The 120119-nt window shown below is 50.5% G+C and overlaps 1 protein-coding gene across 2 annotated transcripts; it reads left to right on the top strand.

Annotated features, from left to right (window-relative positions):
* The first annotated feature begins 11755 nt into the window (after nucleotides 1–11755).
* LOC119974167 (cation channel sperm-associated protein 2-like) lies at nucleotides 11756–110560 on the top strand. Of its 2 annotated transcripts, XM_038812875.1 has the most exons (14): nucleotides 11756–11843; nucleotides 23905–24032; nucleotides 25024–25205; nucleotides 50139–50312; nucleotides 51736–51804; nucleotides 53100–53272; nucleotides 75311–75472; nucleotides 77593–77717; nucleotides 79431–79609; nucleotides 92800–92899; nucleotides 96501–96545; nucleotides 101507–101613; nucleotides 107453–107611; nucleotides 109375–110560. In XM_038812875.1, the coding sequence occupies exons 3-14, from the start codon at nucleotides 25034–25036 to the stop codon at nucleotides 109404–109406; spliced, it is 1497 nt and encodes a 498-aa protein (XP_038668803.1). In that variant the 5' UTR covers nucleotides 11756–11843; nucleotides 23905–24032; nucleotides 25024–25033; the 3' UTR covers nucleotides 109407–110560. The 2 variants fall into 2 exon arrangements, with proteins under 2 accessions (XP_038668803.1, XP_038668802.1); XM_038812874.1 differs by lacking the exon at nucleotides 25024–25205.
* Nucleotides 110561–120119: the final 9559 nt, after the last annotated feature.

Here is a 120119-nt window from a genome sequence, read left to right on the forward strand (position 1 = left end):
CCCCGGTGTGGGTGGAGCCATACCGGGGTTACAGTGCAGTACCTGGAAGAAGTTCATATCACCACTTCCAGATCACAGGTTAAAGGTTATGGTATCATGCATACATTTTGGTGAATACATTCACCACACCGATGTTTTGGCCTTTGCCGCCCTGGTGACCCGGAGACAGATTTTGCTGGGATGGAGGGACTCGGAGCCTACAAAGTCATGGGTGTGGGTCAGTGACATGGCAAGGTTTCTTAAGCTAGGGAAAATTCAGTTTGCCTTAAGGCGTTTGCTCGGAGGTGGCAGCCGTTCATCGACTTCTTCAAGGAAAATTGACCGTCGGGAGGCGGGGGGGCGGTTGGAAGGGGAGGCATGGAGGGGACGGATAAGGGCAGGAATCTAATGTCTGGGTAGTTAAGGTTGAGGGATTGGCGGAGTTGGGTGTGTTATTGCGGGGTTCTTGCGCGTGTTGGATCTCTCTGTTTAAAATGTCAAATATGTAAAATTATAAATGCCTCAATAAAATATTTTCTATCCAGCACGACTTGAGCATAGATCCAGCCGAGAAAGAGAAACACTCAGCCAGAGGAAACAGGCCACTTCCAGCCAATCTAACTGTTCACATTCCACATGTACACTGACAATACACAGCCACTACACATGACCACCTCTCTCAACACACCAGGACATCTGCAAGTCTGACATCCTGACCTCGAGTAGAGATTTCCTGGAAATACCTATTGGGAAGACCTGAAACATTTCCTCTTGTTTCTCTGCACTGAGGCTCCCTGACTCGCTGAGTGTTTGTAACATTTTCTGTTTTTATTTAAAATTCCCATCATTCGCTATTGACAGGGATGAAGAAATCTAAATATCCGGCGGGGGTCATTTCTGACCATGCACCACATTGGATGGACCTACAGTTGGAGGCAGGCAGGGGTATCGAAAGAGGTGGCGGATGGATGTGGGTCTGTTAGTGGACATTATGGCCGGGATTCTCCCCTACCCTGCGGGGCGGGGGGACCCGGCGGGACGGAGTAGCGTGAACCACTCCAGCGTCGGGCCTCCCCAAAGGTGCGGAATTCTCCGCACCTTTAGGGGCCAAGCCCTCACATTGAGGGGCTAGGCCCGCGCCGGACTGGCTCCCGCTCCACCGGCCAGCACGAACGGCCTTTGGTGCCCCGCCAGCCAGGGCCGAAAGGTCTTGGCCGGCTGAAGTCCGCGCATGCGCCGGTGTGTCAGTGGCTGCTGACATCATACCGACTCATGCATAGGGGAGGGGGTCTCTGCCGCCCCCGCCATGGTGAAGGCCATGGCGGGGCGGAAGAAAAAGAGTGCCCCCACAGCACAGGCCCGCCCGCCGATTGGTGGACCCCGATCGCGGGCTAGGCCACCGTGGGGGCACCCCCCGTGGTCAGATCGCCCAGCAACTCCCCCTCCCCCCACCCCCGGAGCCCACACGCGCCGCCAATCCTGCCGGTACCAGAGGTGGTTTGAACCACGGCGGCGGGAAAGGCCTGTCAGCGACGGGAATTTGGCCCATCGCGGGCCGGAGAATCGCCGCGGGGGGCCCGTCGATCAGCGCGGCGCAATTCCCGCCCCCGCCGAATCTCGGGGGGCAGAGAATTCGGGATACGGCGGGGGCGGGATTGACGGGGGTTCCGCCCTAGGGTCTCAGGCACGATCCAGGATAAAATTTTGAACAATGACAATGGGGAGGTTTCTCCCTCGTCACTTTAATCTGATCACTACAGATAGGGCGGTACGACAGCAGAGGCGAGCTATCGGGACTCTTTCCAAATATAGGGAGAAACCAAGTCGGCTCGTGGCATTTCAACTGTGGAAACAGGAGGCTGAGAGGGAGATTGCCCAGATTAGGGCACGGGATGGGGGGTTGGTCTCGGATCAGGTAAAGGTAAATTAGGTATTTAAGACCTTTTACCAAAATCTGTACAGGTACAAGACTCCACGGGATGGGAAAAATACGTTGGAATTCCTGGGTGAGTTTCCCAAGGTAGAGGAGGAGTTACAAGAGGACCTTTAAACTCCGCTGGAGTTGGATGAGATCAAGCAGGCACTGAAATTGATGCAGTCGGGGAAGGCACCGGGACCCAATGGTTTCCCAGTGGAATTTTATAAAACATTTATAGACCTAGTAGCCCCTCTATAGTTAAGGATGTTCAGGGACTCCTTCGTGAGAGGCGCTTTCCCACAGACACTGAGGCAGGCTTCAATTTCCCGGCTGAAAAAAGACAAAGACCCCTTAGGCTGTGAGTCATATCAAGCGATCTCCCTTTTAAATGTGTTTGCAAAGCTGTTAGCTAAGGTGTTGGCAGTTCTGTTCTGGGGGCAGCGAGCCCAACTTTTAATCCAGCCCGCCCCTCCCCCACACCCACAGAACAAAATAGCAACTGTGGGCTGCCATTTTTAAAGGTCAGTTCACAAAACCATTAATTCTCTCGTCGCTGCGCTCCCAACCAGGAGTGAAAGCCTGTGCCATTGTACTTGGTGCTCGTTACTTGGCAAATATAGTGAGTGATGTGGCCTGCAGATTACATGTAAATCTTACATGGCATTGTGAAAGAATAACAGCCATTTAAAAGGGCTGAGTGCACTGCATTCTCTGGCAACACCTTTAAATATTTAAATTGGTTGCCCTTGCATTGTATAGAGAATTAGCTATTAATCCCACAAACATGGCAGTAATAATTCCAAGAGGTACAGGCTAAAAGACAAAGCACGTTCATTCTCCAATACAGCATACAAAACAAATGTCCCAGCCTGGGATGAGTGGGAATTGCCGGGCCAGATCTGGGCGACAATATTTAAGGCCCTGTTGTTGAGCCCCTTCCTGCTGAACGTGGGAACTCATATTCTATGAATCCCATGTTGAGATCTATCAGATATCTCCCTGTGGTCCTCGTGAGGATTATACCAATGGCCATAGGTCATTCAGTGACTGGTGTGCTACCAGTGAAAAATTAATGGGTCTGAGGAGTAAGAAGTGAAGTCGGGTAGAATGTTGAAGGACTTCTACAATAAGTTACAAGGAAAGACAATTAATCAGTGCTGGTCAAAATATAGATAAATCTGTTTCCACAGAAATAATAGGCTGAGAGATGTAAAGAGAAGAAGCTGAGTAGGGTTGGTTTCTGACAAAATCAGTGTTCGAGAATGATGCACTATCAATTACGATGAGACGAGAGTAGAGAGTAATCGAGGCTTTATTACGCAGAGATGTGTAGCCTCCCGCAGCTGCTGCCAAAATTGCTGCAGCTCGGAGAGCCCACACATTTATACTCCACCTGCTGGGCGGAGCCAGCAGGCAGGGATCTAGCCCTGTACCTGCAATACAGGAGCCTTATCGTAATGCACCTCATATGCGATATATATACAACAGTGGTGACTACAACATTCACCCCTTGTTAAAAAGAATCCAGTGGGGATGGTGGAAGACTAGTTACATGTATAGGTTAGCATTTTAGGAAAAGTTTACAAATTCAGACGATCGGGCTCCTTGATCCTCCGTTGTGAGCGCCGCAGTCTCGGCAGCGATGCAGGCGTCGGCTCGGTCGCCGGTGACTCCAGGAGCGTGTTGACTTTATCTTCATCCTCGGGTGGGACCAAGGGGAGGACGATCGTCCTGGAGTGGGGGCTGTGGTGAGGTGTGCTGGGGGGAGGAAGGGTGGCACCAGGGCAGAAGGGGGTGGTGTGGGAACCCAGTTGGCGCCAGGTCCCTGAGGGAGACTGTGTCTTGGCAACCGTCGGGGTACGCCACGTAGGCATAATGCTGGTTCGCATGGAGTAGCTGTACCCTCTCAACCAACGGGTCCGCCTTGTGGAGCCGCATGTGCTTGCAGAGGAGAACGGGTCCTGGAGCTGCCAGCCACGTTGAGAGTGAAACCCCGGAGGTGGACTTCCTGGGGAAGGCAAAGAGACGTTCATGAGGGGTTTCATTAGTCGCAATGCAAAGGAGCGACTGAATGGAGTGAAGGACGTCGGGGAGGACCTCTTGCCAACAGGAGGCCGGGAGATTCTTGGGCCGTAGGGCCAGCTGGACGGCCTTCCAGACCGTCCCATTCTCCGGCTCCACCTGCCCGTTTCCCCGGGGTTGTAACTGGTCGTCCTGCTCGAGGCAATGCCCTTGCTGACCAGATACTGGCGCAGCTCATCGCTCATAAATGAGGATCCCCAGTCGCTGTGGACAGAGGCGGGGAAACCGAACAGAGCGAAGATGGTGTTGTGGGCTTTAATTACAGTGGCAGATGTCATATCAGGGCATGGGACGGCGAAGGGGACTCTGGAGTATTCGTCGACCACGTTAAGAAAGTACATATTTCGGTCGGTGGAGGGGAGGGGTCCTTTGAAATCCACACTGAGGCGTTCAAAGGGGGGGTGGAGGCCTTCACCAGGCACACACGGTCTGGCCGGTAGAAGTGCGGTTTACACTCCGCGCAGACCTGGCAGTCTCTACTGATAGCCTTGACCTCCTCGATGGAGTAGGGCAGATTGCGGGCCTTTACGAAGTGAAAAAACCAGATGACCCCTGGGTGACAGAGATCGTCGTGCAGGGTCCGGAGTCGGTCCACTTGTGCGCTCGCAAATGTACCTCAGGATAAGGCATCGGGGGGCTCGTTGAGCTTACCGGGGCAATACAAAATCTCGTAATTGTAGGTGGAGAGCTCGATCCTCCACCTCAATATGTTATCATTTTTGATCTTGCCCCGCTGTGTGTTGTTGAACATGAAGGCAACCGGCCGTTGGTCAGTGAGGAGAGTTAATCTCCTACCGGCCAGGTAATGCCTCCAATGTCGCACAGCTTCTACGATGGCTTGGGCCTCCTGCTCGAAGGAGGAGTGCTGAATTTCGGAGGCAAGGAGGGTGCGCGAAAAGAATGCCACGGGCCTGCCTGCCTGGTTGAGGGTGGCGGCCAGCGCGACGTCTGATGCATTGCTCTCGACTTGGAAGGGGAGCGTCTCGTCGACCGCATGCATCGCGGCCTTGGCGATGTCGGCCTTGATATGGTTGAAGGCCTGGTGAGCCTCATCCGTCAGTGGGAAAACGGTGGAGTGAATGAGTGGGCGGGACTTGTCCGCATAGTTAGGGAACCACTGGGCTAGTACGAGAAGAACCCCTGGCATTGTTTGAGGGCCTTGGGGCAGTGGGGAAGGGGGAGTTCCATGAGGGGGCGCATGCGATCGGGGTTGGGCCCTAGAACTACATTTTGAACCACATAGCCGAGGATGGCTAATCGGTTAGTGCTGAACACGCACTTCTCCTTGTTGCACGTTAGGTTGAGGAGTTTGGCGGTGTGGAGGAATTTTGAAAGGTTAGCGTCGTGGTCCTGCTGGTCGTGGCCGCAGATGGTGACGTTATCCAGGTACGGGAACGTGGCCCGCAGTCCGTACCAGTCAACCAATCAGTCCATCTCCCGTTCAAAGACTGAGACCCTGTTAGTGACGCCGAAGGGAACCCTAAGGAAGTGGTAAAGGCGGCCGTCCGCTTCAAACGCGGTGTACGAGCGGTCCGCCTTGCGAATGGGGAGCTGGTGGTAGGCAGATTTTAGGTCCACTGTCGAGAAGACCTGGTACTGTGCAATCTGATTGACCATATCAGATATGCATGGGAGGGGGTATGCATCGAGCTGCATGTACTGATTGATGGTCTGACTGTAGTCAACGACCATCCTGTTTTTCTCCCCAGTTTTCACAACTACCACTTGGGCTCTCCAGGGGCTGTTGCTGGCCTCAATACTGCCTTCCCGTAGCAGCCGCTGGAACTCAGACCTGATGAAAGTCCTGTCCTGGGCACTGTACCATCTGCTCCTGGTGGCGACGGGTTTGCAATCCGGGGTGAGGTTTGCAAACAGAGAAGACGGGTCGACCTTAAGGGTCGTGAGACCGCAGACAGTAAGGGGTGGTAGGGGCCTGCCAAATTTCAGGGTTAGACCCTGGAGGTTGCACTGGAAGTCCAGGCCGAGTAGCAAGGCAGCACAGAGGTTGGGGAGGACGTAGAGCCGGAAGCCGCTGAACTCTACGCCCTGGATGGTGAGGGTGGCGGTGCAGTAACCCCAGATCGCTACGGAATGGGATTCGGAGGCCAGGGAGATTCTCTGGTTGGTGGGGTGGACTGTGAGGAAGCAGCGCTGTACCGTATCGGGGTGGATGAAGCTCTCAGTGCTGCCAGAGTCCAGAAAGCATGATGTCTTGTGCCCATCGACCTTCACTGTCGTCGACGCGGTGGTGAGGTTGTGCGGTCGGCGCTGGTCGATCGTGATGGAGGCGAGACGCGGCTGGTGTTAGAAGGCCCCTGGCTGATTGGTGGCGGTTGCAGGCAATGAGTGACCCGATGAGGTGTCCGACGAGCAGGGGTCCTGAGGTGGGGAAGATCGCGGCGCCCATGGGGCGCAGGTGGCGGGAAGCGTTAAAAATAGCGGTGCCCATGGGCTGCACGAGGCCGGATGAGGGGAAGATGTCCTAAGGCAATCAAGATGGCGGCGCCCACGGGCCGCACGTGTTCTGAGGCGAGGAAGGTGGTGGCGCCCACGGGACGCATGTGGTCTGAGGCAAGGAAGATGGCAGCGCCCACGGGTCGAACGTGGGGTGGGGGGGGGGGGGGGGGGGTGCAGGGACAATGGGACTGGTTACAGCAGCGAAATGTCCTTTCTTCCCACAGGCCTTGCAGAGCGCGCTCCGCGTCGGGCAGCGCTGCCGGGGGTGCTTTGTTTGTCCGCAGAAGTAGCACTTGGATCACCCGGGGTTGGTTAGCTGCCACACGGCGCAGGCTTCGGGTTGGCTGGGGGCGGTCGCTGGTGGGGTCCACGATGGGGTGTTCGCTGGCGGGGTCCATGATGTCCAGGAGGGGCCACCCTGCGGTCGGGGGCATACGCCTGTACATTGCGGGAGGCGACTGTTAGTGAGATTGCGAGTTTCTGGGTCGCCGCGAGGTCGAGGGCAGCCCCTTCTAAGAGGCGCTGGCAGATGTATGCCGACCCTATGCCCGTAACAAAAGCTTCCCTAATTAGGAGTTCAGAATGTTCAGCGGCCGAAACAGCCTGGCAATTGCAGTCCCTCGCCAGGGCGTGCAGGGCACACCAGAAATCTTCCACAGACTCACCGGGGAATTGATACCGTGTGGACAGGAGATGCCTGGCGTAGATTTTGTTGGTCTGCTGAGTGTAGTTCTCCTTCAGTAGCGCCATGGCCTCAGCGTAGGTCGGCACGTCCCGGTTGAGGGGAAAGATATCGGAGCTCAGCCGCGTATACAGGATCTGGAGTTGCTGTGCCTCTGAGGGTGGTTCTGTCGCAGATCCGATCTATGCTTCAAAGCAAGCTAGCCAATGGGCGGAGGCCGACTTGACGTTGTCTGCTTGAGGGTGCACCTGCAGGCGATCTGGCTTGATGCGGAGATCCATTGTTGTAAAATCTCTGCGTAATAAATTGATGCACTATCAATTACGATGAGGTGAGAGTAGAGTGGAATCGAGGCTTTATTACGCAGAAATATGTAGCCTCCCGCTGGTGCTGCTGAAATGGCTGCAGCTTGGAGAGCCCACACATTTATACTCCCCCTACTGGGTGGAGCCAGCAGGCAGGGATCTACCCCCGTACCTGTTGTACAGGAGCCTTACCGTAATACATCTCACATGCGATATATATACAACAGTGGTGACTACCACAAAGAAATGAGTGTGTTAGCCAGGGTTGAGTTGGAAGTGGCTCCAGGATTTGAACATAAAAACTGCCAGGGCATGGCACAGTAGTGCAGTGGTTAGCACTGCTGCTTCAGGGCATCGACCCGGGATCGATCCTGGCCCCGGATCACTGTTCATTTGGAGTTTGCACATTCCCCCTGTTTCTGCGTGGGTCTCACCCCCACAACACAAAGATGTGCACGGTAGGTGGATTGGCGACACTACATTGCCCCTTAATTGGAAAACAAAGAATTGGGTACAATCAGTCCATCTCCCGTTCAAAGACTGAGACCCTGTTAGTGACGCCGAAGGGAACCCTAAGGAAGTGGTAAAGGCGGCCGTCCGCTTCAAACGCGGTGTACGAGCGGTCCGCCTTGCGAATGGGGAGCTGGTGGTAGGCAGATTTTAGGTCCACTGTCGAGAAGACCTGGTACTGTGCAATCTGATTGACCATATCAGATATGCATGGGAGGGGGTATGCATCGAGCTGCATGTACTGATTGATGGTCTGACTGTAGTCAACGACCATCCTGTTTTTCTCCCCAGTTTTCACAACTACCACTTGGGCTCTCCAGGGGCTGTTGCTGGCCTCAATACTGCCTTCCCGTAGCAGCCGCTGGAACTCAGACCTGATGAAAGTCCTGTCCTGGGCACTGTACCATCTGCTCCTGGTGGCGACGGGTTTGCAATCCGGGGTGAGGTTTGCAAACAGAGAAGATGGGTCGACCTTAAGGGTCGTGAGACCGCAGACAGTAAGGGGTGGTAGGGGCCTGCCAAATTTCAGGGTTAGACCCTGGAGGTTGCACTGGAAGTCCAGGCCGAGTAGCAAGGCAGCACAGAGGTTGGGGAGGACGTAGAGCCGGAAGCCGCTGAACTCTACGCCCTGGATGGTGAGGGTGGCGGTGCAGTAACCCCAGATCGCTACGGAATGGGATTCGGAGGCCAGGGAGATTCTCTGGTTGGTGGGGTGGACTGTGAGGAAGCAGCGCTGTACCGTATCGGGGTGGATGAAGCTCTCAGTGCTGCCAGAGTCCAGAAAGCATGATGTCTTGTGCCCATCGACCTTCACTGTCGTCGACGCGGTGGTGAGGTTGTGCGGTCGGCGCTGGTCGATCGTGATGGAGGCGAGACGCGGCTGGTGTTAGAAGGCCCCTGGCTGATTGGTGGCGGTTGCAGGCAATGAGTGACCCGATGAGGTGTCCGACGAGCAGGGGTCCTGAGGTGGGGAAGATCGCGGCGCCCATGGGGCGCAGGTGGCGGGAAGCGTTAAAAATAGCGGTGCCCATGGGCTGCACGAGGCCGGATGAGGGGAAGATGTCCTAAGGCAATCAAGATGGCGGCGCCCACGGGCCGCACGTGTTCTGAGGCGAGGAAGGTGGTGGCGCCCACGGGACGCATGTGGTCTGAGGCAAGGAAGATGGCAGCGCCCACGGGTCGAACGTGGGGTGGGGGGGGGGGGGGGGGGTGCAGGGACAATGGGACTGGTTACAGCAGCGAAATGTCCTTTCTTCCCACAGGCCTTGCAGAGCGCGCTCCGCGTCGGGCAGCGCTGCCGGGGGTGCTTTGTTTGTCCGCAGAAGTAGCACTTGGATCACCCGGGGTTGGTTAGCTGCCACACGGCGCAGGCTTCGGGTTGGCTGGGGGCGGTCGCTGGTGGGGTCCACGATGGGGTGTTCGCTGGCGGGGTCCATGATGTCCAGGAGGGGCCACCCTGCGGTCGGGGGCATACGCCTGTACATTGCGGGAGGCGACTGTTAGTGAGATTGCGAGTTTCTGGGTCGCCGCGAGGTCGAGGGCAGCCCCTTCTAAGAGGCGCTGGCAGATGTATGCCGACCCTATGCCCGTAACAAAAGCTTCCCTAATTAGGAGTTCAGAATGTTCAGCGGCCGAAACAGCCTGGCAATTGCAGTCCCTCGCCAGGGCGTGCAGGGCACACCAGAAATCTTCCACAGACTCACCGGGGAATTGATACCGTGTGGACAGGAGATGCCTGGCGTAGATTTTGTTGGTCTGCTGAGTGTAGTTCTCCTTCAGTAGCGCCATGGCCTCAGCGTAGGTCGGCACGTCCCGGTTGAGGGGAAAGATATCGGAGCTCAGCCGCGTATACAGGATCTGGAGTTGCTGTGCCTCTGAGGGTGGTTCTGTCGCAGATCCGATCTATGCTTCAAAGCAAGCTAGCCAATGGGCGGAGGCCGACTTGACGTTGTCTGCTTGAGGGTGCACCTGCAGGCGATCTGGCTTGATGCGGAGATCCATTGTTGTAAAATCTCTGCGTAATAAATTGATGCACTATCAATTACGATGAGGTGAGAGTAGAGTGGAATCGAGGCTTTATTACGCAGAAATATGTAGCCTCCCGCTGGTGCTGCTGAAATGGCTGCAGCTTGGAGAGCCCACACATTTATACTCCCCCTACTGGGTGGAGCCAGCAGGCAGGGATCTACCCCCGTACCTGTTGTACAGGAGCCTTACCGTAATACATCTCACATGCGATATATATACAACAGTGGTGACTACCACAAAGAAATGAGTGTGTTAGCCAGGGTTGAGTTGGAAGTGGCTCCAGGATTTGAACATAAAAACTGCCAGGGCATGGCACAGTAGTGCAGTGGTTAGCACTGCTGCTTCAGGGCATCGACCCGGGATCGATCCTGGCCCCGGATCACTGTTCATTTGGAGTTTGCACATTCCCCCTGTTTCTGCGTGGGTCTCACCCCCACAACACAAAGATGTGCACGGTAGGTGGATTGGCGACACTACATTGCCCCCTAATTGGAAAACAAAGAATTGGGTACTCTAAATTTATTTTTAAAATGTTTGGAAGAGAGATTTTTCAATGGGACATTAAGCCACGGTCCCTTATGTCCTGTCAGGGGGATGTAAAAGCCCCCGTGACATTATTTCAAAGTAGTTATTCCTGGTAGGGTCTGGCCACATTTGTCTCTCAATCAATGGCTTCATTTTATGTGTCCCTGCTGGGTATGTTTTCAGTAGGGAGGGCACATAAAATAGGGCAGGAGCCCACCCTACCACTTTCCCACCCTACCACTTTCCCACCACCTCACCCTTTTATTCCGGGGCTGGGAAGTGAGGTGGACAGGGTGCCAAAATTGGCACCCTACCCGTCACATTTAAATAGATAATCAAGGGTCCATTGGGCTTATAAGCAAGCCAGGTCATCCTGATAATACACTTCCCATTCCATAAAATGTTTGGCTTGGGAGGTTGGGCTGGAGATGGCAGTCAAATGTTTAAAAGAAATTATTCAAAGGGCGGGTAGAAAGCAAGGGTTCTATCTTTGAGTGCTGGCTCTTGCCAATTGGGGAGTTGCCCCCTCACCTCTCCCTTTTCATCCTACCCACTCAAACCCTTGAACCCACTTCCCTGCTAACCACCCCCTTCCCTGACATGTCCAAACCAATCTCTTCCTCCCCCCTCCACATCCAAAACCCCCGATATCCCTGGATCTGGGAACCATGGCCATCTTCGTCCTCCTCTTGCAGTCCCAGCAGCACCTATTAACAGATTCTTGGCACTGCTAGAACTGCTGAAGCTGCTGTTCAATTGGATTGGCAGGCATGTACCAAGGGCGGGACTGCCCCGGAAGTCTCACGTGGCCCTTGTTTAGCCCACTCACAGCGTGTTCGGGCAGGCTGGCATGAAATGGGTTGGCTCCACACAGACTTTGCTTCCCAGACCGTAGGATGCAATCCATCCCCCCCATAATATTGAACCGAATGTCAGTACAAAAAACAGATGATCTGGTCATTATCACTGATATTTATGGGAGCTTCTTATGTGAAAAATGGTGACTGATTTTACTGCAACAATGAATGCATTTCAAAATTACTTCCAATATACCCTGCAGCATGAAAGGCCCTATATAAATACAAGTGTTTCTTTTACCTATGGGTCAAATGGACTTCATGTCAATTGGTTTGGAATTCTACATACTATTCACATTTATGTTGCTTTATGATGTCGTCTACAAGTTACTGTGACATCAGAAAAGTAATCATGATATCATGAATAAAGTGTGGATGGTGAAGTATAATTCACTCCAAAACAACCTCTCTTCCTACATATGGAAAGGACCCTGGCAGTGGTGGTAATTCAGAGAGAGAATTCTGCTTCTATTTGAAGGAAATTTGTTGTCAGGATATTGGTAAGCAGATAAAACAAACATTTAATAAACTTTTTTTTAAGAGTTTCCAATTCTTTTTCCAATTAAGGGGCAATTTAATGTGGCCAATTCACCTACCCTGCACATCTTTTGGGGTTGTGGGGGTGAAGCGCACGCACATACGGGGAGAATGTGCAAACTCCACATGGACAGTGACCCGGGGCCGGGATCGAACCAGGGTTCTTAGCGCCGTGAGGCAGCAGTGTTAACCACTGCACCACCGTGTTGCCCAGATAAAACAAAAATTACCTGAACCATTACCTATAGGCCAAAGGAATCTAGGGTCAGGAGGATTATAATACTTTTTAAAAATTCATTTTTAACGGGATGTGGGCGTTGCTGGCTGGACCAGCATTTGTTGCCCATCCCTAATGGCCCTTGACAAGGTGGTGGTGAGCTGCCTCCTTGAACCAATAAGTAAACTAAATTCTTCCAATCATCCAGCTTAACATTAACTATATTGTTCTCACATACTTTTCTCCCCTCAACACAAAGATATAATGAGTTGGGCTTTTGTGGTCAGAGGCGGAGCAGCTGACCTTGAAGAAAGCAGCCCCCAGAGATTTAGTGATCTCTGTGGTATAGATTTTCCTTCCTCGTCTGCAGTTGAAAGCTGGTGCCAAGTCAAGGGGATTTTCATGTGTCTGCAGGCAGGGCAAGAAGCCATTGGATTATTTTTTACAGAGAACAAACCAGCAAGTTAAACGCACTAAATCCCTTCACTTTAAAATGTAATATTTCATATAATGGAATGAATGATGGGGATTGGATTAAGATAGAAACTAAAATACCACAAGCAGATATCTTGAAAACATGTGAAATTTTTGTATCAGAATGGATTATACTGCAAGTACAAAATAAGCCTTTTAGGGTCAGGGAAGATGTTTAATGGTAATTATGAGTTTATATTGGCATGCGTCCGTCTGTCTTGGGAGATGATGGACTGCGGCCAGGGTGTATATCACATCTGTATTGAACATTGCGTGTTGTGCAGCTGGCACAAATGAATAGCATTGGCCTGAGGTCAATTGATGTGTTTTCCTTCTGGTGGAATCTCGTTTCTGCCATCTGGTCATTTATTTTGCCCTCTGCTTTTCCAGATCCTTCCGGATTGCCTGTCTCCAGGCACTCTGGTCAGCAGCAAGAATTTCCCATGCATTGACCCCGCTGCCGGCCTCCTTGAAGTCTCGCTTGCAGACATGCTTGCATCACAAATGTCTCATGCCATTATCAAGCTTGTCAGAGAGCATATCTTTAGGGGATGGGGCCATGATCCATTTTGCTTACATGACCCAGCCAATGGAGTCACCACTGAGGGCATGCATGCTGGGGGATCCCTGCACTTTGGTATGCTTCCATATTCAGCACTCTGTCTTGCCAGGGGATTTGTCTGAGGCAGTGGAGGTGGAAGCTGTTCAGCCGCTTTCCTCGTCTTGCATAAGTTGTCCAACTGTAACACAGTAAAGGAGGCTGCTGAGAACGTAAACCTGGTACACATGGAGCTCTGCATTTTTGGTGGTCTGCTGTTGGCCCACGCTCGACTTTCAACTTCCACATGACAGCTATGGCCTGGGAACCCTTTCTGCATCAAGGGGCAGGCTGCTGGTAATTGTTGATCTAAGGTACATGAAGCTGTCAACGGCCCCCAGAGAAAGGTTGTCAGTGTTGGTGAAAGGGAAAGTCTCGAAGTCCTAACCCAGAACTTTGGTCTTCCTGATGATGATTGTCAGTGCTAACTCTTTGCAAGCCGATCTACAAGTTGTTGCTCGTGAACTTCATGATGGGATGCCAGTGTGGCAGCATCAACAACCAGCAACTCTCAAACTGGGATATGACACATTGATGCGACCATCAATTCAACTTAAAAAAGTGCCTGCCTGCAACTTATCCAATACTGAGAACCGCCTACAGATCAACTGCTCTTTATACCTCCCTTCAAGGGGAGGAGCCATGGGTGGAGCCCATAAATGCCCCAACATGGTCCCCTGTGGATAATGCCATACAATGGCCCATAGGAGAAGCCCACAAGGGCAACAGCATAGCACAGATACAAATACAAGGGCAACAGCACAGATACAAATACAATGGTGGATTATTGGCATAATACATTCACCACATTCACCCCCTGTTAAAAAAATGAAGTCCGGCAGGGCTGACGGGTTCATAAGTTCAGCCGGTCCAGCGCACGGATTGTACGCTGTGATCGCCGAAGCTCTGGCGTTGTTGCTGGCCTAGGTGTCGAACTCGACCATGCTGGCATCAGTAGTGAGGGCGCTGGTGCGGGTACAGACGTGAACTCCGGGAGCGTCTCTTCTGGAGCTTCATTCCTGTGGATCGGTGAAGGGGGGATGGCGGGCGGGAGGGAGTGCAGGAGCCATATAGGGGCAGGGGTGCTGGTCATGGTAGGTTGGGCGGGATATGGAGCAAGGGCGGCGGTGGTGGTGGTGGAACCGGCGGGCGCCAGGTCCCGGAGGGAGACCGTGTCCTGTCGGCCATCGGGGTGTTCGATATAAGCGTACTGGGGGTTGGAGTGTAGGAGCTGGACCCTCTCGACCAGAGGATCGGACTTATGGCTCCTGACGTGCTTTCTGAGTAGGACTGGCCCCGGTGTCTTCAGCCAGGACGGAAGCGAGGCCCCTGAGGTGGATCTTCTAGGGAAAATGAATAGGCGGTCATGAGGGGTTTCGTTTGTGGCCGCGCAAAGTAGGGACCTAATAGAGTGGAGCGCATCGGGGAGGACCTCCTGCCAGTAGGAAACTGGGAGATTCCTGGACCGCAGGGTCAGTAGGACGGTCTTCCAGACCTTCACATTCTCCCTCTCCACCTGCCCGTTTCGCCTGGGGTTATAACTCGTAGGCCTGCTCGAGGTGATGCCCTTTCTGAGCAGGTACTGACGCAGTTCGTCGCTCATGAACGACGAGCCCCGGTCACTGTGGACATAATTGGGGAATCCAAACAGGGGTGAAGACACTATGTAGGGCTTTAATGACGGTGGACGTGGTCATGTCGGGGTCAGGGATTGCAAAGGGGAAGCGGGAGAACTCATCAATAATATTGAGGAAATATGTATTATGGTTATTGGAGGGGAGGGTCCCTTTGAAATCGATACTGAGGCGCTCAAAGGGCCGGGATGCCTTTACCAAGTGGGCCTTATCTGGTCGATAGAAATGCGGTTTACACTCCGCACAGATCTGGCAGTCCCTGATCATGGCTCTGACTTCCTCGGTGGAGTAGGGCAGGTTGCGGGCCTTGATATAGTGGATAAGCCGGGTGACCTCCGGGTGGCAGAGGTCATCGTGTGTAGCCCATAGTCGGTCATCGTGCGTGCTGGTGCATGTGCCGCGGGACAGGGCATCTGGGGGCTCGTTGAGCTTCCCAGGACGATATACTATATCGTAATTATAGGTGGAGAGTTCGATCCTCCACCTCAAGATCTCATCGTTCTTGATTTTGCCCCGCTGCGTATTGTCGAACATGAAGGCTACCGATCGTTGGTCGGTGACGAGGGTAAACCTCCTACCAGCGAGGTAGTGCCTCCAGTGCTGTATGGCTTCCACGATGGCTTGGGCCTCCTGCTCGACTGAGGTGTGCCGAATTTCGGAGGTGGTGAGGGTGCGCGAAAAAACGCTACCGGTCTGCCTGCTTGATTGAGGGTAGCGGCGAGTGCGACCTCTGATGTGTCGCTCTCCACCTGGAAGGGGACGGACTCGTTCACCGCGCGCATCGTGGCTTTGGCGATGTCTGCCTTGATGCAGCTGAAGGCCTGGCGGGCCTCAGTTGCCAGTGGGAAGATGGTGGCCTTGATTAGTGGGCGGGCTTTGTCCGCATAGTTGGGAACCCGTTGGGCATAATATGAAAATAGCCCGAGGCACCTCTTCAGGGCCTTGGGGCAGTGGGGGGAGGGGAAGTTACAGGAGGGGGCGCATACGGTCAGGGTCGGGTCCTGGAACCCCATTTTCCATGACGTAGCCGAGGATGGCTAATCTGGTTGTGCGGAAAACACATTTCTCCTTGTTGTACGCGAAGTTTAGGGTTTGGGCGGTTTGGAGAAATCTGTGGAGTTTGGCGTTGTGGTCCTGCTGATCATGGCCACAGATGGTGACATTGTCCAAGTACGGAAATGTGGCCCGCAGCCCGTACTGGTCCACCATTCGATCCATCATTCTTTGGAACACCGAAACCCTGTTCGTGATGTCAAAGGGGACCTGGAGGAAGTGGAAAATGCGGCCGTCTGCCTCAAAAGCCGTGTAGTGGTGGTCCTCCGGGCGGATTGGGAGCTGGTGGTATGCAGACTTCAGATCTACCGTGGAGAACACCCGGTAGTGTGCGATCTGGTTTACCATGTCTGCAATCCGGGGAAGGGGCTACGCATTGAGTTGCGTGGACCGGTTTATGGTTTGGCTGTAATCTACAACCATCCGGTTCTTTTCCCCGGTCTTGACGACCACCACCTGAGCTCTCCAGGGCTATTGCTGGCCTCGATGATCCCCTCCCACAAGAGTCGCTGGACCTCGGACCTGATAAGAAGTCCTGTCCTGCATGCTCTACCGCCTGCTTCTGGTGGCGACTGGTTTGCAGTCGGCGGTGAGGTTTGCGAAGGGTGGGGGAGGGTTGACTTTTAGGGTCGCGAGGCGGCTATGGTGAGTGGGGGTAGGGGCCTCCTGATCTTCAGGGTTAGGCTCCTGAGGTTGCATTGGAAATCTAGTCCCAATAGGAGAGGCGCAGAGGTCTGGGAGCACATATAATTTAAAATTGGCTCACTCGGAGCCCTGTATTGCTAAGGTTGCGGTCGTGCACCCTCGGATTTGCACCGAGTGCGACCCAGAGGTGAGGGAGACAGGTTGGGGTGCTTGGAAAATTGTGAGCGAGCAGCATCTTACCATGTCCGGGTGAATGAAGCTCTCTGTGCTCCCAAAGTCGAAAAGGCAAGGTATCTCGTGCCCGTTTACCCGGACGGTCAGCATAGAGCTCCGGAGGTGCTTGGGTCGCGACTGGGCCAGGGTGACCGCGCTGACTTGCGGGGTAGCCGGTGTGGTCGGAGGTGCTGGAGCGGCTCTGCGATGTTTGCCCTTGTTGATCGTACGCGTCGAGCGGCGTAGCAGGTGGCGGCCGAGATGGCGGCCCCCGTGAGTCGCATGTGCTGTGAGGGCTGGAAGATGGCTGCCCTCACGGGTAGCACGAGGCTGATGACGGGTCTGCAGGGGGCGGAGTCGGCAGACAGGCTGCCACACTGCGGGGTCTGCGGGCCTGTGAGCCTGAGGATCGGGCCTGTGAGTTAGAGTTCTTGGACCTGGCCAGGCAAACTTTGGAGAAATGTCCTTTTCTCCCGCAGCTGCTGCAGTTCGCGTTACGGGCCGGGCAGTGCTGCCGGGAGTGTTGGGACTGGCCGCAGAAATAGCAGGGTAGCCCCCCCATGGTGGCCGGGCGGCCGCGCGGCACAGGCCTGGGGTAGTCTTTGGTCGGGGGCCCACGAGGGGGTCGCGTGGTCAGCCGGGAACGCATTAAGGCTCTGGAACGCTACTTCCAGAGAGGAGGCTAAGCTTACCCTCTGATCCAGGTCCAGGGCCCCCTTTTCGAGTGTAGTTGGACCGGACTCCCGCCACGTAGACGTCTCGGACGGCGAGTTCCATATGTTGCGTGGCCGTATCGGCCTGGTAGTTGCAGCTGCGTGCGAAGACTTTGAGGTCGCGTAGGTAGTCTTCTAGCGATTCCCCGGGACGCTGACGGCAAGTGGTGAGGATGTGTCGCACGTAGACCTCGTTCACGGGCTGTACATAGAGGCGTTCGAGCATCGCAAGGGCGTCTGCGTAGGAGGAGGCCTCATCAAGTTGAACAGAGATTCAATGGCTCACCCGTGCGCGGAGGAGGCTCAGCTTCTGTTGGTCGGTGACGGAAGGCGTGGAGAAGGCTGCGAGATAGGCCTTGAAGCAGCGGAGCCAGTGCAAAAAAATTTATTTCGCCTCTGCGGCCTGTGGATCGAGTTCCAGTCGGTCAGGTTTGAGGGCCGATTCCATAGTTGAGTTTAAGTTGATTAAATTGATGCGACCATCAATTCACTCGAGACAAGAGTAGAAGTAAACCGTGGCTTTAATCAACTTAGAACAGTGCCTGCCTGTGACTGATCCAATACTGAGAACCACCTACAGGTCGACTGCTCTTTATACCTCTCTTCAAGGGGAGGAGCCATGGGTGGAGCCCATAAATGCCCAACATGTTCCCCTGTGGATAATGCCATACAATGGCCCATAGGAGAAGCCCACAAGGGCAACAGCATAGCACAGATACAAATACAAGGGCAACAGCACAGATACAAATACAGTGGTGGATTATTGGCATAATACATTCACCACACACATTTTAGTATTGACACGTAGTCTTTCCAAGTTGAAAGGTTTGCTGTCAGCTCTGGCATGCAGGTCAACACTGTAGTATAAGGCAAATGCAAATTACTGCAGTGATGCACAATCAATGGACACGAAACGTAGGTGAAGTCCAAAACGAAAGGCTTTAATCAACAAGAAGTGAGCCCAGCAGCAGACGTACAGAAATGGCCTGGCTGCTGGGGAACACGGGTTCTTATACCCCGCCTCGTAGGCGGAGTTACCTCCCTCTTAGCCAATAGGAATACAGAGAAACATGATACCTGGGCCAATGGGCAGCAAGCCCTCTGCACCAATGGCAGCTCACACTCCCAGGTACCGTAATACCCCTAGTCATACTACCATATGCAGATACTGGAATCTGAAATAAAATTGGAAAATGCTGGAAAGCCGAACAGCATCTGTGGAGAGAGAACAGAGTTAACATTTTGAGTCTAGATGACTCTTTATCAAAGCCAGATAGAACTGGAAATAGGATCAGATTTATACTGTTGTGGTGGGAGGAGGGGGAATGGAGCGAAAGGGCTGGATAGAGGGGCAGGATGGGGGGGCGATTGAAAATGTCGTGGACAAAGTGAATGTAAAAGGTGGTGATGTTGGCTAAGAAGGGTGCTGATGGTGGCATATTAAGTGATCAGGATTTGTTAATGGCAGAATAATGGCGAGCGGTGTGTCAATGGTCATCTGGAACAGGGAACAGATGGCCTTAGTGCGGTGGGGTGGGGAGGGGAGATGATGGTAAGGGAACACCAAGGTGGAAAGCAGGGTGAAAGGGGGATGAAAGAAATAAAATAAATTGAGAGAAATAAAAATGGTGTGAAGATGGAGGAGGGAGTTCCCAGTCTGAAGTTGTTGAACTCAATGGTAAGTCCAGAAGGCTGTAATGTGCCTAATTGGAAGATGAGGGACTGTTCCGCCAGTTTGCACAGGGCTTCACTGGAATATTATAGCTGGCCAAGAATGGACATGTAGCCCTGACAGCAGGACAGTGTGTTCAAATATCAAGCGACAGGAAGGTCTCAGTCCTGCTAGTGGGCGGACCAAAGGTGTTCTGCAGAGCAGTCACCCAATCTGCGTTTACTCTCCACTGTAGAGTAGACCGCATTGGGAGCAACGAATGCAATGGACTAGATTGAAGGAGGTGCACATGAAGCACTGCTTCACCTGAAAAGAGCGTTATATGTAGTATAAGGGTCTGGCAGATACGGGGTTAATGTGTAACTATGTGTATGGTAACCATCCACACAGTGACCCAAGAAGACACATGACCCAGACTGTTGAACAGACACATATTAAAAGCTAGACAGGGAGATAGCTACTTGCCTGCACCATTTATTGTATATATGCATATGTAATTAGTAAGGACTTGCTGTTAATGTTCAGAAGACTATAAAGACTTCTGTAACGGCATGCTTTGTTACCAACGCCATCCAACATGGTGGCAGCTTGGGATCAAAAAGCCTCAACCTCACAGAAATGCTGAAACAGAAAACCTTCAACAAAAATTCTGACCTGAAAGAAGCTCCCAAATGAAGCAGAAGGCACTATAAAAATTTGCCAGAATAATCTCCAGAGAAATGAACCTTGAAACTGAAGGCAAAATTTTGCAGCAGCAAAAGACTCCACGGAACCTCCATTTGAAGTCTAGTTTCAGCACGCAGAATCCAGAGTCTGCAAGGGTGAACTAAATCTTTTTAAGTTCTGGCCTGCAGCATGTCCCGAGAACCCCTTTTACTAATCCTGAGTCAGATGTGCCATTTGAGAAAACCATGTTGCCAAACCCAACTCCAAGCCTCAACAGCTGGCCTCCGAATTGAAAAAGAAATAAATCATTAACTAACCAATTCAACATCTTCGGAACATCGTGGCTGTCTGACTCATAATACAGAAAGCCTGCAATGAATTTGAATGCCTCACTCCTCACAACAGTACATCACTGAATGGAATAAGTCAGCAGACAGCCAAGACACGCAGCCATTGTTCAGAGAGTGCCCACCAAAGCCGGCGAACATGGACAATTCTTTTTACTGCAGTGAACAACGACGCCATCTTGAAAACCTTAAAGCTCTTAATGCTGTACCCACACTTTAAACATCTTTAACATAAGAACATAAGAACTAGGAGCAGGAGTAGGCCATCTGGCCCCTCGAGCCTGCTCCGCCATTCAATGAGATCATGGCTGATCTTTTGTGGACTCAGCTCCACTTTCCGGCCCGAATACCATAACCCTTAATCCCTTTTTTCTTCAAAAAACTATCTATCTTTACCTTAAAAACATTTAATGAAGGAGCCTCAACTTCTTCACTGGGCAAGGAATTCCATAGATTCACAACCCTTTGGGTGAAGAAGTTCCTCCTAAACTCAGTCCTAAATCTACTTGGCTTGGATAGGATGGACGTAGGGAAGTTGTTTCCATTAGCAGGGGAGACTAGGACGCGGGGGCACAGCCTTAGAATAAAAGGGAGTCACTTTAGAACAGAGATGAGGAGAAATTTCTTCAGCCAGAGAGTGGTAGGTCTGTGGAATTCATTGCCACAGAGGGCGGTGGAGGCCGGGACATTGAGTGTCTTTAAGACAGAAATTGATAAATTCTTGATTTCTCGAGGAATTAAGGGCTATGGGGAGAGAGCGGGTAAATGGAGTTGAAATCAACCATGATTGAATGGTGGAGTGGACTCGATGGGCCGAATGGCCTTACTTCCACTCCTATGTCTTATGGTCTTATGGTCTTATACTTCCCCTTATTTTGAGGCTATGCCCTCTAGTTCTGCTTTCACCCGCCAGTGGAAACAACCTGCCCGCATCTATCCTATCAATTCCCTTCATAATTTTAAATGTTTTGATAAGATCCCCCCTCATTCTTCTAAATTCCAACTAGTACAGTCCCAGTCTACTCAACCTCTCCTCGTAATCCAACCCCTTCATGGACAACTATTCCACAATTCCAACTCCACGTGGACTCTTGCAAGACCCAGTGCAGTCACAAAATTGGGATCTCTGGAGGAAAAGATTTTTAAGCTGTGGCATCGCTTCAGTTTTAAATAAAAAGCCAGAAAAGAGTACGTAAACACAATTCTTTACTCAAAGGGCCAACTGCAGATGATATCATTGCGTAACAGGAGATTAATGAGTCATCCGCCAAATTTGATGAGGATGAACTTTTGACATTTATTTCAACTTGTCATCCACAAAATATTGGAGAGAGACAAATTCAATAAGAGAGCCCAACTGCCTGGAGAACCTGTCAATTCCTTCATAAATGGGCAAGTACGGTAGCACAGTGGCTAGCACGGTTGCTCCACTGCGCCAAGTTCGATTCCCGCTTGAGTCACTGTCTGTGTGGAGTCTGCACGTTCTCCCCGTGTCTGCGTGGGTTTCCTCCAGGTGCTCCGGTTTCCTCCCACAATCTTGAAAGACATGCTGTTAGGTGAATTGGATACTCTGAATTCTCCCTTTGTGTACCTGAACAGGCGCCGGAGCGTTGGGACGCGGGACTTTTCACAGTAACTTCATTGCAGTGTTAATGTAAATCTACTTGTGACAGTAAAGATCATAAAGATTATAAACAAAAAAATAAAATAAATGATCGCTACAGGGTGACAGAGAGGTGTGAATCTGGAGATTTAAAGTCATTAGGGACAGAATAGTGGTGGGTGTGGCTTTCAATTCACTCTCTTACCTCCTACAAAGGAAAGATGATCTAACCCTGGACAAGGCAGTCCAGATATTTAAACTGCCTGGGCCACGTGAGCAACATGAGACAGTCCCAAGTGGAGAGAATACAACATGGGGCACAAGCTAATCCCCAGTCCATTTTATCAGGTCGCAAAGGCACAGGGACAATACAAGTCAGCGAAAACAATTACTGAACCACCCAGGAGAGCGACCTTCCCTGCACTGAGGGTAGTGAGCCTGTGAGATTTGCTACCCCAGAAACTGGTTGAAGCCAGAGCATTGTATGTTTTCAAGAAGGAATTAGATATAGCTAATGGAACAAAAGGAATAAAGAATATGGGAGGAAGGGAAGAGCAGGCTATTGAGTTGGATGATCAGCAATGATCATAATGAATGGCGGAGCAGGCTTGAAGGATGAATGGCCTTCTCCTTCTATGTTACTAGTATTCCTGTTAATGGGTTGAATTTATTGTTAGCAAGATGAATCTTGCCTATTGGCTGGAGGAAGCCCAGTGTAGTCTCTGTTGGGAAAGCCTGCCAAAATGACATGCCCATTAGGCACTTAACTGGCCAGTGACAGGCCTCCAAATCGGATGCCGGCAATTCTCCATTGCCCATCAGTGCTACCAACGACTGTATGACCTCATGGTAGTGTTCCCTCGTGATCCAGGCCACAAGTGAGTGGCCGTGTAATGAAAAAAAAATGAAAAATGGGAGTGAAAGTGAGGAGGTGGCTTTCTATAGGTGGGAGTGTGGTGGTTGGAATGAAGGGAAGGAGGTGGCTTTTAGCAGGAACCAGATGCCTGGAAGCCTACATCAGGCTTCGCTCATGTCAATTCCCCTGCCCAACTCTGGTTGAACACCAGGCGGGGTGGCGTTTAATTTTCCACTCAAGGGTCTCAATTATCATTTGCACAGATGCGCAATCGGGGGGAGGCAGGGACCCCACCTTGCACTCTCCTACCCCATTAAATGGCTCCCGCCTCCAAACTTGCCACTGGGCTGAGGGGGGTGGGGCATTAGATTATGCCCAATATTTCTTTCTTCATCAGAGCACCAAAAAGCAGATTTTTTTTAATTGGTTCATGGCATGTGAGCTAATTGCTCTTGAGGGGCACTTAAGAGTCAACCACATTGCTGTTGGAGTCTGGAGTCACATTTAGGCCAGATTGATTGATTGATTGATATTTATTGTCACATGTACCAAAGTACAGTGAAAAGTATTTTTCTGTGGCCCAGGGAACGTACCCAATGCATGCATAATAGACAAAAGAATAATCAACAGAGATCATTGACAAATGGTACATCAACAAATAGTGATTGGTTACAGTGCAGAACAAGAGCCAAACAAAGCAATACATGAGCAAGAGCAGCATAAGCAGCATGATGAATAGTGTTCTTACAGGGATCAGGTCAGCCGAGGGAGAGTCGTTGAGGAGTCTAGTAGCTGTGGGGAAGAAGCTGTTCCTGTGTCTTCAAACTTCTGTATCTTCTGCCTGATGGAAGGGGGTCTGGAAGAGTGCAAAGCCTGCATGTGAGGGGTCTCTGACAATACTGTCTGCCTTCATGAGGCAGCAGGAGACCAGATAAGGATGGCAGATTTCCTTCCCTAAAGGACATTAATGAACCAGATGGGTTTTTACAACAATCGACAATGGTTTCATGGTCATCACAAGACTTCTAATTCCAAATTTTTATTGAATTCAAATTTCACCATCTGCAGTGACTGGATTTGAACCTGAGACTCCAGAGTACTCTGGGTCTCTGGATTACTAATCCAGCGACAATACCACTATGCCATCACCTCCACTAACTACTCTATTATTATCTTTGCTGCTTGTGGGATTTGGCAAAAATCGGCTGCAACCAACATGGAAGTGAATGCACTTGAAAAAGTAATTAATTAAGCTTCAATAATGATAAGGACCAACATAAATGAAAGTTCTCTCTTTGTACTGATTTCTTTTTGTTTTTGTGTTTCTTTTCAGCCTTCAAGCTACATGGAAATATTGTGGGTTTTTGATTGACAGAAGAGTTGTTCTTCTACACTGGGTTATTTATCATCTGGTGATAATTTTACATTAACTTATTGCAAACAGCAGATTGCTGTTATTTGGTTAGTATTTACGATTTCCTGACATAGGGTTTGACAGGATGGAAAATCTTCTACATCTCTGGACTAAAAATTTAGTTAATCTTTAAGTAGAGGGACAGGTTTGGTTAACACTAGCCATAATTCATTTCTGAATAGTTATGGGTACATTAAGTAACATGAAATTATCGTGCATCAATAGTACTAGACTTCTCAAAATCTGAAAAATAATATCCTGCCCCAGATACTCATAAGATTTATACATTGAAAAGACACATTTGCTCTGCCATTATAAGATAGATGATCTTGCCTGCTTTTCTTGTTTTATTAGCTACAGATGTTTACTTGAGAACACAATGATATGCATGTTTTTAACAACAATAAATTGTATTTATATAGGCACCTTTAAAATCACAAGGCCCTTCACATGAGCAACATTAAACATATTAACGCCAAGCAATGTAAAGGAATATTAAGATAGGGGGAAAGAAGTAGGTTTTCAGGAACATAGAATCATAGAATCCCTACAGTGCAGAAGGAGGCCATTTGGCCCATTGGGTCGACACCGATGCTCAAAAAAGAGCATCCTCCCAAGGCCCAAACCCTGCCCTAGCCCCGTAACCCCATTAAGATACAAAGGGGAAATTTAGCGTGGCCAACCCACCTAACCTGTACATCTTTGGACAGTAGGAGGAAATTAGAGCACCCAGAGGAAACCCATGCAGACATGGGGAGAATGTGCAAACTCCACACGGACAGTCGCCCTCGGTCGGAATTGAACCTGGGCGCCTGACATTGGGAGACAGCAGTGCTAACCACTGTGATGCATGTTAAGGGTGGAGAGTTTTAAGGATGGAATTCCAGAGGTTATGGCCTAGGCAGCAGAAGGTACAGCCATCAATGATAGAGCAATTAAAATCAGGGATGGCAGATACTTTGGAGGGTGGTAGGGCTGGAGAAAGTTAAAGATTGAAAGCTGGCAGAATCAATTACACACTTTCTTTTTATCGATTAGCTTCTGACCAATGGATGAATTGAAAATAATTCAAGATAGAAAAGGAGTTTCCCAGATCCACTCAAAGGAAAATCCCCGGGCAGAAATTATCCGAACAAAACTCATTCAGGACTTTAATCTGTTGGATCATTTACAAGGATTGGTCATCAGTGATCCCAAATATAACATGAATGATATTAAAGGTACTGTCGATTGACAACGTTTACTTTGCTTTTTTAAAACACAAAGCATTAGAAAAATGCTCAAAAGTATGAGGTGTGAACAAAACACTTGGGCAAATGAGAAAATTAATTTAAGGGGTGTTGTCTTTTCAGCCAGACCACAGTCGACATGTACAAAGTGCAGGATGCAGATGTTTACCCATGCAATGCAAGTATAATATTACACAACATGGGTAAATACACTTATGAAAACATCACCTTTCAATTCAGTTATCTTTCTGGCTCTATTATTTTGAAATTGGAAATTGAATGCACCTTCATTTTTGCAAGAATATAATTTTTAAAAATATATATATGTACTTAAATGGGGAGTTGTAACTTAAATCTAGTTAGATGAACTTTCCTCCATTGGGATAGCTAGATTCACAGTCAATATAATGATGATATCATGATCTGTGTCCAATGAGTTTAGTTATTTGGAATTACGACTTCCTGAATTTGAAATGAGGGACAGTGTGCTGGTTTGTATCAATATGTAGCTACATTCTACGCAAAGATGAAATGGTAAATCTAAATAGACAACAGAATTAACACAATTGTAAGCAACCTTCAAACAAGAAATAATAAAAGGGATATATACGGGCTATCAAAATTACCTGGAAGTAATTGGATTGGAATGTTCAAATGATTTAAAAAAAATAAATTTAGAGTACCCAATTCACTTTTTCCAATTAAGAGGCAATTTAGTGTGGCCAATCCACCTACCATGCAGATGTTTGGGTTGTGGGGGCAAAACCCACGCAAACATGGGGTGAATGTGCAAACCCCACACGGACAGTGACCCAGAGCCGGGATCAAACCTGGGACCTCGACACCGTGAGGCAGCAGTACTAACCACTGCGCCACCTTGCTGCCTCCAAATGATGAGGACTAAGCTTGAATATTTTATAACTATTCTGAACTTCAAGAATGAAATCCTCCTCCTTCAGGCACCATGCCCTAAGAGAGTAATTGGCAGCCGTGGGCTTCCATTGGGTTGATCAGGAAACCCTCTCGCTCTTACTAACTACCTTCAGGCATATTGGAAGGATTTACAGACTGATTATCAACCCGTATGACCACATTATGAAAGGCCTTCTCAGCCTTTTGGCTCAGATCAAGCGTAGGGTCAAGCCCAAGATCAAGTGTCATGACTGCGCTTGTAATCTTGGATTTACTATGTCTCCCTTCTGGCATCCATGAATTAGATTCAGTTTGAGTTTGAATTGGTTTATGCAGCAAGCAAGGAGGTGGATTAAGGGCTTGCCCCATCCATTCTGCGCATTGGCTTTGTACCTCTGAGAAAGGAAGAAAATCTTTTTCAAATGCACCTTCCATGGCAATTAAATCCTGAACTAGGACTTGAACCCAGAGGTCGGGATGTATCACTGTACCACAAGACCTCCCAAGAATAGACTACCATATAAAAATTATTGACATTGTTTTATGATGTATTGGATGTTCTCAAAAGATATTTGTATTGCTGTTAGTCTACTCAGCACCCTTTGCAGATTTATGCCTATTCAATGTGTCCAGACTTTGGTTCACTCAGTTTTGTCGGAGTCAAAGTTGTGCATAATCCTAAAGTTGTGTCATCTCCCAGTCTTTTTCCTACTTCATGAAAGGGCAGTTTGGGGGTGAAAGCAGAGCCAGACAGAATGAGATGAGTGCAATCACACTTGATTTTTGTCAGTTGACTAATTTAAGTGGTATTACTAAACTACAGGATCATAAAAATATGTTAATGTAAACAAAAACTAGGGGGACTCCTTTGGTTGCAATGTGTTACATGGAATTGGAAGATTTCCTCTCATTAGTACAATAGAAAATGTGTTCTCTCAGAAGACGTCATCCACCCATTTTATATCGTGAAGACATCACAGCCAGAGGAAACCGTGCTACCGTGCTACCGTGTGGGCGGCATGGTAGCACAGTGGTTAGTACTGTTGCTTCACAGCTCCAGGGTCCCAGGTCCGATTCCCGGCTTGGGTCACTATCTGTGGGGAGTCTGCATGTTCTCCCAGTGTCTGCGTGGGTTTCCTTCGGGGGCTCCGGTTTCCTCCCACTGTCCAAAGCTGGGCAGGTTAGGTGGATTGGCCATGATAAATTACCCTTAGTGTCCAAAAAAAAAAGGTTAGGTGGGGTTACTGGTTACGGGGATAGGATGGAGGCGTGGGCTTAAGTAGGGTGCTATTTCCAAGAGCCGGTGCAGACCTCGATTGGCTGAATGGCCTCCTTCTGCTCTGTAAGTTCTGAAAAAAAGAAACCCAATCTCAAGACTTTTACTAATATTGATACATGTGGAGTTGGAAGCACTGTTTTGTTTTCTCCTTATTTTTAAATTGGAGGCAAGTATCATGAGGCAATGGCTGGATACATCATGCAATTGGTAACTTGATCCAAAAAAAATCAATGACAACGCTACATGATTATTGTTTGCTTTGAAGTTTGTAAAATGTGAGATAGACCCCAGTAAACATCCGGTGAGATAGTTTTCTCTAACCTGTGCCTTATAACTTAGAGGGATTGATTTATTTTTAATATATTTTTATTCTCCTCGTTTTTCACATTTTCTCCCAAATTTACACCCACCAACAATAAACAATAATGTCAATCCCCATATCAATAACAACGATCCCACCCCCCCCCCCCCCCCCCAACCCCCAAACATTAGTCCGCACGTTAACATAAACAAATGACAAAAAAGAATCAGGAATCATCCATAGTCACCATTAATATATACAGTCTCCCTCCCCGCAACCCTCCCAGCACCCCCCCTAATGTTCTATGTAATCCAATTCTTGAAAGTGCATAATGAATGACGTCCAAGAATTGTAGAACCCCTCCATCCTTCCCCTCAGTTAAAATTTGACCTTCTCAAGAGTCAAGAATTCCAGCAGGTCCCCCCGCCACACCAGGGCACTGGGTGGAGAGGTTGATCTCCACCCTAGCAGGATCTGCCTTCTGGGGATCAACGAGACAAAGGCTACAACATCGGCCTCTGCACCCGTTTCCAACCCCGGCTGGTCCGACACCCCGAATATGGCCTCCTGAGGGCCTGGGTCCAGTTTCACGTGCACCACTTTAGAGATTGCCCGAAAAATCTCCTTCCAGTAATCCTCCAGCTTTGGACAGGACCAAAACATATGAATGTGATTAGCGCCCCCCGCCCCGCCCCCCCCACCCCGCAACGTTTACACACATCTTCTACCCCCTCAAAGAGCCGACTCATCCTCGCCCTTGAAAGGTGTGCTCTATACACCACCTTCAGCTGTGGAGGCGTTCACCCTCCGGAGCACCTCACACCAGAACCCCTCCTCCATACCCTCTCCCAACTCTTCCTCCCACCTTGCCTTGATCCCTTCCAGCGGTGCCTTCTCCTCTTTCAAAATAGCTCTGTAAACCGCTGATACTACCACCTTCTCCAGTCCCCCTGTCGTCAGCACCTCGTTCAGCAATGTGGAAGCCGGCTCTCCTGAGAAACTTTGTATCTCCTTCCTGGCAAAATCTCGAACCTGCATGTATCTAAACATTTTCCCCTGCTCCAGCCCATACTTCATTCCCAGCTTCAATCCTGCAAACCGACCCCCAAGAAACAAATATTTTAGTGTCTTAATCCCCTTCACCTCCCATTTCCGAAACTTTCCATCCTACTTCCCTGGCTCAAATCTATGATTGCCCCAAACCGACATTTCCCTCGACTCTGCCCCCAACCCGAAGTGCTGGCGAAACTGCCTCCAAATTCTCAATAAAGCTATTACTACCGGACTCCCTGAGTATCTCCCCGGGACAGTCGGCAGTGGCGCTGTTGCTGGCGCCTTCAATCCCGACTCCCTACACAAACTCTCCTCCATTCTGACCCATTGGGAGTCAACCCCTCTGACCCAGCTCCGTACCTTCTCCACATTCGCCACCCAGTAACAATACATCAGGTTCGGAAGACCTAAACCCTCTGCCTGCCTTCATCTCTGTCGTAGCACCTTTCTAATTCTGGCCACCTTCCCTCCCCATATGAACAAGGTAATCATCCCTTCAATCTCTTGAAAAAATGCCTTTGGCAGGAAAAACGGCAGGCATTAGAAAATAAACAGGAATTGCGGCAGCACATTCATTTTAACCGCCTGTACCCGACCATTCAGTGACAGAGGGAGACCATCCCACCTTGCCAGATCAGCTTTCACTCTCCCCACCAAACTAGAAATGTTGTACCTCCAGTACACCCCCCCCCCCCCCAATCCCGAACAACCTGCACCCCCAGGTATTTAAAGTGAGTCCCTCTCTATGAAATGGCAGCCCCCCCACCCCTGCCCCCACCCCCGGCCGAGACACACAAAATATTCACTCTTGTCTATGTGGTGGTATGATTTGCATAGCTGTCTGCCATTGGTGCAGAACACCGGCTTACCATTGGCCCTGGTCGGTCATGTGCCTCTCGACCGATTGGTTAAGACCAGTCATGTGACGGCCTTATATATAGTCATGTGACGGTATAAATAGTCAGAACGCCTGGCGGTCGTCCATTTACTGTAGTCGACCGCAGGGCTAAGTTCTAGCTTACTAAACCTAACTTTTGTATAGCAACTCGTCTCTCGTGCAATTGATGGCTCATCAATTTAATAAACTAGATTTTTGAAGATGGAGTTCCAGATCAAGCCCGAATGCCTCCGCATCAGCCCGCAAACTCCGAACACTGCAGAACTTTTTCAACATTGGCTGGCATGTCTCGAAGGATACCTGGAGTCTGCAACCAGCCCCCCCACCATGGCACAGAAGCTTCACATCCTCCACTCCAGCGTGGGTATAGCAGCCTATGCGATAATCAAGGAGGAGAAAGATTATGATGCCGCCATGCTAAAGCTGAATGGACAATTCATTAAACCAGTCAACAGAGTATTCGCCCGACATCTGCTGGCCACCAGACAACAGCTCCCCGGTGAGTCATTAGACCAATTTTACCAGGCCCTCGCCATCCTGGGGAGGAACTGCTCCTGCCTCGCAGTTTCAGCTATGGAGCACATGGAACTGCTGATCAGAGACGCTTGCGTGGCTGGGATGCAGTCCCCCGCTATCCGCCAACGGATGCTGGAGAAAGACGACCTCAGCTTAACTGAGGCACGGACTCTCTCCATCTCCCTGGAGGTCGCCGATCTAAACGCCCGCGCCTATGTCCCCAGCCGCGCTGCACCACCCTGGGCCTCCTGGCACGCTTCCCCACCGCCATCCGCCGCTCCCGACTTCCCTCAGGCCTACGCCGCGGGACGCCCCAACAAGTCCACGGGGCCCCGCTGCTACTTTTGCGGGTTCGCGTAACACCCTCGCCCGCGCTGCCCAGCCAGCTCCGCCCTCTGTAAGAGCTGCGGGAAGAAGGGCCACTTCTCCACTGTCTTCCAGGCCAAAACGGTCGCTGCGGTTCCGCGCAGCGACCAGGGATCCCCACGTCCGGGCCCTTGCTGGCCCCTCCTGGACGCCAGGCAACACTCTCCCCCCCGCCCCCAGGCCCCTCTCTCTCTCCTCCGGGCCCTCCCGGTCCCCTCCTAGACGGCGCGCAACTCTCTCCCCCCCCGCCGCCGGGCCCCTGCGCCTGGCCTGCGCGCCTCTCTCTCTCTCCTCTGGGGCCCCTCCAGCGCATCGCGCTACTCTCCGCTCGCCGGGCCCCCGCGCCTGGCCTGCGCGCCTCTCTGCCCCCGCTCCCAGCCGCTCCGATCGGCCCGCCGGCACCGCTAACCCCTCCCCAGCAACCACGAGGGCCCCACGGGCGCCGACGTCTTGGGGCTCCGACCCCATGTGCGGGTCCTGGGCGCCGCCATCTTGGGGCCCCGACACCACGTGCGGGTCCTGGGCGCCGCCATCTTGGGGCCCCGACTCCACGTGCGGGTCCTGGGCGCCGCCATCTTGGGATCCCGACTCCACGTGCGGATCCTGGGCACCACCTTCCGGGACTGGCACGCAAGGTTCTTCCAGCATCTACTCGGACGACGACGACGAATACGGATTTTCTCCACGGCTCGCGGCCATTCAGCTCGACCAGTCACGTCCACGCACGCTCGCCAAAACGACAACACTCATCTACCTCAACGGCCACGAGACGGGCTGCCTGCTGGACCCCGGGAGCACGGAAAGCTTTGTTCACTCTGCCACGGTAAGACGCTGCGCGTTCCCTGTCCATCCTGTAAAACACAAAATCGGTTTAGCCTCAGGTTCGCACTCTGTCCGCATCACCGGGTGCTGCATCGCGGACCTCACGGTCCAAGGGAAGGTTTTTAAAAATGATAAACTCCTTGTCCTCCCTGACCTTTGCGCACCGGCACTCCTAGGACTGGACTTCCAGTGCAACCTGCAGAGCTTGACCTTCCAATTTGGCGGCCCTATATACCCCCTCACTGTCTGCAGCCTCGCGTCCCTCAAAGTAGACCCTTGTTTGCTAATCTCACCCCCGACTGCAAACCCGTCGCGACACGGAGCAGACGGTACAGCGCCCAGGACCGGTCCTTCATCAGGTCTGAGGTCCAGAGGTTGCTGACGGAAGGGGTCATCGAGGGCAGCAACAGTCCCTGGCGAGCCCAAGTGCTGGTGGTCCGGACTGGGGAGAAGAACCGGATGGTCATCGACTATAGCCAGACCATCAACCGGTTTACGCAACTGGACGCATATCCTCTCCCCCGTATTTCCGCCATGGTAAGCGATATCGCAAAATACAAGGTCTTCTCCACTGTGGACCTTAAGTTCGCTTACCACCAGCTCCCCCTCCGCGCGAGTGACCGCAAATAAACCGCGTTTGAGGCAGATGGGCGCCTCTACCACTTCCTAGGGTTCCATTTGGTGTCACAAATGGGGTCTCGGTCTTCCAACAGGAGATGGACCGAATGGTCGACAAGTACGGATTACGGGCTACCTTCCCGTAGCTTGATAATGTCACCATCTGCGGCCACGACCAGCAGGACCATGACGCTAACCTCCAGAAATTCCTCCAAACTGCAAAACTCCTTAACCTCACATACAATAAGGATAAGTGTGTGTTTAGCACCGACCGTCTAGCCATCCTCGGCTACGTAGTGCGTAAAGGAGTGATAGGCCCCGACCCCGAACGCATGCGCCCCCTGATGGAACTCCCTCTCCCCAATACCCTCAAATCCCTCAAACGCTGCCTGGGTTTCTTCGCTTACTACGCCCAATGGGTTCCCAACTACGCTGACAAGGCCCGTCCCCTCATTCAAACCACGACCTTCCCGCCGTCGACAGAGGCCTGCCAGGCCTTTAGCCGCATCAAAGCGGACATCGCAACGGCCACGATGCGCGCCATCGACGAGTCCCTCCCCTTCCAGGTCGAGAGCGACGCATCAGAAGTAGCTCTGGCGGCCACCCTGAACCAAACGGGCAGACCCGTGGTCTTCTACTCCAGAACCCTCCAGGCTTCTGAACTCCGCCACCCCTCTGTGGAAAAGGAAGCCCAGGCCATAGTCGAAGCTGTGCGACATTGGAGGCACTATTTGGCCGGCAGGAAGTTTACCCTCCTCACAGACCAACGGTCAGTGGCCTTCATGTTCGATAATGCACAAAGGGGCAAGATTGAGAATGACAAGATCTTACGGTGGCGGATCGAGTTGTCCACGTACAACTATGAGATCTTGTATCGTCCTGGGAAGCTCAATGAGCCTCCTGATGCCCTGTCCCGCGGCACCTGCGCCAGCGCGCAGATCGACCGCCTCCGCTCCCTCCACGCGGACCTCTGCCATCCAGGGGTGACCCGTCTCTACCACTTCATTAAGGCCCGCAACCTGCCTTTCTCCATCATGGAAGTCAGGACAGTAACCCGTGACTGCCACATCTGCACCGAGTGAAAACCGCACTTCTACCACCCCGAGCGCGCACACCTGATCAAAGCATCCCTACCCTTCGATGGTCTCAGCATTGACTTTAAGGGGCCCCTTCCCTCTAACAACCACAACATTTACTTCCTGGCGGTAATTGACAAATTCTCCCGCTTCCCCTTCGCCATTCACTGCCCCGACATGACCACATCGACCGTCATTAAGGCCCTCCTCTCCATCCTCTCCCTGTTCGGCTACCCCGCGTACATACACAGCGATCGGGGGTCCTCCTTTATGAGCGACGAGCTGCGTCAATTCCTGCTCAGCAGGGGCATTGCCTCTAGCAGGACGACCAGTTATAACCCCCGGGGCAATGGACAGGTCGAGCGGGAGAATGGTACCATCTGGAAGACCATACTACTGGCCCTCCGGTCCAGAGACCTCCCTACTTCCCGATGGCAAGAGGTTATCCCCGATGCCCTACATTCTATCCGCTCCCTCCTCTGTACCGCAACAAATCAGACACCTCATGAACGTCTTCTTGTCTTCCCCAGGAAGTCGTCCTCCGGATCCCCTCTCCCGACGTGGCTGGCCGCCCCCAGACCCATCTTGCTCCGGAAGTATGTGCGGGTGCACAAGTCCGACCCGTTGGTGGAACAAGTCCAGTTGCTCCACGCTAACCCGCAGTATGCGTATGTGGAGTACCCCGACGGTCGGCAGGACATGGTCTCCCTCCGGGACCTGGCACCCGCCGGCGTGCGGCCTTCCCCCCCTTCACCACAGACCCCCGCCCCTGTTTTTTTCCCCCCAGCGCCCCACCCAGGTCACCCCTTCCCCATCCATGGCGTCTCCACAGCCAGCTCGGGTGACGGAGACTATTCAAGGACCATCGCTCCCAGACTCCAGGACGTCAGCGGAACCACCACCATCGGCTGAACCGACGTCACCTACTCCACTGCGGCGGTCTGCCAGAACGTCACGGGCCACGAAAAGACTGATCAAATCGATTTAAATTTCACCAACTCCATGGACTTTGTTGGGACTTTGTGTAATATTGCTAATTGTCTGGGCCAGTGGGAAGCCAAAAATGTAATAAAAGAAAAGGAGAGTAAATTTTTGTTCTCCCGGCTGCCTCATACCACCAGTTCTCTCCCCCCCCCCTCCCCCCCCCCCCCATTGGCTCTCGTTGATACCCCCCCCCCGGCTTCTTTCTCCGCAAGGGGTGAATGTGGTGGTATGATTTGCATAGTTGTCTGCCATTGGTGCAGAACACCGGCTTACCATTGGCCCTGGTCGGTCATGTGCCTCTCGACCGATTGGTTAAGACCAGTCATGTGACGGCTCTCCGATTGGTCGAGAGGCTGAGTTAACCACGCCTCCATACCGAAGTATAAATAGTCAGAACGCCCGGCGGTCGTCCATTTACTGTAGTCGACCGCAGGGCAAAGTTCTAGCTTATTAAAGCCTAACTTTTGTATAGCAACTCGTCTCTCGTGCAATTGATGGCTCATCAGTCTAGATTTAATTTTTACCCCAAGAAGGACCCAAACACCCGAAGCAGCTCCAGTGTTCCCCCTATTGACACACTTGGTTTCCGACACGTATAATACAGTCCACAAATCGTCGGTCCCCCAACAGTCCCACATCTAACTTCCACCCTAGTCTATGCACCACCCCCTTCTCCAGTACCATATCCACTCAATGCGGAGCATGATCTGATCATGCAATTGCCGACCCCTTAACCACAGCAAGCAGCGCCTTCCCCACCATGAAAAAGCCGATCCGCGAGGATACCTTATGGACTGCTGAGAAAAATGAGTCCTCCCACTCCCTTGGGTGCAGAAACCTCCAAGGGTCCACCCCTCCCATTTCCACCATTAGCCCAGTCAGCGCTTTCGCCTCCCCCTGATGGGACCAGCGAGCGCGGCCGTGACCTGTCCATTCTTGTCTCCTGCAACAAGTTCCAGTCCCCCCCCACTATTAATTCCTGTGTGTCCAAGTCGAGGATGGCCCCACACACCTTCTTCGCAAATCCCACATCATCCCAATTGGGACCATATACACTTACCAGCACCACTAGCCTCCCCTCCAGCGCCCCTATCACAATCACATATCTACCCCACTGATCTGCAACCACTTTCTCCATCTGGAACCGTACCCTTTTCCTGACCATTACTGCTACCCCTTGAGCCCTTCTGTCAAATCTAGAGTGAAACACCTGGGCCGGGATTCTCCCCTACCCGGCGGGGCGGGGGGTCCCGGAGTAGCGGAGTGGTGCCAACCACTCCGGCATCTGGCCTCCCCAAAGGTGCAGAATTTTCCGCACCTTTGGGGGCTAGGCCTGCGCCGGAGTGGTTGGCGCCACGCCGACTGGCGCCATAACCGCGCTAGCGGCCTTTGACGCCCGCCGGCCGTCGTCGGGGCTGGCGAAAGGCCTTCGCCGGTTCACGCATGTGCCGGTGCGTCAGCTGCCACTGACGTCAGCTGCCACTGACGTCAGCACCGGCGCATGCGCGCTGGGGGATTCTCTTCTGCCTCCGCCATGGTGGAGGCTGTGGCGGCAGCGGAAGAAAAAGAGTGCCCCACGGAACTGGCCCGCCCGCCGATCGGTGGGCCCCGATCGCGGGCCTGGCCACCGTGGGGGCACCCCCCCCCCCGGGGTCCGATCGCCCCGCGCCCCCCCCAGGACCCCGGGGGCCCACTCGCGCCACCAATCCCGCTGCCACCAGAGGTGGTTGAAACCATGGCGGCGGGAGAGGCCTCTCAGCAGCAGGACTTCGGCCCATTGCGGGCCGGAGAATCGCTGTGGGGGGCTCGCCGATTGGCGCGGAGGGCATGCCGATCGGCGGGGCGTGATTCTCGCCCCGCCAATTCCCGGGTGGCGGAGAATTTCTGCCACGGCAGGGGCGGGATTTACGCCGGTCCCGGGCTATTCTCCGACCCTGCGGGGGGTTGGATAATTTCGCCCCTGATTTTTAAATGAGGGATTGATTATTAAGACTTTCAGTAAATTTTTATCAACAAAACATGGGTGGACTACAATCTCATCTCTATCCTGCTCTTACTCTTTGTCTAAAGATGACAACTCTGTGATGTTTGCTTGCTGCCTGAGTGCTTCCCTGCTGCATGGGGTTGTTACAATGGAAAATTCCATTGACAAGTGGCGGAAACATACGGCTGGGGTACCGGAGAAACCCAGGGAACATGGCTGACGTTCATTCAGTCACCCTCTCCCTCCCGAATGACTCCCACCCACTCCCTCACTCTCACTCACTCCCCTTCTCACACCCACCAGCTCACTCTTTTTCACACACTCACTCCCTCAGTCTCGCTCCCTCTCTTACTCCCACCCACCCACTCCTCTAAATCCCACCCACTCATGCACTCTCTCACTTTCACCCTCTCACTTTCACCCTCTCACTCCCTCTCACACACAAACCCACTCACTTCCTCTCTCACTCCCACAGATGCAGTCTCTCAGTCCCACTCCCATTACTCACTCTTACTCTCACATACTCACTCAGTTTCTCACTCCCTCACACTCACTCAGTCTCTCACACACTCAGGGCAGAATTCTCCCACTTTGAGATTAAGTGCAGTGGTGGGTAGCTCCGGTAGAGCCTTTCCTACTGGCCAGAATGGCAGGATCCTGTGCTAGATTCTGTGCTTGGAACCCCATTAATTATGCACAGATGAATCCTCTCCAACTCCTCTGGCGGGCTGGTTGCTGATTCATCTGTTTGCTATCAGCTGGCGGGTTCGAATGTCATGGCGCCGTATTGAAACACCAGTCCATAGTCATATCACTCTCTCTGGCCCACCTGTCTTCACCAGACCTTGCAGGATGTCAGCAACCCAGAGGGAAAAGGCTAGTAGCCTCAAGAAAAAGTCTGTTCTTCGATTCAACCACCATCTCCCCGAGCCCATCACCTATACCCACAACATTTGGAATATTCAACCATCCCCTTCCAGTAAACAAATGGTATCCCTTTGACTCCCTTATTTATGCGATTTTCATGCAGCCAATTCAGGAAGCAGCTTCCCTCCCCTCGGTCTTCCCTCTGACTTCCATTGTCCATCTTCATCATTCACCTCCTTGCCTTACTGCCTGCCAGTGCAAGGTTAGGGTTAGGGTTAGGGTGAGGGTTAGGTTTCATCAGGCCACCACCCCATCAACCCCTCTCTTCACACTCCACCCCCAGTCGAACTTGGGATCTTTGTTCTGGTGGCTGCATGAGTCCCATGGATAAGTGCTGTCCAGATAAACACTAGTGTGTGGCACCAGGGAGGAAGGAGATTCCTGTTGTCCCTTACCCCAGGTGCTGTACTGAACTGAGATGGTGACACAGGAGGTCCATGGTCCAGCAGCACTGTGCTCTCCACGATGACCAGCTTGGCTTGGAGATGGAGAGCGGGAACCAGTCTGCCCCGTCAGAGTGGTGATCAGCGCATCGGGCGCAGTGCAGCACTATGGCAGGAAGCTTTGTTGCACTCATCTCAGACTAAAGAGACGATCCTTCAAACTGAGATGAGGAGGAATTTCTTCAGCCAGAGGGTGGTACATCTGTGGAACTCTTTGCCGCAGAAGGCTGTGGAGGCCAAATCATTAAGTGTCTATAAGACAGAGACAGATAGGTTCTTGATTAATAAGGGGATCAAGGGAGAAGGCAGGAGAATGGGGATGAGAAAAATATCAACCATGATTGAATGGAGGAGCAGACTCGATGGGCCAGCAGAGTTGTCCTGCCAACAAGAGACTGGCTTTCTTCCCTTATTCGTATGCTACCCCCTTCACCCGCCTCAACTGACGTACTGCTTTCCCTGTAGACAAAAGGTCAAACTGTACCTGCACCCCCTTTCTACTGACCAAAAACTCCGGGGTGGGATCTTCCGCATACTTCCCATCAACTTCCAAGATTTAATCTACCAGCTGTTGCCACTCCTCTCTTGCCTCCCTATTTACCTGTGCCTTATTCGAGATGACCTCACCCTTACCACCACCTTCTGCGCCTCACAAACCACCGACCTCTCCATTCTTATTAAACCCCACATGAGCATCAATTACCTTTCCCATCCTCGCATAAAAATTTGGATCTGCTAAGCAGCCCCCCCCCCATCCTACCTCCACGCTGGCCTCTGTGCAGGCCCCTTCTCAATGACCACAGCCACCAAATGCGGAGCATGATCTGAAATGACAATTGCCAAGTATTCCACTTTCCTCACCTCCGACGGGAACGACCTCCCCAAAATAAAAATCCCAGTCCTTTAGTACACAATGTGCGCTGGCGCAAGAAAGGAATACTCTCTCCCCCACTAGATATAAGAATCACCATGGGTCCGCTCCCCCCATCTCCTTCATAAAAGCTGCCAACACCTTCACCGCCTCCCCCGCCGAAGGGATCAACGAGCGCGACCGATCCATCTTCGGATGCATCACTGTCTTTAAATCCGTACCTAAATTTAATAGATTCGTGTCCAGACTTGGTATGGTAGCCAACATCCTCTTCTTAAACACAACATCATCCCAATTCAGGGCATGCACGCTAACCAACTCCACCAACCTCCGCTCCAAAGCACCTGTTACAATAACGTACCTGCCCTTCTGAGCCGCCACCACCTTCTTCATCTGAAACCTAACTGTCTTACCTACGCGTACCGCTCGCCTTCCGAAGCCTAACCTGGTTCTTCACCCACAGGTAGTTCTCCTGCAACAGCACCACATCGGCTCTCAAACTCTTTAAATGTGAGAAAACTCTCGACCGCTTTACCGGTCCGCCCAAATCCATTCATTCCACATTACCATTCAGACTGGGGTCTCTCACCCCCCTCCCCCTTCTGTCAGTCTTGACCACAGCCACCTGCCCCGCCCTACGGGTGAAACCAGGCCCTACCCCTAGTCACCATCAGTCAGCTAACCCTCCCCCTCCTCTTCCCAGAAACTCCCAACCACTTCCTCTCGAAACCACTTGTCTCTGCATTCTCCCCCACACCGACCCCCCTCCCATTCACATCTCCCAGGCCCAATTCAAGTTTACCAGCGAGGTGGCCCCTGCCAGAACCCCCTCTCCCCACATACCTAGTATAAAAACCATTGGAAATCCCCCCTCCCACACCCAACCCTTCTAAACAACTAAACATGATAAACCCCAAACAAATGGGGAAAAACCCCAACACATTATCCCACCATCCCCAAACCATCCCCTCCCAACCCCAACATACAAAAACAAAGTCCAAACTCGGTTCAGTCCCAATCCTTCAGCCTCCGCCTCTTCCACTGTCTCAAAGTAATAGTCCTTGGAGTTATGCTTAACTCTCAATTTCGCTGGGAAGACCACCCTGAACCGCACATTCACCCTGTTAAAGGCCACCCACCATGTTGTGAGCTCCACCATGACGTCCTGGTATTTTCGAGTACCACTGCCTTTCCACCTCACCTCTCGATTCTACTTGGTCATCTCAGCACTTTCCCCTTCAGCTGTGGAAACAGACTATCACAGCTCTCATTCATCTCAGAGCAACCTGATGAGCTCCATTCATCTCAAAGAGGGTGTTGTTCTCCTCCTCTCCTAACAACTTGCCGAACATTTCTGAAAAGTACTCCGTCGGCCTCCGGCTCTCCAGCCCCTTTCGGAGACCCGCGATCAGTACATTCTGCCGCCGTGACCTGTTCTCCAGGTCCTCCACTTTGGCTCGCAGTCCTTTATTACTCTCCTCCACCTTCTGCAGCTCCTCTTCAATCAAGGCGAGCTGGTCGCTGTGCCACGACAATGCCTCCTCCTCCTCTTCAACACCTCTCCTTGCTCCCGCACCGCCATCGAAGTATTTCCAAGAGCATCCTTTATCGGGGTCAACGTATAGTCCATCATCTGCTTCAGTATTTCCGTCATCTTCTTCCCATGCTGCTCGAAAAGCTTGGCAAACTCTGCAGTTGAAACTCCACCGCCATCACCTCGGCCAGCGTGTTCACCTTAATGGACGCAGCCCCACCAGCGAGCTTGCTCCCACCATCTTTCCCCCCACATAACTTTGCACTAAATCCAAATCCCGGCCGAGTGTTGACGCTGGCGTCAAAACCGGCGTGAGCAATGCTGGCGTCAACGGGCCTCCAGGCCCAGTCATTCTCCCCTTCCTCAGGGGTTAGAACGGCGCCGGAGTACAGTGCGCTGCTCCGGTGCTGAAAGCAGGCCCTACACAGTCAGCACGGGTCTGTGCATGCGCGCCATGGCCGTCTCCGCGCTGGCCCACGGGCAACATGGCGGAGCCCTACAGGGGCTTCAATTACAACACAGGAGAGAAGATTGGTAATTCAAAGGCTTTAATCATCAGAGAACTGAACAGCTGCTGAGAAGTGTGCTCACCACATGCTGCCGAGTGAGCCTCATCTTATATACCGTTTCCTGGGGGCGGAGCCAGAGGCGGAGTCCCCCAGGGTTTCAAGCCCGGTCTTAAAGGGCCAATGTATTAAAGGCAAGGTTCAGTTACAGCAGTTACCGATACCATTCATCACATTCACCCCCTGTTTAAAAAAAACACATAGTCCGTCGGGGGTGAAGTGGAGTTATAAATTAAGTCTTTTGGGTGGTCTGACCGTCCGTGCTGACCTTCTCCGCTCCGGTGGTGGTGCCGTGGATATGGTTGGTTTCGATGATGGTATATCCGGGAGCACGGTTGACTGAGCCTTTACCCGCCTTGGAGCGTGGGGGGTATCCGGGGTGACTAGGGTGATCGGTGCCGGCGCCGGCTGGGGGGCAGGAGGCGCTATGGGGGGGTGCTGTCGGGGTCGGCAGTCGGTGCAGGGAGGGGAGCTTTGGTAGAAGGGGGGGGGTCGGTGGGAGAGCCAGCGGGTGTCAGGTCGCGCAGGGAGACGGTATCCTGCCTGCCGTCGGGGGGCTCGACGTAGGTGTATTGAGGGTTTGCGTGTAGCAGTTGGACCCTTTTGACTATTGGATCTGTTTTATGGCTCCTCACGTGTCTCCGGAGTAGGACTGGTCCCGGAGTCGTCAGCCAGCGTGGAAGCAAGACCCCAGAGGTGGACTTCCTGGGGTAGACAAACAAACGATTGTGAGGGGTCTTGTCGTGGCCGTACAGAGGAGCGACCTAATGGAATGAAGGGCATCGGGTAGGACCTCCTGCCAGCGGGCGATTGGGAGACTCCTTGACCGTAGGGCTAGAAGGACAGCCTTCCAAACTGTCGCGTTCTCCCTCTCCACCTGCCCATTTCCCCACGGGTTATAGCTCGTCGTTCTGCTTGAGGCGATGCCCTTGCTGAGCAGGTACCGACGCAGCTCATCGCTCATGAACGATGTACCCCAGTCGCTGTGGATATAAGTGGGGAAACCAAACAGTGTGAAGATGCTGTGCAGTGCTTTGATCACGGAGGCCGAGGTCATATCGGGGCAGGGGACAGCAAAAGGGAAGCGGGAGAACTCATCGATAACGGTGAGGAAATAGATGTTGCGGTTGGTGGGCGGGAGGGGCCCTTTGAAGTCCACACAGTCGCTCAAAGGGCCCAGAGGCCTTTATCAAGCGAGTCCTATCTGATCGATAGAATTGCGGTTTGCACTCCGCACAGATCTGGCAAGCCTTAGTCATGGCCTTGACCTCCTCTGTGGAGTAGGATAGGTTGCGGGACTTGATGAAGTGGGCAAGCCGGGTGACCCCCGGGTGGCAGAGTTCATCGTGGATGGCTCTCAGGCAGTCTTTTTGCACATAGGCGCACATGCCGCGGGACGGGGCATCCGGGGGCTCGTTGAGCTTCCCCGGGCGATATTTAATATCGTACGTATAGGTGGAGAGCTCTATCCTCCACCTCAGAATTTTGTCATTCTTTATTTTGCCCCGTTGTGCATTATAGAACATAAAGGCAACCAACCGTTGGTCGGTGACGAGGGTGAACCTCCTACCGGCTAGGTAGTGCCTCCAGTGCCGTTTCCACTATGGCTTGTGCCTCCTTCTCGACTGCAGAGTGCCGGATTTCCGAGACGGTGAGGGTTCGGGAGAAGAACGCTACTGGTCTGCCCGCCTGGTTGAGGGTAGCAGCCAGGGTGATGTCTGATGCGTCGCTTTCTACCTGGAAGGGAATGGCTTTGTCCATCGCGTGCATGGCGGCCTTGATGATGTCGGCCTTGATACGGCTGAAAGCCGACTGGGTCTCAGCCATCAAGGGAAAAACCGTGGTCTTAATGAGTGATCGGGCTTTGTCCGCATGTCTGGGAACCCACTGGGCGTAATAGGAGAAAAGCCCCAAGCACCGTTTGAGTGCCTTGAAGCTACGGGGGAGGGGGAGTTCCTTAAGCGGATGCATGCGGTCGGGGTCTGGGCCTAGGGCCACGACGTAGCCGAGGATGACTAGCCGGGTTGTGTGGAACACACATTTCTCTTTGTTGTAGGTGAGGTTGAAGGCCCGGGCAGTCTGGAGGAACTTCCTCATGTTTGCGTCGTGGTCCTGCTGGTCATGGCCGCAGATGGTGACGTTGTCCAAGTACGGGAAGGTAGCCTGTAAGCCATACTGGTCCACCATTTGATCCATCGCCCTCTGGAAAACGGAGACTCAGTTTGTGACCCTGAGGAAGAAAAACAGCCGACGGGCTTCGAAAGCCGTATAGGGGCGGTGCTCTGGGCGGATAGGGAGTCCATGATAGGCCGGTTTTAGGTCGACCGTGGAGAATACCCGATACTGGACGATTTGAGTCACCATTTCCGCTATGCGGGGAAGTGGGTACGCATCGAGTTGCGTAAAACGGTTTATGGTCTGGCTATAATCCACTATAATTCGTTGCTTTTCCCCGGAGCGGACTACCAATACTTGAGCCCTCCAGGGCTGTTGCTGGCCTCCATGACCCCATCTTTTAGTAGCCGCTGAACCTCTGATTTGATAAAAGTCATGTCTTGGGTACTGTACCGGCGACTCCTGGTGGCGACGGGCTTACAGTCGGGAGTGAGGTTCGCGAGGAGTACAACTTTGAGTGTCGCCAGGCTGCATACCGTGAGTGGGGGCAGGGGTCCGCCGAACTTCAGTGTCAGGCTCCGGTGGCTGCACTAAAAGTCCAGACCGAGCAGCAGGAGGCGCAGAGGTGAGGGAGGATGTAGAGTTTAAAGCGGGTGTATTCAGCGCCTTGAATTGCGAGGTTGTGGTGAATGAGAATTCACACGGTATTATAATCTGTATATATATGCATCAATATTGTAAGTGCAGTTGCACTACCTGACCACCAGGGGGAGTAGCTCCGCCCAGGACTCCTCCCCCTGGAGCTGCTGTATAAAGATCCGTGCCACAGGGTCAGCCAGCCAGTTCACCGAAAGTTCAACGGCTAACAGGCTGGCTCTGTTGTAAGTATATTAAAACCGCTATTCTAATCCTACAAGCACATGTCCGTAGAATTGTTGGTTCCCACAATTTAATATACTTACGAAACAGTCAAAGTAAATTATGGAAGCAGCCCTCAAGCCTGGACGCCTAGAACTCGACCCGCAGGATGCAGAGGCTAAGGAAATTTTTTCCCACTGGCTGAGATGTTTTAAAGCCTACCTGGCAGAAGCCAGCACCGTCGGAACAAGGGAGGAACAAACACTCAGCCTACTTCACGTGAGGGTAAGCCACAGAATCTCCATACAGCTAAATCCGGCCGGTTCTTACACCGCAGCGCTGGTGATATTGGACAAAATGTACGTTAGGCCCATTAACGAGGTTTATGCACGCCACGTGTTTACGACTCGCCGTCAGCGGCCTACAGAAACGCTAGCCGAATTTGTAAGGGAACTGAACAATCTCTCCAATGACTGTAATTATCAAGCCGTTACCGCGGCTGAACATAGGGAGCTTGCTGTGCGGGACGTTTTCGTAGCGGGCCTTAGATCTAACTATGTGCGCCAAAGACTGCTAGAAAAGGGGGCCCAGGACTTAGATACTACTGTGGAGGCTGCTACCACTATGGAAGTTTCCTTCCGCAGCCCCACGTCGTTTCCCGCAGACGGCGCAACCTCATCGTGGACCCCTGACCAACAATTCCCCCAGGCCTGTGCCGCACGGCCCCCCAGCTACCGCGCTGCCAAAGCCAGTTACTCTGCTGCCCCAGCCAGCTACTCAGCTGCTCCAGCCAGCTACTCAGCTGCCCCAGCCTGCCATTTCTGTGGCCAAAGCCAGCACCCGCGGCAGCACTGCCCAGCCCGATCCGCGACCTGCAGCAGCTGCGGGAAGAAAGGCCACTATGCCAGAGTGTGCCTCGCGAAAAGGGCCCCAGTTTTCAACTCCCCAGTAGAGAGAACAAATCACTCCCAGCACCAGCAGGCCCGCGGGGCCCGAAATGCTGCGGCCTACGCCCCGTCTACGCCCCCTCCTGCCACGTGCGATCCATGGGGGCCGCCATCTTAGCAAACCGCCACCATGCGGCCGGCCACGTGCGACTCATGGGGGCCGCCATCTTCCTCGCCGCTCACCACGTGCGATCCACGGGCCTCATCTGCATCTCCATGCTCAGAAAGCTCATCTGAAGACTACGACTTCCCCAGGCACCCATCACGCGGCCCGCAACTCAGCGCAGCGATCCTGCATCAAGCTCGCCAGAACGTACCGGCATCTACTCGACCGGACGCCCAGTCGGAAGACTACGACCTTCCCGGGCACTCATCACGCGGCCCGCAACTCAACGCGGTCACCCTAGATCAATCCCGCCCCAAGCACCTACGAAGTTCGATGGCGGAGGGCCAGATCAACAGGTACAGCACGCCATGCCTCTATGACTCCGGGAGCACCGAGAGCTTTATACACCCAGAGCTGGTAAGACGCTTTTCGCTTCCTATTTATCCTGTGAGCCAAACTATCGCCCTCGCTTCGGGCTCCCACTCAGTCCAAATCCAAGGACACACCGTCGCTACGCTCACAATTCTAGGTGCTAGTTATTCAAAATTTTAACTTTATGTCCTGCCTGACCTCTGCGCGCCACTCTTATTAGGCCTGGATTTCCAGTGCAACCTCAAGAGCCTCACTCTCAGCTTCGGCAGGCCCCTGCCCCCACTCACTATCTGCAGCCTAGCCATGCTGCGCATCGCCCCCCCCTCCTCTCTTCGCCAATCTCACTCCAGATTGCAAGCCAGTAGCTACTCGCAGCAGGCGATACAGCCTACAGGATAGGGTCTTTATCCGATCTGAGGTCCGATGGCTGCTCAGTGACGGGATCATAGAGGCCAGTAATAGTCCCTGGAGAGCTCAGGTGGTGGTCGTCAAGACCGGGGAAAAATTTTGCATGGTCGTCGACTATAGCCAGACCATAAATCGCTTTACGCTCCTAGATGCGTATCCCCTCCCCAGAATTGCAGACATGGTTAATCAGATCACCCAATATCGGCTATTTTCCACGGTGGATCTGAAGTCTGCATACCACCAGCTCCCAATCCGCCCGGAGGACCGCCACTACACGGCGTTCGAGACCGATGGCCGCCTCTTCTATTTCCTCCGGGTTCCCTTCGGCGTCACTAACGGGGTTTCGGTGTTCCAAAGAGCAATGGACCGAATGGTGGACCAGTCCAGCTCTGCGGGCCACGTTTCCGTATCTGGACAATGTTACCATCTGCGGGTATGACCAGCAGGACCACGACGCCAACCTCCACCGTTTTCTCCGGACGGCACAGAAATTAAATCTCACTTATAACAAGGAGAAATGCGTTTTCCGCACAAACAGACTAGCCATCCTCGGCTACGTCGTGGAGAATGGAGTCCTGGGCCCAGACCCGGAACGCATGCTCCCCGTCCCTCATTTCCCCAAGGCCCTCAAACGGTGCTTGGGGTTCTTTTCATACTACGCCCAGTGGGTCCCTCAATATGCGGACAAAGCCCGCCCACTCTTTAAGGCCACACGATTTCCCCAGTCAGCTGAGGCCCGTCAGGCCTTCAGCTGCATCAGGGACGACATCGCCAAGGCGGCCATGCAGGTGGTGGATGAATCCACTCCCTTTCAGGTTGAGAGCGACGCCTCAGAGGTAGCTCTAGCAGCCACTTTAAATCAGGCAGGGAGGTCCGTTGCATTTTTTTCCCGTACCCTATCCTCTTCAGAACTCCGACACTCCTCTGTCGAGAAGGAAGCAAAAGCCATCGTGGAGGCTGTTCGTCACTGGAGGCACTACCTCGCAGGTAGGAGGTTCACCCTCATCACCGACCAACGATCAGTTGCCTTTATGTTTGACAACTCGAAAAGGGGCAAAATAAAAAATGATAAAATCCTTCGGTGGAGGATCGAACTCTCCACCTATAGTTATGATATTAAATATCGACCGGGGAAGCTCAACGAGCCCTCGGATGCCCTATCCCGCGGGACATGCGCCAGCGCTCAGATCAGCCGTCTGAAAGCCATCCACGTGGACCTCTGCCATCCAGGGGTCACCCGGCTCGCCCACTACATCAGAGCCCGAAACCTGCCTTTCTCCACCGAGGAGGTAAAAGCGGTCACCAGGGACTTCCCGATCTGTGCAGAGTGCAAACCGCACTTCTATAGACAAGACAGGGCCCACCTGGTCAAGACTTCTAGGCCCTTTGAACGTCTTGCGATTGATTTCAAAGGGCCACTCTCCTCCACTAACGAGAACATTTATTTCCTCAACATGATCGATGAGTTCTCCCGATTCCCTTTTGCCATTCCATGCCTCGATATGACCTCCCACACAGTCATTAGGGCCCTGCATAGTGTCTTCACCCTGTTTGGTTTCCCCAGCTACGTGCACAGCGACCGGGGTTCGTCCTTTATGAGCAACGAGCTGCGTCAGTAGCTGCTCGACAAGGGCATTGCCTCGAGCAGGACTACCAGCTACAACCCCAGGGGGAACGGGCAGGTGGAGAGGGAGAACGCGACGGTCTGGAAGACCGTCCTACTGACCCTCCGGTCTAGAAAACTCCAAGTCTCCCAATGGCAAGAAGTCCTCCCAGACGCGCTCCACGCAATCAGATCCCTCCTCTGTATAGCGACAAATCAAACCCCTCATGAGTGGCTCTTCATTTTTTCTAGGGGCACTACCTTCTTACTTTAACGGCCACGATCTTACGCCGGTCTTACTTCCGGCGTGGCTGAGGACACCAGGCCCGGTCCTCCTGAGGAAACACGTCAGGGGGCACAAAACTGACCCCCTTGTTGAAAAGGTGCGCCTCCTCCATTCCAACCCGCAGTACGCATTCCTGGAGTTCCCGGATGGTCGCCAGGACACAGTTCAAAGGCTAACAGGCTGGCTCTGTTGTAAGTATATTAAAACCGCTATTCTAATCCTACAAGCACGTGTCCGTAGAATTGTTGGTTCCAACAGAGGTCAGCGACACAATACCCCGTGATTTGTACCGAATGGGACCCTGAGGTGAGGGCGATAGTTTGGGAGGCGGGGTGGGTGCGCAGAGAGCAGCGTCTTACCATGTCTGGATGGATAAAGCTCTCTGTGCTCCCGGAGTCGAATAGGCAGGGAGTGTCGTGGCCGTTAATTTGTACCCGCATCATTGAGTTCCGCAGGTGCTTTGGCCGTGATTGATCGAGCGTGATCGCTCCTAGTTGCGGGTAGTCAGAGTCCTCGGTTAAGTCGGACTCACAAAATGGCCGCCCGGAGTCACAAAATGGCTGCCGCTGTCGGTCGCACGTGTCGGGGTTCGAAGATGGCTGCCGCCAAGATGGCCACTCCCATGACTCGCTGGAAGTAGGCGTGTCTGGCCGCCGCGCGGCCGCGTTGCGGGGCCTGTGAGGCCGTTAGCTTGATTTCTGGGCCTGGTCAGGCTTTTATTTGTGGCCTTTGGGCCCAGCCAGGCGGACTTTAGCGAAGTGCCCCTTCTTCCCGCATTAGTTGCAGATCGCGGAGCGGGCCGGGCAACGTTGATGTGGGTGCTGGCCTCGCCCACAGAAATACCATGGGGAACCCCCGGAGTGAGCGGATCACTGCATGGCGCAGGCCTGTAGCGTGGCCGAGTCTGGAGGGGATCGAGAGGGGTTTGCAAGGTCCGCGGAGTATGTACGGAGGTTACGGTGGGCCGTTTCTCGAGAAGAGGCGAGCGTTACCGTGCCCTGGAGATCCTTTGCCCCGTCTTCTAGGAGCCACTGCCAGCTGTACGAGGACCTGATACCGGACACAAAGGCATTGCGAATATGCAAGTTCATGTGGGCTTCTGCCGTCACTGCTTTATGATTGCAGTTCCTCGCCAGCGCAGTGAGTCTCTCCACGTATTCGTCCAGAGTTTCCCCAGAGCGCTGGCTGCAGGTTGAGTGCAAATGTCTGGCATGTACCTCGTTAATCAGCTTTACGAAGCGTTTCTTCAGTATATCGACCGCAGTTTCGTAGGTCGTAGCGTTATCGATCACGGAGGAGAGTCGGTGGCCCACCCAAGCATGTAGTAATCTTAGCTTGCGAGCGCCATCGACATCAGTCGCTGAGGAGTCAAGATAGTCCTCAAAGCACCGGAGCCAATATTTAAAAATTTCCGGGGCCTCCGGTGACCGAGTGTCCAGGTTGAGTTTCTCCGGCTTTAGAGCGTTGTCCATCTTGATGTGTCTGATGATTAAATTGAGATACCCTCAATTACGACACAGGAGAGAAGATCGGTAATTCAAAGGCTTTAATCATCAGAGAACTGAACAGCTGCCGAGAAGTGTGCTCACCACATGCTGCCGAGTGAGCCTCATCTTATATACCGTTTCCTGGGGACGGAGCCAGAGGCGGAGTCCCCCAGGGTTCCAAGCCCAGTCTTAAAGGGCCAATGTATTAAAGGCAAGGTACAGTTCCAGCAGTTACTGATACCATTCATCACAGGCGGGTCACAGTCGCCCCACTTGACACCCCTAAAATACCAATGCTAATTACTGGCCATTTGAGCACCGCTTCCCACCTGACCCCAATTTTGACGCCAGTGGGAGGAGATAAGGGCCAAGAGGAAAGATCAGCATGTTACCCTGCTCAGGCCCTGGCCAGGAAGGCCCGGGGCCACTTCCATCACAAGCCTCCTTTCCACATCGGCAAACAAGGTCTGCTCTCCAAAACACACACTCACACCCTTCCCCCCATACCCAAATCCCCCATGTCCTTTCCTTCATACCCCAGGTGCACCTTCCTCATCTGGCAAGTCTCCCACCCCTCTTCACCATCCCCCACTCCATTTTACTCTTGCTATCTGGGGTTTCCAACCCTCCTGGATTGGTCTGGAGTCTCCAGCAACTGAAAGTCAATCTCCAGGTCATTGCTGTGGGACATCATGGAGGAAAATCATTGGGACTTTAATAAAGATTTTTTTTTTGTCATTTTCTTTTTAAACAGGTGTATAAATATCGAAAATTAGGCGAGGGGGGGGGGGGGGCAGTTTGCCTGACAGAAAAGCATCTTTCAATTGGACTTTTTGCTTTCCTTTTGCCATAGGGCAATGGCCGATGTCTGGTTTAGCACATGGCTAAATAGCTGGCTTTGAAAGCAGACTAAGGCAGGCCAGCAGCACGGTTCAATTCCCGTACCAGCCTCCCCGAACAGGTGCCGGAATGTGGCGACTAGGGGCTTTTCACAGTAACTTCATTTGAAGCCCACTTGTGACAATAAGCAATTTTCATTTCATTTAGGAAGCCTTATGTCACAAGGGTGGATGTGTTAGCCAACTAATGGCTGGAATGCGACAGCAAGTCATGTGTTGTAACTTTCAGGAAAGTATTTAATCGTTATTGACATCCCGTCGCCTGCCAAGAGACACTTACCTCCAGCCTGATTCCAGGATCTGGACTCTTGGGACTGCTTGTTGTCCCAGCATTTGCCAGCACTTCTGGTGGCACTGCTGAGAATGCACAGCTACAGGCAGCCCAGTCAGGTTGGCAGCCAGCTCTCTGGAGCTGAGCTTTCTCCCATGTGCAGTTTGGAAATCCCACTTCCAGACAATGGACGCTCAATGGGAAACCTCACCACCCATACAAGTCTGCCCTTGTACACTGTCACCACTAAAGCGTTATGGTACATATTTTTCAGGGTACACTTAGCACTTAAAATTATAATTAGAAAGTGAAAAAATTAAAATATTGGAAACACATTTATTGGAAATATATAGAAAAACTCTGAAGAAATAATGGAGTCAATACAAAAAGATTTATAATGATCCTCATTCATTGTTCCTTAGATCCAAAGAAGTTGAACAAGTTGATGATTGAAGATCCCCTGCAGTTGGTGCGTTTTGATTTTAATCCAATTCGAAATGTAAATATCTCCTCAAACCACAGACAGAGAAACTGTCTTCAGAATCGTTATGTCAGGTATCCACCACTCAACATGTGGGCACAATGGATCCTGGAAAGTATCCTTATCAAATCGATAGCCTATAAAGTCTAATTTAATTAACATTGTTTTTCGTTTTTCCAAAGGAAAGTTAATATTGCCTCGCATGATCTATGTGGTATTTCCAGCCAGTAAAATCTCAGCTAGCCACACATGATCTCAAGTTTTCCTACCTTGACATTGCTATCTGACCTAATCACAGGGTATCTATGTGTGAGGGAGAACAAGGCACTGCATTAAATATTCATCCAAAAGACAGTACCTTCATCAGCATAACACTCTGTTATCTGATGTGTCAGCTCAGATTAAGTGTTTAAGTCTCTGGAGTAAGATTTGAACCCTCAGCTTTCTGAGTATTGCAGGATGATATGAGATATGGGACATGTTGGGGTTACAGAGCACTGCTGCAACTACCTCGGACATAGCTAAAGAATGAGAAGTGGAGCACAGGTTAGAATGTTATCATCTTGACACACCCTGGAACATTAGCATACAATTGAATGACTCCGACTCCAATGGTTTGGCATTTCAGCATACGCTTTAGCATTGGAGAGTGAACAGTTATCAGAGCCTCTGTCTGTCTCCCCTGCAATACTTATACTTGATGCGCTGTTGGCGTACATCGTATGCATGGTTGCTAAAAGGCTCAAGGATGAGCATTCTTTCAGCAATCAGGAAATTGCTTTCACTTTATTTTCTGACTGTGACTTTCTCTTTCTACGACCTCTCTGTCCAGGAAGTTCCTGATGGAAAGATGCCCCCTTCCAACCCCCAGATTGAGTGAGGCCATCCTTATGTCAAGGACATTCTGTAGTAGGAGCTTAAAAGCTGCTTCATCAAAGCTGCAGATCACTTCTTTGAGTTGTTTAGCATCCAATCTGCTTGCCCAATAATAGCTTTAAGAGTGGCCAGACGCCCCTTAAGAGCTGTTGACATTCGTTAGCCTGTCCATTGATCCCAATGCATCTAGTACATCATCCAATGTGTCCCCAGGATACTGCGATATTATGTTAATTAACTATTACACAATAGCAAATGGTCAAAGTGAAACAGTGCTGCCAACACTGCAACACAATCGCAAAGCCACACCCGTACTGGGAATGCTTCCAAAATAAATTTTTGTTTCACTTTCTCAATGCGTTAGACATTTTATTTAGAAAAATGCAGTACTTTGAACATGTTTCTTGAATAAGGTTTTCGTGAATGATAATATAGCAAAATGTAACCCCTGCAAGAAGTCAGCAGTGAAAAGCGAGGTTGATATTTACCACTGAATACTAAGGTTAGAGTACATTTGTCTTTTTACTTCTTCAACCCCATTATTTAAAGGTTTCCTTAAATATTTGTTTCCTACGTCTGATTTTGATGTTTTGAATGGAATTCAATTGATTAATGGGCTTGACAAAAATATGCTGTATATTTTCCTGAACAGAATAAAACAGGTTCATTTTTCCGAAACCTTATTCTTTATCTCATTATCCTCAATACTATTGTATTTGGTGTCTTAGTAGGTAAGAGAAAGCAATTTCCCCTCCTTCAATGTAAACTAGATTTAGAACAGGTGCCTGTGCTTGGAGCAAGGATGCTGTCATGAGGTCTTGTACTTGTTTATCTGCGGAATAAGGTGTTGGTTATGACAAGGCCATGTTCTAGGCATTCTTGTTCTTGGTGTTGGAATACCCTACCCCCTCTCTGCTGATTACATCTCCCCGGAAGTCTGCGTCCTTCCAACTTTGGTGTTGAAATCACCAAAGAGGATCAGCTTGTTGCTCTTTGAGTCTCAGGCCAAGGATTGTTCAAGGATGGGGTAAAATTCTTCTTTGGACTCATCTGTAGCTTCCAGTGTCAGAATCCCTACAGTGCAGAAGGAGGCCATTCAGCCCATTGTGTCTGCACCGACCCTCTGAAAGAGAACCCTAGCGAGGCCCAATCCCCAGCCCTATCCCCATAACCCACCTAACCTTTGGACTTAGGGGCAATTTATCATGGCCAATCCACCTAAACTGTGGACTGTGAGAGGAAGGCAGAGCACCTAGAGAAAACCCACACAGACACGGGGTGAACATGCAAACTCCATACAGACAGCCTCACAAGGCCGGAATTGGACCTGGGTCCCTGGTGCTGTGAGGCAGCAGTGCTAACCACTGTGCCACCATGCTGCCCTATTGGGGCATACCCGCTGACGACTGATGTCACAGTTACATTTTTTTTAAAAATAATTTTTAAAAATAAATTTAGAGTACCCATTTAATTTTTTCCAATTAAGGGGCAATATAGCGTGGCCAATCCACCTAGCCTGCGTATCTTTGGGTTGTGGGGGCGAAACACACGCAAGCATTGGGAGAACATGCAAACTCCATGCGGACACTGACCCAGAGCCGGGATTGAACCTGGGACCTCGGGCCGTGAGGCAGCAGTGCTAACCACTGCACCACCGTGCTGCCCGACAGTTACCTTATTAACTTCATCATGATCATTTAATTTATTCATTAACCCATTATTCTACTGCTTATCTTTGGACCATACTAATTTGGTGGTTTTTCAATGTATCTATTGTTATATTTTAACAGCAGGCCGCATCCTTCCAATGGTACTTATCATTTTGGGAGATTTGAAAATCTCAGCTTTGCGTTAAACGCTTAGAACAAGTAACGACAATAGAAATTTCTGGAAACTTTGAAAGTCTGGTTTACTAAATAAATAAGACATTAGAATTTTGTGACATTTTAGTCAGAGCGTAGGCAGGCAGCCATTTTGTTCACTTTGGTAACTTTTTGTAATGCTATTATATTTGACGCTTTCCCAGATGTCTCCGACAAACCAGGACCAAAGTTTCATGCCATAACGACTATGTTAGTGATCATCGAATGGTGCATTCTTTCAGTTTTGGCATGTGAAATCATACTCAGGTGGCTGTATGATTTTGTAAATTTTTGGAAAAGTGGCTGGAACGTGTTTGATTTGATTGTACTGATTACGGTAAGATTTCATCATCTAGTGAATTCCATTAGAATTCTTTAAATCCCCTTCCTCTCACACTCAAATAGAAGCTTCTTTTATTTCCATTCTTGCGACGCCCTGTGTTGCTCTCAGAAATAATATTGCCAATATGGCCCTCTCAGCCTGAACCAGTCCCCTGTCAGTGCTCGTGTCAGGACCTCCTCTCTTGATGTCTGTGGTGACTGCTCTGTGCCAAGATTGCTTACACAGTGCTTACAAGTATTAGCAACATTATCTTCTCATGCCCATTGACTTGATATGGAGATAGATAGATGGATAGATAAAGAGGTAAATAGATCAACCCGCCCAACCATCCCATTCTATACTTCCAGTCGAGAACCGTATTTCTAGGTTGCAAGGCCCAAGCTTCTTCAGCCTTCCTTGATTTTTCACACAACCTTGTGGTCATTCCTTGCACGGCTTCCAGTACTTGAATATCTTCCTTGTGCCTCAGTGATCAGATGGGAATGTAATTTTCAAAGTGCACTCAAACCATTGTAGAATTTTGTCAGTTTCAGCTGCTTTGGCTAAGCCTTTCACAATAGAACATAGAACAGTACAGCACAGAACAGGCCCTTCGGCCCTCGATGTTGTGCCGAGCAATGATCACCCTACTCAAACCTACATATCCACCCTATACCCGTAACCCAACAACCCCCCCCCCCCCTTTAACCTTACCTTTTAGGACACTACGGGAAATTTAGCATGGCCAATCCACCTAACCCGCACATCTTTGGACTGTGGGAGGAAACCGGAACACCCGGAGGAAACCCACGCAGACACGGGGAGGACGTGCAGACTCCGCACAGACAGTGACCTAGCCGGGAATCGAACCTGGGACCCTGGAGCTGTGAAGCATTTCACGGTAGCATGGTGGGGGCCTCACGGTAGCATGGTGGTTAGCATCAATGCTTCACAGCTCCAGGGTCCCAGGTTCGATTCCCTCCAGGGTATGACCATCCAGAGATCAGATGTTGATGATGATGTAGTTGAGGGGACAAATACAAACTCTAAAATTAAGGACCATGAGAGAAATTATTCGGCTATGGCCACCAAACAATGGGAAGAAGATTGGAAGAAGGAAGAAGATGCAGGGTAGCATGGTGGTTAGCATAAATGCTTCACAGCTCCAGGGTCCCAGGTTCGATTCCCGGCTGGGTCACTGTCTGTGTGGAGTCTGCACGTCCTCCCCGTGTGTGCGTGGGTTTCCTCCGGGTGCTCCGGTTTCCTCCCACAGTCCAAAGATGTGCGGGTTAGGTGGATTGGCCATGCTAAATTGCCCGTAGTGTAAGGTTAATGGGGGGATTGTTGGGTTACGGGTATACGGGTTACGTGGGTTTAAGTAGGGTGATCATTGCTCGGCACAACATCGAGGGCCGAAGGGCCTGTTCTGTGCTGTACTGTTCTATGTACTGTTCTATGTTCTATGCTAACCACCATGCTACCGTGCTGCCCCAACCTCCAATGTAGTGGCTTTGTTGTTAACTGCTCTGCATTGGTCGAACATGTCAAGTGTTGTGGCTTCTAAAGTGTCTTTTGACTTTATCCTTAGCTATTTTGTTTGTGGAGTCCACATCATTTATGTGCTTCTTTCCAAGGGGAGAACTTTACATTTCTCTCCATGACATTTGATCTTCTATTTGTCTGCCCACTGGCATATTTTATCGAAGTCTTGTGCCACAGTGGTTAGTTTCCCTGCTTCTGAGCCAGATGCTCCAGTTTCAAATCTTACTTATGGATTTGAAGGATAAGGAAGGTGCAATCATAACACGGCCAAACAGATTGAGTATCAAACTGCAAATCCTTCCAACACATGGCAATGGCAGGTGGTAAGAGCTGGTGTGCTTCCCGATCAGCTGTGTGATGGAAAGGAAGTTGGAATCTTCACCATCACTATTTATTGTTCCAGACTACAAGATGCATGTAAAAGTGCATGTTGCCATAACAACTCAGACTCCCTGGGTGAACTGCAACACGCCACCAGCGCATGTTGTATCCATCACATTCTGGAAACTCTAAACTGCCTCTTCCAATTTTACTGAACCGGCTTTTTTGACCACTTTGCATTGGGTTTCTGAAGCTTGGTCATGTATAATAATTTGCAACGGTTAGTGCTCCAAGCCATGGGCACTCTCCTCGATAACTAACCTCACACTGACATTATGCCAATGGTAACTTCTATTTGCTCTCCAGCCTTTGGCCAAATTCTTATCTATTCTCAGGGACCCCATTCCTTTAAATTAAACTATGCATGAACATATTTGGAAATTGCGGTACTCTATAGAGATGTTGGGTGGATTCTCCGACCCCCCCACCGGGTTGGAAAATCGCCGGGGGTCGGCGTGAATCCCGCCCAAGCTGGCTGCTGTATTCTCCGGTGACGGAGTTTTGGTGGGGGAGGGAATCGCGCCGTGCCGGTCGGCGGCCGCTGGCAGCGGCCCCCCTCCAGTGATTCTCCATCCCGCGATGGAACGAGTGGCCGCCCGTTTTCGGCGGGTCCCGCCGGCGTAAATCACAACAGGTCCTTACTGGCGGGACCAGGCTCCACGGGCGGCCTTCGGGAGGGGCGCGGGGGGATCTGGCCCCCACCAGTGGCCTAGCAGCGATTCGGGCCCACCGATCCGCAGGCCGGACTGTTCCGTGGAGGCATGGCCGGTGCGGAGAACCCCCCTGCGCATGCACTGGGATGATGCCAGCACATGCTGGCGCTCCCGCGCATGCGCCAACTCGCGCTGGCCGGCGGAGGCCCTTCGGCGAGGCGCCAACCCCTTCTGCGCTGGCTGGCGCAGCATCAAACACTCCGGCGCCGGCCTAGCCCCTGAAGGTGCGGAGGATTCCTTGGTGCCGGAGTGGCCCACCCCCCCAGTTCGCGGGAAGTCCTGCCCGTTGTCTACCCCACAGTCCGTTTTGTTTTTTCAGTCCTTAAAAAGTATGGAGATTTGTCAGACGGACTCTTCGCACCATAAATCTATGTGGGATACAATTGATAATCATAGAATCATAGAATTTACAGTGCAGAAGGAAACTATTCGGCCCATCGAGTCTGCACCGGCCCTTGGAAAGAGCACTCTATCTAAGCCCATACCTCCACCCCATCCCAAAACCTCCACCCTACCCTGTAACCCCACCTATCCTTTTTTGGACACTAAGGGCAATTTAGCATGGCCAATCCACCTAACCTGCACATCTTTGGACTGTGGGAGGAAACCGGAGCACCCGGAGGAAACCCACGCAGACACGGGGAGAATGTGCAGACTCTGCACAGACAGTGACACAAGCCGGGAATCGAACCTGGGACCCTGGAGCCGTGAAGCAACTGTGCTAACCACTATGTTACCCTGCTGCCCACATGATAAGCCCTCAAGTTTACTCTTGACAACGTCACATCGAATGAAATCAAGATCAGTGGATCAGTAGTTTCCAGTGTCTGTTTTGTCCCTCTTTTTGAATATGGGCGTTATATCCAATCTGTGTCCAATTTACTGATACCTCATCCATGTCTAGTAAGTAACTCCTTAGGCTTATGAGATTCTTACATATCTTCTCTTTCTTCTCTCTTAGTATCCTAGGATAAATATCATCCAAGGATGCTTATGTATATTGAGGCTTTTTAAACTGTTTTATGACTTCCATAGAATCATCATAGAATTTACAGTGCAGAAGGAGGCCATTCTGCCCATCGGGTCTGCACCGGCCCTTGCAAAAAGCATCCTATTTAAGCTCACACCTTCACCCTATCCCGGTAAACCCAGAAACCCCACCTAATCTTTTGGACTATCATGGCCAATCCACATAACCCGCACATCTTTGGACTGCGGGAGGAAACTGGAGGAGCAGGAGGAAAACCACGCACACATGGGGAGAACGTGCAGACTCCACTCAGACAGTCACCTGAGGCAGGAATTGAACCTGCGACCCTGGAGCTGTGCTGCCTCCTTGCGTGTATCATCTTACTTGTATCATCAAAGTTGTTCATTTTGTTCAGGTTACCTCTGTTTCGGGCAGCTTATGCTCATTAGAACATAGAACATAGAACAGTACAGCACAGAACAGGCCCTTCGGCCCTCAATGTTGTGCCGAGCCATGATCACCCTACTCAAACCCACGTATCCACCCTATACCCGTAACCCAACAACCCCCCCCTTAACCTTACTTTTATTAGGACACTACGGGCAATTTAGCATGGCCAATCCACCTAACCCGCACATCTTTGGACTGTGGGAGGAAACCGGAGCACCCGGAGGAAACCCACGCACACAGGGGGAGGACGTGCAGACTCCGCACAGACAGTGACCCAGCCGGGAATCGAATCTGGGACCCTGGAGCTGTGAAGCATTTATGCTAACCACCATGCTACCCTGCTGCCCAAATTAGGAAGCACTAATTCATAATAATTACTGTTTTATATTCATACTCCATTTCAACCCTGTTTCCATCTTTATGGTTTTCATATCTTAAAATAGTTTAATAAAAGCAAAATACGGTGGATGCTAGAAATCTGAAATAAAAACTAAAAACGCTGGACAAGCTCAGCAGGTCTGGCAGCATCCCCGGAGAAAGAAACAGAGTTACAATATCGAGTCTGTATGACACGTCGACAGAACTTCTGCAGAAGGGTCATATGGACTCAAAACATTTACTGTGTTTTTCTTTCCGCAGATGCTGCCAGACCTGTGACTTTATCCAGCATTTTCAGTTTGAATAGTTTAATCTTGTTTAAATTTTTCTGCCATGATTCTTTTGAAGTTCCTAGGCGCGAGTGTTCGCGCCGTCGCGTTTCACAATGGCTCGAAACGGGTGCGGGCAGTACCGATTGGGGGCCAGCACGGCACTGGAGCGGTTCATGCCGCTCCAGCCTTACTTACTGGCGAGCAATGGGGGCGGCGCCAACCTGCGCATGCGCGGGGGCCTCACTAAACGCTCTGTCCCCGACGCAACATGGCACCAGGGTTCTGGGGCTGGATGCGCAACAAAGTAGGCCCGGGGGGGGAGAGGCCGGCCCGCCGATTGGTGGGCCCCTAATCGTGGGCCAGACCCCATTGGTGCCCCCCCCCCCCCAACCGGGGACGGAGCCCTTCTCTACCTCCCAAAGGCTGCCCCCCGACCCTTCACGCAGAGTTCCCGCCGGCAGCGACCAGGTGTGGACGGCGCCGGCGGGACTCTGCCTTTTCCGCGTGGCAGCTCGGCCCATCGGGCTGGAGAATCGGCAGCCCTGTCGTGGACAGCAGCCCGTGACCGGCGCTGTGCAAACACGCCAGTGCAAATGGCGCCGATTCCCCGACCTCGGAGAATCGTGCGCCGGTGTCGGGGCGGCGTGGTGCAGTTGCGGCGATTCTCCGGCTCGGCGCGGGGCACGGAGAATCGTGCCCCCTCTTTTTTATTTCATTTCATTTGTGAGATGTAGGCATCATTGTCAAGGCCGGCATCTTTTGTACATGCACTATTGTGATTGAGAAGGTGCTACAGTAGTCCCCCGTTATACCGCGCTCCGCAATACCACGGTTCGTGATATACGGCGGGGGGGCTTATGGACCCCAACTGTCAGCTTCCCTCTCCGGATCAAAGTGAGCCGGCCGCTGAAATTGACACTGCCGGCTGCTCTCTCCCTCCAATCAGCCGGTAGTGTCAATTTCAGCGGCCGGCTCACTTTGATCCGGAGAGGGAAGCTGCTCTCTCACTGAAACAATCAGCCGGCCGCTGAAATTGACACTGCCGGCTGCTCTCTCCCTCCAATCCAACTTTTAAGTTGTTAAAAATGCAGCAGTGCTTGTTTTAATTAGATCCACGATGGGGGTTTTAAATTTATTTAAAAATCTATGCATGCGCTTCCCATTGTGAGTCTACGGGGGTCTGACCTCTCCCCCCACCCCCGTAGACTCACAATGGGAAGCGCATGCATAGATTTTAAAATAAATTTAAAACCCCCATCGTGGATATCCGCGGCTCGGATGCAACGCGGGTGGCTGTCTTGGACCCCAACACCCGCGTTATAAAGGGGGACTACTGTAGTGAGCTGCCTTCTTGAACTGATGCAGTCCGTGTGGTGTAGATATCTAAAGTGCTTCCAGGGAGAGAGTTCCAGGAATTTGACACAGCATTAATGAAGGAATGACAATATATTGCCGAGTCAGGATCGTGTGTCATTTGGAAGGAAGCTTGCAGGTGGTGATATTTCCATGCCTGAGGCCTTTGTGCTTAAGTGGTAGAGATTGTGGGTTTGGAGGTTGTTATTGAAGAATTCTTGATGGTTTTGCACTTTGTCTGCTGTCATGAATTTTCCCAGCAACAGCTGTAAAACAAGTTTAACAATACCTCATAGGATACGAGATGTCCAAATTTGCCTCGAGACAAGAGTTGACAGTATTCCAATGATTTCCGTCTCCCCAGCAACGGGGACAGTTTAAATATCAATCAAATGTGGATTGCTTATGGGGAGAAATAGCTTTTAGGCATTTGGGAAGATCAACAAGGTATACATATGTTAATGTAAAGTGCAGACAGCTGAATATACAGAAGGCATAATCAAAGAGAAGCAAAGGTATAATTAGTCAGATGATCAGAGACCAAGCAGGCATTATCATCTAACAGGCTCAGAAAGCAGACAAGCTAACTTTCCAGCTCACATTCTAGAAGCCAGTTTACATCAAACAAGTCTCTAAGTCACAGAGCGAAGGCAGTGTTGCTAATTGTGCTAAGTGTGCTTTACACTTAATTACTCTGTTTTATAACCATTGCTCTAGAGTCGCCAGGTATCTTTATGATACCACCACAAGGTTCAAGTTCAAGTGCTGATCAATAACTCAATACACCAGTTAGTAAGGTTCAAATCAAAACACATTTATTATATACAGAGTCAATCGCTACTCATGCATAAAATATTACTCACTAGACTATTTCTTTTTTTTTTTTTAAATAATTTTTATTGAATTTTTCAAAATACAAACATTTTAACCCCCCCTACATTTACATTTAAATTATAACAACACAAAGTCAAACCCCCCTACTTAACAAGAAAGAGAAAAAGAATCCCCCCCCCCCCCCCCTACCCGCGCATCCCCCCCCCTCCCCCCCCGCCGGCGAACCGACAGTCAGACCAACTTATCATTTCTAGCAGCGTCCTCGGGCAGGCCTTGCCCGTGCCACCGCCGCTACCGTACTTCCTTCGTCGTTTTCCCCCCTCCCCCCCCCCCCCCCTCCCCCCCTCCCGCCCTCCCCTCCCCTCCCGGGTTGCTGCTGTCATGGCCTCAGTTTCTATCTCTGATCCAAGAGGTCTAGGAAGGGTTGCCATCGCCTGGAAAACCCCTGCACCGACCCTCTCAGGGCGAATTTGATCCTTTCCAATTGGATAAAGTTTGCCATGTCGTTTAACCAGGTGTTAACACTCGGAGGCCTTTCGTCCTCCACTGAATCAGGATCCTCCTCCGAGCCACCAAGGACGCAAAGGCTAATATTCCAGCCTCCCTCGCCTCCTGTACCCCCGGTTCCACCCCAACCCCGAAGATCGCAAGTCCCCATCCTGGCTTGACCCTGGACCCCACCACTCTCGACACCGTCCCTGCCACCCCCTTCCAGAACTCCTCCAGTGCCGGACATGCCCAAAACATATGTGCATGATTCGCAGGGCTTCCCGAACATCTAATACACCTGTCTTCACCCCCGAAAAACCGACTCATCCTTGTCCCCGTCATGTGGGCTCTATGCAGTACCTTAAATTGAATGAGACTTAGTCGCGCACATGACGACGACGAGTTAACCCTCTCCAGGGCGTCTGCCCATGTCCCGTCCTCTATCTGTTCCCCCAGCTCTAACTCCCACTTATCTTTCAGCTCCTCTACTGGTACCTCCTCCACCTCCTGCATAATCTTATAGATGTCCGAGATCTTCCCCTCCCCGACCCAGACCCCTGATAGCACCCTATCACTCACCCCCCTGTCGGGGAGCGCGGGGAACCCCGCTACCTGTCGTCTGGCAAATGCCTTCACTTGGAGGTACCTGAACGTGTTCCCCGGGGGGAGCCCAAATTTCTCCTCCAGCTCTCCCAGGCTCGCAAACCTCCCCTCTATAAACAAGTCCCTCAGTTGTCTAATACCCGCCCTCTGCCAGCTCTGGAATCCCCCTCCTGTGTTTCCCGGCGCAAATCTGTGGTTCCCTCTTAGTGGTGCCCCTATCAGACCTCCCACTTCCCCCCTGTGTCGCCTCCACTGCCCCCAGATCTTGAGGGTGGCCGCCACCACCGGGCTCGTGGTATACCTCGTGGGAGGGAGCGGCCATGGTGCCGTTACCAGTGCCCCTAAGCTTATGTTGCCGCAGGACGCCCTCTCCATGCGCTTCCAGGCTGCCCCCTCCCCTTCCATCATCCACTTTCGTACCATCGATGTATTTGCCGCCCAGTAATATCCTGAAAGGTTGGGTAACGCCAGCCCTCCACTATCCCTACTCCGCTCCAAAAAGACCCTTCTAACTCTCGGGGTGCCATGTGCCCACACATACCCCATGATACTACTCGTTACCTTCTTGAAAAAGGCCCTGGGGAGGAAGATGGGCAGACACTGGAACAAAAACAAGAACCTCGGGAGGACCGTCATTTTAACTGACTGCACCCTCCCTGCTAGCGACAGCGGCACCATGTCCCACCTCTTAAACTCCTCCTCCATCTGCTCCACCAGTCTGGAAAAGTTCAACTTGTGTAGGGTCCCCCAGTTCTTTGCCACCTGCACCCCCAAATACCTAAAACTTTTAACTGCTCTTTTGAAGGGGAGCCTCCCAATTCCCTCCCCTTGGTCTCCCGGGTGTATTACAAAGACCTCACTTTTCCCCAGATTTAATTTATATCCCGAAAAGTCCCCGAACTCCGCTAGTATCCCCATTACCTCCGGCATTCCCCCCTCCGGGTCTGCCACATACAACAACAAATCATCCGCATAGAGCGAGACCCGATGTTCCTCCCCTCCCCTTGTCAGTCCTCTCCACCCCCCTGAACCCCTCAGTGCCATCGCCAACGGCTCAATCGCTAATGCAAAGAGTAAGGGAGATAGGGGACATCCCTGCCTGGTACCTCGATGGAGCCCAAAATATTCTGACCTCCTCCCGTTTGTTACCACACTTGCCATCGGAGCTGAATAGAGCAGTTTTACCCACTTGATAAATCCCTCCCCAAACCCAAACCTTTCCAACGTCTCCCACAAGTATTCCCACTCCACCCTGTCAAATGCCTTCTCCGCGTCCAGCGCTACCACTATCTCCGCCTCCCCTTCCACTGCTGGCATCATAATCACATTTAACAATCTCCGAACATTTGTGTTAAGTTGGCGTCCCTTCACGAACCCCGTCTGGTCTTCATGGACTACCCCTGGCACACAGTCCTCTATCCTGGTTGCCAGGACCTTTGCTAACAGCTTGGCATCTACATTTAAGAGGGAGATAGGCCTGTAGGACCCGCACTGGACCGGGTCCTTGTCCCGCTTCAAAATCAAGGAGATCAGGGCCTGCGACATTGTTGGAGGCAGAACCCCCCCCTCGCGCGCCTCATTGAAGGCTCGCACCAGCACTGGACCCACCAAGTCCACAAATTTCCTGTAAAACTCCACCGGGAACCCATCCGGCCCCGGCGCCTTCCCCGCCTGCATCTGGCCTATCCCTTTAATTAGCTCCTGCAGCTCTATCGGCGCCCCCAACCCTTCCACCAGCTCCTCCTGTACCTTTGGGAACCCCAATTTGTCGAGAAAGTTCTTCATTCCCCCTCTCCTCTTCGGCGGTTCAGACCTATACAATTCCCTATAGAAGTCCCTAAAGACCCTATTCACCTCTTGCCCCTTCTGCACTACATCCCCACCCCCCTCTCTCACTCCCCCAATCTCTCTGGCTGCATCTCGCTTACGAAGCTGGTGTGCCAGCATCCTGCTCGCCTTTTCCCCGTACTCATACGCCGCACCCTGCGCCCTTCTCCACTGCATTTCCGCCTTCCTAGTGGTCAGTAGGTCGAACCTGGCCTGCAAGCTACGCCGCTCCCTTAATAGCCCCTCCTCTGGCGCCGCCGCATATTTCCTATCTACTTCTAGGAGCTCCCCCACCAGCCTCTCCCTTTCCTGCCTCTCCTTCCTCTCTCTGTGTGCCCTTATGGAGATCAGCTCTCCTCTAATCACTGCTTTCAAGGCCTCCCAGACCGTCCCCACCTGCACCTCACCTGTGTCATTCGTACCCAGATAGTTCTCAATGCCCGTTCTCACCCTTCTGCACACCTCTTCGTCCGCCAACAGCCCTACATCCAGGCGCCACAACGGGCGTTGGTCCCGCGCCTCCCCCATGTCCACGTCCACCCAATGTGGTGCATGGTCCGATATCGCAATGGCCGAGTACTCCGTGTCCTGCACTCTCGGTATCAGCCCCCTGTTCAATACGAAAAAATCGATCCTAGAGTACACTCTGTGGACGTGGGAGAAAAAAGAATACTCCCTCGCCCTAGGCCTACCAAATCTCCATGGGTCTACCCCTCCCATCTGCTCCATGAACCCCCTTAACACCTCTGCCGCTGCCGGCCTCCTATTCGTCCTGGAACTCGATCTATCCAGCCCAGGGTCTAACACCGTATTAAAGTCCCCTCCCATGATCAGGCCCCCTGCCTCCAGTCCCGGGATGAGGCCCAGCAGGCGCCTCATAAAACCCGCGTCGTCCCAGTTCGGGGCATACACATTTACCAGTACCACACTCTCTCCCTGCAGCCTACCCCTCACCATCACGTACCTGCCCTCCTTGTCTGCCACCACCTCTGCCGCCACAAACGACACTCTCTTTCCCACCAAAATCGCCACCCCCCGGTTCTTGATATCCAAGCCTGAGTGGAACACCTGTCCCACCCACCCCCTTCTCAGGCGGACCTGATCTGCTACCCTCAAATGAGTCTCCTGCAGCATTGCTACATCAGCCTTCAGTCCCTTCAGGTGTGAGAAGACCCTTGATCTTTTGACCGGCCCATTCAGCCCCCTTACGTTCCACGTGATCAATCGGGTCGCAGAGCGACCCGTCCCTACTCCCTGTCGATTAGCCATGTCTTGTCCCTTGCTCGCCCCGGGTCATCCCTTCTTTTCTGACCCGCTTCCATAGCGATGGCCCCCCCCCCACCCCCCCCGGCTCTCCCCTTCTCGTCCCTGGTCTTTCTAGCAGCAACCCGGTGTCCCCCCCCAGTCCCCTCCCCTTCCCCCCCCCCCCCCCCCCCCCCCCTGGCTAGGACCCCTCCTAGCCGCGATGTACCCCACATCGTACTCCCGAGAGTCAGCTGGTCTCCGCTGACCCGGCTGCTCCTGCCACATTCCGACTCCTCCCGGTTCACCCCATCTGCGCCCGTGAAAGATCCCCTTAAAACCCCGAGAAAGACCCGCATAATCAACCCGCTCCCCCCCGTCCCGTCTCCCCAACTTAACGCTATAAATACAAATACCCAATGGCAACTAAATACATAAATACTTAACTACATACTTAAATAACAAAATAATTAACTAACTATCAACTAACCGCGTGCCCAACCATCACCCTCCATCAAACAGTATAAATAACCGCAGATAACCATAACCCGAAAAGAAAAAAAAGAACCAAAAAACCCCCCCCAAGCACCCAAAGAAAAAGGGTAGGAGGGGTAAATAACTAAGGGAAATTGGAAACGGGAAAAAACACCCCATAAGAAGCCAACGACCCACAATAGAGATTTCAACAGTACAAATATACAGAAACACCCAACAACTCGAAACCTTCAAAATATTCAGAAAAGTCAACCGTTCGAGAAAAAACACCCCAAACACTCCACGAAACTGTTACCCAGTTCCGACCTGGCCTGAAAAAGAAAAGGGCCACTTGCACAATCAAGAGTCCCCCGGCGGCTACGACCGCCGGTGCTCCCAGGTTTTAGTTCGTGTCCAACTTTTCCTCTTGTACAAAGGTCCAGGCCTCCTCTGGGGACTCGAAATAATGATGTTGGTCCTTGTAGGTGACCCACAAGCGCGCCGGTTGCAACATTCCAAATTTGATCTTTTTCGCGTGTAGCACCGCCTTTGTCCGGTTGTACCGGGCCCGCCGCTTTGCCACCTCCGCACTCCAGTCCTGGTACACCCTTACCGTCGAGTTCTGCCACTTGCTGCTTTTCTCCCTTTTAGCCCACCTCAGGACTTTCTCTCGATCACTTAGCCGCTGGAACCGCACCAGCACCGCCCTCGGGGGCTCGTTTGCCCTAGGCCTCCTGGCCATGACCCGGTATGCCTCTTCCAATTCCAGGGGCGCCGGACCGGCCCCTTCCCCCATCAGGGAGCTCAACATCTCCGCCACATATCCCGGGAGATCCGACCCCTCCAGGCCTTCTTCCAGGCCCAGGATCCTCAAATTTTTCCTCCTCATCCGAGTGTCCAGCTCCTCGAAGCGGCTCTGCCACTTCGTGTGGAGTGCCTCGTGCGCCTCCACCTTTGCCCCGATGACTGTGGCCTCCTCCTCCCTCGCGGCCATCTCCTGCTGCAGATCTTTAATCGACGCCTCTTGGATCGCCTGGGCTCCCACCAACCTGGTGGCCGTCGCGTTCATGGACTCTAAGAGTTCCACTTTCATCTCCGTGAAAAAACGGAGGAGAGCGGCCTGCTGCTCCTCCGCCCATTTCTTCCACTCCTCCGGTGCACCGCCGGCCGCCATTTTGATTTTCTTCCCCCGCTTTTTTTGGGGAGCTGCTGCCGTTTTTCTTGCCGCTCCGCTCCGGGTACCGACCATAAAATCGGTCTAGTTCTCCTCAGGGGACCTTCCCCCACCGGGATTCGTTTTTTCAGCGCCGTTGGGGCCCTCCAATTGGCCCAAAAACACCTTTGTTGCAGGAGCTTCCAAATGTGCGGCTTAGCTAGTCATAGCCGCAACCGGAAGTCCCCACTAGACTATTTCTAACAGTAACAGGCCAATTCTTAGCTTTGGAAAAGGGACCCACTAGGTCAGGGAACAATGGCCTCTCGTTCGATCCTGAGTCTGCAGGCTTCCAGCTGGTATGGACTAATGGTTAGGAGCGCCTATCTCGTAGCGTGCGTTGACTGGACACTTACTTGGTTGGTGCAGCTACTAGGCAAGCATCTCCGAGTTGAGAGTCACGGTCAAGAGTTCTTTGAGAGCTGCCAAGAAGCTGTTAGGCCGGTCTCTCCTCGCTGAGAGCCAAGTGCCAAGAAGATCGAACTGAACTTGGGGACTCTATTTTGTAGTCCCCAGGGGCTTTGCGCCCTTGTGGGCGGACCCTGTACCTGGTTCCAATTGATTGGACCACGTTCCAATCAATTGATTTGATTTCTTCAATTCTGGGGCTGTTCCCTGATCGCTGGGCGGTTCCTATATGTCCGTTGGCCTTCCTTTGTCTTGGCTCCTGCTGGCGCCGAGGAGTCTGGCTTGGCCTCGATTATCTTAAATGTTTCCAATTGTTCCCGGGGATCGCTCATCAATATGTAGATGGTTGTTAGTTTCAGTGCTGTCTGGGTTTCTGCAAGTTCTAATATACAGGAGATTTTGCACCTGCTTGTTTTCCTGTGTTTGGCCATTTCTCCCCGCATTCTTAGCGGATCTCCATTTTAAAGTCGGGAAGTGGCCAACCCAGGTGGCTACAGCATTGCAGAAAACCTTCATAACGACAGTTTTCAATATCGTTGCTAACCCAGGAAAAGATATTTCCTAGACATAATTATCGTACCTGCATTGTGTGACAATTATTTTTTAAAAAATAATATTTTATTAAGGTATTTGAAAATTTTTATAATAGTAACATAAACAATGACATCAACATGGTAAAATAAACATTCCCCCTCCCCCCAGCCCAATCTTCGCGCACCTCAAACGTACAACAACAATCCGCCCGCCCCCCCTTGGAATACTGCATCTGCTGACATTTTAAATTTTCCCCGAGAAAGTCGATGAACGGCTGCCACCTCCGGGAGAATCCTAACATTGACCCTCTTAAGGCAAACTTTATTTTCTCGAGACTGAGAAACCCAGCCATGTCACTAACCCAGGTCTCTACACTCGGGGGCTTCGAGTCCCCCCACATTAACAAGATCAGTCTCCGGGCTACCAGGGAGGCAAAGGCCAAGACGTCGGCCTCTTTCGCCCCCTGAACTGGATCTTCCGACACTCCAAAGATCGCTACCTCCAGAACCGGCACCACCCGCGTTTTTAGTACCGTGGACATTGCCTTAGCAAAACCCTGCCAAACCCTCTAAGCTTTGGGCATGCCCAAAACATGTGAACATGATTTGCTGGGCTTCCCACGTACCTTGCACACCTATCCTCAACCCCGAAGAACTTACTCATCTTAGCCGCTGTCATGTGGGCCCAGTGGACTACCTTAAATTGTATCAGGCTAAGCCTGGCGCATGATGAGGAGGTATTAACCCTGCTTAGGGCATCCACCCATAGACCCTCCTCCTAGCTCATCCTCTCACTTGCCCATAAGCTCCTGCACCGGAGTTTCCTCCGCCTCCGAAAGCTACTGGTAAATATCCGATCCCTTCGCCTCTCCCACCCAGGTACTGGAAACTACTCTATCCTGTATCCCCTGTGGCGGCAGCAGTGGAAAGGCCGGCACCTGCTTTCTCAGGAAGTCTCGCACCTGCAAATATCTAAAACCATTCCCCCTGGCAATTTAAATGTATCCTGCAAAGCTTTCAAGCTGGGAAAGCTCCCATCTATAAATAGATTCCTCCATCCTTCCAATTCCTGCCCTCTGCCAACTCCGGAACCCACGATCGAGCCTACCCGGTACAAACCTGTGGTTATTATAAATCAGCGTCCAAATCGATGCTCCCTCCACTCTCTTATATCTCCGCCGTTGCCCCCAGATCCTCAGAGCCGCCACTACCACTGGATTTGTGGAGTATTGGGCCGGCGAGAACGGCAGCGGGCCGTTACCAATGCTCCCAGACTGGTGTCTGTGCATGACGCCGCCTCCATCCGCTCCCATGCCGACCCCTCGCCCACTACCCACTTCCTAATCATGGCTATATTAGCCGCCCAGTAGTAATTGCAGAAGTTCGGCAGCGCCAACCCACCCTCCCCCCGACTGCCCACACAAAGCCGGAAATAATCTTATTCACCCGCTTGAAAAAGGCCTTCGGGGTGCATATGGAGAGGCACTGAAAGAGAAACAGAAATCTGGGGAGGACCGTCATTTTCACAGTCTGTACCCTCCCCGCCAGTGACAGCGGGAGCATGTCCCATCTCTTAAAGTCCCCTTCCATTTGTTCTACCAACCGGGATAGGTTTAACTTGTGTAGCATTGTGTAATTGTGTAACATTGCTCCCATTTCCGGGCCACCTGGATTCCCAGATATCGAAAGCTCTTCCCTACCATTCTAAGCGGCAGCTCTCCCAGTCTCTTCTCCTGTCCTCTTGCCTGGATCGCAAACATCTCGCTTTTCCCCATGTTCAATTTATACCCTGAAAAGTTGCCAAACTCCCCGAGTATCCGCATAACTTCCCCATCCCCTCCAACGGGTCTGAAATATACAAGAGCAGGTCATCTGCGTAGAGTAAGACCCGATGCTCCCCCCTCCCACCCAAACCAGCCCTTTCCAGTTTCTAGAGACTCTTAACGCCATACCAATGGCTCTATGGCCAAAGCAAACAGTAACGGGCAGAGGGGGCAGCCTTGCCTCATCCCTCGGTGTAGTTCAAAATACCCCGACCTCAGCCGGTTCGTACGCGCACTCGCTACTGGTGCCTGATACAGCAACCGCACCCCGTCAATGAAGCCCTCACAAACCCAAATCTTCCCAGCGCCTCCCACAGGTAATTCCACTCCACCTGATCAAAAGCCTTCTCCGCATCCATCACTACCACCACCTCTGCCTCCTCTCATTCTGAGGGCATTATAATAACATTTAGAAGCCTTCGAACATTGGCCTTGAATTGCCTGCCCTTGACAAATTCCGTCAGGTCTTCCCCTGTCATCCCCGGGACACAGTCCTCTATCCTTGTGGCCAGTATCTTAGCCAGCAGTTTGGTATCCACATTCAGTAGAGAAATCGACCTGTATGACCCGCATTGCTCCGGATCCTTCTCCCGTTTCAGGATCAATGAAATCGAGGCCTGCGACATTGTTAGGGGGAGGACTCCTTTCTCTCTGCTTCGTTAAATGTCCTCACCAGCAATATCAATATCTCTGAAAACTTCTTATAGAATTCCACCAGGTAGCCGTCAGGCCCCAGGGCCTTGCCCGACTGCATGCCCTCCAGCCTCTTGATTATTTCCTCAATCTCAATTGGGGCTCCCAGCCCTTCCACCAGGTCCTCCTCCACCCTCGGGAACCTCAACTGATCCAGAAATTGCCTCATCCCCTCCACCAGCCGGGGATTCCGACTCATATAATTTACTGTAAATGTCCTTAAACACCTCTTTTACCCCTGCTGGGTCCAGGACAGTATTACCGTCTCTACTCTTTACTTTATCTATCTCCCTGGCCGCCTCTCTTTTCCTGAGCAGGTGCGCCAACATTCTGCTTGTCTTTTCCCCGTACTCATAGATCGCCCCCCCCCCCCCCCCCCCCCCTTGCCTTCCTCAACTGTTCCACTGCTTTCCCTGTGGTCAACAGCCCAAACTCAGCCTGTAACTCCGCCGCTCCCTCAATAGCCCCGCGTCCAGGGCCTCCGGGTATCTCCTGTCCACCTGGAGTATCTCCTCCACTAATCTATCCCTTTCAGCCCATTCCACCTTTTCTCTGTGGGTCCATATCGAGATTAATTCCCCTCTGACTACTACGTTCAAAGCTTCCCAGACGGTCGCTGCAGAGACCTCCCCCGTATCATTTGTTTCCAGGTAGTTCTGGGTGGAATTGTTAACCTGCTCACAGATCGCTTCGTCCGCTAGCAACCTCACAATGAGTCTCCACAGGGCTGTTGCCCTCTCTCCACACTAACCCTAAGATCCACCCAATGCGGGGCATGATCCGACACTGCAATTGCTGAATACTCAGTATCCACCACCTTAGGTATTAGCGCCCTGCTCAGAACAAAAAAGTTGATGCGAGAGTATACCTTGTGGACATGTGAAAAAAAGAAAAGTCCTTCGTCCTCGGCCGTGCAAACCTCTATGGGTCTACTCCCCCCATCTGTTCCATAAAACCCTTCAATTCCTTTGCCACTGCCAGCCTCCTCCCTGTCCTGGATTTTGACCGGTCCAAGTCCAAATCAATGACTGTGTTGAAGTCCCCACCCATGATCAGGTTATGTGACTCTAAGTCTGGGACCTTACCTAACACTCACCTCATAAATTCCACGTCATCCTAATTTGGAGCATATCGTTCACAAGTACCACTTGCACCCCCTCCAGCTTCCTACTCACCATTATGTATCTACCCCCTTTGTCTGACACGATTTTACCTGCCTCGAATGCCACTCATTTGCTGATCAAGATTGCTACCCCCCTCGTCTTTGAGTCCAGTCCTGAGTGGAACACTTGGCTAACCCACCCCTTCCTCAATCTCGTCTGGTGTGTCACCTTTAAATGTGTCTCTTGTAGTATTGCCACAACCGCCTTCAGTTCCCTCAAATGCGCGAACACTCGAGCCCTCTTGACCGGCCCATTCAGTCCTTTCACGTTCCATGTTATCAGCCTGGACGGGGGGGGGTAATCCAAACCCCCCCCCCCCCCCCACCCACCCACCCATCCTGCTGACTAGCCATCATGCTTTTTAGGCAAGCCTCAAGCTCGCGCCGTCCGCTTCCTCGAGTCCCCACTCGGGCTGTCACCTTTCCCGACATCCCATTTGTCTCCTAGTACCAGCTCCACCCCCCCCCCCCCAGCAACAACACTAGAAACCCAATCCCCCAAGTCAAGCTCCAGCTTAACACCTGCTCATCCCCCACTGCACTTCCGAGAGTCAGCTGACCCATGCTGACTCGATAGCTCCTGCCCCTGGCACCAAGCAGTCTGTCTCTCTATTGTACTCTCTTCTCTCCCCCCCCCCACATGAATAAACATTTTAAAAGCATCACATTCCCCAGTAAACAAACAACAGAAAGAACAGCGAAGAAACAGTCACTTTAGAAAAGTAGTCACCCATAAAGCAGAACTAAATTCAAAGCCCATTTCCCCCTCTAACAAGGTCCCTGCAAGACAGCTCAACCTTTAACCATCCACACAGCCCATTATTTCACATAGAGCTACTTAAATCTATACAATCCAGCACCACAAATTGCTGCCACAGTACTTCTCCAAGGCTTAAGTGTCTTTTAATTCACCTCCAGCTTCATTTCGTTAATAATTTCAAAGTAGAAGTCCCATTCCTCATGTGTGACCCACAGGCGGGCTGGGTACTTCGCCCCCTTCTTAAAGAGGGTCGTTTTTGCCCGATTTAACCCAGTTCGCCTCTTAGCCCAGGTCCTGATAGATGCGCAACTCACAGTTCTCCCACTTCCTGCTCCGTTCTTTCTTGGCCCACCGCAAAACGTGCTCCTTGTCCATGAAACGATGAAAACGTACCACCATGGCCCCCAGCAACTCATTCGCTCTGGGCTTCCTCGTGAGGGCTCTGTGCGCTCTGTCCAATTCCAGGGGCCGAGGGAACGCCCAAGCCCCCATCAACTTCTCAAACATGTCCGTCACATAGGCCCTTACATCCGATCCCTCACTGCCTTCAGGGAGGCCAACAATTCTGAGATTCTGCCTCCTGGACCTATTCTCCAGGTCCTCCTGCTTCTCCTGCATTCTTTTCTGGCGGTCGTTCATCATCCCCACCTTGCTTTCCAGCATGGTTATATACTCTTCGTGCTCGGACAACTTTTGTTCCACCTCCTGGATTGCTCTCCCGTTGGTTTCCTGATTCTGAACCACTTGATCAATCGAAGCCTTCATTGGGTCCAGCATGTCCTTCTTCAGCTTAGTGAAGCAATCCTCGAAAAGCTTCACCAGCTGCTCCGCCAACCACTGTGCCGTCTCCCCGTGGCCCTTGCTCTCGCCATGCTGTCCTGTGTTACCAGCTCTGCTTGCGTTTCCCTTATAGGACTTTGTCGTCTCACACGGCTACTTCTGGTCCAATTCTCTATACATCAGAGGGGGATTTCTCCTTACTGTCTCACTCTTCGCTGCTTTATCCCATAAAATTCGAAAAAAAATGGGTGAGAAAGGTCCAAAAGTCCGTTACAGGTGGGAGCTATCAAATGTGCGACCTACTCCTCCATGGCTGCCACCGGAAGCCTCATCGTGTGACAATTATAAGCTAGTTTTAACTTATTGATTCATTTACTTTGTATGTTGTTTGGGGAAATGGGGGAGTCTTACGGAGTTCAGGTATTATAAATATATTTTGGAATAAGCAGTATGTTCAGCATAAACAGTGTGTGTGTTCATATTCATATACCTTAATTGTTGTAGAGTAGTTTTGTTTGTGTATTTTCTCTTTACTTTAATAAAGTCTTTAATCATTGTCACCCGTCGACTGGGCTGTTTATTCACACTGGAGTTTCATTTGTCTCCTCCCACCAAAACAAAACTCACCGTCACAAGCGCATGTTCCAAGTTGGAATGCCCTCGCAGATAACACCAATGTGAATCGTGGCACCGCTGACCATTCTTTAACATGTTTCTTCACTTTCTCACAGTCATCCAAGTGAATCTCCTCCCTTTTTCCTTCCTGGATTTGTCAAGGTTGTTTTTCCTCTTCATTTCAATTATTTGGTCGACATTCTCAGGATCCCACTTGTTTAGTCTCAGCTTAGAACATAGAACATAGAACAGTACAGCACAGAACAGGCACTTCGTCCCTCGATGTTGTGCCGAGCAATGATCACCCTACTCAACTCACGTATCCACCCTATACCCGTAACCCAACAACTCCCCCTTAACCTTACTTTTTAGGACACTACGGGCAATTTAGCATGGCCAATCCACCTAACCCACACATCTTTGGACTGTGGGAGGAAACCGGAGCACCTGGAGGAAACCCACGCACACACGGGGAGGACGTGCAGACTCCGCACAGACAGTGACCCAGCCGGGAACCGAACCTGGGACCCTGGAGCTGTGAAGCATTGATGCTAACCCCTATGCTACCGTACTGCCCCCAATGCTGCTTATTTGTGTTAAGTATGCATTTATCCTTTATGTTCAGAATTATACCTTTAAATGGATTGTGTTTGTTTCCACTGAGACTGCTGAGGAACTAGCTCTAATTTATTTGCTTTAGCTGTTCCCTTGTTTCCTAGAATTTAGCCCTATTCAATGTATATACTTGTTTTCTGGTCTTTGGTATCAACAGGATCCACATCAGGCAGTGAAGTAAAAACTAAGACATAGAGATTTCCCATGCTGAGAGAGTTTATTAGCTTTGTTCAGTGTCAACACTCTTCACTTTCTACCCAGTGTCCCAGTTATTTTCCCGGTTTCTGGAATTTTTTATTCTTTAGCCTTTCTGTCCTTGTGTGTTGCCTGTTCCAGCAATTTCTGTGGAAAGCCTTTTATCTCTCGTGTTATGACACCCTGGGCGAGTGCACAGTTAATCCCAGCCCCACTTGACCAAGAGTCACAGAGTCTTTGGTCTCTGGCTGCCCAATAACTACAGTCAACAGGTTTATAATTTTAAACACAATTAACTTTTTATTAACAGCAATAAGTATAATTAAAGAGACAGAAAATACAACTGTTAACTATCATCTAATTCCTAACGCGCCTTTTTTAATTTGCCCCACCCTCCACACACACACACACAGCAGACAAACACAGAGGGGAAAGAGGGGTGGAAAAAAGGAATAATACGAAGAGTAAAAGTATTAAAGTCTCTGTTTCAGATGGACATCATCCAAATAAATTCTCTTTAGTTCAGGTCGTCAGTCGGGTTGTTCTTGCTTACAGTCTGCAATGGTTTTCACTGTAGATTCATCAGGATCTCAAGGCTTCTCTGCAGTCTCAGAAACAACAGGCAGGAAACCTTTTTTGGTGAAAGAGAAACAGAGCAAATTACAGCTTCTTCTCTCAGCGTGCAGGACGTTCTCTCTGAAAACCACTGGCTGAACCCAATCACTCTCTGTGGCTGAGCAGAATACGGTGTTGTACCAATCCATTGCTCGCCAGCCAACCAATTGAACCAAATCCTCTCAGGTGCCAGAAAGCTTGAGTTCTTCTGTTCAAAATCTAAATTTTCATAGCAACTTTTGAGTTCATCTCTTCCTCTGCTCAACTGAATGGTTCATTAAATATTTATGGATCAAAAATGATAATGACAAAGTAAAAGAAATGGGAAGTAAGAGAATCAACAGAACAGGTCATTATCTACTTCCAAACTAAAACTCATGTACTTCTGCTTTTCAGTGTGAACCTCTGGGTGATAAGCAACATCCTAGTCTTTTTATACTCTAGGCGGGATTCTATGACCTCCCAGCCATGTGTTTCTCGGTGACAGGAGGTGGCGTATCATTCGCTGGTGGCAGGATACTCTGCCCCACCGCTGTCAGTGGGAATTCCCATTGAAGTCACCCATGCTGCCAGGAAACCCATGGTAGGGGGTACACTGCAGGCAAGACAAGAAAATTATGGCCTCTGTGTTTGCCTTAGAAATCATAGACCTTATAATAATGCAGGCAAAGTTGAAAGTGAAATGAAAAGCACACACAAAGACTGAAGGACAAAATTAAGCTCAATTATACTTCTACTTATTCCTAATACATACAATACAAATGACTTAAACTATATCTACTTCCTAACATAATATTTTATTAATTATATTGTTAAGGTTTAATGGCAGTTGCATTATTAAGCATATGGTGGGTATTTATACACCTCTAACTGGGGATAGCTGGAACACTGGGTAGTTGGAGTAATGTTTACTCTGAACTAAGTCAATTAATTATCTCCAGCAAAGAAAGCAGCCGGATGTTAGCTTTAACTTCACCATTTTGGTGTGGTCCAGTTAATAACATTTAAGGCAACTATGTTCACATAAATCTGCTATATCAAAATTTTAAATACACAGAAAGATATTAGTGTTCATGAAACTCGTGATTTTTTCTGATTCTCTTTTGTAACCAGTCTCTAGTCCCAGAGGTCGTCAAAGGAACTCATCTCAAAACCAGCATTGAACTTCACTTCTTAAAAGTTATTCGAATTTTCAGAGCTTTACGTTCTTTGAAAATGATGAGAAGATTTCATCAAGTGCGGTTGATTTTATTAGCTATGACGAAAGCATTTAGGGTAAAGATATATTAATTGCCTACAAATGTGGGTGAAGGGAATGTACGTGGGCACCACAAATCTTACATAGACAATTTAATGCTGACACAATTATTTGAAGTTCCATTGACACTGTCTGTTTGAAGCTTGGACTCCTGTTCAACTCTGAGATGTAAACTTCACATCCTACCAAGACCACTTGCTGTGACCGCCACAAAATTTTTTGTCTCCACCAGTAAATCAATTCTTCTACCAATGAAGCACCTACAATTGACTTAATCACCCCCAGACTTCAATGCTCAACTGCTCTCTGCTAGCCTCCCAACTTGACCCTCCTGAAACTAAATTGCACCTTCTCTATCCTACTTTAAATCTGTTTATCCATCACACACGTCCTCTCTGGCTGCCCATTCCCCTGATGAATTTAATTCAATTCCTTGGGCTAAAAAAATTGATATCCCTCCAAAAGGGGCACATGGATCATAATGTACAATTAGCCTGAGTCCATTCAAAGCAATGTGGGAAGAATGCAAACTTGCTAATTTAAATGATAATGCCTTTATGAGCTGTTGAACAGTTGCACATCTCCGCAGCAGGGCCAGGTTTGTGCGAGGCTAGCACCATTTAAAGTTACTTTGCACGACCTAAAGCCAACCTGTACCTCTTAAATAGCAAGGTGCATTCTGGCTGCAGCAGGTCCTGGAAGGAAGTTATGGAAGAGCATCTGATCTCCCGAAAGAACGAAGATGGCACAACATGGCTGAAATCAGGCTCCCTGATTTTCTGGTGCAGTATTTGAGGCCCTGGTACAGGATGTGAAAAGGAATAGAGATGTCCTGTATTCACACTAAAGTAGGAAACCCTACAGATAAGCATTAGAAAGGTAACAGATAACTACAAATATCATGGAGAACTGTATCACCCTAAGTGGGGGTAGTGTAAAATAGCATGGATGGGATTCCCTTCAGGATTTTGCAGTTTCAGATGCAATTTCATTGCAGGGTGGACATGGCCATTGGGTTGGGGAACCTGCCCTTGTCCCTATTAAGCACCTGAAGTAGCCACTTACTGGCCTCTTAGGAGCATGTTCCTACCCACCCTCAATTTTGTGGGTGCTGCTTGGAGCAGGGTGGGAAACTGAAAAAGTTCAAAATCTCCATCTCAGGCAAAGGGGTGGGGCCTTAATCTGAAGTCCTCTTCTGGGCTGGGATCTCTGGTCCTCCCTGACCAACCTCCACGCCCTCCCCCCCCCCCCCAAGCCTAAATCTTAACAAGGAGATTGCAGCTCCTCCTCCCAACCCCCCAGGATATCCCCTACCCTCCCTCCCAACATCTTGAGAAGCTGGAAATCTGGAAGTCATCAAGAACAGGTTGCAAGGCTGCCAAGGGCACCCACCGCCCTGAAAGTTGGCACGTAACCCATGCTTGCCCACCCCACTGGATCCCATTCACTTACCTGAAGTGCGGTCCAAGGTACAACACTGCAGTACCTCTTCTGACCATGGCAGTGCTGTGCCTGGAGGGGCTGGCGAGCTGTTGGCCAATTAGCCCGTCCTTGAAAGGAAGTCCCGCCTGCTGCCAATCAATGCTCAATTGAGCGTGAAGTGGCAGGGGTCCTGTCGGGGTTGGCAGGGATGGGTTACGTGTCAACTTTCAGGGCTGCGGGTGCTCTTTGCTTCCTTGTCCCCAGTTCTTGATGACTTCCAGATGTACAGCTTCTTAAGATGTTCTTGCTGTGAAGGCCATTCCACCAGCCCCTCCTCATCCAACATCATGGTCATTCCGTGGACAATACAGAAGTCTCATCCACACCAGATTGTACTGAGCTTTTGTCAAGGTGCTTCCTTGGGATGGAGGTTCAGTATTTCGCGCTGATTTTCCTTCCTCTTCCCTGCACTTCAGGCAACTTCACCATGGATGCATGCCCCACTCAAAGGAGCTCAAGGATATTTTTAAAGTCCTGGATTTGTGAGCTATTCTGAAAAAGTGGTAATTTTAACATAGTTTGACTACATGATAATTTTACCATCAGTTTACTGTCCAATTGTGTTTATTTTCACAATGAATATGAAACTAAAAGCAGACGCTGTGTTGTGTGCTATGTGTGCCCCAACTGACAATTAACTTTTTATCCATTCTAGACAATGACATTCATTTTGCTGCTTGTATTGATATTTGCATACATGTTTGCAGTAGTTGGAGTGCCACTTTTTCGTAGTTACACAGAATCTGATAAACCAGGACTTATTTATCACACAGCTTTTAGGTAAATAGGTTTTTTAAAAAATCTTTAAAGATGTATTAGTTTAACCTTTAGAAAAAAATAATCATTTCCATAAATGATTGATCTCAATATAGTTATCTGTGAGGAATGACCCAATTAGATGTGTTATGAAATTCATTCATTCTGTGTGCTGTGTAAGTTTGCAGTCTGTGGAAATTGTAACGGAAGAGGTCCCAGATCAGTTAAAAAAAACACAAGAAGGGGCAGCACAGTGGCGCAGTGGATAGCACTGCTGCCTCACGGCGCCGAGGTCCCAGATTCGATCCCGACTCTGGGTCACTGTCCGTGTGGAGTTTGCACATTCTCCCCTTGTTTGAATGGGTTTCACCCCCACAATCCAAAAATGTGCAGTTTAGGTGGATTAGCCATGCTAAATTGCCCCTTAATTGGAAAAAATTAATTTGGCACTCTAAATATATTTAAAAAAGAAAAAAAAAACACAGAAAGACTACAGTTGGCAGATGAGAAGACATTTATTCACCCAAAGAGGGGTGAGCCTGTGGAATTCATTACCACAGGAAGTAGTTTTGCTAAAACACTGAATATATACAAGAGACGGCTAGATACAGAACTTGGTGCAAATGGGATCAAAGGCATAGGAGAGAAAGCAACATTAGGCTATTGAGTTGGATGATCAGCCATGACCATTATAAATGGCGGAGCAGGCTCGTCGGGCCAAAAGGCCTCTACCCTGCCGCTAAAACGGCAGCTGCCGAATTCTCCGGCGCTGAGGTTTTGGCGGGGGTGGGAATCGCGCCACGTCAGTCGGCAGCCACTGGCAGCAGACCTCCCCCCCCCCCCCCCCCCCCCCCCGGCGATTCTCCGCCCCACGATGGGCCGAGCGGCCGCCCGTTTTTGGCTGGTCCTGCCGGCGTAAATCAAACCAGGTCCATACCGGCGGGACCTGGCTCTGCGGGCGGCCTGCAGAGTCCTCGGGGGGGGGGGGGGGGGGGGGCGCGCGGGGGGATCTGGACCCGGGGGGGACCCTGCGGTGGCCTAGTCCGTGATCGGGGCCCACTGATTTGCGGATGGGCCTGTGCCGTGGGGGCACTCATTCCCTCCGCGCTGTCAACCTCCGCCATGGCCGGTGTGGTAAAGAACCTCCCCCTGTGCATGCGCTGGGATGATTCCAGCACACGCTGGTGCTCCTGCGTATGCGCCAACGCGCGCTGGACGGCGGAGGCCTTCGCCGCTGGTTGGCGCGACACCAAGCCCTTCTGCGTCGGCTGGCGTGGAACTAACTCCGCCGGCGCCAGCCTAGCCCCTCAAGGTGCACCAATGAAGACAGCCATCTCATTTTGAGAAACAATTACAGCTAATCCTCCAGCACGACTAACTGCACCTTCTGGGCGGCCCGACGTCGGAGTGGTTCACGCCACTCCTCAGCGCCGGGAGGGCCTGCCCTGCCGGGTAGAGGAGAATCCCGCCCCATTTCTCTGGCTATGGAGGAGTGACCACCAGGATATTACGAAATGAATGGGTCAGGCAACAGGAAATGCAATTGTCAATGCTACTGAAATGTGATCTGACATTGGGTTAGTTAACAGTTGATGAAGATAAGAAGGATGAAACGCAACAGGGTGATCAATAACACATAAAGGAAGAAAATTGGGATAAGAAATACACATTTTTGTTTACTTTATAGTATGTAATAGAAAACAAGTAACTTTGCACTATTTTGATTGTGTTTACCAGTGGAATCCTCAACACATTGCAGACACTTTTCCAATTATTTACCTTGGACCATTGGCATGCACTGCTTATGGATATATGGCAAGTAGAGGAAGTTGACAAAATTACGACTGGGGTGTATATAATGCTTTGGATTCTGATTGGTTCCTTTATATTCCGCAATATAATTGTAGGGATAATGGGTAAGCAATGCTGTTTTTTTTTAGCTAAGCGCGAGCTTAATAGAGTAGACATGATGCTAAGAGATTTGGTACTTGTTTATTTAAAGTGGCCACATAGCGTAATAGTATTTGAAAGCATTTTAGCAATTTCATTCTGTAATTCATTCAGCAACTGATTGTTTTGTTTTGATGTTAAGGAGTGTACATCGAAATATGTAGTTGAAAAGAAGAGTTTGAATTTCTGTGGCACCTTTCACAGCCTCAGGACATCCTTAAGTATTTTGCAGCTACATTTCTGAAGTTTAGGCTCTGTTATTCATAACGCAGGAAACATGGCAGCCAGTTTGCATACAACATAATCCCACAGGCAGCAATGTGATAATGACCAGATCATCTATTTCAGTTATGTTGGTTGAGGGAACGATGTTGGCATGGACACCATGGATAATTCATCTCATCTACTTTGAAATAGCAAGATCTTCAATGCCCAGAGGAGTGAGTAATTGGGGCTTTGGTTTAAGATTCCATCCAAAAGACGGCATCTCCAACTATGCAAGCATTTCTTTGGTACTGCAGTGAAGTGTCAACCTAGGTTTTCCTGCTCAAGCAATTTGGGTGGGATTTGAACTCGCCTCCATGCATCTCACCATATCCTTCATAGGGCTCTAGGAAAAGAGGGCCCATAACAGCAGGGAGTGGGAGGAGACCAGAGTGGACGTCCTGGACCTCCAGGCCCTCACCCCCACCGAGCAGAGGGCGATGGCATCATCGGGGGAAGTGCAGGAGTGGGCTATCTCTGAGGCGGAGGTCGGCATGTGACAACCAAGTGAGCCCCTAATGCAAAATAATGTCCCTATAGCAGGTGAAACACCTCTCTTCCCCTGGACCACTCCTTCGCAAGATCTCACCATGTGTATTGTCTTTTGTCTTGCAGGGTCACCATCAGACCATGCTGGGCCGTCTGGGATACCTCACATCACATCCACCCCCCCCCCCCCCCCCCCCCAGCCACAAGCCCAGCAGTTTGTGGACAATATCGATTTCTTGGCACTGTGTTCACCTGCATCCTCCACCATTGCTGTGAATATCACCCTGGTGGGGCATTTCAGTGAAAAGGTCCTGGGTCACCATTTGGTGCGCACGTCACACATGCTGCAGCACATCAGGTGGAGGTAGGAACTCCCAGTGGAGTGAGTGGTCAGAGGGCTGCCCGATCCCAGGAATCAGCTGTAGTCCGGACAGGCATTGGGTTCCTGCCACTGGTGGAAATGCAGACCCAGAGCCAGGATCTGCAGGAAGGGTTGCCAGCAACTTTCCAGCACCTGCAAGCACAGTTGGAGGAGGCCAACTGCCTTCAGATGCAGGTGATCATGCCAACAATGCGTGGTACCCAGGCCACGGTGTCCATGGTGGAAGCCTTGGGTCAAAAATCACAGCCTTGGCTCAAGACCTCCCTAGACTTTAGGCACACTGTGCGGTTGATGGTTGAGGCTCAGGACAGGGGAGCCCGGTCACAGGCAGCCATGTACTGGGCCCACATTGACATTGCTGCGGTGCTCCAGAGCTTGGCCCAGTCACAAACGGTCATGGCTGAGGGCTTCGAACGCAGTATGTGGGGGCTGACTGACCTAAGCTAGTCACAGAGAGGCATGACCGAGACACAGAGGGACATGACATGGCTGAGGCGCAGAGGGACATGACTCACTCACTGAGAGATGTTGCCCTGTCTCTGTGCTCCATGGTTGTAGGCATCAGCGCCGGCCCTAGGGTTGCTGGCGCCCCGGGCAAGCTGAACTTCGGCGCCCTTGGGGGGGGGAGGGGCCGAGAGGGGGGGGGCCGAGAGGGGGGGGGGGCGAGAGGGGGGGCGGGGCCGAGAGGGGGGGGCGGAGCCAAGAGGGGGGGCAAGGGCAAAGGGGGAGGCGGGGCCGAGAGGGGGGGCGAGAGGGGGGCGGGGCCGAGAGGGGGCGGGGCCGAGAGGGGGGGCAGGCCGAGAGGGGGGGCGGACCCGGGGGGGGGACCCGAGGGGGGGGGGGGCGGGGGGGGAGCGGACCCGAGGGGGGGGAGCGGACCCGAAGGGGGGGGGGCGGGGGGGAGCAGACCGAGGGGGGGAGCGGACCGAGCGGGGGGGCGGACCCGAGGGGGGGGCGGGCAGGGGCGGGGCGGGGCGGGGCGGGGGGGGGTGACCGGGGGGGGGCGCCCTGGGGGAGTGCGGCCACCCTGGGGGAGTGCGGCCACCGCGCATGCGCTGGTTGGCACCGGCCCAACTGCGCATGCGCGGGACCCGAGTCTCTGGCCCCCCCTAGCACATGGCGCCCCGGGCGACTGCCCGAGTTGCCGGTGCCTTGAGCCGGACCTGGTAGGCATCAAAACCCCGGTTGAGACGGGAGCAGGCATCCAGGTGACGGTGGAGCCTCCAGAGCTCACTCTGGCCTCACCTCGGTCCCAGGGAGTCGCCTGGGGACCATCGAGCATCCCAAGGGAGGAGAAAGTGATGGGGCCAAGGCCGGTGCCTCCCACAGAGGGGTGCTGGAACACCTCAGCGCTTCTGAATTCCCCCCCCCCCCCCTCCCCACCTGACACAGGTGCATCTGATGGGCAGCAGGCAGAACAGGGTCGCACCTCATCACCTGTGACAGCTGACAGTCGGCCGGGCCCATCCAGGTCCCGGCCCTCCAGAGGACAGCTGCCAAATGCATCTCAAGTCAGAGGATGAGATACACAGCAGGCCGCCTCCACGCCTGATGTGCTGTCTAGAGTCACACCTAAAAGGAGACGTAGGCCCTGTAGAATACAGAAGTTAGACACCAGTTAAGTTGGCACAGATGCAGCACAAAGATTAGAGGTAGGGGTCAGAGCACAACAATTGTACATAGTCACGATTAAACACCTATTCACTAACATTCCGACCTGCCTCAATCCTCTGTCTGAAGAGTGTGAGGGCTGGACTGGGTGTAGAGGGTGTGCTGGGTGGCGTGGGGAGTGGGGGAGGAGGTTGGTGATGTGGATGTTGGAGGATGGAACGGGGTAGGGTGCCCAGGACAATTGAACTTTCCACCTGTGATCACCCTCAGAGGCGACAGGGAACAGGGCCAGAGATGTGAGGCTGTCTTGTAGAACAGCCTACCCAGTGAGTGTCACATCGCAAACAGATATAGGCCCATGAGTCGAATGGCCAGCACGCATGCAGGGATCACCTGGGCGGACAGTGGAAAGTGATCCTGAAGGCAGAGGTTAGACTTTGTCTAACGTTGAGGAATACCAGAGCTCATCTCACAGTGAGTCATCATCATAAGACCATAAGATATAGGTGCAGAATTAGGCCACTCGGCCCATCGAGCCTGCTCCGTCATTCAATCATGGCTGATATTTTTCACATCCCCATTCTCCTGCCTTCTCCCCATAACCCCTGATCCCCTTATTGATCAAAAACCTATCTACCTCTGTCTTAAAGACACTCTGTGATTTGGTCTCCACAGCCTTCTGCGGCAAAAGTTCCACAGATTCACCACCCTCTGGCTGAAGAAATTCCTCCTCATCTCTGTTTTAAAGGACTGTCCCTTTAATCTGAGATGGTGTCCTCTGGTTCCAGATTTTCCTACAAGTGGAAACATCCTCTCCATGTCCACTCTATCCAGGCCTCACAGTATCCTAGAAGTTTCAATAAGATCCCCCCTCATCCTTCTAAACTCCAACGAGTACAGACCCAGATCCTTCATCCTATAAAGAAGACCCGCTGATATTGCCTGCCCAAGGCCAACACCCTGTAGGAACACTGATAGGACCCTCAGAGCGGGAGCTTGGGGGGGTGGTGGGATGGAGAGAAGGGAGGAGGGACAGGGGAGGATGTGTGTAGCAATGGGGAAGGGTGCATCATTTGGAAGGTGGTGGGGGAGACTATAGAGAGGTGGGAGAGACTATGGAGAGGTGGGACAGGATGACAGCGCTGCCAGTGACCAGGCCTCTTAGCTGGCAAATCTGGAGGTGATGAGGTAGTCACGCGTGTGGCAACCTTGGAGCACACATTAGGTGGCCAGCAGTGCCAGACTGGGATCCATGTTCGGTTCTTCCTGGCCATCCTCCTCGTCTGATGAGCCTGGCGATGTTTTTCCTCCTCCAACATGTACCCCCTCTGCTGCACAATGTTATGTAGGATGCAGCAGGTCATCACAATGTTGGAGACCCTCCTGGGCTATATTGGATCATCCTCCCAGAGCAGTCCAGGCATCAGGTGCGCATCTTTAGGATGCCAATGCATCGCTCAATGAAGCTCCTGGTTGCTGCATGGGTGTCATTATAGTGGTTCTCTGTGTTGGTCTGGGGCCTCCAGACATTTGTCATGAGCCAAGATTTCAGTGGGTAATCCTTGCCTTACCGTAAAGTACCTATGTCAACATCCCATATATACAATATATACATCAGTGGTGACTACCACATTCACCCCCTGTTAAAAAATGAATCCGGTGGGGGTGGTGGAGAACTATATACAGAAAATTGTGTTTTAAAGTACAGATAATATCACAAATTCAGGCAGTCCGGTGCCTTGATCTGTCGTCGAGAGCACGTAGTGCCGATGGCGACTCCGGCAGTGGCTTGGTCTTCCATGACTCCGGGAGCATGTCGAAATCCTCTTCATCCCCGGGTGTGGGCAAGAGGAGGACAGATTGTCCCAGAGTGGGGGCTGCGGTGGGGTGCGCCGGGGGAAGGGAGGGTGGCGCCGGGTCGGAGGGGTGTGTGTGTGGGGAACCAGCTGGTGCCAGGTCCCTGAGGGAGACTGTCGGGGTATGCTACGTAAGCGTACTGCGGGTTGGCATGAAGTAGCTGTACCCTCTCAACCAATGGGTCAGCCTTGTGGAGTCGAACGTGTCTACAGAGGAGAACGGGTCCTGGAGCTGCCAGCCATGTCGGGAGCGAAACCCCGGAGGTGGACTTTCTAGGGAAGGCAAAGAGACATTCATGGGGGGTTTCATTAGTCACGGTGCGCAGGAGCGACCGAATGGATTGATGTGCGTCGGGGAGGACCTCCTGCCAGCGGGAGGCCAGGAGATTTCTGCACAGTAGGGCCAGCTGGACGGCCCTCCAGACCATACCATTCTCCTTATCCACCTGCCCGTTTCCCCGGGGGTTGTAGCTGGTCGTCCTGCTCGAGGCAATGCCCCTGTTGAGCAGATACTGGCGCAGCTCATCGCTCATGAATGAAGATCCCCGGTCGCGGTGGACATAGGCGGGGAAAACGAACAGAGCGAAGGTGGTGTTGAGGGCTTTGATGACGGTGGCAGACGTCATGTCGGGGCATGGGACGCACAGGGGAATCGGGAATATTCATCGACCACACTGAGAAAGTCCGTGTTGCAGTCGGTGGAGGGGAGGGGCCCTTTGAAGTCCACGCTGAGCCGTTCAAAGGGGTGGGAGGCCTTCACCAGGCGTGCACGGTCTGGCTGGTAGAAGTGCTGTTTACACTCCGCGCAGACCTGGCAGTCTCTGGTGATAGCCCTGACTTCCTCGATGGAGTAGGGCAGGTTGCGGGCCTTGATGAAATGGAAAAAACGGGTGACTCCTGGGTGACAGAGGTTGTCATGCAGGGTACGGAGTCGGTTCACTTGTGCGCTGGCACATGTACCTCGGGATAGGGCATGGGGGGGCTTGTTGAGCTTACCGGGGTGATACAAAATCTCGCAGTTGTAGGTGGAGAGTTCAATCCTCCACCTCAAGATTTTATCATTTTTGATCTTGCCCCGCTGTGTCAGTGAGGAGAGTGAATCTCCTGCCGGCCAGGTAACGCCTCCAATGCCACACAGCTTCAACGATGGCTTGGGCCTCTTTTTCGACGGAGGAGTGCCGAATTTCAGAGACATGGAGGCTGCGGGAAATGAATGCCATGGGCCTGCCTGCCTGGTTGAGGGTGGCAGCCAGAGCGACGTCTGATGCATCGCTCTCCACTTGGAAAGGTAACATCTCGTCGACCGCGTGCATCGCAGCCTTGGCGATGTCGGCCTTGATACGGTTGAACGCCTGGTGAGCCTCGGCCGTCAAAGGAAAAACAGTGGATTGAATGTGTGGGCGGGCTTTGTCCGCATAGTTTGGGACCCACTGGGTGTAATACGAAAAGAACCCTCGGCATCGTTTGAGGGCCTTGGGGCAGTGGGGGAGGGGGAGTTCCATGAGGGGGCGCATGCGATCGGGGTCGGGCCCGAGAACTCCGTTCTGAATCACATAGCCGAGGATGGCTAAGCGGTTCGTGGTGAACATGCACTTCTTGTTATACGTGAGGTTGAGGAGAGTGGCGGTGTGGAGAAATCTGGCAAGGTGGCGTCATGATCCTGCTGATCCTGGCCGCAGATAGTGACATTGTCCACGTAAGGGAAAGTGGCCCGCAGTCCGTACCAGTTAACCATTCGGTCCATCTCCCATTGGAAGACCGAGACCCCATTGGTGACGCCGAAGGGAACACTAAGAAAGTGGTAAAGGCAGCCGTCCGCTTCAAACGCAGGATGGGGAGCTGGTGGTAGGCAGATTTCAGGTCTACCGTGGAGAAGACCCGGTACTGTGCAATTTGATTGACCATATCAGATATGCGTGGCAGGGGATACGCGTCGAGCTGTGTGTACCGATTCATGGTCTGACTGTAGTCAACGACCATCCTGTTTTTCTCCCCAGTTTTGACCACGACCATTTGGGCTCTCCAGGGGCTGTTGCTGGCTTCGATGATGTCTTCCCGAAGCAGCTGCTGGACTTCAGACCTGATGAAGGTCCTGTCCTGGGCACTGTACCATCTGCTCCTGGTGGCGACGGGTTTGCAATCCGGGGATAGGTTTACAAAAAGGGAAGGTGGGTCGACCTTGAGGGTCGTGAGGCCACACACAGTAAGGGGTGGTAGGGGCCCGCCGACTTTCAGGGTTAGGCTCTGGAGGTTGCACTGGAAGTCCAGGCCTAGTAGCAAGGCACCGTAGAGGTTGGGGAGGATGTAGAGGCGGAAGCCACTGAACTCCACGCCCTTGACAGTGAGAGTGGCGATGCAGTACCCCCGGATCGCCACGGAGTGGGATCCGGAGGCCAGGGAGATTCTCTGGTAAGCGGGGTGTACCGCGAGGGAGCAGCGCCTTACTGTATCTGGGTGAATGAAGCTCTCACTGCTCCCTGAGTCCAGCAGGCAGGAGATCTCATGTCCGTAGATCTTCAATTTAGTTGAAGCAGTCGTGAGGTTGTGTGGTCGAGACTGGTCAATCGTGACCGAGGCGAGACGCGGCTGGTCGTCAGCGGTTGCAGGCGATTAGTGGCCAGATGCGGTGCCCGAGGGGCAGGGGTCCTGAGTCGGGTAAGATGGTGGTGCCCACGAGCCGCACATGTCGTGGGGAGGCAAGATGACGGCGCCCTGGAGCTGCACGTGTCGTGAGGAAGGTAAGATGGCGGCGCCCATTGGTACTGGAAGGAACAAGATGGCGGCGCCCACAGGCCGCACATGTTGCGAGTTGAGCAAGATGGCGGCACCCACTGGCCACACGAGCAGGCCTGGCATACTGCAGCAAAATGTCCCTTCTTGCCATATGCCTTGCAGAGGGCGCTCCACGCCGGGCAGAGCTGTCGGGGGTGTTTTGACTGCGCACAGAAGTAGCATTTGGGTCCTCCGGGGCTGGCTGGCTGCCACGCGGCACAGGCGTGGGGTTGGCTGAGGGCGGTCGCTGATGGGGTCCACGATGGGGAGGCCTTCTTTGGAGTCCACAATGCACAGGAGGGGTGGGCCCCGCGGTCGAGGGCATAGGCCTGAATGTTGCGAGATACGACCGTAAGTGAGAGCGCTAGTTTTTTGGTCGCTGTGAGGTCGGGTGTGCCCCCTCTAAGAGGCGCTGGCGGATGTTGTCAGACCCTATGCCCGTAACAAATGCGTCTCTCATTAGCAAATTTGAGTGTTCCGTGGCCGAAACAGCCTGACAGTCACTGGGGCGACAAGGGTGCGCTGGGAATCTTCCACCGACTCACCGGGAAGTTGGCGCCGTGTGGAGAGGAGGTGGCTAGCGTAGATTTTATTCGTCCGCTGAGCGTAGTTTCCCTTCAGTAGCGCCATGGCCTCTGCGTAGTTCGGCGCGTCCTGGACGAGTGGAAAGACGTTGGAGCTCAGCCGTGTGTAAAGGATCTGGAGCTTCTGTGCTTCTGGAATTGTGTCTGGCATAGACCCGATGTACACTTCACAACAGGCTAGCCAATGTTCAAAGTCCTTTTTGGCGTTGTCTGCTTGAGGATGCAGCTGCAGGCAACCCGGCTTGATGTGGAGGTCCATCTCTGAAAACTTTGTGTAATAAATTGATGCACTATCAATTACGCAAAGACGAAAGTAGGATGTAATCGAGGCTTTATTACAATGAGATGTGTGGCCTCCTACAGCAGCTGACAAAATGGCTGCTGTACGGGGAGCACACATATTTATACTCCGCCTACTGTGGTGGGCCAGCAGGTAGGGATCTACCCTGTACCTGTAGTACAGGGGCCTTACCGTAAAGCACCTATATCAACATCCCATATCTACAATATGTACATCGGTGGTGACTACCACACTGCCGTAACCCGTGTCAGCGATAGGCTCTGCAGCCCCTGTCCTGTCTCCCCAGTATTGTCTATTGTGGGTGTCCTCATTGGATGGGCCAGCAGGGTGGCACCTGGTTGTGCGATGGAGCGGGTCATGGTGTGCCACCAATCGTCCCCATGTTCAGAGTCTTGTGTGTGGGCAGGTCGTTCAGATGGGGGTACGGTAGGGAAGGCTGGGAGCATTGCTGCAGTGTGATGAGACACACTGGTTTTGATAACATGTCCGGGGGAAGGATAGATGAAAGCAGGAAGGCAGTGGACAGGCAGGGCATGGAGACAGCTGGTGGTCCAGCGGAGTGGGCTATCTGATAGCGTCACTGGTGAGGCCTCTGCCCTGAGAGGGGCAGTGTGCCAGGGAGGGTGCCAAAGGCCACGGTACGTGTGTCCTTTGTTTGGGGTGAGCTCTGCTATTCCCCTGCTTCCCCTGCAGTGGGGCTGCGCTTCAGATGAGTGAGCTGAGGAGTGGCAGCACCTGGTGTGCCACTGATTGAGCTTGGCCGCGGCTATCTCATTAATGGCTCAGCTGGGGTCTGAGGGTTTCCAGAGGGGCGGCCTGTGTGGGCTCCCAAATGACCAGCGGCTCTGTGAACATTGACAGGACAGAGTGAGCAGTCAGCAGAGTGAACAGCCAAGCGTCTGCACTTTGTATTAAATGGGTGCATTTAAAACAAATACTGTAGCAACGGCAGCCTGAGCCAGACCACCCCATTCTCGAGGACAACACCTCGAATCCATGGACTTGTCAACAAGTTGCTGCCCACTACACCCCCCCCTGGCCCAGGCAGCCATTCCCCAGCAGGCGACAATTTGGAACATTTTTTCAAACTTTGCTGAGCTTCTCTCTCCCCCTCAGCAGCCATGGTGCCCAGTTCCCGCTTGGAAATGCCGGTAGTAACCTGCACCCGAGTAACCTCCGCCTGAGAGGGGCAAAGCATCGCGGCGCTCTGGATCATAGTGGGTCGATCCCTCTAATCACATTTAAATGAATGCAAATGCCGGTTTTGCATGCCGCTGTCGGCGCAAGTAGTGAACCTCGTTATCACCACCTGCAAGGGACTGGAGCATGGTGTCCGATTTGGCATCGGGTGCGAACCTGGAGCTGGATTCTCCGATTCTGGGGCTATGTCCCCACGCCGGAATAGATGGCGTAGAATGGCCACTGATTCCCTGTTTTGCTGGGGGTTAGCATGCCAGCAGCGTAGAGCACCCAGCTCCAGCTACTGATACAGCCCGGAGAATTGCCGGGTCCGTTGCTGCGCATGCGCATGGCGGCAGCCCGCAGTGGCCGCACCGTGCTTCATGGCAAACGCAGCCCGCATAACTGGCCCACGAAATAGTCCCCTGCGGACCGCCCCATCACTGTGCCCCCAGCCCCGAATAATGCCTCCCTACCCGCGGATCGGCCCTCCCCCGCCACACTGAGTCCACGAGGGGTGAGACCACACGCGATCCATGCCATCAGGAACTCGGCCGGTCAGATATGGAGCATCGTGGAGCAGGTGGGATACGGCGTGTGGCGTACTCTAAGAGTACGGTTGTGAGTACTCTGAGAGTGCGCCGCTTTTCAGGGGCAGAGCATTCAGCGTCATCGGGATTCTCCGCCCCTTCGTGTGGCACGGTCAACAGTGTTGCTTCACGGCGCCAGTGTCCTGGGTTCGATTCCCACTTGGGTATCTGTCTGTGTGGAATCTGCATGTTCTCCCCATATCTGCGTGGGTTTCTCCCGGCTGCTCCGGTTTCCTCCCACAAGTCCTGAAAGATGTGCTTGTTTGGTGAATTGGGATATTTTGGGGCAGCACAGTAGCACAACTGGATAGCACTGTGGCATCACAGCGCCAAGGTCCCAGGTTCAATTCCCCGCTGGGTACTGCCTGTGTGGAGTCTGCACATTCTCCCCATGTCTGCGTGGGTTTCCTCCGGGTGCTCCGATTTCCTCCCACAGTCCAAAGACGTGCAGGTTAGGTGGATTGGCCATGATAAATTGCCCTTAGTGACCAAAAAGATTAGGAGTGATTATTGGGTTACAGGGATAGGGTGGAAGTGAGGGTTTAAGTGGGTCAGTTCAGACTCGATGGGCCGAATGGTCTCCCTCTGCACTGTATGTTCTGTGAACGCGATTTCGGCGTTGGGGATCGGAGTATCCAGCCCATGAGCAAATAATTCAGTGATGAGGGTGTGCAGCACTGTCAGAGATACTGGGCTGAATTCTCCATTTCTATGACAGGTGGGATTCTCCGACGCTGAAATCGCGTTTGGCGATCGGCCAGAGAATCCCGTTTGCGCCGCTTTTGCGATGCTCCGCCCCATCAAAAGAGTATGCCGCATGCAGTCGGAATGGCCTCAGGATGTCATCTGATTCCCACCCCCGATCCTCCGCCCCTGATGGGTCGAGTTCCCAACGGCATGGAACACTTATGCTATTTTATTTGTATCTCCCGCACGGCGGCTGCGGACTGTGTCCAGCACCGCCACAGTCGGGGGCAGAGTCGTGCCGCTGGCTGGTGTTGCGGGGGGGGGCTTTGGCGAGGGCTGGAGGGACTGGTGGAGGGTGGCGAGGGGGGTTACTGGAGGTCATTATTTGTCAGGCCAGGTCCGTGCGCAGCCGGCGCCATGTGGCACGGCTCAGCGTTCGCAGGCTGCCACCGTGCACATGCGCGGCCACGGACCCGCCCATTCTCCAGCCATTTATGCCGTGTGAGCCGGGAGCGGCTGTAAGTCCCCCAACGGTCCCGGAATCGGTGCAGCTATTGCCCCGTTTCTTCTGGCATAAAACGCCACTGTTCCCATACCGGCACCAGCACTTAGTCTGGAAATCGGAGAATCCAACCCCAGGGGCGGGTTCCTCCGTCCCGCTGCACCAGAATTCTGGTGCGGCACACCGTCTGGATTCTCCGTTTCGCCGGCTGGGTCAATGGGGTTTCCCATTGTGGGGCAGCCCCATGCCGTCAGGAAACCCCCGGGCTGCCGTCAAAATGGACAACCCCAACGGCAGAGAATTCAGCCCGCAGTGTTGACGCTGGTGCAGAATTGGTGGAGTTCCACAACAGCAAATCCGGTGCCGCACGTGGACCGATTCAGTTACTGTGAAGGGGCTCGCACAAGCGCCTCGTGGAACACAATCAATTTCAATGAGAAAAGGTGTGGGATTCGCCGGGTCCGAGATTGACACTCAGGGGGCTGACAAGCTGCAGCCACAAAGAAACACTTCGCTCCCCACACGTATCGACAACGTGGCAGCAAGGAGAGCAGCTCCACATTTCACCGATGCTGAGCTGGAGACCCTCCTGGATGCAGTGCAGGAGAGGCGGGTGACCCTGTACCCAGGCCCAGGAAGGAGGTTGCCAGTTACTGCCGTTCTCCATGCCTGGGTGCAGGTGGCTGAGGTGGCCAGCACTGTGGGCAACACTGTCCGGACCGGCCAGCAGTGCCAGAAGAAACTGCACAACCTCCTCAGGGCGGCCAGGGTGAATAGGCAGCACTGTGCCCCTGGCACCAACCCCTGTCCCACACACCTATAACCCCACCACCCCCCACCCTGCATCACATGCCAGTACCCATACCGGCCACCATAAAAGGGTGCCCTGGCCCCTGAGGCCACCAACGACCCACCCCCTGGGCTGCATTCGGTGAACTTTCGAACTGTGGTTTTCTGATTGCCCCCTCCCCCCAGGAGAGGGCTGCCCATAACCGGCAGGAGTGAGATAAGACTGGAGGGGGACCACTAGACTTTCAGCCCCTCACCATAGCGGAGCTGAGGGCCCTGGATGTGGTCGGCAGCCCGGAGGAAAAGGAGGTCGCTGGGGTGGAGTTCGGCCGCGGGTGAGGAAGTGAGACCCCACTGAGTTGCGGTTCCCTGTGGCAACCCCCCACTCACTCCCACACCACCCTCACTCCCACCCTCACCCACACACCACCCTCACCCCCACCCTCACCCTACAAATCCCCACCCTCACCAGCCCCTACCCCCACCACCCCCATTCCCCCTGACCTCAGTGTTATGCATTGAAACTTGCTGTGCGCAATTTGGCTGGAGTAACAACAGTGGCTATTCCTCAGAAGTACTTCATCGGCTGTGAAGATCTTTGTGGTGGCCTGAGGTCATAAATGCAACATCTCTCTTTCACAGCACGTGGAGTGAAATGGTACCTTCGCTAAAGGAGGAGATTGGAGGGAGTCCAAGAAAATAAAAAACCTTAAGTCTTTTTGAGAAGGCCACCTATATCATAATGGAAATGGAGGGTAGCAAAGCATGGGGCCTACCAAGGACTCCACACCATTGTAATCCTGCCATGTCTCATTAACCAATATGCTATCACACACACAGGCAAATTATACTTCTCTTCAGAAATATCACATCAAATACATTGTTGTGAGAGGACTGATTGATGAAGATGTTGATTTGTTGCAGTAGTTGACAAAAAATGGGCCCAATTCAATGCACCAGCGACCGGGAGATTGCAATTTGAAAGTGTGTATTGTGCACAATATCCTCTTATGTGTTCAGTGTAATTTTAAATCAAATGGACAATGTATACATGTTACTGGACTACAACATTAGGCATTTCTTGTCCATCATTTAAAAATTCCTTTGCAAACATTTTCTATAGTTTCAAAATTTTTATTTTTACCCACAGTGAGTAATTTTCAGACCATAAGGAAAGATCTATCAGTACAAATTAAGCAACTTGAAGCCCAACGAAAAGCAGACCATTTTAAACTTCAGATGATGCAGAGGTACAAGACAATATTACGTTCTCTTCTGTATGGCCTTGGACATATTTAAAACACAGGTCACATAATAATGAACTGCATTATATATTTGCCGAAGCGATTTCTTTTTATTCAAAGTATGTCATTTTTGGAAACCGGTCATTTTCTTACCCAGTGTTAATATAAGATAGTTTAAAGGCAGCACGGTGGCTCAGTGGGTTAGCCCTGTTGCCTCACGGCGCTGAGGTCCCAGGTTCGATCCGGCTCTGGGTCATTGTCCGTGTGGAGTTTGCACATTCTCCCCGTGTTTGCGTGGGTTTTGCCGCCACAACCCAAAGATGTGCAGGGTAGGTGAATTGGCCACTCTAAATTGCCCCTTAATTGGAAAAAATGAATTGAGTACACTAAATTTAAAAAAAAAATGTTTTTAATATAAGATAGTTTGAGGTCCGGCACCGCAGGAATCCTGTTTCGTACTCTACATGTTATTTTATTCATTCACAGTTTGTTGGCACTGCAGGCAAGGTCAACATTTCTTCCAATCCCTAATTGCCCATGGTTGTGTTGGAGGTTAATCATCTCAGTCCCGAGACATTGCTGCAGGAGTTCATCAGGGTAGTGCTCTAGGCAAACCATAGTCAATGATCTACTTTCCAACATAAGTTCAGAACTATAGATGTTTGTTGATGATTGCGCAATGTTCAGTATCATTCGCAACTCCTGAAGCAGTCTTTTACAGCATGCAGCAAGACCAGGCCAACATTTACGCTTGGGTTGTTGAGTGGCAAGCAACATTCTCGCCGCACAAGTGCCAGATAATGGCCATCTTCAATAAAAGAGAATCTGTCTCTACTTGACATTCAATGGCACTACCATTGCTGAATCCCCGGCATCAACATCCTGGTTACCATTGACCAGAAACTAAGCTGGACCAGGAATATAAATATTGTAGCTCCGAGAGCAGATCAAAGGCTTGGATTTCTGAGGTGAGGAGTTCACCTCCTCACTTCCCAAAGCTTGCCCACTATCTACAAAGCGCAAGTCATGAGTGTGATACATTATTCACCACTTGCCTGGATGAATGCTTCTCCAACAGCACTCGACACCAGGCATTGACAAAGCAGTCCACATAATCAGTACCCCATTCACCATCTTAAACATTAATTTCTTCCACCACCAATGCATTGCAACAGAAGTGTGACTATCTAGATGATGCACCTGAGCAATTTAACAAGCCTCCAGTGCTTTCCAAACCCACAACCTCTACCACCGTATCAGAATTGTATCGAATGCTGGAGCAGGCTCAATAGGCCACATGGCCCACTGCTGCTCCCACTTGCGTAGTGCAGCAGACACCATCTGGGCAGCACAGCATCACCACCTGCAAGTTCCTCACCAAGTCACATACCATTCTATACCTCCATTCCTTCACTGTCATTGGATCAAAAATCTGAGATCCCCTCTGAGATCCACGTAGACTGCAGCGGTTCAAAAAGGTGGTTCACCTTCTCAAGGGCAATTAGGGATGGGCAATAAATGCTGGCCTAGCCATCGATACCCACACCCCATGAACAAATTAAAAATGGTATCATTGTGGCTGTACCAAGTAACAAATTTCAGTGAGGACGTGCTTACTGAAATACGGACGACTGCACATTTTTCCTTGTTGGTGGGGTTCATGTAGGAGAATTGCTCCATGAACATCTTGGACAGATATGGGGCTAGATTCTCCGTTTCAGCAGCTGTGCCAGCTGAAACGGAGAATTCGCCGGTGTTTTCCAACGCCAAAATTGGTGCCGAACCCTCACCGATTCCGGGACTGGTGAGGGGCTAGCAGCGCCGCCGGGTGAAACAGATGGCTCCCGTGCCAAAAACGGCTGGAGAATGGCCGTGTCCCTGGCCGCGCATGCGCACGGCGACAACCTGCAGCGGTCACGCTGTACAACATGGTGCCTGACAGACGCAGACATGAGCCGCCAAATACTAGCAGGCCACCCCCTGGCCACCCCCCACCAGTCCCCCAGCCCTCACGGAAGCCCCCCCAGCCAGCAGCATGGATCCTGGCTGAGTGAGGCGACACTGGACACAATCTGCAGCCGCCACGTCGGGTTCCCGACTGCTCAGAACACACGTCAACCGCACGGTTGGGAACTCGGCCCATCGGGGGCGGAGCATCGCAGGGCCTTCCGATGACACGCCAATGCCGTTTCGACAGCATGCAGCACGCGATACGATGATGTCATTTCAGAGGGAGGGGCGGAGACTCGAAAACTAGCTTCAAACCGGCGCTGCCCCCGATTTGGCCCTCAGAAGGGATTCTCTGCCTGATCGCCGATTATATCGACGTTGGGCAATGGAGAATCCCGTCCATCGTCTCCATGAGAGACATTCTCCGCTCCCCCATCCTCCCTCTTCCGACAGATTTGCCTTTGTACTTTCAATAATTCTATATTCCAAAAGTCTAGTATTGCAACCACGTGCAGCAAACTTGAAAGCAAGCAAAACTTCTTTGGTACCTGTCATATCATTCCCTGTAGATTTTGCATATGAATAATGTCGTAATCTGCCTGCTGTACGTAGTTTCCACAATCGTTAGCTCCAGATACTCTAAAACCCTCACCAATATTGCATCGTGTGATCTGTGACCATTTTGGTTCCCAAATGGGACCCATTGCAGCTAAACAACATGTGCTGTCAGGCTGAATGTTGCTCCCAGTGACTAGTTTCAGTGTCATTAGGAGTTGGTAGAAAAATAGAAAGTTCTTGAATTCATATACAGTAGTGCCTTTGACAACCTCAGGAAGTTCCAAAGCACTTTAATGCCGATTAAATATTTTTCAGGTGTAGCTGCTTTTATAATGTAAAAAATATGGCAGCCAATATGATCACAGCAATGATCCGCAAGCAGTAATGTGATAATGACCCGATCACCTACGTTAGTTACGATTTTTAAAACATATTTTGATTGAATTTTTTTTCCATGAGAATAAAATATCACAATAATAAAATATAAAACAGGTGCTTCAAGTTTCAATATAAAAAAGAGCACCATCAGCAAATAAGGACACATCCAATCCTAACCCCCAACAACAAAAAAACTAAAAAAAACCTTAACAGCTGACAGTAACTATCTCTTTAAAAAAGGAAATGAATGGCGACCATGCTAGTTAGAACCTCTCTACCGACTCCAAACGGTGTACTTGATCTCCAAATCTAGAAACTCCATGAGGGCCCCCAAACCAGGCCGAGGCACTTGGCGGAGTGGAAGACCTCTACCCAAGCAGAACTCACCTCCGGGCTATTAATGAGGCAAAGGTGTGGACATCCACCTTCACTCCCGTCGGCAGCACCGGCAAGTGTGAGATCCCAAAAATGGCCACCGACGGACAAGGCTCCAGTTCAACATTAATAATTTCTTCTTTAGCTATGTTGGTCGTAGAGGTAAATATTGGACAGGACACTCGGTTGGAATCCTGCTTTGTGTTCCTGAGCTTCTTGAAGGGACATTGCCAGAGAGCCAGGAGAAAGTAGCAGCACCTCATTTTTGGACACATGACTAATGAGGTGACAGAAAATAAATGAGCAGGTTAAAAGAAAATTACATACTTCTGCTACTCATTTTCAGGAGGTTGAGCCAGCAACTGAGCTTGAAAGATCTTCTGGGCAAAATGTAAGTGTCTTGCAGTTCTTACTTTATATATGAATGTGAAATGCCGTGTTAGTGGTTACAGAGTTAGTATCATGATGTGAAAGCTGCTGTCTTAACTGATTACTATTTCAGAAGGTTCGGGGATATACTGACTGACTGTTTTCTTAATAGATTTAACTGCAAACTTTTTCTTGAGTGTTTGCAACCTAATAGCCCACCTGACCACCTCACCCATCTAACTACCTCATCTACCACCTTACTCACTACCACCTCACCTATCCATCATCCTTCCCACCCACCCACCACACTATTCACTGAGCACTTTACCCACCTACCACCCTACTCATCATCTCACCCACCTCAGCTCCCTGCCACCCTTCTCACCTATCACCAACCTACCTGTCCCCCTACTCATCTACCATCCTAGCCACCCACCACCTTACTCAATGACCAACTCACCCACCTACCACCCTATCCACTTACAACCCTACCCATCTACAATCCTACCGACCCTCCCATTCACCTGCCACCCTACCCACTTGCCACTTCACCATTCCACCCACTTACCTCACCTACCTACTTACCTTACCATTCTACCCATTCACTCATTCATTCACTCACCTGTTACTAACATTCACACTGGACATGTAAACTTACCACATGCCAGCTAGAGCTGTAAAAAGGGAGCAAGTCCTGTCTCCCCCTCACCCTCCCCCCCTTCTCCAGGGAGAGGGCTATACTAGACTTGGTATTGGGGAATGAGCCAGGCCAGGTGATTGATGTTTCAGTGGGGGAGCAATTTGGGCTAAGCGACCGTAATTCCATAAGGTTTTGAGTAGTCATGGATAAGGACAAGTGTTGGCCGTGGGTGAAAGTGCTTAATTGGGCGAGGGCCATTTACATCCAAATTAGACAGGAACGGGGGAATGTGGATTGTTAGCAGCTATTTGAAGGCAAATCCATGTCTGACATGAGGGAGGTTTTTAGAGGCCAGTTAATTGAAGTCCAGGACAGGCATGTCCCCGCAAAAATGAAGGATAGAAATGGCAGGATTCGGGAACCATGGATGACAAGGGAAATTGTAAGCTTAGCCAAAAGGAAGCATATGATAGGTCCAGACATCTAAAAACTGATGACGCCTTGAGGAGTACAGTGACAATAGGAAGGAACTTAAACGTGGAATGAGGAGGGATAAAAGAGGCCATGAAATGTCTTTAGCAAACATGGTCAAGGAGAATCCCAAGGCTTTTTATGCATCTATTAGGAGCAAGAGGGTAGCAAGAGAATGAGTAGGCCCACTTAAGGACAATGGAGGGAAGTTATGTGTGGACCACAGGAAGTGGGTGAAATCCTTAATGAATACTTTGTATTAGTATTCACCAGGGAGAAGGACATAATGGATGTTGTGATGAGGGATATATGTGTGAACTCTCTTAAGAATGTCAATATATCAAAGGAGGAAATGTTGAGTATCCTAAATTGCTTTAAGGTAGACAAATTCCCGGGGCCAGATGGGATCTATCCCAGGTTACTGCGGAGGCAAGGGAGACTAGCTAATGTTATTCCCTTGTTTAAGAAAGGAAGCAGGGACAATCCAGAAAATTATAGGCCGGTGAGCCTGATATCAGTGGTGGGGAAGCTTTTGGAAAAGATACTGAGGACAGGATGTATACACAATTGGAGGAAAATGAACGAGTTAATGACAGACAGCATAGATTTGTATGGGGAAGGTCATGTCTCACCACCTTGATTGAGTTTTTTGAAGAGGTGACAAAGAAAATTGATGAGGGAAGGGCTGTGAATGTAGTTTATATGTACTTTAGTGAGGTGTTTGTCAAAGTCCCACATGGCAGACTGGTACAAAAACTAAAATCACATGGGATTCGGGGTGGGCTGGCTGAATGGTTATGGTTATAGAACTGGCTTGGTTATAGAAGACAGAAAGTAGCAGTGGAAGGGTGTTTTTCTGAATGGAGATCCGTAGCTAGTGGTGTTCTGCAGGGATCAGTGAAATGCAAGGTGATGCATTTTGGAGGATCCAATCTAGGTATGAAATATACTATAAATGGGAAAACCTTCAGGAACATTAACATACAGAGGGATCTGGGCATGCAGGTCCACAGTTCCCTAAAAATGGCAACACAGGTGACCAAGATGATTAAGAAACTTACATTCGTCAGCCGGGGCATTGAGTACAAGAGTTGGAAGATCATGTTGCGGCTGTATAAAACCTTGGTTAGGCCGCATTTGGAGTATTGCGTGCAGTTCTCGTCATCACATTATCAGAAGGCTGTGAAAGCTTTGGAGAGAGTGCTAAGAAGGTTCACCAGGATGTTGCCTGGTCTCGAGGCTGTTGGCTATGAGGAGAGGTTGAATAAACTAGGATTGTTTCCACTGGAAAGACAGAGGCTGAGGGGAGACCTGAAAGAGATCTACAAAAGTATGAGAGGCAGAGACAGGCTGGATAGTCAGAGGCTTTTTCCAAGGGTGGAAGGGGGGCAGCACGGTAGCATGGTGGTTAGCGTCAATGCTTCACAGCTCCAGGGTCCCAGGTTCGATTCCCGGCTGGGTCACTGTCTGTGCGGAGTCTGCATGTCCTCCCCGTGTGTGCGTGGGTTTCCTCCGGGTGCTCCGGTTTCCCCCCCACAGTCCAAAGATGTGCGGGTTAGGTGGATTGGCCATGCTAAATTGCCCCGTTGTGTCCTAAAAAGTAAGGTTAAGGGGGGGGGTTGTTGGGTTACGGGTATAGGGTGGATACGTGGGTTTGAGTAGGGTGATCATTGCTCGGCACAACATCGAGGGCCGAAGGGCCTGTTCTGTGCTGTACTGTTCTATGTTCTATGTTCTAAGTGTCAATTACAAAGGAGCACAGGTTCAAGATGAGAGGTGGAAAGTTTAAGGGAGGTGTGCAGGGTAAGTTTTCCACGCAGAGTGATGGATGCCTGGAACGCGCTCCCAGAGGATGTGGTGGAAGCAGGCACATTAGCAAAAGTTAAGAGGCATCTAGATTGATACATGAATAGGGAGGAAATAGAGGGATACTGACCGAGTAAGGGCAGAAGGTTTTATTTTTAGTTAGGGCATCATGATCGGCATAGGCGTGGAGGGCCAAAGGGACTGTTCCTGTGCTGTATCTTTCTTTGTTCTTTGTACCTGCATGCTTGCTGGTGTACAAGGACCCCCATGACCCTTTGTACATCAACATTTCCCAATTTCTCACTATTTAAATAATGCTCTGTCATTCTGCTTTTCCTACTGAAGTGGATAACTTCACATTTATCTACATTATACTTCATCTGCCATGTATTTGCCCACTCACACAACTTGCCTAAATCGCCTTGAAGCCCCCTAACATCCTCCTCACCACTCACATTCCCACCAGGTTTCGTGTTGCTAACATAATTAGTCACTATCGTTGGTTACATTTCTTAGCATGTTGAAATACTGTCAAAATGTTACTGCGTATTCTTTACATTTTCAACAGGTCTAATAATCAGATTATAGATGGAAATTGCTGATAGTGATCAGCAGGCCAGGCAGCATCTTGCCTGCTGCGTTTTCTAGTATTTTTAGTTTATATTTCAATTTTGCATAATCTGCTGTATTTAGCCATTTTTAAAGTCATTTTGGTGGCCTACATTTTCATTTTAAAAAGATAATGGGTGGCACTGTGTCACAGTGTACACTACTGCCTCACAGCGCCAGGGATCCGGGTTCAATTTGGCCTTGGGTGGTTGGCTGTGCAAAGTCTGCACTTTTCCCCCGTGTCTGCATGGGTTTCCTCCGGGTGCTCCAGTTTCCCACAGTCAAAAGATAGAACATAGAACAGTACAGCACAGAACAGGCCCTTCGGCCCCCAATGTTGTGCCGAGCCATGATCACCCTACTCAACCCACGTATCCACCCTATACCCGTAACCCAACAACCCCCCCCTTAACCTTACATTTATTAGGACACTACGGGCAATTTAGCATGGCCAATCCACCTAACCCGCACATCTTTGGACTGTGGGAGGAAACCGGAGCACCCGGAGGAAACCCACGCACACAGGGGGAGGACGTGCAGACTCCACACAGACAGTGACCCAGCCGGGAATCGAACCTGGGACCCTGGAGCTGTGAAGCATTTATGCTAACCACCATGCTGCCCAGATGTGCAGGTTAGGTGGATTGGCCATACTAAATGCTCTTTAGTGTCCAAAGATGTCCAAAGGAAAGGGTGGGGGAGTGGGCCGAGGGTACTCTTTCAGAGGGTTGGTGCAGATTTGAATGGCCTCCTTCTGCACTTTAAGGATTCTATGGTTCTAATGATTAAGTCCCTTTTGTTTAATGATCTATCTTTGATTCTGGGTGAGAAATTGTCTGCAGTTTGGAAAATAAGCAGCAGAAATTTACACTGTTAATAAAGTTAGCTATGGAAATGCTTCCCTGATGGCTTAAATGAGTTGTTCAGTGGAGAAAATTGAGCTAAACATATCAGGAGAGGCTTACATTCTGCCTTGATCTATCCTGAGTAAAGTAATCACAGCCAGGGTAGCTAGTCTGGGTTGGCTTTTGTGTTCCTGGCCAAGGAAGATGAAGATTCAGTTTATTTCTTCTATGCCATCTAATGATTCCTGCTGGAATGTATAGACATCTGGAAAATTAAATTCATGTTGATAATTTAATAATTAGCCTGAGTAGAAAACGGGAACTCTCACCTTTTGTTCCTGCAAGATTATTTTCATTGAAATCAGCTGGGAGAAATTTGGCATTTTGGTGCATATTGGACTGGGTTGTGCTTTGGTGCCCTTTGTGCAACCCACCGACACTCGTCACCCAATTCATGGAGAAAAATTCGGCACCTTGGTGAATTACTGGAATGTATTTGTGGATATGAGTTGGTCCCTTCAGGGTGAAAAAGGGGGACAACTCAAGTAGGGAAAAACTGACTTATAACAGAGCACACTGCATCATTCAATCTCTACTCCTTGCTGTATTCAGAGAGAAAGCATCAGACTCTGAGATAAATCATCCTAGTGAAATGGAGTTTAGAACAAGCAGCCAGGCGAGTCATTCAAGTGAATTATCTTATAAACCTTCAACTAAAGGTAAGAGATGAATGAACACAAATTTGAAATATCAATTTGCTTTATATCTTCCAAAACATCACAAATTTAAGAAGTACTATATTACTGACTCTTCCATTTGTACTAAACAGCCTTTATATTTATTTAACGATCCAGATTGTTGAATTCCTTTTGCAAAGCGTTTTGCCTTCACTACGAGACTGCAGGCCACAAAATCAGCAGTGTAAATTTACATTCATAAATGTGAATTTATTCAAGGTTAGATGGTCGAATCAGACGGCATCTGTGGAGAGAAACAAAGTCAATTTAAGGTCGATTACTTTTGTTGAAAGTGAAAAGAAAATTGGTGATGCGATTGGTTTTAAACAAGTTTAGTGACGTGGAAAGTGAGGGAGCGGAAGAACTAAATGGAAAGCTTTGTGATAAAATGGAATGCAGCACAGATTAAATGACAAAGGGATGATGGCGCAAGGCAAAAGGATTAGTAATGGGATAAGCAAAGACACAAATGATAGCTACAGAGAAGGTGTAAATAATGAGAGAATCGTTACCAATGCAGGTTGGATGAACAAAATTTGGTGGAACAGAATTGTTTGAGAAGCAGGGACTTAAAAAAATATACCTTTTGATATACAGTCCAAATAGCTCAACAAGTTAACTTTGCTTTATTCAGTGGGCCTGATAGCAGACAACATTATTACAGGACATGGAATCAATGAATCAACTTCTAAATTTGAAGAAGTACTAAAATCATTCGATGTTTAGTTTAATTGAGGAAGTAACACAATTCTCAAATGGTCTAAATGAAATAATTGTGTCCAGCAGCCAGGAGAACCTGTCAATTCATTTATTAATGATCTGCGTAGAATGGCTTGAAATGGAAACAGGCTGAATATGCAAACCCAGGGCAGGATTCTCTGCGAACCGGTGGGACGGGCAACTCCGGTATGAAGGAGTGGCGTGAACCACTCCGACGTCGGGCCGCCCCGTAGGTGTGGAATCCTCCGCACCTTCAGGGGCTAGGCAGGCGCCAGAGTGGTTTGCGCCCTGCCTGCCTGCACGGAAGGGGCTTGGCGCCATGCCAACCGGCGCCGAAGGGCCTGCGCCGGCTGGCGCGAGTTGGCACATGCGCAGGAGCGCCAGCGTGTGCTGGTGTCATCCCAGCGCATGCGCAGGGGGGATCATCTCCGCGTCGGTCTTCTGGGAGGACCACAGCAGCCGACACGGAGGAATAGAGTGCCCCCACGGCAGAGGCCGGCCCGCGGATCGGTGGGCCCTGATCGTGGACCGGGCCACCGTGGGGGCACCTCCCGGGGCCAGATCCTCCCGCGACCCCCTGAGGACTCCAGAGGCCGCCCTTGCAGCCAGGTCCCGCCGGTAAGGACCTACTCTAATTTACGCCAGCGGGACCAGCCGAAAGCGGGCCGGAAAATCGCCGGGGGGGGCCTCTGCCAGCGGCCGCCAACCGGCACGGCGCGATTCCCACCCCCGCCAAATCCCCGGTGATGGAGAATTTGGCAGCCGGCGAGGGCGGGATTAACGCCGCCCCCTGGCAATTCTCCGACCCGGCGGGGGCTCGGAGAATCCCGCCCCTAACATCTGAACTTATCAGGGATAGAATAGTTGCAGGAGTGGGAAATGATGCACACCCGGACTAGCTGCAAGCGAAGGTTAGATCGCACTCGAGAAATCTAGCCTGATTGTCAGGCGGCCTGAACTCCACCTGCTGCACAGGTCCATTTTAGTCTTAAATTGGTTAACTATGTATTTATTAACTGCTTGGTGTATGTACATATATATTTAGTGAAGTGTTCAAGCTGGTCTCCTTACTGTGCCGTAGAACTAATCTCTTTGACCAGAGACCAGCATTCCACCTGGTTGTTCACAGAAAGGCAGAACACTCTTCCTTAGAATCGCTACAGTGCAGAAGCTGGCCATTTAGCCCATTGGGTCTGCACCGACCCTCGAAAGAGAATTCTACCTAGGCCCACTCCCCCACCCTATCCATTTAACCCAGTAATCTCACCTAACCTGCACATCTTTGGCCACTAAGTGGCAATCTAGCATGGCCAATCCACCTAGACTGCAGATCTCTGGACTGCGGGAGGAAACCAGAACACCTGCAGGAAACCCACACAGACACAGGGAGAATGTGCAGACTCCGCACAGACAACCACCCAAGGTCAAAATCGAACCTGGGTCCATGGTGCTGTGAGGCAGCAGTGTTAGCCACTATCCCACTGTGCCACCGATCACGCCAGCTGCAGCCTTTTTGCCTTTCTGATATCTCTCTTGCTCTCTTTCTATCAAAACCTCCGAGACAGGTGGTCTGTCCACAATTAGCCCAGCTGCACTTGCCTTTGTTTCAGGTGTGAACATTTTGCATTTTGCTTTTGTCGAGTCTCCCCCTGCCCTCTCCCCCCACCCCATTCCCATGGTAATCAAACCCCACTGGATTGTTATTGGGCAAACAATCGCATGAACCTCGTCATTCCTCCATTTTACTTTGAATTAAAGAGACAGTCCCAAAATATTCATCTTTTAAAATCTTGCATTCATAATAAAACAAGGTTGCAAATTTTAAAATCAAAATGTTGCTTGTCCAGGAGCCAATGTAAGGCAGTGAGCACAGGGATAATTGAGAAACAGGACGTACTGAGAGTCAAGGCACAGGCAACAGAACTTTGGATGTTTTGTAGCCACCTAAGATGGACACTGGGCTACAAAATGGAGAACTGCTAAGGCTGCAGGGAGAAAACAGTCTTAGCCAGGACAAGCAGTTTGCAGAAGGCTAATTAGCATTCGGCACGTACAGAAACCAGTTTATGGCCAGGTGCAGAATCTCAGCTAAAGGTGTAAATGGCAACAACGATTTACATAGTAATGAGGTGATCCAGATCTAGGCCCACACAATAGAAACATTTAGGTTTGAATGGATACTTTGAGTGGACGCCCAGACGAAACGGCACCATAAGTATCCATCACAAAGCACCATAGAGACCACCCCACCCATCGAGAAGCGACCCTCAGATTGGGGGGTTTGGAAAATATCGATTGGGAGAAGACCCAATCGATATACAGCAGGTAGAGACCGCCCCGAAGAGGCACGGACTTTGGGGGGACCTATAAAAGTAGACCCCGCACATGGTCCGGTCTGTTGGCTCCGGCTCTGCTGTTGTTGCTCCGGCTTGCTGTTGGTTCCTGTTTTGCTCCAGCTCCGCTTTGCTGCTACATCGCATCCTGACTCCAGTTCCATCACCAGCCGTTGAGCCACCAGCCATCGAACTGTAAGTTTCACCACAACGATCGCAACGTGAGCCAGACCTGCTAGACCCTGACGACCTTTAACACTTTGAGAGTTGCAGACCAAGAACGGGACGAAGGCCTCGCTCCCTGACCTTGCCTGTTCCTATTTAGATAAGTATTTTAGTCGTTTAGTTTAGAAGTAACTTAGTCTCTTTAGCGTATGCATGTGTATTTATTATATTTGTTATAATAAATATCAATCGTTTGAACTTACTAATCGGTGTACAGATTTATTACTTTGAACCTGACCTTGATATACTTGTGAGGTGTCTAAATACGGCACCTGGCGACTCCGAGCAGAATTACATACACAGAGCTGTAGTAGTGTTAAGCACACGGCCTTTAAACGGAGGCGTGTTAATACACTCCAATAAAACGTGTAATACACTCAAGTAAAATGTGCAACAGTTTACAGAGGGTAGAATTTGGGAGATCAGCCAAGTGTGCATTGGAATAGCTGAGTCTAGAGGCAAGAAGGCGGAACTGCCATTTTCAGCGGTAGGCGAGCTGGGACAGAGGTGAAGTTGGGTGGTTTTACAGAGGTGGAAATGGATAGTTTTCGTGATTCATTGGCATGTGGTGGTCAGAAGTTCAGCTTGGGATTAAATGTGACACCAAGGCTGCGAACCAAGCAGCATAATCAGAGACCGTAGCTGGGGAGAGAGATGGAATCAGAAGTTCAGGAACAGTGTTTGGAGCAGGGACCAAAAACAATGACTTCGGTCTTCCCAATATGTAACTGGAAGAAATTTCTGCCCATCCAGTACTGGATGTCCCATTTGCAGTCTGATAGTTCAGTCATGATGTGGAGATGCCGGCGTTGGACTGGGGTGAGCACAGTAAGAAGTCTTACAACACCAGGTTAAAGTCCAACAGGTTTGTTTCAAACACGAGCTTTCGGAGCACGGCTCCTTCTTCAGGTGAATGGAACAAGCCTTTCCATTCACCTGAAGAAGGAGCCGTGCTCCGAAAGCTCGTGTTTGAAACAAACCTGTTGGACTTTAACCTGGTGTTGTAAGACTTCTTACTGTGATAGTTCAGTAACAGCAGAGACGTCGAGAGGTGCTGGTGAGGAAGAGCTGGGTGTCGTCATCATACATATGAAAACTAGCGCCATGTCTTTTGGATGATGTCGCTGAGTGCATTATGTAGATGAGAAATGATCAGGAACTTTACTCTTCCAGACTCAAAGTTGAGTGCATTAATTTCAGGTCATAACCCATTTCTTTGAACATGGCCGTTGCTATTTACACCTCCTCTAAACCCATTGTTTCCTTCTTTACTTTTACTGATGCCATCTCCTTTTTCTTTGCACTTTTGTCATTAAACCTCTCCTGCCTTCTAGCCCATCACAGACTTTTTCTTTTGTTTGTTCTTCCCCATCCCTCCCCTTGTCTCTGTACTTGCTTAATTTCTGAGACAGCGCTAATTTTTTCCCCACTGCTGCCAGAAGGTCATTGGTCTGAAATATTACCTTTGCTTCCCTCTTCAAAGATGCTGCCTGACCTACCAAGTGTTTCTAGCATTTTTGCATTTATTTCCAGCGCCTGTGATATTTTGCTTTTGTACAGATTGCTGGATGCTTCAGGATTTCAAGTCTAAATCTGTACCTTGATACAGAGTCCAACTATCACACAGAGAATATGTGTGCAATCATAAGGAATATATCCCGCTTTGACAGTTATTTTTCAATTAGTGATGGTGGAGAGATCCTGGGCAGGAATCTCCGACTCCCCGCCGGGTCGTATTCTCCGGTGTCGGTTTTGGGGCGGGGATCACATCACGCCGGTCGGGGGCCGTTGGCAGTGGCCCCCACTGATTCTCTGATGAGCCAAGCGGCTGCCCGTTTTTGGCAAGGCCCGGCGGCGTGGATTGGACATGGTCCCACACGGTGGGACCTGGCAGGTAATTTGGCTGGTGCGATCCTCGGGGGTTGGCGCGGGGGCCTGGCCAATCGTTGGCCTGGCCCGCGATTGGGGCCCACCGATCTGAGGCCGGGCATGTGCCGTGGGGACACTCCTTCCTTCCGTGCCGGTCCCTGTAGTGCTCTGCCATGGCCGGTGTGGCCAAAATACACCGGCCGGTCTGCGCATGCGCTGAACCACGCCGGCGGTTCTGCGCATGTGCTAACTTGCGCAGTCCCATCAGTACCGGCTGGCGAGGCACCAACCCCTCTGGCGCCAGCCTAGCCCCAGGAAGTGCGGTGTAGTTCATGCCGTTTATGACTTCCGCCGCGGGCCATCATGCTGATTCGGGAGAATTCCACCTCCTATATATACGTAGCCAAGCTAACAGTGCTCTAAGCATCGTGTTTCCTTTCCTCAGACTTACATAGACTTGGTAGCGCCTTTATCTGGAGATGCTCGAGGCAGACAAACCATTCCCCTTTCTCTTGTCCACATTGCTCCAGCCTCTTCCTCACAAAGCGCTCCCTGTGACTGCTGGTCCCTGGCTCACGAGCTGTTCACAAAATTGATATGTGTTTTTAGCAGCTAGAATGCCATGTGATTACATGTGAAAGGAATGACACACTGTTGGTTTCGTTTCTATACAGACTGGGAGAGCTACGTCCGTAAAAATATAAAGCTGATGAAAAGTAACGCAGTGAGAGAGAAGGTCATCTGGCCAAGGGACTCTTTGTTTCATTACTATGAACTGCTCGAGCAACTCCAATACAATCTGGAGGAACGGAAGAAACTACAATTTCTTGCAGGTTGGTGTGATCGTTGGTGTTAAGTTAATGATGAGCATGCCGATGGAAAACACAGGGCACTACAGCCACTGAAGAAGAAACTCTCAAGATACAGGCAGCAGAAGCTTCCTTCCAGGAGCCAGCTTGCATCCTCCGGGAGATAAAGGTCTTGAGAGACCTGGATAGATTGGAGAAGCTAGGGCTTTTCTCCTCAGCGAAGAGAAGATTGAGAGGAGATTTGATAGAGGTGTTCAAAATTATGAGAGTCGGAGTAGATGGGGAGGGTCATGAACCAGAGGACATGGATTTAAGGTGATTGGCAAAAGAAGCAACAGCAACATGAGGAAATTTTTCCTTCAGAGAGTGAATGGTTAGAATTTGGAGTGTATTTCCTGAGAATCTGATATGGGAAGATTCAATCATGGCTTTCATAAGACAACTGGATTATTATCTGAAAGTCAGGAGTAGGACTGGGTGAGTTGTTTTTGCGGAGGGGTGGCACAGGCAGATGGGCCAAAATGTTTTAAAAACCAAAAGCAATGACCGAAAAATAAAGAGGGAAAAGATAAATAATGAGGGTAAATTAGCAGGTAATTAAAAAACGGAAAGTAAAAACTTCTTTAAATATATGTGCTGTAACCTACATGACTCTATTAGCTACATGTCAAATGCTGACATCTTTATTATGATATGTAATCAATATCATAATCAAGACATATCCCAGTGAGGAACAAGGATTCTGGGGAGGGTATAAATCAACCATGGTTAACCAAAGAAGTTAAGGATAGAAATAAACAGAAAGAAAAAACATACAATATGGCAAAGATTAGTGGTAAGCTGGAAGATTGGGAAATATTTAAAAACCAACAAAAGATGACCAAAAAGATAAAGCGGGGAAAGATAAACTATCTGTATAAACCAGCACGTAATATAAAAGTAAACATTAACAGCTTATTTAAATATATAAAAAGGAAGAGGAGCCAAAATGAACATAAGCCCCTTAGAGGACGAGACTGGGGAAATAATAATGGGGAGTCAGGAAATGGCAGATGAGTTAATACTTTATTCATTTTTCACAGTGACAGACATTAATAACATTCCAAAAATACTAAATAATCAGGTGGCAAAAGTGGGAGGAGGAAGTAAATACAATGGCTAAGATTCTCCTGGATAAATTACAAGTGCTGCTGCCAAAGGGAAAACCGATGTGTTTGACGCTGGTGTTGACAGCGTTGGTGAGGTGCGATTCAATGGCACTTTGAAACCTTTTTGTAGGGTTGTAGGGGAACATATTTAACATGGGCCTTGAGCGGCAGGACCTAAATTCACTGACAGATCCGGTTTTCCAGAACAATATTGTAGCCGCCCCCCCCCCCCCCCCCCCCCCCCCTCCCCCGCATCGCTGGCAAGCCCATTGGCTTTTCCTCAGTGCTTCCCCATTTTACATAACTTTAAGATCAGGAACCCAAGTTGAGTTTGTCTGCAGTGAATCCCACAGTGCAATAGCACAGTGCAATGGAGCTTTAATTCAGCAAATCACTGTGTTGCCTGTCTCACTGTTACGTTTATGTGTAGGTTCCCAAAGCTTATTATAGTTCAAAAATAAGACAATCAAATTATTACCAGCTCTACCAATTAAACAAAAAGCTCCAGGATTTAAAGCAGGTTCAGAACATGGTACCGTGAATATTAGCTATAAGAAGGATGGAATCTTAATTCTAGAAATGAAATGAAATAAACAGCCTGTCCAATCTATTTGATACATGTGTTTGTGTTTCCTGCAGCTCAGTCCCTCCTGAATATCCATGATGTGTAAAAAGACTTCGAGATGTAGGCAGCCAAAATGTATATCCAAGAAAGTAAAATGCATAATCACAAACTGTATAGCGACAATGTTTGTGAAATAACTTATTACCCAATGTTGCAACTTAACCATTTCAATTCTACCTGATGTGCCATTAATTTTATTTACACTTTTACTCTTATTATAATTTTTCAGTTATTTTTCTTGCTTGAGACGCATAAAGAATACTTTTTTGTTGAGGGGTGGATGGAAAGCGGAGGGGCAACATGGCCATTTCCTGTTGCTTTTGGGAAGGCCCAAGCCTCCACTTGACATTTTCTTTTATACTGTGACTCTGGAGTGATAGACCCTGTTACACTGGAGGTTGAATTTTAACTCTTACCTTCAGGCAGTAAAATCAACTGCATTGTCGGAGGAAATTAAATTTGAGCTGCTCGGCTCCTGCCTATTTTACACCTAATGGTAAAAGTGAAAATTCAACCAGTCTGTAGGTATACTTTTATTATTGAAAAATACACATGTGGCGTTGAAGAGACTTCAGAATAGAGCTGAAAAAATGTGCCCCCAGTGTTAAGAGGATGAAATTTGGAAAAAAGTCAATCTCTGGAGTCTAAAAAGATTAAGGTTGTGGGTGGATTTTATTGAGGTACCCAAATTATTAAATGGCTTAAACTATTGCCAAGAAAGGAAGGGCAGAGGGTAAAGCAACAGTGGCGCTCCTCAAGATCTCTCCAAGAAGAGCATAACAGTGGAAATGTGGAACATGGTTAAAAAAGATCAAGATTGAGAGGATTCTCAAGTCGGACAAACATACGGAAGGGAATAAGACAGTCAGGTGAAGGTTATTCGAGAGCAGTGTTTTTCAAACCTGTTTTCCCAGGACCAACTTTTACCAACTGGCCAACCGTTGGGACCCACGATGGCCGACCTTCACAACCCACACCAGCCGACCTTCACGACACATGGTGGCCGACCTTCACAACCCACGCCAGCCGACCTTCATGACACACGCCGACTGACCTTCACGACCCATGGCGGCCAACATGTGCGACCCACCATTCTCATTTACCTTTAATGCGACAAGTGAGCCTGCTTGTTTGTGAGATCGTGTCCTGTTTGTGTCTCTGGCACTCTCTACCTGATAACAAAACAATCCATCTTCAGTTCTTCACAATCCTGTTAACTTTCTTGCTCGCAATTAGAAAATGGAGGAATCTCTCCTCTGTGATTTTGCGGCAAAAGCATGGATGGGGTCAGTGTACTTGCTGGGCGTATGGCCTGCTCTCTGCTGCCACTTCTGGCCGGAAGACTGAATCATTCCATTTAAAAGCCGGTTGCAGCTGGCATTCTCAAGTTAAAGGTCAGTCATGACCGTTGTGTGCTTTTCCCAGGATCAGGAATGCCACGACCGACACCTGACTGCAACCCACAGTTTGAAAAGCACTGTTCTAGAGGATAGGACATCAGAGGCTGATCAAAGGGCACCAAAAATGGAATAAAGAGAAAAGGATCAACTTATTGTTACAGGAATATTGTAGAGGGGTCCACTTTATGGGTGGGGACATAACATAATTGGGAATGGTTCTGGAGATAGGTTCATGTTACCATCAAGTATGGAAATAGAAACTTATAATGGTGAAAAGTAAATTTGAAATAATAGCAAGAAGCCTTTTACTCTGTGGATTGAAAATACTTTGTATACATTGCCAGGCAGTTTAGTGGAGACCAAAAGAGTAGAATGGCTTCAGATAGAATCCATATAATCCCTATGGTGCAGAAGGAGGCCATTTGGCCCATCAACTTAGCACCAGACCTCCGAAAGAGAACCTACCTCGGCCCATTCACCTGCCCTGTCCCTTTAACCCCGTAACACCACCTAACCTGCACAAAGTGATTTGCACTGCTGCCCCACAGCACCAGGAACCTGGGTTCAATTCCGACCTCAGGTGACTGTGTGGAGTTTCCACATTCTCCCCGTGTCTGTGTGGGTTTCCTCCAGATGCTCTGGTTTCCTCCCACAGTCCAAAGATGTGCAGTTCAGGTGGATTGGGCCGAGGTAGTGTGGTCTCGATGGGCCAAATGGCCCCCTTCTGCACCTTAGGGATTCTATGATCCCCAGACACACAAAGAATGTACAAACTCCACACAGTCACCCAAGTCTGGAATCAAACCCAGGTCCCTGGCACTGTGAGGCAGCAGTGCTAACCACTATGCCATTGATTATTTGTGATTTTTGTTTCCTAATAGACTGTCTATCAGAATTCTATAATGTGATTGGCAGCTTGGACAACTTAATGTCCAGTGTTTGTAATCCCTATTAAACACTGCTACTACAATCAATCACACAGTGTAACAGTTAAAATAGAGATCACTCGATCTCTTAGCAAGGCTCTTATTCGATGTCAACAGCGAGCTCCTTTGCTTTATCATTATACTCTGAGCCATTATCTTTCTGAATTGCTCAGCATGAGCATAATGTTCACTATCACCAATGTACCACACATTTAGCAAAAGAAACACAGATTACAATGGTAAACAAAGTTTTGGAACAACACAAAACTAAATCGGTAACATTTTAGAACAAGTCTGATGATTTAACTGGAGAAATACAAGAATTTAGATGGCCTTTGCAGCAGGATTAAAAAACATGATTAATATGTCAAAATAAAGGATTAAGAATAGTGTAGTTATGTTCTGATACTAACACTGTTACATGTATCAACATTGTTTGGAATCTTGTCTGATGGAATATTTACACTTGATTACTGCTTTACTTTGGCAGTCATCACACTTCTGGTGCAATTACTTCAATTTTGCATTCTTAGAGAATTTAACAGTTTAGTGGATTTATATATAAAAAAGACATCAAACAATCAAAGCATTATTTGTTATTTTTGCACTTCTAAATAAATCCGAATTTAATGGCTGGCCTAGCATCTCCTGTGCTGAAGGATTAATAATGATAAATCTGTAAGACGTATTGTGCTAGATGCAGAACTGGAGAGAGATGATGGACAGACTTCCATTCTCAGTCATTCTCAGTTATTTCCAACCCAGAACACACAAAAACCTATCAACTTACCTTCCTGGGATTTTCCGGGCTCATATTCTGATGGAGTGTGCGTGTGTATGTCTGTTCCATTCCCAGTTTCAGCTTGCTCACTCACAGCCCCTCACCCACTGTGTTGTGCATATTGTGTTGGTATATGGCAGTGCGAGTGAGTGAGAATCTTGCAACTGGGAGTAAGGCAGATATTCAGTTGCATGCCCTCACTCTCACACGCAAACACATATTCACACTCTCTCATTACCACACACACACATGTTCACTCCCACACACAAACACTCACCCTCTTACTCCCACACACTATATGAATTCTCCCAGGCCCCTGCCGGAGTGTTTGATGGGAGGCATGTGGGGGGAGAATATGGCAGGCGGTCCATAAATCAGTTTCACACCGATGTGAATTTACAGCGGGATCTTACACTGGTGCCCGTCATGGTGGGTTGGAACACACACCAGAGGCCGGCGAGAACCTAATTTGTATCCCATTAATGAGATGCAGATGAAGGCCTAACCTTCACACCGGATACTCCGTGATTCTGGTGGGGAAACATGCTGGCGTTAAACACGTTTGGAACAATATCAGGATATCAGGATTCACCTGGACAATACCCGGGACTGCCTCCAGAGTTCAGGATGGAGGCCGACAGCAACCCTGGATCCTGGAAACGCACGGCAGTGGATCGGGGATGCAGCTGCAGGTTGACCTTCCAGGTTTGGTGTCCTGGAAGGGAGTTCATCTTTCAGACTCAGAATGTCCCTGGAGATCTGTCTTTGTTCTCAGGATCCATTTTCTTTCTTCAATATTGAGTCAGTGATTTTGGGCACCTTTTCAATTGAACACGACAGCGAGCTATGCATCATTCAGACCTACCCCATCACTAAATATAGCATGAAATACCCGGGTTCATAATTAATGTGATCGGGGCCAGAAGATTGGGTGTTCTGACAGCCTCTGTCGGGGGAACCACTCCACGTTTCCACTGCTGCCACGGGACTTAGTCTCAAAATGGGAGAATTCCACCCATACACACACACTCACTCTCTCACACCCACTCACTCCCAAAGACTTGCACATTCACTCTCAATTCCACCATGGCACCATCGCATCCCTGGACACGCCACAACATTTGTTCCTTGGGTTGCAGCCCCGCTGCATCTAGGAAGTTGAGTGAAAGGCTGCCAGAGGCCTTCAGAATCCATCCTCGCATGGCCAAGGCGGTAGTGTGGCAGGTTGGTGGGTGAGCAGGTAGGGTGACAGGTGGATAAGGGGCCAGGCTGGTCAAGGGGATAATTGAGTTATCAGGGGGTTGGGGCGGGGTCAGAGTGTGGTGCATGGATGGGTAGTTGGGGGTTCAGGGTGCTAGTGGGGCAGGGAAGTTTAAAGGGGTGGTTGAGTGCTCCCTTGGAGAGTCAATGGTCAATAGTATGTAAATCCAGGAGTTAGAACGGGTTTGGTTCCTTCTAACCTTTCTTTGGTAACTCTGGTAACCATTGTAAATCTCTAACTCTAACTCAGAATTTTGGAGGGTTCCAGATGCGGGAGGTATTGCCCATTGGACGTTGAAGGTTCCTGGACAATTCCGGCTTGGGCAGTGCTTGGGACTTCAGAGTGGTCCCCAGCACATCTTAGGGGGTAACCTCCAGGGTATGACCATCCAGAGATCAGATGTTGATGATGATGTAGTTGAGGGGACAAATACAAACTCTAAAATTAAGGACCATGAGAGGAATTATTCGGCTATGGCCACCAAACAATAGGAAGAAGATCAAGGTTCAAATTAAGATGTCGGAACCACATAATAGTGATAATGGGGGACCGTGGTAGTGCGGCCTCCTGTAGGCCTGGCGATCCACGTGACTGGTTCAGGGCTAATTGCATGGAAGCACGCAAACCTGACCAATAACGAGTAAGGACCAGGGGCCTGGGCAGAGTAGACCTTGGAGAGTCAAGATCTAACCTTTAGTGTTCTGAGCCTGTATATACTTGCTTTTGCCTAATGTTAATAAAACTCATTTGTTGTTACTGCAAGCCTCCAGTGCATTGTTTTTCTTTATAAATTTAGAGTACTCCATTCATTTTTTCCAATTAAGGAGCAATTTAGCATGGCCAATCCACCTAGCCTGCACATAGAACATACAGTGCAGAAGAAGGCCATTCAGCCCATTGAGTCTGCACTGACCCACTTAAGCCTTTGTCTTTGGGTTGTGCGGTCGAAACCCACGCAAACACGGGGAGAATGTGCAAACTCCACACAATTCAGAGCCGGGATCGAACCTGGCACCTCGGCGCCGTGAGGCAGCAGGGCTAACCCACTGCGCCACCGTGCTGCCCTCCAGTGCATTGTTTTGAGCCACCACATTGACGACAAGGTAAAAGGTTTGATCGTAGTCTGCAGTATTTCGCAATTCAAGGAGGAAAGGAAGAAGCATCAAAAAGACAAACTAGAGTCAGGAACTATTGACTGTGACACCCTAAAAGGTTAGTGAAAATACTTATAATTGAGAAACTAGACCCATTGACCAGGGGGCTGAAGATTGGAGCCAGTACATCGAACAACTCCATTATTTCTTCACTGCAAATAAGATAGCAAGGGAAGACAAAGAGGCGATACTTCTGATGGTTTGTGGGCCTGAAACATACAACCTGATAACAAACCTAATGTCTATAGAACCTTCAGACTCAAACTCAATTCCGCTGTCAGGGATCTTGAAGAGTCTATCTCAGCCGTGCTTAGTGACTTTTTTTATTTGTTCGTGGAATGTGGGTGTTAGAGAATGTGTCAGCATTTATTGCCCATCCCCAATTGCCCTTGAAGGGGCAGTTAAGAGTCAACCACATTGCTGTGGGTCTGGAGTCACATGTAGGCCAGACGAGGTAAGATTGGCAGAACCAGATGGGTATTTACGACAATCGACAATGGTTTCATGGTCATCATAAAAATTTTATTTCCAGAGTTTTGTTGAATTCAAGTTTCACCATCTGCAGTGGTGGGATTTGAACATAGAATTTTTATCATAGCATTTACAATGCAGAAGGAGGCCATTCGGCCCATCAAGTCTGCACCGGCTCCTGGAAAGAGCACCCTACCCAAGGTCAACACCTCCACCCTATCCCCATAACCCAGTAACCCCACCCAACACTAAGAGCAATTTTGGACACTAAGGGCAATTTATCATGGCCAATCCACCTAACCTGCACATCTTTGGACTGTGGGAGAAAACCAGAGCACCCGGAGGAAACCCACGCACACACGGGGAGGATGTGCAGACTCCGCACAGACAGTGACCCAAGTCAGAATCGAACCTGGGACCCTGGAGCTGTGAAGCAATTGTGCTATCCATAATGCTACCGTGCTGCCATAGCACTACCCTTGTCTCAGGTTTATTAGTACAGTGACAATACTATTATGCCTCCACTGTGATGTTCTGTGTTGTGGCCGTGGTACAGATGCACACAGAACATCTAGTTCTTTGACTAGTAATATAGTTCATTGACAAAGTGAGTATGTGGAAAGATAACTAACGAGCTATCATTCAAACGGTAACGAATAATTGAACTCTCCTGGAACTACTTCTAATGCGACCATCCTCTCGTGCAACTTACTGCCAACTGCCATATCTCTGGCATCACATGGTGTATCTTTATCACCACCTGCTGGTCGGAGGTCGTATAGTTAACTATATAAGAACATAAGAACTAGGAGCAGGAGTAGGCCATCTGGCCCCTCGAGCCTGCTCCGCCATTCAATGAGATCATGGCTGATCTTTTGTGGACTCAGCTCCACTTTCTGGCCCGAGCACCATAACCCTTAATCCCTTTATTCTTCAAAAAACTATCTATCTTTACCTTAAAAAGATGTAATGAAGGAGCCTCAACTGCTTCACTGGGCAATGAATTCCATAGATTCACAACCCTTTGGGTGAAGAAGTTCCTCCTAAACTCAGTCCTAAATCTACTTCCCCTTATTTTGAGGCTATGTCCCCTAGTTCTGCTTTCACCCGCCAGTGGAAACAACTTGCCCGCATCTATCCTATCTATTCCCTTCATAATTTTAAATGTTTCTATAAGATCCCCCCTCATCCTTCTAAATTCCAACAAGTACAGTCCTAGTCTACTCAACCTCTCCTCATAATCCAACCCCTTCAGCTCTCGGATTAACCTAGTGAATCTCCTCTGCACACCCTCCAGTGCCAGGACGTCCTTTCTCAAGTAAGGAGCCCAAAACTGAACACAATATTCCAGGTGTGGCCTCACTAACACCTTATACAATTGCAACATAACCTCCCTAGTCTTAAACTCCATCCCTCTAGCAATGAAGGACAAAATTCCATTCGCCTTCTTAATCACCTGTTGCACCTGTAAACCAACCTTCTGTGACTCATGCACTAGCACACCCAAGTCTCTCTGCACAGCGACATGCTTTAATATTTTATTGTTTAAATAATAATCCCGTTTGCTGTTATTCCTACCAAAATGGATAACCTCACATTTGTCAACATTGTATTCCATCTTCCAGACCCTAGCCCATTCAATTAACCTATCCAAATCCCTCTGCAGACTTCCAGTATCCTCTGCACTTTTCGCTTTACCACTCATCTTAGTGTCATCTGCAAATTTGGACACATTGCCCTTGGTCCCCAACTCCAAATCATCTATGTAAATTGTGAACAATTGTGGGCCCAACACGGATCCCTGAGGGACACCACTAGCTACTGATTGCCAACCAGAGAAACAGCCATTAATCCCCACTCTTTGCTTTCTATTAATTAACCAATCCTCTATCCATGCTACTACTTTACCCTTAATGCCATGCATCTTTATCTTATGCAGCAACCTTTTGTGTGGCACCTTGTCAAAGGCTTTCTGGAAATCCAGATATACCCATCCATTGGCTCCCCGTTATCTACTGCACTGGTAATGTCCTCAAAAAATTCCACTAAATTAGTTAGGCACGACTGGCCCTTTATGATCCCATGCTGCGTCTGCCCAATGGGACAATTTCTATCCAGATGCCTCGCTATTTCTTCCTTGATGATAGATTCCAGCATCTTCCCTACTACCGAAGTTAAGCTCACTGGCCTATAATTTCCTGCTCTCTGCCTACCTCCTTTTTTAACCAGTGGTGTCACGTTTGCTAATTTCCAATCCACCGGGACCACCCCAGAGTCTAGTGAATTTTGATAAATCATCATTAGTGCATCTGCAATTTCCCTAGCCATTTCTTTTAGCACTCTGGGATGCATTCCATCAGGACCAGGAGACTTGTCTATCTTTAGCCCCATTAGCTTGCCCATCACTACCTCCTTAGTGATAACAATCCTCTCAAGGTCATCACCTGTCATAACCTCATTTCTATCAGTCGCTGGCATTTTATTTGTGTCTTCCACTGTGAAGATCGACCCAAAAAACCTGTTCAGTTCCTCAGCCATTTCCTCATCTCCCATTATTAAAACTCCCTTCTCATCCTCCAAAGGACCAATATTTACCTTAGCCACTTTTTTTTGTTTTATATATTTGTAAAAACTTTTGCTGTCTGTTTTTATATTCTGAGCAAGTTTACTCTCATACTCTATCTTAGTCTTCTTTATAGCTTTTTTAGTAGCTTTCTTTTGCCCCCTAAAGATTTCCCAGTCCTCTAGTCTCCCACCAATCTTTGCCACTTTATATGCTTTTTCCTTCAATTTGATACTCTCCCTTATTTCCTTAGATATCCACGGTCGATTTTCCCTCTTTCTACCGTCCTTCCTTTTTGTTGGTATAAACCTTTGCTGAGCACTGTGAAAAATCGCTTGGAAGGTTCTCCACTGTTCCTCAACTGTTCCACCATAAAGTCTTTGCTCCCAGCCTACCTTAGCTAGTTCTTCTCTCATCCCATTGTAATCTCCTTTGTTTAAACACAAAACACTAGTATTTGATTTTACTTTCTCACCCTCCATCTGTATTTTAAGTTCCACCATATTGTGATCGCTCCTTCCGAGAGGATCCCTAACTATGAGATCATGAATCAATCCTGTCTCATTGCACAGGACAAGATCTAGGACCGCTTGTTACCTCGTAGGTTCCATTACATACTGTTCTAGGAAACTATCGCGGATACATTCTATAAATACCTCCTCAAGGTTGCCTTGACCGACCTGGTTAAACCAATCGACATGTAGATTAAAATCCCCCATGATAACTGCTGTATCATTTCTACATGCATCAGTTATTATTGCCTTCCCTACCATAACGTTACTATTTGGTGGCCGATAGACTACTCCTATCAGTGACTTTTTCGCCTTACTATTCCTGATTTTCACCCAAATGGATTCAACCTTATCCCCCATAGCACCGATGTCATCCCTTATTATTGCCCGGATGTCATCCTTAAATAACAGAGCTACCCCACCTCCCTTACCATCCACTCTGTCCTTCCAAATAGTTTGATACCCTCGGATATTTAACTCCCAGTCGTGGCCATCCTTTAACCATGTTTCAGTAATGGCCACTAAATCATAGTCATTCACAATGATTTGTGCCACCAACTCATTTACTTTATTCCGAATACTACGAGCATTCAGGTAAAGTACACTTATGTTGGTTTTTTTACCTCTGTTTTGAATCTTAACATCTCCAGTTTTATTCCTTTTAGTATTGCTGGGCCTATTCACTGAGCTCCCCTCAGTCACTGTACCTTGTACTGTCTCCCTTTTTGATTTTTGACTATGTCTTCTCTGCCTTGCACTTTTCCCCTTACTTCCTTTTGTTTCTGTCCCCAACAGCACTAGAAAACACCCCCCCTAGGACATCGGTTCCAGTCCTGCCCAGGTGCAGACTGTCCGGTTTGTACTGGTCCCACCTCCCCCAGAACCGGTCCCAATGCCCCAGGAATTTGAATCCCTCCCTCTCGCACCATCTCTTGAGCCACGCATTCATCCTATCTATCCTGACATTCCTACTCTGACTAGCTCGTGGGACTGGTAGCAATCCTGAGATTACTACCTTTGAGTTCCTACTTTTTAGTTTAACTCCTAACTCCCTGAATTCCGCTTGTAGGACCTCATCCCGTTTTTTACCTATATCGTTGGTGCCTATGTGCACCACGATAGCTGGCTGTTCACCCTCCCCCCCCCAGAATGTCCTGCAGCCGCTCCGAGACATCCTTGACCCTTGCACCAGGGAGGCAACATACCATCCTGGAGTCTCGATTGCGTCCACAGAACCACCTGTCTATTCCCCTTACGATCGAGTCCCCTATCACTATAGCCTGCCATTTTACTTCCTGCCCTGCTGTGCAGCAGAGCCAGCCACGGTGCCATGAACCTTGCTGCTGCCTTCCCCTGGTGAGCCATCTCCCCCAGCAGTATCCAAAGCGGTATATCTGTTTTGCAGGGAGATGACCGCAGGGGACACCTGCACTGCCTTCCTACTCTTGCTCTGTCTTTTGGTCACTCATTTGCTATCTCCCTCAGTACCTTTCACCTGCGGTGTGACGAACTCGCTAAGCGTGCTATCCACGACCTCCTCAGCATCGTGGATGCTCCAAAGTGAGTCCATCTGCAGCTCCAGAGCGGTCAAGCGGTCTAACAGGAGCTGCAACTGAACACACTTCTTGCACGTGAAGGAGCCAGGGACAGTGGATGTGTCCCTGAGCTCCCACATCGCACACGAGGAGTAT

This window comes from Scyliorhinus canicula, chromosome 12 (genome assembly GCF_902713615.1).
Source record: "Scyliorhinus canicula chromosome 12, sScyCan1.1, whole genome shotgun sequence".
In the NCBI taxonomy this organism is placed as follows: domain Eukaryota; kingdom Metazoa; phylum Chordata; class Chondrichthyes; order Carcharhiniformes; family Scyliorhinidae; genus Scyliorhinus; species Scyliorhinus canicula.

Bases quoted from the DNA above. Each gene is read 5' to 3' on its own strand.
- LOC119974167 (XM_038812875.1), top strand. From the start codon at position 25,034: ATGGATGAATTGAAAATAATTCAAGATAGAAAAGGAGTTTCCCAGATC. The intron at 53,273-75,310 runs GTAAGATTTCAT...TTTTGTAACCAG, and splicing joins ATTTGATTGTACTGATTACG to TCTCTAGTCCCAGAGGTCGT. The intron at 101,614-107,452 runs GTAAGAGATGAA...GTTTCTATACAG, and splicing joins TTATAAACCTTCAACTAAAG to ACTGGGAGAGCTACGTCCGT.